The 143,033-nt window shown below is 52.5% G+C and overlaps 2 protein-coding genes across 4 annotated transcripts in view; both read right to left on the reverse strand.

The window, feature by feature from the left end:
• The window catches only part of KCTD15 (potassium channel tetramerization domain containing 15), a 15,291-nt gene extending 3,058 nt beyond the window's left edge, over window positions 1–12,233 (reverse strand). Inside the window, exons 1-5 of one of the 3 annotated variants that reach the window (XM_021700919.2) lie at window positions 12,215–12,233; window positions 9,976–10,073; window positions 8,284–8,376; window positions 7,473–7,648; window positions 2,407–2,551 (exon numbers count right to left, since the gene is read on the reverse strand). In XM_021700919.2, the coding sequence (XP_021556594.1) occupies window positions 2,407–2,551; window positions 7,473–7,648; window positions 8,284–8,349 (387 nt within the window). In that variant the 5' untranslated portion in view covers window positions 8,350–8,376; window positions 9,976–10,073; window positions 12,215–12,233. Of the gene's footprint in view, window positions 1–2,406; window positions 2,552–7,472; window positions 7,649–8,283; window positions 8,377–9,975; window positions 10,074–11,733; window positions 11,875–12,214 lie in introns of those variants that run through there. The other 2 variants (XM_021700918.2, XM_021700917.2) reach the window with 2 other exon arrangements.
• A 26,602-nt stretch (window positions 12,234–38,835) lies between these two features.
• CHST8 (carbohydrate sulfotransferase 8) lies at window positions 38,836–104,106 on the reverse strand. Its single transcript, XM_021701103.1, has 3 exons — window positions 103,977–104,106; window positions 40,509–40,546; window positions 38,836–39,942 (listed from the first exon to the last, which is right to left on the reverse strand). The coding sequence occupies exons 1-3, from the start codon at window positions 104,104–104,106 to the stop codon at window positions 38,836–38,838; spliced, it is 1,275 nt and encodes a 424-aa protein (XP_021556778.1).
• Window positions 104,107–143,033: the final 38,927 nt, after the last annotated feature.

Genomic DNA, 143,033 nt, shown 5'->3' on the forward strand with positions numbered 1-143,033 from the left:
CTCTTCCCCGCTCCGGCCCCCCACACGCCCTGCCCCCCCCAGGGCTCAGTGCGGACTGCGATGGTCGTACCCATTGTACAGATGGGGAGAATGAGGCGCAGCTGAATGTGTACAAGCCCCAGGAGTCTAGCCTTAACCCAAAGGCGGCAGCTGGCGTGCACCCTTGCCAGATAACCTTGCGCTCTTCCATCTGGCCTCAAGTCCCTGGAGCAGAGAGGGGCCTCTGCAAAGACCAAGGGGGCTGGACTAGGGCAGCCTGAGGCCGTGCCTATGGCCTGCCGCCTTCTTAGAATCCCAGAGAAGAGAGGCTGGGCCAGGCAGAGGGGAGCAGCATCCTCACCTGCCGGGGAGGAGCTCACAGCCCAGCAGCGAGGCAAAGCAGACCTGCCTGGGTGGGATTTTTGGCAGGCTGTCTACCAGCCCTGAGGCCTCTGATCGTCAGTTACTGACCCTGTCAGAGCCTGTTTTACCGTCTATAAAGCGGACATAAACACCCAGCTCAGAGAGGGGGGTGAGGTCTAAGGGGTGACAAAATCTGCCAAGTGCCAGGCCCATGCTGCCCTAGCAGGCAGGTTGAGGAGGTGTCTGGGAGTGGGAAGCCCACCTCCACGCAGCCCACTCCCAGGCTGGCACACTCACACCAACTGTCCCCCAAACACATGCACGCCCATATCTGCCCGGGCCCTGAGTCGCTTAGGACCCCGGGACTTGGGCCACTCATTGGGGGCTGAGCTCAAGGCTGGCTGGTGAACTTGAGGACCCCTGGGGGAGAGGCAAGGAGGCCCAACCCCCAAAGCAGGGCCCACCCCCCAGGCCCTCAGTCCCTTCCACCTGCTGGCCCCAGCCTCTGGAACCACTCAGAGGGAAGCCCAAGTTCTAGCCCCGACCCGGGCCTGTCGTCTGTCAGGGACCCATCCCGTCCCTCCACTGGGGTTCCTCAGGGCTCCCTCCTGGGCATCTGCTCTCATCCATTCTTGAGGTTTTAAATGGTATCTGCACACATTTTCCGTTATAGCCCAGAACCTCTCCACCCAATGCCCCACCATCAATTCCATGCAAGAGTGAGATGCAATGCTCCTTCCAGCCTGTCCCGTCCCTGGGCCTCCATGCATTCACTCAGGACCCAAGCCAAAGGCCAGGAGACAGCCTCGAGAGTCCCCTTACCCCCGACCGATTCACACCACGGCCTTCCATGGCCAATTCCTAAACAGAAATCTAATCTGCCACTTTGCTCTATCTTTGCTGCCTCTCACCTGGACCAAGGCCTTTAGGAAACCTCGCTTGGCCTCCTGCTCCCACCCCTCACCCTCACTGCATCCTTCCCCATACAGCAGCCAGGGCTGTCCTTCTGACTTGCAAACCTGATTATCATTCCCTGCTCACAACCCTTCCACTGCATTCCAGGTAAAATGCCAAATGCTGAGCTGGCCACCAAGGTCCCACCTCAAGGGGCAGCCTCCTTTCCCCTCCCACTTCATACAGCCCCAGGCTGACACCCTCTCTCTGGTTCTGGAAGGTACCAAGCTTCTTGCCACCCTGCCCCCTCATCAAGGCCCTTATACTTGTTTGGCCCTGTTCCTCCTTCACCCAGAGAAGCAACCTTCTCTCCAAACCCCCTGGGGCCAGGTTCTCCATGGTTCCCCTTCACCACATTCTCTACTTCTATGGAACATTTGCCCCCCAGGGAATTCATGCCTTTTTTTTTTTTTGGTTCAACACCTTTCACTAGATTTTAAGTGCTATGGGGACAGGACCCATGTCTGCATATTTCACTGTATCTTTGGCCTGACTTTGGTTGTTGGCACCCAGTATCAGTTGGATGGAGGACAAAACAGCCCCAGGGCCACTGGGTCTCTGGGGGAGGGAGGAAGGGAGGAAGGAAGGAAGGCAGGCAGGCAGGAAGGAAGACAGGAAGGAAGGAAGGAAGGGCGGGCATCTGCAGGCCTGAGCTTCCTTCCTCGGGGATCCCCAGTGCCGTGGAGGGGCCCACCATGGAGGTGGGCCTCTCGGAACCAGGTCGGCTGCCCTGGACAGGCTCGCCCCGGGACCTGGGGGTAACCTTTTGTTTAAAAGGTCTGGTTGGTTTGGATCAGGGTTTCCCCTGCAAGCTGCCAACAAGGAACAGATGTGGGAAAGCTCTAACGCCCATAATTTTGGCACGTGACCGTCCTTCAGCACGGCAAACGAAAAGGGGTAAGCACCGCTGCTTAATTGTTACACCCTGATAAATAAGCTAAAAATGTGAGAAAACAAAATTAGTTTAGAAAAACTGATTTAGCCCTCGGCTCCACCGTTTAACTTTTTATGGTTGCCATGACGACCACGGGTCCATTTATTAAGTCACAGCGTCCCCTGTGTAATGCCACCGCAGAGGCGGCTCAGGGGAGCTGCCGGCCGCAGACTCACCTTGAAGTCATCCGGGAGCAGCAGCTTGGACGTCCGCAGGAAGCTCAGGACATAGCGGAAAATCTCCCCATCCCGGTCGATGAAATAATGTTGCTTCAAACTGTCCAGGACGATGGGCTCGGTGCCATTGAAGAGGCGGCTTATTCTGGGAGAGAGGGAGAGGGGGGCGTCTGATGGGAGGCCAGGCCACCCCCCCCCCCCCCCCCCAGGGGGGGGGGGCCCGACATGCCTAACTCTGGGACCACGCCAGGCACCCCAGGTGTGTGCACACACCGAGGGCCATCAGGCCACAGCCGGGCAGGACACCAGCACACGCTTGGTACCCGGCCGACATCCACAAGCCCAGCCAGAGACAGACACACCTGGCCGCTGGCACTGGCCTGCCGACACGTTCCAGGCCTGCAAAACCACAGTGAGACCCAGACATGGCAGCCTCCTTGCTCCACGCACACGAACCCTTGCCAGGCAGACCCACCCAGAAAACTCCCACCAACCATCAGGTACCCCAGCCCGCAGCCCCACGCCCAGTGAACACAGGTAGACCGGGCAAGGCGGTCTCGGGTCACACACACCCACCTCACCCAACCCACGTGAATGAGCATCAGATGGGACGCGCTTGGGCAACGGGCCCAGCATCCCATGGTCCCCTCCCTTGCAACACGCGAGTCACAGGCAGACCCAGACACACCCAGGCGGAGGCCACACCAGCCAACACCAACCACCCAGAGACACTGCTCGGTACCCTTGACAGAGTCACAGACACACCACGCGCAGCCACTCCCTCGGGGGGCCCTAGGGGAGGAAGGGAGGCAGGCGGGGGGACAGCATGTGTGCCTCACACACTCAACAGTGTGCTCGCACACGAGCTACGGTGGAAACATGTACGCACGCACTGCGGTCTACGCACGTACACGCGCTCGGTAGGTGCCCACGCGCCTGTGCGCACACGCACGGAAACAAGCGTGCACCCTGGCAGGACAGACAGGTCTCGTCCCAGCGGCCTGTCCTCTGGAGGGCAGTGGTTCTGACAGAAACCCAGGACCTGCGGGCAGCTCGTGGGGAGCCCCTGCCTGTCCCCGTCCGCTCCAGGGAGGAGGGTTGGGGCCTCTCCAATGCCCACGGCAGGCGGCCCTGTTTGGCTAAGTCTCCTGCTGACCCCAGGCCCGGCTGTGGACAGTTATGGGCCCCAAGGAGGGTGGGGACAGCCAAGAACTGGACTGAGGAACAGGTGGGGGGCTGGCAGGGTCCCCTCAGGGATGGCCCCTCCGGACACACCTTCAGCAGGTACGGCCACCGACCAGCAAAACCCCGCGGTGGTGACAGTGTGCGTGCACAGCCCGGGAGAGCGGTGGCCCCGGTGTGGGACTAAGGCCTTCTAGCCTAGCCTGCACAGCTGGTGCCTAAGCGCCCCGACTCACTGCCCGCACCAGCGAGGGCCCTCCAGGGAGGCTCCGCTCTCCACCAACAGCCCCGTCCTCTGTGCCCTCCAAGTCACTGCTCCTGAGGCCCTACCCTGCCCCGCCGTTATGTGCCAGGGCACACGAGCTGGGCAGAAGCTGAGAGCTGAGAATCCCCGAAGCCGCTCTCAGGGCCTCCTGTCCACGCTGTCCCCCACTCTGCAGGCCTGGCACCCTCAGGGCATTGGCCATGAGGGCCTGCCCGGGTGTGCAGTAGCCATGCACTCACCTATTCTCCCTCTGGGGACATGGCCAAGCCCGGGTCCCAGAGAGGCCGTGTAGAGGGCAAGGCTGCCTCACGGGTAGGCGTGAGCAGCTCAGAGCTTAGGATGAGGTGTGGAGAGGTCTGGGCCTGTGGAACCAGGACTGCGGTCACCAGATATGACTCATCTGAGGACTCCGAAGGCCACTGAGCCCTATGAACTTCCCAGGCCTGGGGAACAGAGCCCCTGCTGGAAAGCCTTGTGGGCTCCAAGGCCTGTTCCAGCTGCCAAAGCCCCCAAGACCTGGCCTCAGCAGAGCTTGGGTATTCAGATGTCAGAACGAGGGCTGTCCAGCACCCGAGAGGCAGATGGGACTGAGCAAGGCTGCCTGGTCCCATGGGCAGTCCTCCCCAGACAGAGGAGGGCTCAGGCCAAGCCAGACCAAAGCCTCAGCCTCCCTGTGAACTTTCTCCACCCTTCCTGGTTGAGCTCAAACCCTCTATGCAGCAAACAATGTTCTAGGCTGGGCTATGTTGCAGATCTCTCTGATGCCAGGGCTGGGCTCCACACCATCCTATTGGTCTAGGGGACTCCTGACCACCCCACATTCCAGGGCTGGTTGGGTTCTAGGCTGTCTTATTGGTCCCAGGCTAGAAGGTTCTCAATTGGCCTTATTTTAAGACTAGTTCTAGCTATTACCCTCAGTGTCTCTTCCAAGGACAAAGGCCTTTCATGCCCTCGGGGTCTGAGGCTAACAAGGATGTGAGTAGGTTGAGGGCAGGTTAGGACAACTGCCACAAGAGGACCCCCCTCCACCGCCCCCACCCCCGGCCCCCTGGCAGGGTCTTAAGAGCAAGATTTGGGGGTGCCAACTTCAGAAGCCCTTCATGGAATAATCTGGCCAGTTCTGACCCCAGCTGACGGAGGTCTTCTTTTTTTTTTTTTAAACCTTTGGCTCCAATTTCCTGCATGTTTCAGGGGAAGGTTTTATTAGTCCTGGAGCGCCTGGCTTAATTTGCCGCTTCCCACGGCCAGCACGGGCACCAGCTTGGGACTGTTATGGCAGCAGCTAATGGCTGTCCGGCAGGGACGGGCGAGGTAGCAGCCCAGGGGAGGCCACTTGCAGCCCTGGGCAGCCATGCCCTGCTCTTTCTGGGTGCGGGCTAATGGCAGCACCTGCTCCCTGTTGTCGGAGCCCCCCCACCCCCCGCCGAGGAGCCGAGAACCAGAAGCCCGGGCACAGTCCTGTGGGCTCAGGGACCCACGGCTGTGGGGCACCAGCCCCCTGATCTCACGGCACTGCCCAGGTGGGACCTGCCTGATATCCAGAACCCCCCCACCCGGGGTGACCTCAGCGCTCTTACTTCTCCTTCTCCTGGTGATTCATACATCAGTGCCACTCAGTGAGGGACTGATCTTGGTTTCCAGAATTGGGGAAAAAATGTTTTTTAATTTTAATGACTCACTTAAAGAAGGACGAGAGAGATGTGAGGGGCTCTTGCCAGCACAGCTGTCCAACCCACTTCCCAGGGCCAGCCTGACCCACTGTCCCCTGACTGTCCTACGGGTCACGCCACCCCTTGACCTCTAGGCCAAAGCTTCAGGCCCAGGGAGCAGCTCTGCCCTGAGCCAGAAACCATCCAGGCAAGAAAGAGGGATTCATCTCAGAGCCCCAGCCCTGGAGAAAGAATGCAGACCGCCACCCCCTCTGGGCACGTCCTGCTGCCGAGGGTCCCACATGCCGGATCATGGGGCCACAGGGGGCCTCAGCCCCCCAGTGAGAGGGCCTGCCCCACACCGAAGAGCAGGAGGACGGGCAAGGAGGAGCAGCACTGTGGGTATGGGAGTGGGAGGGAGGGCTGCCCCTGCCCTTGCTGATCCCAGGCAGCAGCCCTGAAGACAAGAATGAGGCAGCCGCTCCCCGCAGGCCTGAGCTGTGATTACTGTAGAAAGGCAAGTGTCTGATTTCAAGAAACACTCTTCAGAGAGGTTGTGGGCAAGGGTTTTATGAATTTCACTCACAAACGTCGTCAACCGATTAAGGGATGATCTATCTCAAACAACTCGGGAATGCCGCAGAAGGCAAAATTGAAATTAAATAAGCAGAATCCATCTCCCATCCTAGACAGAGCTCTGCAAGCGAGCGCGCAGGCCGGCACTGCCGGTGGGGCCTCGTGGCTGCAAGCGCCAAGTTCACAAGCGCCCCAGGCCTAGACTCTGTTGTGCTGAGGGAGTGAGTCCAACTGCCATCTGTAGCCTGGGCTCCCCAGATTCCGAACCGGACGCTATATCCACCTCCAGCACCGGCTCCCCGAGGGAGCTTTCCTGCCCCCGTGGAGAGCTCCACCCCGGCCCTCCTAAGGTGCCATGCGCTCGGAAGCCTCGGCGCTGAGCCACCGCGCCGGCAACAGACGAGAAAGCTTCCCAGAGATGATCCCTCGGTGTCTGGGGGCTTAATTAGCTCCTCTTGTTTTTTTTAAATGTATAAAACAAGGGCAATACCCTGCAGCCTTGGCCCTCCTGCTGCTCAGCCCTCCGTGGTGGCTGCCTCGCCGTGCCAGGAGCAAGCAGCACACTGCGTCACCTCCAGGAGATGCTCAGAGGCCTGTCCCAGCTCTGGTCAGCCCTGCTGCTATGCCAACAGGAAGCCATGTCTGCCCCTGGGAGGGTCATGCCCAAGCGGCACCTCCTGGCACCTCCCACAAATGGGCCCAGGAGCCAGGAGCTGCAGGGAGCTGGGCAGAGAGCAAGGTGCCCTGTTGGGAGGCTCCTGGTCAGAGACACTTCGTCTGCTGATGGGGGTATGAGGCTCATGCTCATCCACAGCCCTGGATATGCCTGAACATCCTGGAATTCCTAGCTAGTCACCGCCCGCCCAAGGGAGCCTCTAGCAGGGGCCACTCCAACAGACAAAGATGGCAAATTGCAACTCCCACTCCTCCCTCCCTTTCTGTACTTAACCGAGGGTTAGAGCAGGAAATAGGATTAGATACTTCTCTCCAACACCATCCCGAGGCGGACGAAGCATGGCTCACAAATGATCCTCTGCAGACGACAGGCCCGAGTCTCAGTCCCGAGGAACCTGAAGGCACTTAAGACTCCCCAGCCAGCTGCCGGCCGGTTTCAGGTGGGCCTGGCTCCGAATGAGGGGCTTCTGCCGGTGGGTCAGGAGCTCCACCTGGCACTTTCGATGCCACCAACACAGGGTCACAAGTCCCTGTATAAAGCATCTTCCGAGAGGCAGCCTTGGCCTCCTGGCCCCTAGGTGCCCCAGGTCTGGGAGAGCAGGTGGGCCCCGGAGAGCCTGCCTGGTGGCTGGCAGAGGAGACGGACCCCACTGGCGGCAGGTGGCCCCTGCTGCCAGGAGCCACGGCACGCCTGGTGCCACGTGGTGCTCGGCTCTTACCTGGAGTCGGGGTACTTGGTGAGCGTGGCCAGGCTGCTGGTGTACATGTGGCCACCCACGTCGATGTGCACAGGTGCGTTGGACTTGGTGAGCTGGGCTGGCAGTGGGATGCCCTGGGCGGCCAGGGGAGACACGGGCGACCGGGTAAGAGATAACCGGGACATGCTTCCTCCCTCCTGGAGATGGAGACAAGGCGAGAACAAGAGTTTCTCCACCACAGAGCCGTGCACTCCCTTTATTGCCAATGTGATCACAGATCTAATCAGATCACTTCTGCCTGTGCCTGATCACATATTCAGCTGACAAATTATGGCCACCGCTGTAATTAAGTGTATTTGCATCATTTTCTTCCAAGTACCGGAGAGAAAAAAGAAAGATGCTTATTAGCAATAAGAAATCAAGAAAAAAAAAATTTTCAAGGTGTCAGCCTCCAGGGGCATAAAACAAACTGCAAAATTCTAATTAAAGGTCGCGGGCTTATGTGTTAGATGTGAAATATCCCCTGACAAACGAATCACCAATTTGTGAATTGGGATTCAGGGGTTTTTGCAAGTTTGTCTCAGTAACGAGACACCTCTAAATTAGTGACTTCCTCAGCACCTAAGGCGTTGAGTTTTATCCATGTAGTAAATTTCACATCAAATTAAGAGCATTTTTGTTTCAAAAAATACATAATCATACAGCCAGTCAACAGCCATCTCTTGAAGGCGGTGGCTGTGGGGACGGGTGGCCGGTGAGCAGGCAGGCGTTGGGGAAAAGGGCAGAGAGGGGGCCACCGGCCGCTGCCCCAGCCCACCCTGCTGGCTCTCACCGCAGTGCTGGCGCTGCCGTGGGCATGAAGCGAGGACCCGCTCGGCCGCTCCTTGCGGTGAGGCATCTAGGCTTCCATCGCTGCCCAGAGTATCTGTGGGGAGCACCGACAAAACCACAGGGCTTTTACTCCTCCGTAGTCCCAGATTCAAAGATGCTCAGAACCATCCTTTCCGCCTGTGCTCTCTGGGACCCCCACACCACACAGCCCTCTCCGGGTTCCACCTGCCACTACCCTGTCCCCGTGCTCCAAAGCCCTAGCAGCTTACGCACACACACGCACGCGCACACACACACATGCACGCACACACACGCATGCACGCGTGCACACACACATGCACACACACACTCACACACGTGTTTTCTGGGCAGCTCCACGTCTGCTAATTTGGTTAATGACAATACTAAAGCATATGCTCACCATTACTGCCCCAAAATGTTTCAGAACAAATCTGATTTTCCTGGTATTTTGGTTCAGAGCCACGTTACCAAGCGTGTCTCCTCTTGCATCAGCAGAGAGCCCCGTGGACCACAGCTCAGGGAGGATCCCCCAGCCTCCATGGGCTGGGGAGCCCGGGACCTCTCTGAACACCATCTCCACCATGGTTAAGATGCAGTTTGTAAACGGCCAGACACAGAGCAGCCTCCTTTGGCAGAAGCCAGGGGAAGAGCAAAAGTCACGCAGGAAGCCACCTCTTCCCTAGGGCGCCTGAGAGAGGAAACTTGTCTTTGTTTGCCTAGCCCGCACCTCTGCAGTTTCTCCCCAGACCCGCAGGACGGTCTTATCTGTGCCTAATGTATTCCAGACCCCCGGGATCACACCCCCCCCAAGGCATTAGAGAGCTGCCAGAAGGAAACAGACAGCAGCTCAGCAAATGGACCCTCTCTCCTACTCCTCCCCAGTCACTTAGCGACCTTCCTTTATGCCACGACCACCTGAAAGAAGACTGTCCCTCAGTCGCTAGAAGCCACCCTACGACACTGCTGGAGGAGTGGTGGTCTATGCAGCCCCTTGCATGGACTTGAGGCTGTCTCCTGGGGCACAGTGAACACCCACACCCACCCACCCACCCACCCACACGCTGGCCCCCGCAAGCCTAACCTGGACTTAGCTCTCACAGGTTTGACTTGTGTCTTGAAATTCACCCTCCAATTTTAAAACATAACCAAGGTCCAATGAGCATCATCAATCCTGCCAATTTAAGTAAGGTTCCTCTCCTAGGATTTGTTCTGCCTGGGGTGTCCTGGCCAGTTCCCTGACCCGAAACTGGCGTGGGGGTGGGGGGTTGCTATTAGACAGTGATGTTTCATTGATACTCTCACTGGGGGCTACTCAGGGTCTGCTACTCGTGGCATTCCTGACTTCTGGCCAGCTCAGAAAAGCAGGTCACTTATCTCAAGGAAGTTCTCAGAGACCAAAACAGACCTCAGGATGGGTTAACCTGCCCTGGGAGGCTCTGCTGGGGGAGGAGTCAGAAGGAAAGCCACACTGAGGATAAACTGTGCTGGAAGGAATTCCGATAGAAATTCTATCAAAGCGGACTGCGCAATGTTTTCCCAACTACCAGGAACACGACTCAAGTGACATTTAACACCAAGTACCCATCACAAAAGCTCTTCAGTCCTTGCTCTCATCCAAGCCTCTTTTCCATCACAAGCGCAACCTGATGTTCATGGCAAAGCATAAACTCACCATTGGAAGCCCCAGGCTTTACGCCTCGACCAGAACCTCCAGTGCTGCCTCCGGCAAACGCATCTGTGCTGGACAACGACCTTTCCCCGACACCACTGCTGAGGTCAGAAGCAACAAAAGTGGGTGCAGTAAGAGACACAAGTTCAGTCCTTCAATGCCACCAGCAAACTCACGACCCCACGACCCAGCCCCAGCGCGCCGCGGCCCTCCCGAGGCTCGCCCAAACCGCCTGTTGCAGGGGCCTCCGCGGTGTAGTGTGTGCTCCGCGGGCCTGCGGGACTCCGGACTGGCTAGGTATTGACCTGCTTCTCGGAGCTGCGGTGGGAGCCCCGGGTCCAGTGCCCGCCCGCCGCCGCCGAGCCCCGCCCGCCCGAGCAGAGGGAAGCGAGCAGAATGCCACGCTCATTTACACACAAAATGATTTTGTGTCCCATTGTGCTCGCAGTTGTTCAGCTCTCTGGGGGTGATTAAACTGGCTGAGCTGCGGCAGCTTGAGACGATTTCACTAAATCGCTTCTTCGTGAAGTCGCTTCTTTGCTAAGCTGTTATTTTAACCATAAAAGGTAAACAGAAGGCGCCTCGCGAGCTCCCTTCAGCTCTGCGCCCTGGGCGCCAGCCGCGGGCGAGAGTGCCAGGGGCCTGCAGAATTGTCCGGGGGGGTGGGGGACCCCGGAGGGGGGCGGGCGTGCCACCTGGTGCGCGCCAGCCCCGCCGCAGAGCCCGCCGGCCGGTGTGAACTTCGGGGCGGCCAGAGCCGGCTGGGCCAAGGCCGGCGGCGCCGCGGGGCGGGGGTGGCCACGGAACCCGAAGTGCCTGGCAGGGCGGGGAGGGGTGTGCGGCGGGGGCGGGGCGGAGGACAAAGTTAAATCAAAAGGCAGACACTTAGAGACCACAGATGGGAAGCTCGCCTAATTAAGGACGTAAAAGCGCTTTTGTTCTCAAAGTTTATTGTTGCCGGGATTTAAAAAAAATTAATTGAAACTAATGCTGTTATTCACTCGTGCAGTTAAATTCCTTCATGCACATTTGAGACACGGAGTGAAAACTTGAAGCTTATCTTTCTGCAGTCGAGGCGGGGGGCGCGGGAGGACGGAAAGGCGTTTCGGCTACGCGAGAGGGGCGTTTGCGAGTGTGTGCCCCGTGCGCGCGTCCAGGTCAGGGACTACCCGCGGGCAGCCCGAGCCGGAGGCGGCGACCGCGTCTCCGTGCGGCCCGCGCTGGGCCCCCGACCCCGCGCACCTGGGACCACCACCAGCTCGCCGGCCCCTCCCGCCCCGTCTGGGACTCCCGGGGTGGGCGTCAGAGGACGCACATCTGTCCCGTTAGAGACTTTTTCTGATTTGGGCGCCAAGCCGGGCCCTGTGCGCCCCGAAGCCCCAGCTGCGTGAGCCCAGTTCTGACCCCGGAAACTCGCTGGCCCTGCAGGGCGCTCGGCCCTGCACTGAGGCCCGAGTGTGGGGACCTGCAACACCCCCCTACACACACATCCCGCCCCGCGCGGCCGGAAGCTCGGCGCCCGCCCGCGTGGGGAGGGTCCACCCGGGGCCAGGGCCAGCGCACGTGGGCAATCCCCCCCCTCCCGCGCCAGGCCTTTGTGCTGGGTGCCCCCGCGCCGCCAGCCCCCGCCGCCCGGCACCGGGACAAAGCAGCTGCCCCCACCCAGGTCCGAACCCCAGCCGAGCGACTTTCTCGGTATCGCCGCCACTTTGGGGACAGGGGTGGGCGGCGCTGAGCGGTGGCCGCCCGCGCGGGGCTTACCTCGGAGCCGGAGCGCCGGATCCGGCTCGGGCGCAGCCCCCGCCCCCCGCAGTCGCCGGTCTCGGGCGCCAGGCGCAGCCTCGCCGCCTATGCTCGCTGCGCGGGTCGCTCCGGTCTCGTCCTGGAGTTACTTTCTCTCTCGCCCCCAACCCTCCCCCCACCCACCCCTCCCGCCCCGGCCCCCGCTTCGCGCGGCCCCTCGCGGCGCGGCGCGCCGGGGCCTCCCCTCCCCGCCCTCCCCTCGCCTCCTCCCCTCCTCGCGGCCGCCGCCGCCGCCGCCACCACCGCTGCCTCCTCTTCGCGCCGCTCTCCGGCTGCCCTCCCGCCGCTCCCACCTCCTCTCCTCCCTCCTCTCTCTCTCTCTCTCCAGCGGCCTTCCCTGATTGCTGGCGAGAAAATCAGCCCCCCACCCCAGTCCGTAGCCCGCGCCCCGTCGCGGCCCAGCCCGGACGCAGAGGGCAGCGATCCGGCTCCAAATTACCCAGCGCGGCGAGCGCGAGCGGGAGCGCGCGGCGACTCCTGGCTCGGGGCTCGGCTGCGCCGCGGGGCAGAGGATTAGAGTCGCAATTAGCTCCGCGCGCCCGCGCCTGCCGCGCTCGGCGACAAAAATGCGCTGTTTCCCCTCCTTTCGCCGGGCGATCCCCACCCGCCTCTCCCGGAGCCCGCGCCTTCCCGCCGGGGCTTCCGCCAGGGCCCTCCCGGGAGCGGTGCGCCCGGGCCCCCGCGCCCTCCGCCGCCCAGCCCCCCGCCCCCCGCCGGCCGGCCACGCGGCGCCCGGGCCTCCTCCGGGCTCGGGAGGGGGCGGGGGAGAAGCTGATTTTAATCATTGTCATTTCATCTGATGTAATATTTCCCCGGGCGCTTTCAGCTGGGCATAAATTTTCGGCTCCCAAATAAGTAACACAGGGCACGTTTCTCACATTTCTTGACTCTTCGGTTACAAAGAGGAGAGCAGCCGCCGCCGCGGCGCCCGGGGGTAGGGGCGGGACTTGGGAAGAAACTGGGCTGCGAGTCGGCCGGGGCTGGAGCGGAGCCGGGGGCCAGGGCCGCCCCTCCCCCTCCACGGCCTCCCTCCCCGGGTCTCGGCCCCGACTGCCCCTCTGCCGGGGAGCAGCGGCGCCCGTGACGTCTGCGGACACGCGGTCGGCCACCGCGGGGGAGGGGCGCGCGGGGGGCGCCCAGCCGGTCGCCCGCGGCCAGACGCGCCATTTCCTCTCCGCGCACGGCGCGGCGGAGACGTTTGCGGCCAAGACTTCCCCGGGCGCCGAGGCCAGCGCCCGGGGCGTCCCTCCCAGGTCCCCCGGTCGGCTGCCCCTTCCTCCTCCTCTCCTACCTCCTCCCCCCTTCCTCTTTCTCCTCTTTCCCGTGCGCCCCGCCCGCTCCCCCCCACCCCCCAACTCCATTTCCCGACTCCTAGGAAACGGAGCGCGGAGTCTCCAGTGCGCCTGGCCTGCACTGCGCCCCCGTCCGGCTCCGGGGACGCCCGGGCCAGAGGCAGGCTGGAGGGCGGGTGCGCTCCCGCCGGGAGCGGCGCGGGGGCCCCCACCCGGAGCTCTGCCGGACCTAGACGCCCTCTAGCGGCCTCGATCACGGAGCGTGGGGGGGGGCGGCCCGGGGCTGGGGTGGGGGGCGGGGGGCGCTGGTGGCAGAAGGACCAAGTCAGGGCCTGCTTCTCTTCACTAGGGCACCTCGCGCGTGGTAAGAGCGCCCGGACAGCGCTTCTGTAACTTCTCCACGCGGGAATAAGCAGAAACTTTCCTCCTAAGGGAAGGTTTTATTTATTTATTTATTTTAGAGCTCGAACTACAGGAGAAGGGGGAAATTTTCTCATTAAAGTTACATCCCTGCAGTTAGTTCAATTACTTGATATATGCAGAAGATGTTGTAAATTTATAGATTTAAATAGCTTACAAAGATGCCGCAGGCCCCATCAGTTAATTTCCTTAATTTATGGATTTTTAGCGGCTCCTAGAACAGAACGGGGCCCTGGAAGTAGGTCAGGGATCTGTGCAGCGGCTCCATCGGGGCCCACGAGCTGCCCACTCAGCTCCCCCCCGCCCTGGAGCCCTCCGGGCTTCTGGCTCCTAGCTCTGACCTGGCAACACCACTCTCTGCTCTTTGCACTGGGGCCAGGTCAGCCCAGGCCCGGGAGGTCTACCCTCCTAGGTGGCCGACTGCCCCAGCCGCTCCGGAACAGCAAAGTCCCTCGTCCACATTCACCCCACCCAGCACTGAAGGAACGGACCCAAATTGGAAGTGAAGCAAGTGTCCAAATACTTCGACCTCCTGAGTCCTCCCTTAAATACGGGGCTGGGATCACAAACGGAGCAGAGTGTGGATACCTACCCCAAACTTCTTCGGGGACAGAGCCTACCCCATTTCCAGGTCTTTGAGTGTTTGAGGGAAGGGGAGCATATGGAAAAACGCACCAGGCTCCTGTTTGAGGAGCAGACGCACTGAAAACCTACTTGTCATGGCCCTTGGGGCCCCTGGTGTCCCTCACTCCTCCCCCACCCTCTCCTAGGTGCCAGCTAGAATGGCTTTGTTTTGTGTTCAACATGGATGAATATATACATATAAATTCATACTTAAAAGATTGGTATAAACCAAACTGTTTTAGGAAGCCACATGGTGATATGTTTAGTATTGGTATGCACGATTTAACATTTCTTTTCCCACTAGATGAAGTTTCTAAGATTTGCAAGGTACATGTCAAGGACGGGTGTATAAATGGATTTTTATTTATTCACAACTCCAAGACTAATTGCTTCTCTTTGCCTCAAGGCCATGAGATTGGTTTTAATATGACACTTCAAAAGTATTCCTGGAACTACAGAGATACTAAGTGTCATTGTTTAAGAGACAAATCTCACTGTGGTACTGGTGACCCTGAAAATAGGATGTTCCACTTTATTTTAAATTCCTACATGTTTTTTTAAGGGTTTCACTTTATACCAACTATATTAAAAATGCACAACTTGATCAAAACAAGAACCGACCATTTTGCAGGGCCTTTATTTCCTTAATATTGCTGGGAACTTTGTTTTCGTATTCCTGAATCCTTTTATCAAAGACCTGAACTTTATACGTGTCATTAAGAAGAGTAAGTTTGGGTCATAATTTATTCTCAAGTGTTTTAAAAGTTCCCAGTTAAATGTCAACCATCTTTTGCATTAAAAGACTTGGGCATGGATTGTGATAGGCATTTAATGATCTGTGGTATATCATGCAATGGCGAGGCTTTTTTTTTTTTAATTGAAGATGTCTAATTAGGAAACATCTTGTGCAATACATCTTGTTTCACTACTGTGGTCTGAGAGACAAAATTGGATGTGAGTCTAATCAGAATGTAACTTGCTTTATCAGTAGATTTAACTAGAGCTTACGCCATTATGGTTCATATTTTAAAAAGCGGGTTCAAACCTGTGTTTCCTTTGAGGCTCCTCTGCAGGTGCTCACGTGAAGCACCCTGCGGGTGCCGGGCCCTGCATCCAGATCCTGCAGACAAGACCTTAGTCCCCAGATGTTTCATAGTGACTTCCGGTGCACTTTTGTACTTTGTCGTTGCTGTTTGCTGATAATGGTTAGAAATGAGGACCTCAGTAAGGAAAGTAAAATGAGCTCAAAATGAGATCCCAGAGTCTGCTGGACTAACTTGGCCTTCTCAGGAAGGCTGCGATCAGACTGACAGCAGATGAACAGGCTGAGATGCAGCTGCTGCCCCCCATCCTGGGGTGCAGGGGAATGCTGGGGTGTTACAGCCAGGCTGTCTCCTCCCCCAACCCCAGGCCCCCTGGGCTGAAAGCCTGGCCCTCCTAGGTCTGTGCCCACATCGAGGCTCAGAGATGGCCCCTGACCAGGATAGGATGGAGCTGGCCTGGCTCAGAGATCAGTCTCACATCCACGTGGCCTCCACCCCAGAAATCCCTCCTGGTTAGGACCTCAGAGAACCTGGAGAGCTGAAACATGCGACTGTCAGCTGTGGACCCACTTCCTGGAGAGTGGAGGTCCAAACCTGTCCTGGGGTGGCAGTGGGGGGGGGACAGAGTGCCCCTACCTGTCCTTGAAACGGATAAAATACAACCAGCCGGCTCTCACGGAGCTCTGCCCGGTCCCCAGCACTATGCTCAGGGGCACTTATGGTTTCTGGTGGGACAGAAAGCGGGGACTGCCTCTGGGTGTTACAGACCACCTCATCCTTCCTGCCTTCCACCTGGTGGTCTGCTCAGCACCGAGCCAACCTGCTTTCCCAGAGAGCCGGCATCGGGGGAGACAGTAATGACCAAAGACTGAGAACTCCTGACCAGGCATTTCTTACCTAGTGGTAGCCTGTGGATGGCCTCTGGGGGACCAGGAGATCTCCCCACCCCCCCACAATTGCTCAACACTCTGCATCTGAGCCTTTTTTTCCAAGGGAAGTTTCAGTGTTTTTACCAGATTCGTCTATGTGAACATGGGTGCAAATAACCAAACCTTCAAGATGGGGAAAGCTGATTGTCTCACATAATGGCAAGTGGAGTCTGAGTGGCTTAGCAGTGTATTCAAGGACCCAGGCTACCCTCCCTCACTCTACTCTGCGGTCCTCCACACATTGGCCTGTCCTCACACCTGTTCCTCTCTGGTCTCAAGATTCATGTAGCTCCAAGCTTCACACCTACTTGGCGAGGCATGGAGAGCAGGGAAATGATCCCATTGGCCAACTTACAAGCCAGTCGCTGGGAAGGGGATTAGCTTGGACCAATCAGGTTTAGCCCTTGTCCTGTGGAGCCAGCGTTGCTGCCCTGAGCACTGGGGAGGAAGATGGACCCTGGGCACAGTCCAGGGGGAAGGAGGGGAGAATGGACTCGGTTCTGGGGGCTGCAGCCCGGGGAACACTGAGCTGGAAGGAAGGTAGAAGCTAAAGAGTGAAGAGAGGCCCCAAGCCCCAAAGGCACCTCAGGGGAGCTTGAAACAGCCATGCTACTCCAGGTCCTCCTTCCCAGGAGACACCAGACCCAAACATGGAGGTGGCCTGGCAGAGCAAGTGGCCTGGGGCCGGCTGCATTAGTAAAGTCCCGAGGTCCTCCCAGCAGGCGGTTAGGGCGTGGGGGATGAGGCTGTTCCCTGTTCCCTGAGCAGCACCTGTGCCGTGGTTCAGGAGGGCAATGGATCTCCACACGGGCCCTGGCACCCAATAGTGGGAAGAAGCACAAAAGCAGCCCTCAGGACCGCTCTCACTGTGCAACACATAGAAAAGATTTCTAGAAAGCCGTTGCAGTCCCTGGGGGCCAGTGAGGCCCTCTCTAGGGTTCTCCAGGTCACTCAATGTAAGCGTAGTCTGTATCCCTGGGAGAACAGCCTTAAATGCCAAGTCTTGCCCCTAAATGACTTTGCGTGGCTGCCACTCTGGCTCCAAGGGGCCACTGAGGTGGCCTTGGGCTCACAACACAAAGGGCCTTACGGCTGCTCTTGAATGGGTCCAAGGGTAAAACAGACATGAGACAGGGAAGCAGAGACCCTGTCCCGGGCTCCTCCCTCCGGCCAAAGCTCGGTACACCCACCCTCTTCCTTGTCACAGGCAATTCCTTCTCCTTGGGCCTGTCCTGTGGGGAGACAGTCTGTGCACCGCATGAACTTGGCAGTCTGAGTCCAGCTGGGTGACCGTGGGCTTAATCTCTCTGAGTCTCAGTATCCTCCTGTGTAACAAGAGAGCAATAAGAGTACCGAGCTGATGGGTCGCTGGGAGAATTCAGTGTGATGGCGTGGCAAAGAACTTGGCCCAGCCTAATGTCAGTGCTCTTGAAATGATGATGGTTAGCTGCTTCTTGCAGCTGACTTTCCAAGAGCCTCCGGGAGACCGCAGACCGTGGTTACACCCTCACCCTGACTCCAGTTGCACCTGACTAGGCACGCACCCACAGGGGGTGCACAGGAGCTGGGGAAGGTGAGTGAGAGGGAGTCCCCTTGAATGGCCCCTTGACTCCAAGATTTGGGGGTTAAAACCTCGTGATTGTATAATTAAGATAAACATGTATACATTAAAGAGGAGAATGTAAAAGTTGCCTAACATTTAAAGATAAGACACAAGACTTCAGAGAAATTTCATGCTTGCTTTGGGCCATGCCCCTGGGGTGGAGCTAGGAAGTGTCCTCAGGCTCTTCTGTCCTCAGGGCCCTCGGGGATAGATGGAATCCACCCCACCAGGTTGGGGCCCAGGGAGCAAAGAGGAGCCCTGGAGGGCATCAGCGATCTGCTGGTAAATTCTTCTCATTTTTCAAACTGTGAAAGTCTTCACTGTCTTTTTCAAAGTATTGAAATTTTAATAAAGAATACATTATCATTTAAAAAAAACTGCACAGGCGTGTGTGTGTGCGCGTGCATGCACACACACATGTACACACAGGAAAAATGCATGCAGGGGAAACCAAAATCCTGTTTCCTTTTCCCAGGGAGAAATGTGTCAATGATTTGGTGTTTGTCCAGCCAGTCTTCCTCCCGTTCATCCACACAAAGATGCACAAGCACGCGCACACACACACACACACACAGTCACACGGACTCACACAGATAGACGCATTCAAAGACACACAAACACAACCACAGATGCAATTGCACAGACAGACACATGAGGTCACAGAAACACATAGTGTTGCGCAGATGCAGGCGCACAGATACGCGGATGCACGCATGCTCACACACAGTGGCACGCACAGAGGGACACGCAGCGCACACACACACACACAGTGTACACAGATACACAGAGTCCTGCAGAACCCCAGGCACGGAGACACGTACACACACGCCTTAGCACGGATACGCAAACATACCCGTGTGTACGTAGTTTTTAAACTACGGCATCAAACCATTCATGCTAATCCACAGCCTCTCTTTCCCGTACTGCGTATTTCAAAACATAGGAAATAATCTAAGAGACACCCATATACCACCACCCAGATACATGTTAACATTCTGAATATTTGCTTCAGACTCCTCTTTTAAAAATCAAATGAAGGGGCACCTGGGTGGCTCGGTCGTTGGGCGTCTGCCTTCGGCTCGGGTCATGATCCCAGGGTCCTGGGATCGAGCCCCGCATCGGGCTCCCTGCTCTGCGGGAAGCCTGCTTCTCCCTCTCCCACTCCCCCTGCTTGTGTTCCCTCCCTCGCTGTCTCTCTCTCTCTCTGTCAAATAAAATCTTAAAAAAAAAAAAAATCAAATGAAATGATACAGACCGGTGGAAAGCCCTCCTTCTCTCCTCCCTTAATTGCTACCCAGAAGTTGCGACATTCCTGAGCACATTTTTATACTCTTTGCAACATACGAATGTATTTATAAACAATGATAACATTTGTGTTAGTTTGAAACTTTTGCATGAATGATATCCAAATGTGTATCTTCTTGCCTTTTGTTTTGCCACTCACTTCTGTCACAGTACTGGTGCCCTCCCTTGTCACTGCTTTGATCCACTCGGGGCCTCCGCCTCCTTCCCCACCCCCTCCCTCAGCCAGCTCTTCTGTGTCTTATAAGCCAAGGGCCCCAAGGGGCCTCTCTTGCTGGAATTGGGTCTTTGATGCATTTGCTGAAAACAGTGGTTTCTGACCACCTCGATGTCGATGTTGATGTCGGAGGGAAGGAAAGACTCCTCTCACCTCCCACTCCTACCTCCCACTGGGAGGATCAGCATTTCTTCCCACTGCAATGACAGGCTGCTTTTGAAAGAGGGCATTGCCTGGCACGTGTGTGCATGGAAGATGTCCACTCTTTCCTCCTCCTTTCCACCTTTTCCCTCCTTCCTGTCCTCTCCTTTCTCCTTCCTCCTCTCCTCCTCCTTCCCCTCCTCTCCCCCCTCCTCCCTCTCCCCAGCTCCTTCCTCCCCCTCCTCCCTCTCCCCAGCTCCTTCCTCCCCTTCCTCCCTCTCCCTGCTCCCTCCTTCCCTCCCTTTCTCCTCTCCCTCCCCTCCCTTCTCCTCTCCCTTCTTCCATCCTCCTTGCCTCTAGGCAATGCAAGCCTCTGGCTGAAAAGCTGGAAGGTCACCCAAGGAAGTGCAGAAAGAAAAGGCATCTTGATATATTTCAAAATACAATCTGCCTATGATGTTTTACAATTCTATTTTTACATTTGGATCCCTAATCCTTTTCTAATTAACTTTTGCTTATAGTTTGAGGTCAGGATCTGAAACAGAAATTGTTGTTTAAAGATGGCTAGCCAGTCTTCCAGGTGAATCAGCTAGTAAAAATTTCATATTAGGATTTTGCTTGGAATTGGAGAGAATTGAGGTCTTCTTATTTTTGCTTTATTACACGAGGAATATGGGAACGCATGTAAGTTGTAAAAAAAAATTAAAACATCTATTCTTTTAGTATTTAGAATTAATTACAAATTACCCCCTTCCCTCCAGCAATCTCGTTTTCCTCCTAGGGCAAGTCAGTTTGGTATGTGATAGGTTAAATTATTGATTCCAATTTTTTCCCTGCCCTGTAGTAGCTTTAGACATCCATACACTTGCTACAGCTTCATGCTTGGCAGAATGTACTTTTCTGCTCTCTGATACTGGGCTTCACCAAAGGGAAGTGAGCTGACGTGGCATTAGCAGAGACTTGAAATATATTCCCGTGGCTGAGCTTGCCTCTTGGAACTCCTGTCATTGCAGTGGGAAGAAATGCTGATCCTCCAGGCTGAGCCCCAGAATGAGCCACGTGGGGTGGGGCTGCCTGAGCCACCACAGATGCATGAGAAATAAATGCCTTTTGTTGTATACCACTAAGATTTTTTTGTGTTTCTTTGTCACACAGCAAAAGCTGACCGATACAAACTGTATCCTTGTATGTATGTGTGCACACTCCCAATCTAATTTGTGTGGGAATGTGTATAGAGTTTACTCTTGCACAACTTGAACAACATGGGCTTGAACTGCACACGTCCATGGACAGCAGGTTTTTTACAGTATAGTAAATGTGTTTTTTCTTCCTTACGATATTCTTAAGATTTTCCTTTTTTACCAGCTGACTTTATTGTCAGGATACAGCATATTAGTACAGATGACATACACGATATGTATTAATTGACTGTTTACATCACTGGTAAGGCTTGTGATGAACAGTAGGTTATTGGTATTTAAGTTTTTGGAGGGCAGAGTGATACATGGGTTTTTAACTGTGTGTGGGGGGTCAGCACTCCTCCCCCCCATATTGTTCAAGGGTCAACTGTATATACCTGCATAATGATCCGGCAGGTTGGGTTCAGTTTGGAGTTCTTGGATTGTCTGGAGCGCTGTGCTGGAATGTGGCAGCATGGGAAGAGCTGGTCAGGGCCCACGGCTTCCCTCACCTCACTTGGCTCCACCCTGGACTGTTGGGGGCTTCATCCATACTGTATGCACACACCCCACAAGTGGCCACCCTTGGCCACCCCATGGACCTGGGGACACGCACACCGGTGGGTGCTGTCCACCCTCAGGACAATAGACGTGAGGAAGAACCCCCAGGCAGCCTGGGCAGTATGCTCAGGGCTGTTTGGGCAGGAAATCCGAGGGTCTCAGGTGCATCAGCACATAGAGACCTGTATGTCCTCTTACCCCTGTGCTCAGCTCATCCTGTCTTTCTCTTGCATAGTTAACCTCCCCCTTTCAGTGGATCCTTTCCATCGGCCTTAACACACGTTCAAGTTATCTCTCACTAAACAAACAAACAAAACTCTTAACTGTTCCAGGCATCCCCTTCCAGCCCCTTCCCTGCCTCCTTCCACCCATCCTAGCTGGCGTGATGGAAAGGGTGGTCAACACTTCTTGTTTCCTTCACACCTCCAGTCCCTCCTCAACCAATCCCAGTTACCTTCCAGCCTTTAGTCCCTTCAGGCCTCCAAAGTCCCCTCTTTCTCAGGTCACAAGGGATCAGAGGCCATTTCTCCATCCGCAGGTTCCCCGGGCTCAGCAGTATCTGGCTCAGCCATCACTCCTTTTTCCTCTCTGCGTTGGATGGTAGTGCGACCAAGAGCTCCCCACTCTCTCCCTCTGTGGGCTCCAGGGCAGCTCTGTCCTTCCCTGCCTCCTTTGAAGTTAGGCAGAGCCATGTAACTTGCTTTGCCAGCTTTGACATGCAACAGAGACCCAGGGAGCCAGCGTGCCTTGCCCGTGCCCCTTCCCTGCCTCGGCGATCGTGGAAGCTGGTTCGGAGATGGAGCCCCCGTCAACCCGGTGCCTGGCTGACCGTGCTGAGCTGAGTCCCTGCTGACCCACACAGGACCCTGTGGGAAGGAGAACTAGACTTCTGTCTTTCCAGGGCTTGGAGACTCTAGGGGCCATAGCGTCTGCCGCCCAACTTGCCTGAGGCACTTGACATCTACAGAGCAGAGCTCACATCTGTTCACCGGCCTCCTGCTCAGCCCACTGCTTTTCAGCTTGGTTTGCTGGCTCATTCCTCTCTATCTGTCCACTCCCAGGCCCCCTTCTCTTGCGCTTTCTCCCTGCATAATCTCGCGCTCTCTGCAGCGTCAATGACCCTCAGATCTACACCTGCAGGTCCCACTGCCTGCCCCATGCCTCCCCTGAGATGTCTCAGGGGTTCTTCAGATGCAACAGGTCCAGCTCATGCTCTTGCCCCCTCCAGCCTGGCCGCCTCCTCAGTGTCCCCATCTCACCCTGGAACACAGTTGTGGGAACTGGAAGCCAGGAGTCATCCTGGATCCACCCCCTTCCTTACCCTCTTGCCCATTTCTCATCTCCAGCCCTCCAGCATGGTCTGTCCAGTTACTCCTCAGACCTACCCACGTTCCTCCATCGCCACCCCTGTCCAGCTACCATTGCCTCTCATCTGGATGTCCACAGCAGTTGTCCTTCCTGTTTGTGAAAGAGAGAGCAAGGGAGGAGTGGGCAGAGGGAGAAGCTGAGCTCTTATGCAGTCTCAACAGTGGCTGTGTTTGACCTCACAAGGAGCACAGAATTGTCCCTCATTTTGGGGCGAGCATGCTGGGCCTCTGTGTTGCCACATTGATCACTGGACGCGTTATGGATGGGGGGGTGACCTTGAGCCCCGCAGCACTTTTCACCCTAGGCCATCTCTGAAAGGAACTGATGGCTGGAGGCTCTCTGCAGATAGCACCCCCAGAAGCTGGGGAGATAAGTGCTTCATTACTGAAGGGGGATCTGGGTGGTGGGCCACAGTGTCCAACACAGTCCATCTCTTGCATGATCAGGCTCGACTTCGTCATATAAGTTCAGGGGGTGGACCATCCAGGATTTTGGTGTGCCTCTCTCTTGGGGAGAGAAGACGAAGCTTAGTGGGATTAAGGACAACCCTCCACTGAGTTGGCCTGAGGCAACAGCTGATACTCATTTTCTCTCACCTTGGTTCTCTCTTTTGAATTTCCCTCACTCTCAGCTAATGACTGTCCTGGCCTCAGTGTCTTACCTGGTGGAATAACCAGACCCTCATCCCCGAGGGTTCTGAGACCCTGGCCAACATGACCTCAGGCCAGAGTTGTTGTACTTGTCCACTTACTGTTAAAATTGGGCAAGGTACCCAGAGGCACCCAAGTGGATTAATTAACCAGGCACTAAATATATTTCTTCCTACCATGTGTGTGTGTGTGTGTGTGTGTGTATCTCACAACTACCTCTTTCTGATGACCAGGGTCCTTTACCCCTGCCAAGATGGGGACTCTTCTTGCTCGCTGGTCCCTAAAGCGCCCAGGCAGCATCCATAGCTTTAAGAGTTCATGAAACTCTTGCTGTGTTCATTGGCAGAAGCATTCCTCATTGGAACCAGGATCTCTAAACCCTTAGAACCCAGGGCTGTGGGAATGGGTAGTCCAAATTCCCCACGTAGGCGGCCAGGAGTGATGGTAAGCAGGACACCCTTACTTCTGCTCCTTGGCTCCCAGACCTATCCTACCTACCTATGATTTAGTGTACTAGTTTCCTATTGCTACTGTAGCAAATTGCCAGGGACTTGGTGAGTTAGAACAACATAAATTTGTCATCTTATGTATAGCTTAGGACGTCAGATGTCGGAAATAAGTCTCCCTGAGCTGAAAATCAAGGTGTAGGCTGGTCTGCATTTCTTCTGGAAGCTCTAGGGGAGAATTCATTTCCTTGCCTTTTCCAGTCTTAGAGGCTGGTTGCTTTCCTTGTCTCATGGCTCCCTTCTATCTTCAAAGCTAGCAATGGCTGGTTAAGTCTTTCTCACCCTGGATCACTCTGACACTCTTCTGCCTTCCTCTTTCACTTATAAGGATGTTGGGCCCATCCAGATAATCCAGGATACTCTACTCATCTCCAGGTCAATTTAATCATGTCTGCAAAGTCCCTTTTGCCATGTAAGGGAACGTATTTACAGGTTCTTGGAATTAGGACATGGGCATCTTTGGAAAAAAGGGTCATTATTCTGCATACCACTGAGTAGACCCATGTCAAACTATTGTTGATTTAAAGTGTACACTTGGGGCGCCTGGGTGGCTCAGTTGGTTAAGCAACTGCCTTCGGCTCAGGTCATGATCCTGGAGTCCCGGGATCGAGTCCCACATCGGGCTCCCTGCTCAGCAGGGAGTCTGCTTCTCCCTCTGACCCTCCCCCTCTCATGCTCTCTGTCTCCCATTCTCTCTCTCAGATTTAAAAAAAAACAAAACAAAACTTAAAAAAATAAATAAAATAAAATAAATAAAGTGTACGCTTGGCTCCCAAGAGTGGGACCACATCTTTGCAAAATAGCACATCTGACATGCTGACAACAGCCTTCCATTGCTCTCTCTGATTGGCAGATTCAGGGTGATGTCGTAAGTGATATGACCTATCCCCTCACCTCCTTTGCTGTAACCCTTATTCTGACACATGTTTTGGGGGGGGTCCTGGGCTGGTGCATCTGTAAGTCCTTGGAGGGTAGCCTGGCTCAGGCCCTGTGGGTAGGAAAAGCAAACCTGTACCCCGAATATGTGTTCATTCCTAACCAAATGAATCGCTGCTCCCTCCAGGATGAAAGAGATGCAGTGTGGGCAATTTGCCACTAGGTGGCCAGTTGGTGTCCTCAAGGAATGGTGTTGGGTTTGGGACTTAACGCTGGGCTCTGTTGCTGGAAGACTTCACTCGGCAGCAATAGCTAGATCAGCCTTGTGAGTGAGAGTCCATGTGTTAGACCTTCCATAGCCCCCATCCCCGCCACCACGGCTACTCCTTTCACGTACTCTTTGTGCCAACAGCCAAGAGGCCAATGACAGAAGCTGGTTACTGTCACTTGGCTAAGTCGTTCTGTTGATTTAGTTGTTTAGTGCCCTTCCCATGATGGATGCTCTGCACTGAATGCTCACATGTGAGAGAGCAAGCTTCACACTTTGAGCCAAGGTCCCGCCCCATGACTGCCCCCCAGCCCTGTCCTTTCTTCTAATTGGTTTCCTTCTGGGCCCATGAGTACTTCTCTTTCTACCAAAGTGGCAACCAGGTACATTGCTCAGAGCTCTATTCACTGGGGGGATTTCACTTCACCCCCCATCTCTCAAGGCCAGCCCTGAGTGGGGCTGCGGTGTTGACAGTACACATTTTTTTCTTGCTACCACACACCAAGCCAATACCCCTGTGAACCAAGTCGGGCTATTCTTTCTTTCATTAGCCCATCATGACCCCCACAATGTGGCTATAGGTGTGAGACAAAGAGAAGTGTTGGTGCAACCGTGGTGAATAACAAGAGAGCCTGGGCTATATGCTCACACATCTTGTGTGTGGCTTCTCATTCTGTTCTCACTTGGTCCTAGATGCATCACTTCTGTCTTAGGATGGCTGCTGCTGGGTCCACTTGACCTTGTGACTTGGTGGGTCTGACAGAACTCAGTTTATGACGGGCAGTGCTATGTTCTGATGTTTGTGTCCCCCACTGCCCAAACTTCATATATTGAAATCCCAACCCCTAAACATAATGGTATTAGGTGGTGGGAACTTTAGGAGGCATGTAAGTCATAAGGATGAAGCCCTCATTAAAGAGACTAGTGCTTTATAAAAGAGGCTCCAGAGACATCCCTAGCCCCTTCTACCATGTGGGGACACAGTGAGAGGGTGTCAGCTCTGAACCAGAAAGAGGGCCCTCATCAACCTTGCGGTGCCATGATCTTGACCTAGACTTCCCAGCCTCCAGAACTGTGAGAAATACATATTTTTTTGTTTATAAACACTCCAGTTTATGGTATTTTGTTCTAGCAGCCTGAATGGACTGAGACAGGTGGTTACAGCGGCATTTCCACGATGTCCCTTGGCCATTCAGGCACTCCGTCTATACCAAAGCCCATAGCATGCCAGGAGGTGCTTTTCAAAAGATTTGTAATTTTCCACATGGCATGGCCTGTGACAGAAACTTACGACTCTGATTCTAATTCCCTCTTTGGGGTTTGCCAAAAACTCTACATGATGTCTTTTCCTAATGCTGACACTCCAATGTCATAGGGTCCTCTGGGTCATAGAGCCCAAGCCAGCATCTCTCATACCACAGCCTGGACCTGCTGCCAAGCCCTTTCCTACTCTGGACTCATTTAAAGATGACAGCGTTTCATTTCTTCTGATATGTGGTTTGGGGTATTCCTACATGTGAACTCTGCTTTCAGAACCCAAAGAGACCTACCAAGCATCATGCTTCCTTCTTTGAGGTTGGAGGCGGCAAGATGTTACTATCTGTCCTTTACTTTGGTTGTCCTGGAGTGCCCCAGACCACTGCAGATCCCCCAATTTTTACTGATATGAGAGGTCCCTGAAACTTAATTGGGCTATCCTCCCACTAGTTGGAGTGCATGGGTCTTCCTAAGACCACAATGTACTAGACACTTCTTGCCCATTCATTCTGATTGGCTTGAGGTTATTGATATGGCAGACCAATGTGATATTCTGTAGGCTGTCCAGCCAATCCAGATCTTTTGGGCCTGTACTTGGGCAGGGGGCTGGAGACTTCTATTTCTGGGGTAAGATTGTCAATGACTACTGTTATCCATTCCAACTGAAGGCAAACTGGTTTCTATCCTCTTTTCTGATAGTGATGGAAAATAATGCATTTTCCAGACCAATGGCCAAAGACCATGCACTGAGGTCATGATGATTTGCATTAGCAAGGATACCACGTTTGTCATGGTGGCTGTAATTTTGACCACTACCTGGCAATAGTCCATTGTCTATCCTCCAGGATCTGTCTTGTTTTTGCAGGGCCCAAACTAGTCAATTCAAAGGAGCTGTATTGAAGACCACTACCCTTTGATCCTTTGGGTTTTAAAGGGTAACTCCCATATCTGCCACCCTTCCCTGCCCCACCCCCGGATGCAATACAGTTTTTTATTTACTATCTTGGAAGGGGGCAGAGGGCAGTTTCAGAGACTTCCTCTTGGCCTGCCCCACTACAAAAGCTCTTACCCTACAGGCCAAAGAGTCAATGAGGGAGTTGTGACAACTACTAAGTATGTCTATTCTCATAGCACATTTGGGGAGTACAGACACGACCACTGGGTGAATCTATGGATCGGTTGGGTCCACTGTAAGCCAGACTGGGGCCAGCATTCCATAGATTATCTGACCCTATATGCCCCCACTGTAATAGAAGGCCACCATGATACATCAGATCTCAGCATATCAATATCAAGTCAGACCCTGTCCAACGGTCCTCGGTTTGTTTGGGTATCCTGTTTCTCCAGTGTACATTTTGGGGAAGAACTAGGATGATAATTACTAGATACATTTGCTTTGGTGTTATAGGCTCAACCTGGGGGCTTGACCTCTCCTTCAGTCACTGGGTTCCTGAACTGAAAGCTGGCTTATATCCAGAAACTGGGCAAAGAATCATGACTTTTTTTTTTTTTTTAGGAGGATTACCCTCAGGCTCCTGATTATCCATTCTTGATTTCTTTGATTGTACCGATTGAGTAGCACTGTTGTTGGCTACCCATCTCTTTTGCCCCCAGGGAACACCTTGTTCTATGGACCGGCTCCTTGCCAGATGAGCTGCCACTCTGACCTGACCACTCGCCACCTTGCTTCTGATGGGGAAATATCACACTAGACCTCTATGGTTGGGTGCTCTTGCCCTCATCGCTGCTGAGTGCCTCTCCTACCAGCAGCCCTGGCCTACAGAGGCAAGCTGTCACCTGCTCTTGGTGACACTGGTCCTCCTCTAACCGGCACATTCCCTGTTGCTTTGGTAAGCACTGTCTCCACTGGGGCCTCCCAATAAGCATGGTCCTCCACTGTTTTTCAGGCCTTGCATTCATTCCAGTCTACCCAAGTCGCAGAGCCTGTTCATACCTTTTTCCACCAGCTAACGCAGAAGTTTGGGCATTTCTAAGAGTATGAGGGGCCATTACTTTGTTCACATTTCTAGAACCCATCCCAGGAGCGTTCTGCCCCATCTCTTGTAGCTCTTGCTAGGATATTAATTCTATATTGATAAGCTCACCAACCCTATTCTAACCTATGTGCCTCCCCCTGCCCGTCACCCCTCCCTGCCATGTGATCTTGGATGGAGCCCCTTCAGAATCCTGTCCCACCTGGGCTCTCTAGCTCCTGCCGGTGCCTACGGGCCACAGGTCCGAGAGCTCCTTTGGGTTATAGTTCCCTTCCTCCCTTATCAAGCCCAACACTTCTCTGGCACAACAGTTATATTGTGACTTGACCCCTGACTACAAACTGATGGCCGGAAGGGGAGGTGGGGCAGATCCTGGAGGGGCTGCACGCTGTCTTGTGGAGCAGAGACCTCTGCATTTCTTCAAAGAATAGGAAAGACTGGACCGCTTTCTGCAGGCAATCTTGGGATTTAAGATCTTGGGGTGCATCAGCTCAGATGTCCCATCTGAAATGTCAGAGTGCCATTCTTGCCCAACCAGAGTATGACCTTGGCACAGAAGACCTGCTTAGGTTGTTCAGTCTTCTTTGGAACTTGGCTGCTCTGAGGTCCTCAGCTTTTTCCACCCTCTCACTACAGGAAACCGAGGACCCCCTCATGTTCTACAGGGGTCTTCTGGCTCTCACACTTAGCTCTTAACTGCTCTCAGCCCTTTATCTTTTCTCAAAGTGTTAGTCAAATTTAGCCACCTAATTCCACTGATTTCACTTTCCCTGATATTTCTCAAGTACCACTGCATTCCCTTCCATGAGTAAACAATCCCAATTCGCCAATGGTGAAAGTGTTGACAATTGCCTGGTCATGTTATGACAGGGTCTACCATGCCCCACCTGCTCCTGGTGCCAGGCAGGCAAGATGGCCGGATCGGCTCTGAAATCCCACCCAGCATCTGCTTTCTCAGACCACTGAGCACTCACTGCTGTAGGCGGGGTTCCCCGGGAAGCAGATCCCATTAACATGCAAGAGGCTTATTAGGGAGGGTCCCCAGGATCCACATGCATGGAGTGGAGGGGAGGAAAGCAGGATAAGGCAGAGGGAGAAGTTGGGCTCTGATGCTGTGTTAGTTTCCCAGGGCTGCTCTTAACACTTTACCACAAATTTAGTGGCTTAACACAACACATATTTATTCTCTTACACTTCTGGAGTCAAGAAGTCTAAAATGGGTCAGCAGGGCTGTCTTCCTTCTGGAGGCTCTGGAAAGAATGTGTTTCCTTGCCCTTTCAGGTTTCTGAAGGCTTCCTGAATTCTTGGTTCATGGTTCTTGGAGTGATGGTTTCCATCACTCCAACCTCAACCTCTGTTGTCCAATCTCCTCCCTGACTCTGACCCTTCTGCCTCCGTTTTATAAGGACCCTTGAGATTGCATTGTGTCCACCTGGATAATGTAGGATCATCTCCACGTGCTATGGTCCTTCATTATAGTGGAAAAATTTCTTTTGACATGTAAGCCAACACATTCACCAGTTCTGGGGATTAGGACCCAGAAGTCTTTGGGGAGCCATTGTTCTGTCTACACATGGGGGGCCATGAAGTTGGATGACCCTTCAGAATTGTTGGGTGGGGACACTGGGCCTTTCTACTTCCATGCTGAATTGTCATTGGGTGTGATGTGACCTTCGGCAGACAGTTGTCTTTAGCCGGGGCTAGCCCTTAAGAAGCTTGGCAGTGGTGAACTGTCTTCCAACAGCACTCCAGGGACTGGAAGTCTTTCTTTGCTGAAGGGACCTGGGGTGCACATCAAGACATCTACCACAGGCCCTCTGTTCCAGCCCCAGCAACCCCCTTCTGTCCCTCGCCTGGCCATGGAATTGTTTGCCACAGGACATTTGCACATACTCTTCTCATCCTCTCCCACTTGTCCTGATCTTGGCTCCATTGCCACTTCCTCCAGGAAGCCCTCCCCGACTTCTCTGTCTGGGTTGTCATCATAGCTCTTTGAAGGTCATGGTGCTGTACCTGTGGGTACTACTATTTCATTAAAGTCAGACCCCCCCCAGGTAGACAGAGCTGAGGTTTGTTACTGCTCACTGTGGTGTGCCCTCCACTGAACACAGCAGGTCTCACCCAGTAGGTACTCAGAAGGTATCTGTGGAATAAATGAATGCAAGGGACTACTGCTTTCTTAATTAAATGGGGGATGTTGTATTTGGTAGCATGAGCGGGTCACACTTTGTCCATCCATTTCCTTGTTCATGGATGTTGAGGCTGTTTATGATCCTTTGATAGTTCATGTCATGCTTCAGTGAACATTTTCCACGCACGGGCTTGTCCCCTTGCTGGGAGTTCCTGCAGGACAGATTTCTGCTGGGCCCATCAGTCTCCTGGGGTTGCGACTGGGAATGAAGGGGCCATGTCCACCCCCACCCCCCTGAGCAGCAGGGCCCACAGTGAGCTCTCTGCCTGGGTGTTTGCCATGGGCATAGAAAGAGCGGAGGAAGTGGGTCCCCAGTGGGACAGAGAAGCATGAAACCTCGCACAGAGGGAGTGGAGGTGAGCCCGATAGCGAAAGTCTTCGTGGCACTCAGGGTCCCAGGCCCCGAGGCCCTGTGGTCCAGCTGTGTGTGTCCCCACATTACTGGAGCCCTCGTAGGGGCCTCCTTTATCTAAGTTGGTCCTCCTGATTTGTTATACTTGCTACCAAAAGGGCCCAGCTGTTAAAAGTTCCAGTTCTTGTCATTGTTGTTTAAACATGTGGCTTTTACATTCTTTCCTTGAAAACTGAGATGAGTGTGTGTGTGTGTGTGTATGAGATCTGTAATAAGCTTTTGTATATATTCCAGAGGCCTCTGAAAAGATGGTGCATCCTCTGTGGGTTGCAAAGTTATATTCATTCTAAATATAAGCATAACGGCATGAGCCCCTTGTTGGCCCTGGTGGGGCCCAGGCTGGGTACCAGGGTCTGGCTCTGGGTCACAGGTGGAAGGACAGGAGGTGAAATGGGTAAGTGCATCTCGAGGCTCAGTCCTGGTGCCAAACACTGTGTCCAGGACCTGAGATGTTTGTGGACATCACGGGGTGGGGTGGGAGGTGGGCGACGCTGCACAAAGGGGCCTGAGGGGCTGAGTCCTGGCCGCATCTGGGGTTTGTGGGAGGGGGGCTGGCAGCAGGCTGGTCCAGGAGAGTCCTTTGTGACCCCTCCCCTCCCGGTGTTCCTGTCTGAGTGGCCAAGGGCCACGTGGGGAATCCCTGAGCCTCACTGTTGTCCTCGACACTGGGCCCTGGTTCTGGGCCAGGAGCACGCTCGAGCCATCACTGTGCTCCCAGAATGCCTAGCACAGCCCCGGACACGTGTGACCGCCCAGAAAATGTGGAATGGATGCATGCTGATGGCCTCCCAGCCTCATGACTGGTATTCCCTGCTGTGGAAATGCCATCACATTTCTCCCCTTCGCTAAGCCCATCAGCCTTCGGCGCCACCCTGAGCCCCTCCCATCGGTTACCTCCCACCTCGGTTCACCCCTGGGGACCCCATTAGGCCAGCAACACTGGCTGCCAATTCCAGGAGAGCCCAGCCCCTGAGAAATGATGGCGGGCCCTTGTCCCCATGTCATTAATTCTCTTGTGACCGAGGTCTTTCCCCTGGGGTGGGCATGGGGCTGGGGTGACTGATTGCACCTGCTTGGCCTATGAGGACTTTGGCCAGTGGGAGGTGTTGACAGTGTTTCCCAAGTGAAATGCCACATGGAGGTTAATGACCCCTGGGCTGTGGGCTCTGGGTGCGCGAGGGCCGAGCCACGCTGGGCAGGGCCTGCGGGCCTGCGGAACCCCTGCTCCCCCCAAGCCCCTTGACGGAGCAGGGCTGCGGGTTCTTCTCCTTCACCCCAGTTCCCAGGATCTCCCAGAAACGGTTGCCTCAGCCTCATGCCTGAAACCTCAAACACAAATAATTTTCAATTTGCCTGGGAGTTTCAATCGTACAATCCAATGTTAAATAATAGATCATGTGCCTCGGGGAAAGAAACAGGATTTTAAGAAGAAGAAATAAATAAAAGGAAAAGTAAAATTCAGCACATGGGCATGCAGAGTAAGAATGTAGCTTCCCCTCCTGGCCTGCGTTTGCCCGCCCTGCCCGCCCTGCCCCTTCCCTTCTCTGGTCTGTGGGAGTCTCCCTGCGAGGAGGTTCCAGGCGTCAGCAGCCCAGGGTTCCTCCTGTCACCCCCGGCTCCCAGGCTCTGCACCCCATGGAGAGCCCTGACGTGTAGCCCTGGCAACCGCCACCGACCCAGGCAGGCAGGCTGACTCCCACCCTCAGGCACACATGGGCTGTCCCAGGCGACAGGCATCTGATTGGGTTGGGAGCCAACATGAGTGTAGGATGATGGTGTCTTCAGACCCCCCGCGGAGCCTGAAGAGGGTATGTCTGTAGCACGTGACTTGTCTACAAGTTCTGGAACTAAGGTCATCTCTGTCCGGTGACCTTTCCCTCTGTCTGTCCTGGCCAGCCACGGACCCCCACCCCTGGCCACTGTCTGCCCTTGTTGCTACAGGAAGCCGCATTGTCTGCAAGCTCACAGACTCCCCACCCCCGCCCTCCCTGTGCCCGGCAGCACTTCCTTGTCTGCTCTGGATCCCTTGGGCCACCATCTGTCTGTCCCCTTCCCTCCACCCACGATACGTGTCTAGGAGAGCCCAGCTCTGACCGCCATGCCACAGGAAAAGCAGGACGGCACGTTGGGGGACTCCAGGGCCAAACTGCCCGGGGTTTGAGTACCGCAACATCCTCTTAATAGCTGTGTGAGCTTGGGCAAATTACTTAACCTCTCTGTGTCTGTTCCCTCATCTGTGAAAATGAAGAGGCTAATGATAGTATCTGTCCTACGGGTTTGTGGTGAGGATTAAATAATTAAATATATACACAATGCTCAGAACAGTCCCTCGTAAACCAGTGAATACCACGATCGTTTATTTTTGCTTCAGGAGCCCAGGCAGGAGATGTTAAGATGAAGGCGCTGGAGAAGGAGGGGAACACACGGTCTCAGGACTTGGGGGCAGAGACAATGAGTGTGAAGGGGGAAGTCCAGGCCGATCCAGGGATGGGGGGCCGAGACGGGAAGCCTGGGGCAGGGGAGACTATAGGGGCAAAATTCAAGGCTCTGACGGATGGACGGGCCCTTATACCTGCTGATGGAGGTGAGGGCTAGGCTGCTGGTGGCAGGGGTCTGCAGGGCAGGGATTGTGAGGGTGTGAGACCGCTGAGCTCATCCAGGGAGTGTGTAGACAGTGTCTGTGGAATTCAGAAGGTGGGGTAGTTGAAGACATGGAAGCGAGCTGCTTCCACGTTGCGGGGGGGGGGGGGTACCTGGGGGGTACTGGAAGGCAGCAGGTTCAAGTGTCAAAGGCCAGTGAAGGCAAGCGGCAGGAGGGGAAAGAAACAGGGCAAGAGCTGGGGGGGGATGTGGGGCTATGGCTTTTTTGTTTTCAAAGATGGGGTGCTGACAGGGAAGCCCGATGACCCAGGGAAGGAGGGGTGAGTGCGTCAGCGATGTCTTCATAGGGGAGACAAAGGGCTTGGGGTCCCAGAGTGCGTGGAGGGCTGGCTCTGAAAGGGCAGAGAGGAGAGATGGGCAGAAGGAGCGGAAGGACGCCTCGGTGGCTCAGGTGGTGAAGCGGCTGCCTTCAGCTCAGGTCATGATCCCGAGGTCCTGGGATCGAGCCCCCTGTCGGGCTCCCTGCTCAGTGGGGAGTCTGCTTCTCCCTCTCCCTCTGCTGCTCCCCCTGCTTGGCTCTCTCTCTCTCTCAAATAAATAAAATCTTAAAAAAGAAGGAGCAGAAATAAATATGATGGAAGACAGCAAGAGCCTTTCCGCTCCTTCCTGTCGACCTCGCCGCAGGGAGAGGCCCACCATTAGCTGTGCGCCTTTCTGTGTGTGTCTGCCTGTGTGTGGACGTATGTCTGTGTCCGTGTGCACCTGGGTCCGTGTGTGCGTGCAGCTGTGCGTGCACAAGCACATGTGTGTATCTGCATGTGTGTTTGCATCTGTGTCTGTGTCTGGGTGTATATTCGTGAGGATGGGTCTGTGCGGGTCTGTGTGGGGAGCACGTCTGCGTAAGTGTGTCATGTACATGCGTGTTGAGGTCATAGAAGGCCCGAGGTCACCCTCATGGGGAACGGGGGACAGACACAGCAGGTCGTTAATGGCCCTGTGAGGTTTGTGACCATTTCCTCCTGCAGTGGGGGATGGGCGCTTGGCTGGCTTGGGGTTTGCCAGGGCAATGAGACAGAGCAGTGTTCAAGGTCGGCAGGCAGGTCAGGATCCTCCCGCAAGTCTGAGCCTGCCGCCAAAACCAGGAGTGGAGCCAGCAGGGGTGCTGGACACGGGGCCCTCCCACGCTCTGTGTCCTCCCTGTGTCTGCACTTTGGCGACAACCCTGGGACCTGCCTGCCCCATTGGGCCCACGTGAGGAGGCGGGGGAGTGGGGTGGGGTGGGGGTGGGGACTCGGCCTGTTTTCCTGCTTGGAGTTAGGGCCGGTGGGTCCTTTGGAGCTGGCATATTGGGAATGACTTTTGGGTCTGCCTAGAGATATCTGGAGAGGCAGGACCTCCATGACTCCACGGAGGGAGAAAGGGCAGAAGACCGGCTGACTCCGGGGGCCAGGCTGGGGACCCGGTCTCGCGTGGGGCTGGGGGATCCGCCACCCCGCCTGCAGCTGCACACTCGAGGAGTGTTGCTGCCACCTCGTGGGCCGGCTGGGGAAAGCCTGGGCCCTGCTCAAGAGCGAGGACTTGGCACCCTCTGGTGGCCGAGTGCCGCCTTTGCCAGCGGAGACCGGCGCCCGCCCAGCGCCCGCCCAGCGCCCGCCCAGCGCCCTCCAGGCCCGCCCAGCGCCCGCCCAGCGCTCGCCCAGCGCCCTCCAGGCCCGCCCAGTGCCCGCCCAGCGCCCGCCCAGCGCCCTCCAGGCCCGCCCAGCGCCACACAGATGTGGAGGGGGCGGGGCGGAGACGACACATAGGGAGGGGTCCCAGCCCCACTTCCCCGGGTGGGATCCCAGCTCCAGGTGCTGTCGCTGTGCAGCTCTGTGCTTCAGTCTCCTCACCTGTGGGGCGAGGCACACGGTCAGCACTGCTGGGAGGGGTCTATCAGGCATTTACCGGGGAGGCCAGCACAGCGTGGCCCACCATGGCGCTTGATTCAGGCTGGCAGACCCTAGGCCCCACGGTTTGGAACTACTCACTCCTGACCTCTGACCCCTGACCCTTGCCACTTGCCCTAGGTTTCCTGTGCTTTGGGGAGCAGCCCCGCCCCCTACTCTCTCCCCCTTCCCTTCAGGAGGCAGGCGCAGAGGTGAGGGAGGGGCCAGGAGCGTCTGTTCCCAAGTGGTCCCAGCCCAGCCAGACTCCGGGATACTGTCTGCTGCCACCTCATAGCTGAGACTACCCTTCTGAGCAGCATGAGTCAGGGTACAGCACCAGCCTCACCTCCAAGCCAGGCCAGGCCGACAGGACGGATCAGAGCTCAGGGCTTTCCCATGCTCTCCTCCCCTCCCCCTGCCTCTTCCTTCAACCCCCACCCCCAGCCCTGCAGCAGGAGCAGTCCGGGCTAACACACTGTATCCTCTCCCCTACCAGGTGAGGCTCCTCTCAGGCTACCCCAGGGTACCTGTTTATTCTTCATGCAGCATCATTGTATCATCAGCATGGGTCCCCAGAGATGGGCCCTGTTCAGCCCCAGACTACCTGCCCCCAGCTCCTGGAGACGACCTGCTCCATTCCGGGGCCCGAGGTCTTCCTGAGCCCTCAGTGCCCAGCTCTGGATGGGGTGGTGGGGAGATACCAGGAGGCATTCCCCTTGATCAGCCATGGGTGTTCCCCAGAGAGGAAAGGCCCAGGAGGAGATGGGGGGAGTGAGAGCAGACCACCTCTTGGCCTCGGGGTTCTCCTGGGGCTCCCAACCTCATCAATAGGCTCAACCTGGAGAATGAAGTTGGCAAATGGGCCCTGCCTGGGAGGGGAAGTGGGTGCTGGAAGCCTGTCTCTCGGTCTAGGGCCTGACCACATCTGTCCTGGGCCCCTGTGTGTGTGGCCGGTGGGACAAGGGGAGAAGGAGAGTTTGGTCATGTGTCTGAGGCCAGAGACCACCAGGCTAGACTTGACATCTCACCTCCCCCAGGCACTCCAGGGCTTCTGGGGCTCATAGGCCCCAGAAGGATAAGAAGGACTGGCAGGGACTTCACTGTGGGCTGCCCCAGACAGGCCCCCATTTGGAGGACGCAGCTGGGGAAGGGCACTGGGGATTGGAGTTATTTCCCCAACTTCACGGGCCTGCTTGACCCCTGGGAAGAGCCTGGGGCCCTCCAGACTATACCCACAAAATGGTGAGCAGATGAAAAGGGGCAGAGATGGGTCGGGGAGGGAGCAGCACAAGATGGTTCCAGAGAGGAAGGAGGACTGTCCGCGGTACCCTCCCCCACCCCGACACATACACATGCTCACGCATGGTACATACCACCTTCACCCCAGACACTGACACCCGGCAGACAGATGCCTACCACTCACACACACGCGCGCACACAAAGGCACACGCACACTCACGTGCACACGCACACGTACATGCACGCACACGCATACTCACATGCACGTGCGCACACCCAGGCACACGCACACTCACGTGCACACACGCACGCACGCACGCATGCGGTGGGAGGGTGGTCCCATGGCAATCCAAATTGGCTCCAAGCAGCAGCAGTGGGTGAAGGGGCCCCACAGGCTGCCTAAGCTGGGCTTCCAGGTGTCCCCCTGGCTGATGGGATGACATGGTGACACCCGGCCTCAGGCTTCCCCAGATGCATCCCTGCCCGGAGACACTAATTGTGCATGAGGCTTCCCTCTCACTGCGAGCACTGCAGCCTAGGTGCACCTGTTCCTGGGCCGGGTCCCTCCCTGCCTCCTCTCAGACGGACCTGGCCTTGGAGCCTCCACACCCAAGAGCCCCTCGGGCCCTGACCACAGCCTCCTTCCCGCCCCTCGGAGCTCCCTCCTGCCAGATGGCCAGGCCACTCCAGCTGGAACCCAGGGAAGGGGGGCCCTCACCCTGCTCGCGGTTCCTGGATGCCCGTGACCCCAAGCAGGTGGGAGGTGGCCTCGTTCGTTGTCCCACCTTCATATGTTTCCGGAGCCCATGGCGGAGGCAGAAAGGGCGATGGAGCAGCACACACGCCAGCATGAGGCTGGCTGGGAGCCAGCGGCATGGCCACCTTGGGACCAGCAGGGTCTCCGCCAACATGTGGGGACAGACTGAGAGCAGTCTCCTGGGGAGATCCGCAGAGGGGCCCACAGAAAGATACAGAAGGGCATGCAGCAGACACAGGCCGGTGGAGAGAGGAGGCCTGAAAGCAGGCAGACAGACCTTTAGAAACAGGCAGCACTGGGCGCCTGGGTGGCTCAGTTGATTAAGCGACTGCCTTCGGCTCAGGTCATGATCCTGGAGTCCCAGGATCGAGTCCCACATCGGGCTCCTTGCTCAGCGAGGAGTCTGCTTCTCCCTCTGACCCTCCCCCCCTCATGCTCTCTCTCTCTCTCTCTCTCTCTCTCTCTCATTCTCTCTCTCTCAAATAAATTAAAAAAAAAAAAAGAAAGAAAGAAAAAGAAACAGGCAGCACTTTCCATTACAAACGGGACCCGACAGAGTCACAGCCTCAGCCCCACTCAAAGCTCCAACACACTGTCTCTGGGACCTTTCACAGAACCACCTTGGCTTTGGACAATTTCAAAGCCATTACTGCACGGGAAAAGGTACACTGTTGGAGAGGTTCCCCCTATGGGCTTCTCTTCCTCCTCCCCCAAGGGTGGGCAGTCCTGAAAGCTTTAAGGTGGTCTGGTCAGGTGAATGGAGCCAGGGCTCAAGGCCAGGGGCGGGGGTCTGCAGATGACAGCTTCGAGAGAAAGCCACGCTGAGAGAGAGGAGAGCATCGTTCCCCACCCGGAAATGCCACACCCACTGAGACCCCTGTGCTGTGCCCCATGGATCCCCACATGGCAGCTTGCCCAGGGAGCTCTGGCAGATCCTCAGAGGGCCCCTGGCAAAGTGACTAACAGGAAGGGACCCCATTGGGCCTCCACAGGGACAGGTGGAGCTTCTCCTTTCGGGATAAATGGGCCGGTACTGAGACCAGAGGCCCCAGGTGACCGAGTGCTGGCCCCAGGAGCCTGAGCCACGGGTGCTGCAGCCCCTGGGTCCTCCGCTCCCCCTCCCACGTAGGCCACTCCCCCCCTTTCCTGCAGCCGGACCTGCAGAGGCCTGGCTCAGGCCATCCTGTGGAGGGAGAAAGAACCCCCACAGCAGAGGGAAGGGGCCATGTGTTCCCATTCCAACACAAAGGGTAGACACTGCTACTCTGGAAACCATGTGCTTTATTTGGAACCTCCTTCCGAGGGAACCTCCCCCTGGGTCATAGAAAAGCTGCAAACCATGTGGTTTGGTACAAGGCAATGGCGAAGGGACAGCAGGAAGTCCCTCACCGCTGGGGCCCTCGTCTTCTGGGCCTCAGAATTCCCTGGTCATCCTGACTCTTAGCTGAGCTGGGTGTCTGCAGCTGGGACTCCTGGGGTCCTGCTCAACCCCCAGCATCTTCCTCAGCTGAAGAGTGAGGAAGTGGGGATGGGACAAGGGCCAGAGGCCCCATCCAAGGCCCGGGCCTCTGTCCCCCACATAGGGCCAGCGGCACCGAGCAGTCACGGCTCCTCCTGTCCCCGGAGCGTGGGACGCCCCTGCGGACAGGTGCGGGTGCGTGGGGCTGGGCTGCCCGTGGCCAGCTGTCCCGCCCCGCCCCCTGCCGTCAGTACAGGTCCGCAAAGGGCTTGGAGTAGTTGAACATCAGGTAGTCCATGTAGTAGAAGTCGTAGGTGCGCTGCCGCTGCAGGGCCGAGAGCTGGGTGAAGTACTGGTGGGCGATGTGCGCCGTGGTCCGCGCCTCCTGCGAGTGCCGGTCTTTGAACCGGGGGAAGGTCAGGTTCCGCGGCGCCCGGATGAGGCTCAGGAAGAAGTTAGCATCGTCCTCCATGCTCTCGAACTTGCCCACGAAGTCATAGTCGATGAGGCAGGGGCTGCAGAGCCGGCTGACGTGGTCCCAGTGGATGTCCATGCCCACGGGCCGGCGCACGTCCAGCAGGTACTGGACGAACTCGGGGAAGCGCACGCCAGAGCCCGTCCGCAGGGCCTCCCGGGAGGCGTTGGCCCGGTACCGGGCCAGGATGGCCTTGCCGAACACGGGGTGGTAGTAGCTATTGGGATGCTCGAACTTGTCGCGGAAGGCGGAGACCAGCCTCTCGAAGGGCTCGCGGACGAAGAGCATCTTGGTGTAGGTGCTGAGGCGGTGAAGGATGCCCTGGCGGTTGAAGGTGTCCAGCCGCTTCAGGGCGCTGCCGTAGTGCACGGTGTCGTGCTGGATGTCGGCGGTGGCCGAGGCCAGCCCCGCCAGCACCATGAGCACCCGCTTCCAGTTGGAGCAGCCCGCCTTGGGCACCTCGCAGTACAGTACGCGGTGGCGGTCCTCCACGAAGATGCGGGACACGTGGCGGGGGGTGACCGCCCTGCGGCTGCTGCTGGCCCGGTACTTGGCACACGCTTCCTGCATCACCCGCTTGCGCTCCTGCTGGCTGTGGTGCAGGGTGACCCAGTGGCCGTCGGGGGCCCAGGGTGCCGGCCGCGCCAAGGCGCCGGCCGAGCCATTGGCCTGGATGGCTGTCGCAGCCGGCATTTTCTTGATAAGCAGCCGCCGGCGGCGCTGCCGGGGCCGGAGCCGGGTCCCCACGTTTAGCTGGGCTTGAGGCCGGTCGGGCACCAGCAGGCGGGAGCCCCTCGGGGCCCGGCTGGACAAGTCTCTGGGGACCTTTTCCGTAGGTGCCTTCAAGTCACCATCCTGGGAACTGCCTGGTGGGAGGTCCTGGGGCAAGAAGAGAAATGGTTATGGGGGGGGGCAGGACAGTTATCAGCGGGGGACTGGGGGGCACAAAAGGCAGGCCCTCACTACGGCCGGGGTCCCTGCCCCCTCTGTGGCCTGAGATTTTTTTTCCGGGTGAGGGAGAAGGAGACCAGCTGACCCTGTGGGATGGGACCCCTCTGGCCTGAGCCCAGGTCCAGTCCCCGAAGGCCCCCACCCCTCGCCGGCCATGGTCTTGAGGCCAGAGGTGCAAGGGTCTTTTGAGCCACGAGATGGCGCAGGCCTCCCAGGAACCTCCGCGTGGCGCGGGACCGGGCAGGGAGCTGGCGGCCCGAGGAGGCTGGCTCAGATTTACCGCATCTATTAGCACAAGTCCAAAGCCGCCAGCTAACAGGAAGGGGACATTCATGGTTCCAAAGCCCTGGGCTTTGTTCCCGGGGCTCCTGGGAAGGACCGGGCATGTTTTTCTTTCCAAGAATGGATTCGACATGAGCTCCAGAGTTTCTTCCTTGCCCTCCCCAACTCTCCCCAGGCGGCCGGTGCGGAGATTTATGACTCTCAGAACTCACGTTGTAGGGCTGCTGCGGCCTGATGCTGAACTTTATTCCTGAAAAGCAGAGAGGACAGTATTAGTGACAGAAGTACCACGTGGCTCCCAAGGACCTGCTCACGGGCTCTGGACGGTTGGGCCCCCGGGCTGGAGGGCACTTGGGTTGGGCGCAGTTCAGGGAGGCACGGCTCAGTGTGAGTGCCCCTCCACTGCCCTACCCATATGGAAAATGGGAGTGCAGCAAGATGTGGTCCCACTGGTTCCCAGCTGATGATGGCTTCTCAGTGTCTCACCTCCTGATATGACCTGGAAGGTCTCGAAAGGTGGCCACCTGCTCCATGGAAGAGCCGGGAACCCCACAGCACCGCCCCTTGCCCCCGTGCAACCTCGCTGTCATTAAGTCACGGGGAAAGGACCCTCGGAAAGCTCTGTCCATCCTCTCTCTATGGCCGTTGGCTCAGCCCTTGCTCTAATCGATGTGGACTTTCTGTGCTCGGAATACGACACACTCACACCCACACTTTCACACGCACAGGCCTGGGAGTGGAACACACTCCTTCCCTTGGACTGGGGTCTCCCTACTTGCTCTGGGAAGTCCCCTAACCTAAGCACCTCCTTTGAGATTTTGGCCAACTCAGCTGGCCCTGGGACTCTGGCGTGAGCTGGCCACCTCCTGCTCACCCCGGTCTCCTGCAAAGGCCTAAGCAGAGCCCAGGCACAGAGTGACTGTCCGGCAAGCACTTGTCACTGGAGATGGAGACAGATCAGTGCATTGCTGACCACACTCCACGATGTTCCCTCTTCCCCCCAAGGAGGCCCTTTAGCTAGGCTGGGGCCGAAGTCACCCAGGATAACAAGCTCTGGGAAGTGAACCTTCGGCTGGATGGAGGATTCTGCTTCATACTCTGGTTGGTCTTGGGGGAGGTCCTAGTAAAACAAGACGATTTCCTTTGGGGGAACCTATTTAGGAGTTCTGGCCTCCTTCCCCCAACCCTGCCTGGCCACTGAGGCACCAGGGGCTCTTCCTGCTCTGGTGCCTGTAAGTGGCTGCTTCTACTCTGAGGCTTTGTTGAAAGCCACCGTCACAATCAGCACCAGCTACCCTTTAAAGAGAAGGCTTGAACTTCCAGTTGGCAGGACGGGGCACACCTGGCCAAGTTCTGGCTGTTCTGGGCTGTGTGCGTGAGATGTTCTGGTGGCCCAGCCCCTGTCCCCTGCTGTCTCAGTGTACTTAGGCATAGGTCCAGTGGCTGGAACCCAGGTGGTGAGAGGACATCCAGTCCCTGACCCCGGGGGCCCTGGCAATTTCTCCACAAGGTCGTTTTACAGGTTCAGCCATTGCTGTGACCCTGGCCTCATACTGGTCAGTCTGAAGTTGTGCCTATACATCTCCTTCACTCTCCAGCTAGTGAGGAGGTGGGGACCAAGGTCAGCCCTGGGATGGAAAGCCTACATTCCCTGAGCCTCCTGGGAACTTCTTCGAGTTCCAAAAGTGAAGCAAAAGTGGAACTTGGGCACGTTGCATCTTTCTTCTGTTGCAGTATTTTTCTTGGATCCCTTTGGGCTGGGAACAGGGGTGTGCCCTTCTCCGGGCAGAGGACAGAGTGTCCATAACTTCCTGGGCATTCCCAAGCTTACGGGCAATATGTGTGTACATATGGAGGAACTCTGAAACAAGGCTTCCAGACTCTTCCACGGAGACTGAGGGGAAGCTCCATGTAGAACCGGCTGCCCCCCTCAGGGTATGGGGTGCAGGCAGTGGGTACTTGGCCTGAGAGAGGAGTCTCTTAGAATGGAGCCCCTCACCAGGGTCCCCCTCTCAGCCCAGAGCTTACTTCCTTCCTGCTGGCCACCCCTCCCCTGCTCTGCCTCATCCCTGCATGAGCTTCTTGAGCCCATTTCTTTCTGCCATGTGAGGGTTTCCTCCTGCAGCCAGTCATCACAGATCCCTTCAGCAGAAGGGACCTGCTGCACACTCAGCTTTCCCTCCACGCTGCTGGGTTTCCTTAATTATTTTCTTCTGGTGATGGCAGCTGGCTCTGCTAAATCACCTCTCCTCCTCAGAGTCTCAGATACAGGAATTTACTCTGCTTGTCAATCCTGTCAACTTGTCAAGGTACGGTGGTGCTTATTTATATTCATTTTCTGGAGCAAATGAGTCATGCCAGATTTGGCCAAGAGTGGGACTCAGGAGCCACTCACAAAAGGCACCCTGCCAGCCGGTGGAGCTGGGTGAGGATGTGCTTAGGGAGATGTCAAGCCCTACAGCTGTGACCTCCTGGCACTGTCCTCACAGCCTGGAGGGTGGTGGGCCGTGGGGCCTGTCCTTTTTTTATCTGTGCAGACTGGACAGAAGGATGCTGAGCCTCAAGAGGTTTTCCGGGTTGGTCCACTTAAAGGCTGGAGAGAACATTCCTGATGGACAAAGCCTGGGGCTCAGGGCATCTCTGACCTCTTGGCCACTTTTACCCAATAAAGCCAACCTGGCTGCAACTGCCCCCTTTGAAAAGAAAAGGTCTTGTGGAAAACCCAACAACAGACCTTAGGTGGAGCCTGAATATGCCACAGGCTGTACGTTCTCGGCCTTTAAACTTATTATAGCTCATTTGGCAAAGATTGCCCCTATCCCATATGCCATTTTGGAATAAAGACAGAAACTTAATGAAGGAAATGTAACATGCTCCCCCCTTGCCAGGGGCCCACTGTCCCCACTTTTTCTGTGGAGGAAGCTACTCCTCGATGCACTGCTTGGATAAAAGCCAAAGCAAAGCCCACCCCTAGCTCTGAGCAAGTGAAGGTCTGCAGCCTTGGGTGCCTTGAGGACGGGGTCTGCGTATGCCCAGTGGGCTGCACTTCAGCACTCTGGACAGCTCTGTGGAGTGACGGGGAAAGACAGCTAAGAGCCCCCACCTCTGCGTCACACATGAGGACATAGGACCACCAGGAGCCACCAGAATTGGTACCATGGGGGGGGGGGACTTATGGGGCGGCGGGGACTCGGCTTCAATATAACCACCACCAGCCTTTTCCATCCGATGGCACCAATGCCACCACACGTCTCTGCTGCCTCCCACCCCCCTTCCCTGCGACAGGAGAATCCCAAGGCAAGTCATGTACATGCTCCATGTTCGGCGTCTGAGTTACCTGTCTTCTCCTTTCAACATAATGTTAACAATCTGTAAGGGAGCTCCATCCCCTGCACGATAAGAAAAAAACAACCGCTTTCTCTTTCTGGACAGATGACATTTGCAGAGTGGTTGAAACACATGCTGTATGATAAGAGTGAGCACTGGTGAGAATAAACAAGGCGAGAGTTATTGGGACTGCCAAGTGGGCGCCACACTGTGAACTCTTCATTGGCTCAGGGTTTTCTTCAGAGTGTTTGGCTGAAAAGCTTACTGGTTACCTGCCAAGGGGAGGAAAAGGCTGATGATGGTGTATGTGACCAGTTTCTTTCTTTTTTTTTTTTCATAAATACGGAAAACTGACACATCACCTTTATTTTTTTTTAAAGATTTTAATCTATTCATTTGAGAGAGAGAGAGTGAGAGAGTGAGAGCACAAGCAGAGGGGCAAAGGGAGAGGGAGAAGCAGACACCCCACTGAGCAGGGAGCCTGACCCTAAGCTCAATCCCAGGACCCTGGGGCCATGACCTGAGCTGAAGGCAGACGTCCAACCAACTGAGCCACCCAGGCACCCCTCTTTTTTTTTTTTTAAGATTTATTTATTTGCAAGAAAGGGAGAAAGAGAGAGCGAGCGAGCGTGTGTGAGTTGGGGGAGGGGCAGAGGGAGAAGGAGAGGGAATCCCCAAGCAGACTCCCCGCTGAGCGTTGAGCCTGACTCAGGGCTCAATCCCAGGACCCCTGAGATCATGACCTGAGCCGAAATCAAGAGTCAGACACAACCGACTGAGCCCCCCAGGAGCCCCTGCGTGGCCAGTTTCTTATAATTAGGCTGTGCAGCCTGAGTCTGGGGCAGAACTGTGGATGGGGCTTCAGAGGCACGTGGGCTGTTGGGGAGAGGGTTGCTGCCTACTCCTCTCCAAGTCACAGGAGAGAGACCTGCTGGGTTCAATTCAAAAGCCCCCATCGTTGATGCTCAGGACCCTCTGAGGGTCAGGCTGTGTAGACTGGCGACACTGACATGGGTCAAAAACAGGACCCAAGTTCCTAGAAAGGGCTGGAAGGTGCCACATGAGCCCTCGGTTGACCATGTTTGAGGAGTGTGACTGCTCTTCTGGCTGCTCAAATCCCAGCCCCAGGCCCTGATCATGGAGAGAGGGTCCTGCTGCTCTGAACACTGTGGCCTGGAGGCAGGTAGGACGGTCCTGAAGGAGTCGGACCCGCAAAGGGAAACAGATGGCAGAGAACGGAAGGGGCCAACATGGGTCATGAGGCATGGGTGTGAGCCCACAGTCCCTGCTCTGTGCAGTTTCAGCTTGTGGTTCTTGGATCCCCAGAGCTACCCCCAACTGCGTTTCCTTGGCTCCTTTTCCATGTCCTGGATCTTCTGGTGGCTGAGCCTGCATGGCCACAACCATCTGTGCCGTCTCCCCACATGTCCACTAATGCTGCCCATCAGGCCAGGAAACTTCCAGGGGTTTCAGGCTGGCCTGAGCGGGGAAGACACTGAAAACGAGGCCCCCACTGCATCTTGGTGTCCACCACGTATGAGACACAAAGTTTTGGTCCTAGCCAGATTCCCTGGCAGGTGCATCTGGTGGATGAGCAGCCTTGCCCTGTTCTGCTATGTCACGTCCTCCTTAGAAAGAAGCAGCTCCTGAGCCTCACGTATGGTCCAGGGGGCAGCCTGAACGGCTGGGCGGTGTTCGGGTCCTCACACAGTGCTGGTGAGCCGCAAGGTGGGAAGCTTGGATGCTGGCAGGAGAAACGCAGCCAGGAGGGTGTGCTGCTTGCTGGGGTCAGGGGAGGAAGCCCCGAGGGAACGCCCAGGCCCCACTCCACAGGAAGCATGGAAGGGTTCTGAAGGAGGGGCTCAATTAGTCTTCCACGACTAGGATCCACATATGGGGGGAGGGGGAAGGGGGAATTTATTTTAAGGAATTGGCTCTTGTGGAAGGCTGGCAAATCCCAAACCTGCTGGACCGGTCAGCAGGTTGGAGATGCAGGGAAGAGTCGACATTGCAGGTTGAGGCTGAGGGCCCACCTAGAGGCCGAATTCCTTCCTCCTTGGAGGACCTCAGGCTTTTCTCTGACACATTATGGGTGATCTGCCTTTCTCAAAGCTTACTGACTTAAATACTGATCACCTCTAAAAACATACCTTCACAGTAACATCTGGATTGGTATCTGGCCAAACATCTGGGCACGATAGCTCGGTCAAGTCGACACAAAATTCACCATCGCAAGGGGTATACTGACTTCTTAAGGCTTGCAGTCACAAGGTACCACAAAGCTGGTATTTGAAGCCATTAAAATAACCAACATTTATCCTCTCACAGTTCTGGAGGCTGTGTCTGGAATGAAAGCCGTGTGCCCACCACAGCTTCTAGTTCTAGCTTCTGGCAGCCCCAGGCGTTCCCTGCTTGTGACCACTGAGGCCTAGCCTGTGTTCCCCTCTTCACATGGCTGTCCTCCCTTGTGGGCCTTTTCTTCTTCTTCCAAGGACACCAGCCATTTCGCCCTAGGACCCACCCAAATGACCTCATCCAGACTTGATGACATCAGCAAAGGATCTATAAGGTCACGGTCATTGGTCCCAGGGGTTGAGACTTCCAACATAATTTGGGTGAGGGAACACAGTTCAACCCATAACACGGCGGTGGCGGTGGGTGGGGGGTGGTGCTAATGTGACTTCAGAGCACTCTGGAGGCAGGGCAAGGAACAGCCTGGAAGAGGTAAGAAAGTATTTCCCCAAATGGGCTAGGTGATCTGATCAGTAGTGAAAGATCGTGTTAGTTCTCGATGTTCTGGGGCAGGGACCATGTCTCGTCTGAGTCAGACAGTCTGGCAACGTGCCTGGCACACAGCAGGAGCTCAATAAATGCTCTTGAAAAGGCTGATGCTGCCTAGACGGAGAGCTGCCCCTGGAAGTGAGGATGGGCATGGGCTTCTCCCAGCAGGGGCGGACCCAGGGTCCCGGCTGGAGCCTGCCAGCCCCTGGAGGAGCTTCTCCAGCTCAGCCTGGCATCTGCGGAAGGGTCCGTGTGTCTGGGCAGCAGCTGCCAGCCGAGTGGCAAGATGCAGACGGGAACTGCCCGGGCTGAGGGGTCTGTCCACCCCCACCCAGGTGGTGCGGTCAGATCTACGATGCACTGGCTGCCTCCCATTGCCACCGTGGGGCACCAGGACGGGGCCTGTGGCCTCCAGGTGGCCACACCCGCCCTGGCTCTTCTCCCACCAGCTCAGGCTCTGCCCTTTTGAGGGGCAAACCCCCCCCCCACCCCGCTGCCCCCATCGGCCTCTGATGCCTCATCCTGAGCTGCTCCCTTCCTCTGGGCAGGTTGTTAATTTATGCAGATGAGATGCAAAACTGAAGTTTAAACACACTCAGCAATTAGCGGGCAGCCTGGACTCCAGGCACAGAATTCAGATGGAAGGAGCCTCACCAAAGGGTCTTAAATTCTCACTTGTGATGGCAGGAAAATCCAACTCATTAAATTCCCTGCTCGGGCTCATGCATGGCCTGGAGACCAGCCACAGCCAGAGCCGTGCCCACCTGCTGTCCCAGGCCCAGGGGACAGCCTGTGCGGGTGGGCTCGGAGACAACCAAACTCATGGTGCGGTGACACAGTAGCCCCTGATCTTTGGCCCAGACCAGAGCAGGGGCTTTCCCTCCCTTCGCCTGGAGACTCCTCTCTGAGTAACAGCTTTTAACGAGGGGTCCTATATTTTAAAAGAAACGAGAGCAAGAGCATAGCTGTGTGACCCTGGACAAATCCCTTGACTTCAGCGAACCTTAGTTCCCTCATCTGTAAAACGGAATAAAAAGACTCATCTTGCAGGTCCATAAATGTTCAAATGAAACATGCACAGTGCTTGGCACAGAGAGAGCCCATGGGAGCGAAGCTGCGGGCTCCCCGGGTTCCTACCCCCGGGTCACCTTCGAAGCAGCTGAGTCTCTCTGAGCCCAGCTCCTGCACCAGCTCGGGGACTCTGGGACCTGTCTGCAGAGGAGGGAAGCGGGAATCTTCCCGTCTCGGGCTGATGGGCTCCTGACGGCTCTGACCACTACTTGTTTTGTTTAGCGATTCCGTTCCCTCGCCTCCGTGATTAGGATCCACGATTCAACGGGGTAGTTCCCTGTCAGCTCAGCCTTGGCTGTGAATTCCCTTGCAGCTGTCAGAGTGGAGCGTTGGAGCTGCCTGTCAGTCAGCCAGCCAGCCGGTTAGCCGGTCTGCAAACCCAACAGCTGTCCTGCTGCTCCACGCCCCCCATCTGCCCATCACTTGGGGGGTGGGATGTCCCTGCGCATCCCCCCTGCCCCCCCAGTGTGCCCGCCTATGCACAAGGGAGGGGGTCCCCAGCTCCTGCTGCAAAGCTCTCCTCTGTCAGAGCCTGGGGGTGATTCCTACCATGTTTGGGGGGGTTGTGGGGCCCCCGCACACAGGTGCCATGCACTGCACTGTACCTCCAAGTGTGCATGTCACGTGGAACCGATGTGGTACACCATGCATACCAAGGGGAGGCATCACCCTACTTCTCTGTGCCTGCATCCTGCCACGTGACGTGGCATGCGTGCTCTGGGTGGGGAGCGTGTGTGTTCACGCCGGTACCCAGTTTCTGAGAGCACATGGCACATGGCTTAAAGCGGGTCACGCCTTTCCTCCCTTCATGTGTTCTTTCAGTGTGTAGGCAGCAAGACCAGACAGCAGAACTCAGTCGTGCTGGCCAACAGCGTCTGTCCATTCACTCACAGATGGAGCGCGTGCGTGTGCCCGGCACCATCTTACACACTGGTAACAGTGTCTTGGCCATGAACGGGACAGTCATGGCCCCTGCCCTCGTGGAGCTTACAGTCTAGCGGGGAATTGAGGCGCCGGACAGTAATTCCATGTGCGGTGGCAGCAAGCCCAGGGCACTAGGGGAGGTCTCCCTAAGGTAGCGACTGTTAATTGGCACGTGGGGGTAATGAGGGCATTCCTGGCAGAAGGTGGTGGCCTTATGGGATGAAGGGACATAGAGACTGAAGGGTTTCAAAAAATGGTGGGACCACTGAGGCCGGTGGGGGGCAGCAAGCAAGGGGCCCTCTGGTCCTGACAGACACCTGATCTTATGTCCTAAGGCCCAAGGGAAGTCTACAAAGGCTTTGAGCTGGGAGCTATTTTGAATTTAAGGACCACTCTGACACGAAGAGCTGAAGACAGAAACAGAAAGGCCGGTCGGTCAGTGGTGGCTGCCACTGTCCGGGGAGGAGAGGTCTGAGGCCCAGGCGCAGCTGCTGATGGAGGAATGCGGAGGAAGACATGAAGACGATTTTAGGAAGAATCAACAGGGTGGTGTGCTGGTGGATGTTTAACACTACTGATGGGAAACGGGGTTGGGTCCTCGTGGGCTGCTACCAGCCAGTTCCTGCATTGCCACTGGGCCAATACCACTTGGGGACTGACTGGGAGCAGGGTAAGGGAGATTGTGGTTTCTGGCTTGAGCCGTGGGACGCTGGTGTCATGTCCTGGGAAAGGGAGCAGATCCTCACTGAGTCTGAGATGCCGATGGGTCTCCGAGTGTAGACGTCCAGAGGGCAGAGGGAGGATGCGGGAGAAGGGGATGAGCTGGGGCAGACATATGTGTGTGCAGGAGCACGGTCCACGGCCCATGGCTGTCTAGGGCCCACTGAGGGGGGACGACTGGCCCTTCTCAGAGGAGAGGAAGCAGGCCAGTGGCAGCCAATCACCTGCAGCCCCGGCAGCAGGCCTGGCCTGAGTCTGCCTTTGTCCAGAGCCCACAGGGAGCCCCCGCTCAGGCTCTGGGCTGCTGTGGCCGCGTCAAATGGGACTCCTCCTATTCGGCCATCAGAGGCCTAATTTGGCTTAAGTATTGGTGAATTCCTACTAGAGGTTTCCAAGAAATAAAACACGAGTGGGTCATGCTGGAGCCTGAGGCTGAGGTGGCCCCAGTGGGGGGCAGCCTGTTTGCAGGGAAAGAGCCAGCAACACCGCCTGGCCCAGCCCCGTGATAGTCAGGCCATCAGAAGCCGCCGGTGGGGTAGCCTCATGAGTGTGGTGGCCCAGGCACAAGATAACGATCGGTCCAGCTCCAGCTGGCTTCAAGATGTGTCATTCCGGCTGGGGCGTCAATTACTGAGCTGGCCTGTGGCTGTCAGACCCGTCCCACCTGCTGCTTTCCATACCCCGAGAGCCACAAAAGTAAATCGATTCTAGCCGATGCTTCTTTGAAGCACCCCAGTCCCCAGCAGCTCTGTTCCTGTGGCCAGAGATGCTCTGTCCTCAGGAAGGCCCTCCAGGCCCCCCCGGGGAGGCAGGCTCCTGGAGGTGGGACTGCAAAGGGGCTGCCCAGGGGCTCTGGGATGGATGCGCCGATCCTTGGAAGAGCGCCCCAGAGGCCGCGTACGGGTGGTCACCACTGTCCACGGATTGTACCCAGAGGGGCCCCGAGACTGGGCAGCAAGCCCTCCCTCCCTGCCTGGCTTGAGCTCTGTGCACAGGCAGCTGCAGCCCCAGGCTCTCCTCCAGTACCACAGAGATCTCTGAATGGCAACTGCATTTCAGGGGTCATCCCACGTGCCCCTGAGCAGAACGGAGCCTCTAGCGAATCACAGATTGCGAGGGGAGGCCTGCGGGTGCTTGGAGCACCCGGGAGCCCCTGCCACAGGTCTGGGTAGCTGCAGTCCACATCGGAGAGGAGAGGGGACTCCCGGCCCCTTGGACGTCAAGTCAGATCCAGGCAAGGACCGGGCCACCAGCAGCTCAGGAAGCCTCTGGCCAGCTTCCCTGAGGGGTAAGGCCTGGAGTACCGCGTTAATCTTTGCCTTGCTGGATGCTGACTGTGGGGACACCACTGTCCCTGGACATCTAGCCAACACCCACCTCCACTCCCTTCTGGCTTGCCAGCCCTTGGCTCTGCCCAGCCCGGTGCCCTGGGATTTGGACAGCAGAGGGCCACAGTGGGCTGGCTGTGGCCTGACCACAGCACCCCCAGGCCATCCTGGGGAGGAAACATCCTCTCCTCTCACTGCCCCACCACAGTGGGCTGGGCTGAGTTCCATATCCACATCACACACTCACTCAAAGACTCACAGATCCTGTGCACCCAGCCCCACACACACCCCTCCCCACCCCCGCCAGAGGGGCCCGGCGGCTGTATATTCAAAGGTCCTTCTGGAGGCCAGTGGGAAAGGAAAGGCAAAACTGGGTAGGGTTCTTACATCCTAATGCAGGTGAGGGATGGGGCGCCTAAGCTCAGTCAGTGCAGGGAGAGGAGAAAGGGAAGGAGGGCTGCAGGGCTTGGTGAGTCGGGGTGTGAGGGGGAGGGCAGGAAAATGTCTTTGCCCCCACATGCTGTCAGAGGGAGGTCCAGGCGGACAGAGGGGCTGATAGAGGACAAAGACCCAGCCCTGAGTTAGGCCACATGGACCCAGAGACACAAGACTTGGGTAAGGCTTGCAGAAAGAAGCTCTCAGCTGGAGACAGTGCAGAGTGTGCGTAGAAACTGTCCAGACACAAGCCATGCATCCCAGCCCTGCGACTTCCGACATCCTTGAAACACGCAGCCAACATAACGCCGCATAACAACACCCTCATTAGCTCTGAGCACAGGAATATTAAGTAGAACTAAACCCTGGAAATGTCATCCGGAATTTTCACAATTGTCATGTGCACTGAGAATTTGCCGAAGTCTTTAAGGCGATCCCTCAGCCGAGACCCTCAGTCCCCTCCCCTCTCCAGCATTTTGGGGATGCCTCCTTAACTATGAGAGGCACCATGTGTCGGGAGCCCGATGCTGTTTGCCAGGGCAGGGTGGGGGTGCAGGGTTCCCGGAAGGCACTCTCTGAGGTCCCTGAACCTCCCCTTCAAGCTCAGCAGGTGTCTTCTGGAAATTAGACCCTCCGGTCTCGCATATAGAATATGGTCCCGTGTAATGGCTGCTCCCAAGTGGTGGGGGTCTCTGTCCAAGGAGAGCTGAAGACAGTTCTGAGCTGTTTCCCTGCTTCCTTTGAAGTCCGACCAGCGGCAGATCTCAGGACGACGCGAGCCATCACGGGCAGAGACAGCCCCACCCGGCTGCGTGCTTCTCCTGCGGAATTAAGACTCCCGTCTGGATTCCCAGGCGTGTGTTTGGGGCATCTCTTTGCGGTTGTGAATATGCTATTCCAAGAAACAAAAGCAGCTCGGCGTGTGCCTTTGGCTTGCCGCACCTGTGTGTGGTGCAGACGCGGAGCTGCCCATGGAGGTGTGTATGGGGCCGGCCTCTCTAGAATGAATGATTCGCTAGCTGGGTGAGGGCTGCTCAGCCCACCGAGGCATCTTCTGCAGGATTAAATGTCATTCCTTCTAATGACTTGATTTATGTCTGGAGGTTTACAGCTCCAAACAAAATATTGTGATGATGGCCATAAATCACGCCGGGATGCTTACAACGGCAACGAGCTTGTTTTCTGCTTGTTGGGGAGGTGGTTACAGAGTGAGGGGTGCTGTGTAATGACACGTGTGGGGCAGGGAGGGCACAGGACACACGGGGGTGTGGGCAGTGGGCAGCGTGAACACGATGCAGCAGGTTTTGAATGCCTGAGGCTTTTTGCGAGCATTTGTGGTTGGAGATGGCAGGGATTTGGGAAGCGCTGGCAATGCACAGGAAGGGCACTATCCTGGGTGCTGGGGACGGCGCATGGGGGGTGGACCTCCTGGGAACGGTATTTCCAGCTTTCAACCACTGTCTGCCCTGCTGCACCCCTAATTAAGAGCGCAAGTTCAGGGCAAGGAATCCTCCCAAGGATTACACCTTTCCTCTGTGCTCGGGACAGCTTCTGGAATATACTGAGGCCATTTTCCAGTCGGCAGCCCTGTCCTGGGTGGGGAGAGACCTGGACTGGCCAGGTGAGGGCAGCTCTGCCGGGCTGAGCTCCTCAGGCGAATGAGGACCCACCGGGCTGCAGACAGGTGCCCCTGGGCTGGCATCTCTCACTCTGATGATCAGCACAGAGTGAACCCTTTCCGCCGAGACCTTGCCCAGCTGAGAGGAGCTCAGAGGAACACTGACATCAACCTCAAAGTTCAGGAAGAAACTGGCAGCTCTGCTTCCCCAGCACCCGCCCTTGGCCGAAGTAATGTCAGAGACGCTGTCACCCATTCCCCCAACATCTGGGACCGGCCCATGTTCTCTCCTCTTCAGGCAGAGATGTGTTCTTACAAGAGCCCACGGCCAAAAATGCCACATCAGAGACACTGCCTCTAAGAAGTCATGATACAGGGAGACTCGGGGATGCTGGGCACTAGGGGAAAGTGAGCCATTACCAGGCGTGCGGCCCCGGCCCCTGCTCATGGCACATTTACTGGGAGGTGTGGGTGGGGGGATCTTGCGTGGGGAGGTCTTCCATGTCAGATGTGATGGGGAGATGGCCTGTGGGGGGCACACTGACGGCAGCTGGGCTGGGTGGATGGTGGGTGGGTGGGTGGATGGTTCGAAGTCCAGAGGAAAGGATTTGAGATGCAGGCCAGGCAAGCGCTAGGGCTGGACAGGTGGGTGGCTGGAGAGGAGACCGGGACAGGGAAGCCACATGCCACAGACAGGCTCCAGTCCAGCCCCACTGGCTAAAGGTGCAGCCTCTGGTTGTTCCTTCCCCGTAGGCAAGAGGGACAAGACGCTCAGGCCTTCCTGTCTTTGGCTTTCTGGAGGTGGCACAGTGACAGCTCCAAACTGAAGGTAAGCCGGGGTCCCTAGTGACCCACTTGAGCCCTGAGGTACCTCCTTGGCTGTGGCGAAAAATGGCCCTTCCCTTTCCACCAAATACCGGAAGCAATCTCAGATGTCAGAAGACAAAGAAAGCTCCATCCATCTTTGATTAAAACAAGGGCAAAAAAAAAAAAATGTTTTCTAAAGTCTGGCAAATTTTGATAATGAAACCTTTAGAATATATAATATCCAAACCTTTCTAATTCCAGGCAGATAAGGAATAATGGTAACGTATTTCAACTTCAGAAGCAAGAAATAACCTTTTATCACCTAATTTAACAATGTTACTGGGAAAATATGTTAGGAGAATGGAAAATGCTATTTAAATGATAAAATATGCTGTCTTGGATGGCAAGGATTTTAATTGCCACAATCAGAGTCCAAACACACTTCCACGCAAGCTCTGACAGACACCGCTAATGATGGTGTCCATAACGAGGTGCAGCGGAGGGGGTCAGCATTGACTTCTGTCGTCTCCCTGGGGAAACTGCCAAAACCCGACAGCTGTCGGGGCTTTGCGGCGCTCATCAACATCGTTGCCTTGTGAAGTAGGAATCGGTTCGGTTATTAATATTAATCAGCCAACACATTAATATTAATCAGTTAATATATACTTCCCATGACAACAAGAGATAAAGGAATCTTATTATGCGGTGGATCCGGAACACAGAATATCTAAGTGTATTTCCTTGGGACACGCGGCATAAAGGAGCCTAAGCCTCTTAGGCATGTCATCTCCACAGAGAACGGACCTGGGGTGCACGCATGGGCCAAGTCACAAGCAGGGAGGGTGGATTCCTCTCCAGAGGGCGGGGAGAGGTTTCTCCCCAAGTCGGTGCACAGGGTGGTGGGATGGTGGTGGGTGTGGGCGACCCCTATAGCCCTTCCTGCTCGGGGTGCAGCAGGCTGCCCAGAATGGGGCCCCTGACTGCCCACAACAGGACAATTCTGCCCTGTTGTGGAGGGCTAGCGTTGCTTCTGTAATTGTTCACACGGGACCTGGTGGGTGCTTGAGGACAGAAGGCCAGATACAGACGAGTTCCGGGCTGTTACGCATTTAAGCTGGGCTGATGTGACTACCCCTGTTTGCGTGAGGGCAATGAGTCTCAGAGAGGTTGGCTGTCTTGCCCTCGTCCACACTGCCGGCTTGGAGGGTCGCAGAGCTGGGGTCCGGGCCAGACCTGACTCCGTGGGCCCTCGTTCTAACCATGACTGCCCCATCAGTGCCTGGGGACCCCTGGCCTGGCCCGGGAGGCGATCATGCAAGCCTCATGCAGCCACCACCGGTGAGAACAGGCACCGGGTTCTTGGCCTCGGGCGGCCCAGCCTGGGGTTCCCGAGGAGACCAGCCTGTTGGGTGGTGGCAGGGGGTGCAGGCAGGAGTGCAGAGGCAGAACCCTCTCTGCATAGGGCTGCCCTCCTGCATGCTCCCTTGCAGACAGCCTCCACCGGCAAAGGCACATCTGAGCACAATTAACATTTGAAGCACTAATTATTTTCCTTGGGTGTCTAAGTCTGAGGATCCTTCAATTTCAGTATAATTGGAGAAAAATGGTCATCAGTTATTGAACAGCAGGGGGGCGGCTCCATGCTTCCCCAACCCCAAGCCAAGCCGGGAAGCATCTGAACATATGGGTCCCCGAAGCAGCCGCCGGGCAGCCGTGCCAGGCAAGGGTGTGGTGGGTGGGCCTTGGGCATCCTGCCCCGCCGTCCCTGACATCTGCTGGGAAGGCTTTTGGGCCCAGTTAATTACTTGCCTTTTTATCTTTTCCATTTTGTCCCATTTTCTGCAACAGCGTCTGTTGCAAGAAAACCAAATGCAAGAGGAAATGGGATTCCTTATTAAAAGGAGAGCTTGTAACGTCCCCTTCACTCCCCCTTGTACTTGATAATAATCGGAGCTCATAATGAAATCCTCAGGCCCTCCCTGCCATGGCTAGAAGGCTGCAGGGGCTGCTGGGGGTGCATCTGCCCGCTGCCGAGGGGCAGGTGCTGTCCTGGAAAGGAGGCTCGGTCCGAGGGGCTTGGGCCTCTCCACCCCCTGGGGGAGGTGTGGGTGGATGCCTGGTGTCCGGGGTCTCATGGGAGAACCGTGAGTCTTTGGTGCCCAGACTTGTGGAAAACTACAAAGCCTGTTTGATTTTGCTTTGCCTGTTTTTTTCCTTTGGTCTCCTTTGAGCAACCAGTTAAGAGAATCAATAGTTCTGGACTCCTGACAGGGAGACTGAGAAGGTGGGCCTTTAGGAGCCTGACTGCTGGTGCAGTGGGGATGTGGCAATCTCTTTGGGGAGCCTCTGGGCTCTGGCTGGCCTGGATGGAGGCCTGGGGGCGGGGGGCACCGATAGAGGAGTGGCTCAGGACATGGGGAGATGCTGACTCCAGCTTCTCCCCAGGGACGGGCCCTTGGGCCCAGATAACCCCAGAGAGGAATGACCAAGAGACTCTGAGGAGAAAGGGTCTGTCCCTGTTCATGCCTTTGCTGGGGACCAGACTCCCTGGCGAGGGCATCTAGTTTTGCAGGCAGCTGGAAAAACTGAATTTAGCTGTGACCCTCCCCACACACCTGACAGGCCACTGCTCAAGAACGCATCCTCCCGACCCTCGTTGAGCCCCGTGACCCCACTCACGGACTCCAAGAGGGTCTCCTAAGTGCCACCATCCCCTTCAGGATGCCCTTTTTTTGGGCATTTCTCTCTCAGGTTCCAGATCTCTCTGCCTCTCCTTCTCGGGGAGGGTCCCCACTTCTCAGGCAGGCCTGACACAGAGTCTGGGTCCTTCCAGGCCTCACCCCACTGGCCTGTCTCTGAGCACTGCATCCCTCAGTCCCATCCGGGAACCTGGGACCTGGGACCACCACTCGCCCCAGCTCCAGGCTTCACAGGGGCCCTCAGGCCCTACAGGACTCCCGCGAGGTAGCTGGTGAACAGATGGAGGTCAAGAGTGCCTGCCACAGCCCCTCGCCTGATGGGTGTGATGCCCCCGACCCTTCTGTGCTGTGTGAGCCCCCGCACTGTACCTTCCACAAAGGGCCATGCTCCCCCTTCCCGGGAGTCTGACCCTGGCCTAGAAGGCTAGGTGTCCTGCCTCAGCAGCCTGGGGCCTCACAGAGATGCGCCCATCCACAGCACCCCCCAGTGCCTCCACGGAGAGACATGGGTGGGCTGGCCTGCCGACGAAGGAGGCGCTGCAGGACCCACCCGAGGGACCATCCCCAGGGGCCGCTCAGGGACCGGGTGGGCAGAGCCCCGCCTGGCTCAGCCCTCACGCTGACCCAGCTGTCTTCCTCGGCGAGGAGATGGATTCCCGGTCCCCACTAGCTGCAAAGAGCCTGCAGCACTGGGCCTTTACAGAAGCCCATGGGGTCAGTGCCATTTTGACCCAACCGGACACGTGAAGAAACCAAGAAACACACAGATTAAGCCACCCAAGGGTGCACAGCGGGTCAGTGGCTGAGCCAGGATTTGAACCCAGTTGTCCTTGGCCCCAGGGCCTGTTCTCCACCTGCTGCTTTCTCGTGGTGCTTTGCTGGTGGTGGCAAAAGGGGGTCCCACAGGGACCTGCTAAGCATGGGATGGGGCTGCCCTTGCCTCCTCTACTCAGTGCTCAGGACCCCTCCTCCCCACGTGTGCCCCACTCAGGGTGGGACTCTCCTCATGGATCTCCCTCCAGCCTCAGCCCAGGACTTATCCGAAATAGCTTCTGGAACTTCTCTGATGGCCTCAGGTGTCTGTGCGTACCTGTGGGACGTGCGCTTCCTAGCCTGACTTCTTTCTTTAGACTCTCCTTGCTCTCTGCCTTCAGTTCCAACTGCGGTCGCCTGAGCTGGGGTCCCTCCTCCCGCCCTGCACTGGCCACCCCCTACCTCCCCCCAAGAGCCGGCGGCCAGCAGCGAGTCATCTGTCTGCAGCCTTGGTTTCACCATCTCTACAATGAGAAACCAGTGGCTTTGTACCCAAAGACCACTGTGTCTCCCAGACGACAGGACGGTGTGAACCACGGGGCCCACGGGCCTGGTGAAGGTACACGCAGGAACCCCCGGTTGTGTTCACGCAGTAAGAGCCTCTGGGTGCCCCGGGGGTGGGGGCCAGATGCTCTAGGTCCCCCTCCCCGGCTGGGAGCCTGGCCCAGGCTGCAAGCAGAAGAGGAACTTCGGGGAAGGAAGGTTCTGCTGAAGGGGAACCGTCTGGCGGCAGAAGTCCCCACTCCCGTGAGCTGTGGGGCTCGCGGTGGGGCCAGGCCAGTTCCAGAACCACAGCCATCATGCGTGTGGAAGGGGGGTTGGTGATGAAAACTGGAGAGGGCGCAGCAAGCTCACCCACAGCTGGTGGGAAGCAGGGCAGAGTGCCTGGGGCACTTTAGACTGTGATTTTTCAAGGGCCAAATGCGAAGTCTCCAACAGTGGCCTGCTGTGGATTTAACAGCCCCTCCAGGTCCAAAGAAGAATTGCTTTGGGTGAGGTGGGGGTGGCGGGGTCGGGGGAAGGCCTGGCATCAGGCCTGAGGGCAGCTTTCCCCTGTGTTCTTGGTGGGAGGGGATGCCACACAGGGCAGTCTCCCCGCGGCCCCTCATTCACTTCCTCCTACTGCCCCTCTGAGGAGAAGACAGTCTCCATCCAGGGACCACACTTCTCCCCCACCCCAGAACTCCTTAGGACTGTGAACTTGGTAGTTGTACCCAGCTGGTGGATGCAGGCAAAGCCCAGAGCAGTCTTCACTCTGCCTCTGCAGTCTCCACCACAAAGCCGTGCCCCGTCTGTGTAGGTGACATCAGGTTCAAAGCTTAAAGGGTTTCCTTAGAATTGTTTTTGTCATGAAACATTTCACTCACGCAGAAGAAGATACATAATGTATAAAGTATGCATGTAAAGAAATATAAAGTATACATATAAAATATACATATAAAGTATAGAGAATAAGAACACAAACACTCAGGTATTCATCACCCAGTCTGAGAAACAGAGCTTTATCGATATCATGGGGTCCCTCTGTGCCCCTCCCAGACAGTCCATCCCACCCTGACCGGGGATAGCCACTATAGTGAATTCTGTGTTAATCATTCTCTTGCCTTTTTTTTTTTTTTAAGATTTTGTTTATTTATTTGAGGGAGAGAGAGAGAGAGAGCAAGCACAAACAGGTGGAGGGGCAGAGGGAGAGGGAGAAGCAGACTCCCCACTGAGCAGGGAGCCCAATGCGGGGCTCGATCCCAGGACCCTGAGATCATGACCTGAGCCGAAGGCAGACGCTTAACCGACTTAGACACTCAGGCGCCCCGAATCATTCTTTTGCCTTTTTAAATATCATTATTTGCATGTGCCCTATACCCCTAAGCAACTTATCATCTATTTCTGCTACGCAGCTTGGAATTGACCACAGTGGGAGTGTTTACGCTAGAGAAAGGAGCGAATGCTACCAATCAGGGCTTTGTCCCTTGCCTCCAAAACACATTTGCCATTATGTGTCTGGTGGTAGACCACCTCCAGGAGGAAGGCATCACCTTCCAGAGGCAGCTCCTGTCAGCGGAGGTCAAGCCTCTGATGAAGGGCGCAGCTGTGAGCCATCAGCAGCCTGCACCGCCTTGGGGCCCAGGCACACTCACCGGGAAAGCAGGTCTGGGCGGCGCACCCGCAGCATCTCCTACAAGGACTGATACCAAGGTCCACACTCCAAGTGACCCCACAAATTTGTCCACTCATTTTTTTATTCTGGGACTCACACTATTTACAGGCCACTCCCTGGAGTCAAGCACATACTTACCAGAGCTCTTCCCAACCTGAAATTATTTATGACTTGGCATTCAGGGAGGAAAAGCAATTTTCTCAAAATGTCTGATGTCATGATATATTGTCCGTTTGACATGCATGTGCCAAAAACGATCGCTCTGCCGCTCAGCCCCTCAATTGCGATTACCCTGAATTAAAAAGGAGGATTAATACTGCCTGGAAGGATGCTACCTCAAGTAGCATCCAAAGAAAATGTCTAGAGCATTTTCTAGAAAATAATACATGCCTTAGAAGAAATTACAAAATGCACCAGTGATCTGGCTAGATCATTGTTTCCTAGGGTTCTTTTGCTAGGTGATGCTGGAGTGCGGGGTAGCTGTTGGCCCCATCATGCCTGGCTGCACGGCTGTGTACGGGTCCCACCTCCTGCCTTCACTTCACTAAGGACAGCGCTGCCTTGTCCAGGTGTGCTGGGATAAGAAGCTCTAAGAACATGCCCACCATCAGGGGAAGAGATAAACCAAGGATGGCATTTCCATACAAGGGAACGTACCTGTCCACAAAAATAAAAAACAAACCACCAATACACCTGACAATGGGGATGAAGCTCACAAACATTCTGAACAAAAAGAAACCATAGTGTACATACTGTAGGATCTCACTTATCAAATTCTACAATAGGCAAAACTAATCTCTAGCGACAGAATAAGATCGGTGGTTGCCTAGGGGATGGGGACAAAGGGGGGGTTGTTGAGTGAGCAGGGGCATGAGGGAATGTTCTGGAGTGAGAGAGATGTTGTATATCTCGATTGGGGTGATGGTATACATTTGTCAAAGCTCTCCATGACTGTGTTTTCCTGTATATAAATTATACCTCAATTAAATCGCTAAAAAATTGTGTGAACATATTTTAGAACCCTAAAGTGCTATGTGGGGGAAAAAAAATGCTATTTCAGTTTTGCAGAGATCGTGCTTGTATCTCAAAAACCAAATGGCAATACCTGGAAGGAAAAAGCTTTTATCAAACTGAAAAAAGAACTGAATTCAATAGCATCAGCTACAGTTAAATGTCAATGATCCTGGAGTAAGCAAAGCAATTTGGAAAAACTGTCTCCCCACCACCCAAACTAAGCCTCAGACACAAACTAAGCCTCAGACAATCCTTGTCATATGGGGCCGAGGGGCCCGGTGAGTGGGGGCTGGGAGCCAGAGGTGAAGGCAGCAATCAGATGAAATTTGGGGGATGATGGGGCACTGTGGCCACCATGGAAGCACAGTGACATGGCTCACAACCCAGATTCCATCCAGAGATCACTCTGGGCTATGGAAGGTCACCTCACCAAAGGCTGCATCTTCTTCCTGGGAGCTGCCCATAACCAGAAATGGGCTGATGTGGAGTAAAAATGCTCAGACCTCTTGCATCAATTCAGAGTTGTCCTGAATTGTGGCTGGCTACATCACAGTCTGACTTCTCCCCCTGCCCAGTTATGCTTCCTTCCCTTCTCCCCACAGGTGTCAATCCTCTCCTCCCATCCCTGCCATATACTCCCTGCACCTCCTCTGAGTCTACTCCCCAGGAATGTGACAGTTGGTGCCAGTGGTCAGAGAAAGCAGATGCTAAGATGAAACGTTAGACTCAAATCGCCTGGCAACCAGCGACCAACGAGGACCCCAGAACTGGCTGTAGGTGGAGCGCAGATAGCCCCTGGCAAGACGCAGTAATGCAACTGTTAAATTTTTTACTGGGGGTGAACTAGGATGGCATATGGAAGCAAGTGCACAGGTGTGTACCAAAATGTATTAAGAGGTTGAGAAATACGGAGCAAATAGTAATTTAGGGACAATGAAATTGGTTGACTATTGCCTCTTTGGCAGCCTATCAAGAGACTCGTGTCTTCTGCAGCAGGAGGGCAGTTCCAGGTCCAAATGGTAAGAGTGGCAGAGCCACAGAGAAGGTTTATTTTCAGCAATGTCAGGCACCATGAAGAAGGAACGGGACCCTGAGAAATGGGATGGGGACATCTGGATTGATGCATTTGAAGAGGAAGGGGACCACACCCAGAAAGAGGTGAAGGACCCAGGAAACAGGTCCTGGTGGGAGCCAGGGGTATACACCAAACTTGATTCTGAGGATCTCAAGTAAGACAGCAGAACATAAAATTTCATAAGGAGAAATAATTTATAAGGGAGCATTCTCCTGGGATACAGGATTTAACAGTATGGCAAGGACCCCAGATGATGATGCTAACATGCTGCTAGGATGCTCTCAGAACCACAGAGAAGGCCGTGGCCCACACCAAATGAAGCAGAAATGACAGAGTTGCTGTGGCAGACCCTGGAAGAAGAGATCAAAGGGCTCTCAGAAGTGACCGTGCTAGAGTGATCTATGAAAGGCTGGAGGACCCACTACATGACTATGTTTTGTGGGAGGGCCTGGAGGCTACTCCCTTGTCTAAAGCAATAGAGAAGTCATTGGTAGGAGGGGCACCAGCATCAATGGAAGCTCAGACATGGCTCTCCTCTGTAGGATAGGGATGAATGTGGGAGATGCCATTACAGACCTGGATTCCCAGATACCAATGGGAAACAATAGGATTTTGAAACAATAGAAGTCACATGGTGGTATTCAGGCATCATAAATGAATCTTAATGAGCAGCACAGTCAGTGTGGGAGCCAAGAGGAGCTGACCTGCCGCGAGCTATGAGGATGGTTACTAGAACAAGACATTCCTAAGGGCAGGAAAGATGGGTGGCCAACAAAGGTATTGACCAATACATACAACTAGAAGAAATCAGGGGTGGAGAACCAGGAGGCTAAGGGCAGCTGTCCTAATAACAGGGCACAATCCCTTGGCCAGTTTCCAGATCCAGAACTCAATGACTGAAGGACAGGTTAGGTCCCCAAGAGGTAGAACTCTTATCACATCATGGCAAGTGTAAAGTTTCCCTGGTCCTTCCCCAAAGTGACCTGGAGTCATTTATTTGGTTAAATGTACACTGTGGGGGGAGGGAACACCCAAACATGTCTAGATTTCTGTCTGAGTTGACATTTACACATGGGGATTTGATCCTTGGCAATCTGAAGAGTCACTGTAGCCTCCCTGGTGAGGACATACAGAGGTCAGGTCATAAATAGCCCAAGTCTGGCTCAAGTTGGGTTCAAAGACTCCCCCACCCCAGGGATCATTTCCCCCCAGTCTTTGGGTGTACAGTTGGCAGAACTTCCATGTCCTTGAGCCCTGGGACAAGAGATGTCATAGTAAGGAATGCCTAGTGGAAATATCACCTATTACCACATCACCTGAACCAAGATACTGAATCAAAGGTAATATTACTAGAAGAATGGCAGAGATTAGTGGTACCTTTAAAGACCTAAAAGTTCAGGACTAGTCATACCAACAAATGCCCATGAAACTCACCAGTCTTGTCCCTACAAAAGATGAATGGGTCCTGGAGGATGACAGATGACCATGAACTCTATCAAGCCGTGGCCCTAACTGTGACCACTGTGTCAGATGTGGTATCTTAGCTAGAGAAGATTTACGTGGCCTCAGGTATGTGACCACTGGTCTGACAAATAGGTTCTTTTCCATCCCTGTCAAAAAGGAGTATCAGAAACAGTTCACGTTGACTTGGAATGGATAACAGCAGATGTTCATAGTTTGTTCCAAAGCTAATTTAACTCTCCTCTGTTATAATATCTTCCCAATAAACTTCCTGCACACAAATCTCTGTTTTCCCAGGGAACCCAACATGCAACAGGCTGAAGTGGAAATATAGTTTTGTGGTCAGAGGCGAACTCTCATTCAGGGGCCGACAGCCCTGAGGTCATAGGCAGAGCTGACTTAGATCTGTCAGGATCACGTCAGATTGAGGAGCATGATGGAAGCAAAAGGCCAGATTCTGGCTGGGATCTAAGCTGGACCAAGAAACAGAGCAATCAGCAAGGAGGTGATCAAAACCAGACTGAGACCTGGCACCACAGACATCTCTGAGAATGGGACCCCGTGGTGGCAGCTCAGACAACTGGAAGAAGGGAGGGCACTTTCAGGACAATGGACAGCACCTAATGTTACTCTGCATGGGTTTAGCCCCAGGCTCTGTTCTCCTGCATAACCTACGTGAGGTCCTGGCCATCAGCATGGCCAAGAGCAAGTTTTAACATCGAGGACAGTTCCTCAAGGTCCACATCTAAGCTCAGAAGCCAAGATCTGTACATGTACAAGATACCAGTCCGGGAGCTGATACCAAAATAAATCATATATCTCTAGAGAAGTTTCACTGTCCAAGGACGTGAAAGTGTAATGGTTTTTAAGGGTCCTTGAATCTTTTCAAACAGTGGGCAAAGTGTGAGAGAGAGAGAGAGTGTGTGTGTGTGTGTGTGTGTAAGAGAGAGGGTGGGCAGGAGAAAGAGGGAGGCCCCAAAATGTCAAGATCCATGGTCTGGACCTTTGGCTGGGATAGGAGTTTAAGAGTGTGTCTTAAATGACCAGTCTTGATCAGTTCCAGTGTGATTCTCTGCTTCCTGGGAAGACTGTTCCACTAATTCTCTGAGCTGACTGGGTCCAGCAGCTTATCTTTGTCCCAGACCCAATGTCCCAAGGCACATGGCCACATGGGCTGAAAGCCCACAGGGAAACCCCGAGTCTTCTCAGTCTGGCAGGTACTCAGACTTTGAACTTAGTATGGCATGTGGTTTCCATGAGACAGTTCTGCAAATATACCAACAGACTTGAGAAAGGTCCCTGAGGGTCACTGGAGGGGTCCCCTTGCCCTCATGGATTGGGGATATCCACCAAGGAATCCCACACCCATTGTGAGGCACTCTTGGAGGGAGCTGTGTGAGATTTGCTCCTATGCACCAGTTTGAGCTTCTCCATTTGCTGGATGGTTCCAGCACAGCCTCCTATTGGCATCTAATTCAGGATAAGTTACAAGCATCTACTGCAAATTGATTTCGAAAACACACTAGAACACATTCTTGCTTTTTAAAGGCAATATGTAAGGACTTATAAGGAAAATGACAGGGTCCGCATCCCCGCCCCTGCTTCTGAGAGTTGGCCTCCTCTAACCAGACTGCACCAGACTTTAGCATGAGGCGCCGCTTGCCAGGATGTGGGCATGTCTGGCTCTCTAGGGCATCTTGTCTGTCAGCCAAGACCTCATCAGATCCTTTGACCTTCTCTTTCTGAGAGATGCCCAGAGCGTAGATGTCAGAGAAGAGAGATCTCATTTTCAACTCTTACCTAAGCATTCAGGGCATATTAAAAGAGACAAAAATGTGCTTTTGTAAAAATCCACAAATACACGCGAACTCCTGGGAATGGTGCTTTAGGGCTGATGGAGTGAGTCTTAAATTCCATTTAGCACACAAGCAGATGCACAGTGTCACACCCGTGCATATTCACAAACCGAAGTGCCACTCGAGTTTCACGCTGTGATTTGCAGCAAAAAGTAAATGAATGATTTAATTTCTATTTATTAACCAGTGCTGAGCACACAGGCCAAAACAACAGTGTTAATTTGGGATGAACAGCTACAAACACTGTGTGGGGTTTCTGAGGATGATCTGATCCTCTGGGGAAGAAAGAGCTGGTCACCCAGCCCTGATGGAAGGGGAGGGAGGGAAGATTTTCTGCTTTGATGATTTCTGGGGGATGGGTGAAGTTGGGTGGGGTAACTTTTCTCTGCTTGATTATCCTCCACCTTCTGAGGGTGGAGAGAAGAGTCAGCTCAGGCTGCTAACAGTCAAGGCTGGGGAAGAGATCAGGTGTTCGGAACTAAGTTAAAATGAGACTAAATCTCCATGAACTTACATTTGCCTTGGGCTCCAACGCTCCCTCTCTCCCTCAATCTCTCTCTCTCTCTCACAGATGAAAATAGAGCAAGGAGTGTCAAGGCAAACCCTGTAACTTTAAGTGGTAAATGGATTTCTGAAGCAGCGCAGGTTTGGGGTGGAGAGCTTTGCCTGATCTCCTCGGACACAGCCCATACCAGGGAGCCCTTCTGGAAGGCAGAGGAGGCAAGATTCTCATGGCCTTAATTAATCCTGGCAATTTCCTCTCCTCCCACCGTCTCTCTCCAGCCAGGGACAGGTCTGTGCACTTGGTAAGGAACGTGGCTTCCATCTCTCCGGATGTCAAAGAGAACTAGTATTTACATCAGAATAACAGTACAAGGGCTCCTTGCTGGCTTCCTGATTCATCTGGAGTCAATTACTCTTTGCTTCCGAGACCACTGGAGTTCTGAAGGAATATGGGAATGTGTTTCATTAATCCCACCAACCAACTAGTTTGTGGCATTTTGCTGAAAGCCCAGGGATGGGGAGCTCGGAATGACCACAGGCTCTTTATAAAGGTTGATGAGAGTCCCCCTTCTTCTATAGTTGTTCTATTTTTCCCAATTAATGGCTCAGAGAAGGGCAGGGGTCAAATGCTGCCCAAATTTTTCAAACATTACCTGGGCTCTTCACTTGACAGGTCCATGACCTTACCCTCTCCCACAGGCTGATGGTGACTGGCAGGGGTTGGGGGCGCAGGCTCCCCAGATCAGCCCTGGGAAGTTTTGAGCAGTCAGAGAATATGATATATTTATCTAGCAGAATGTTCTCTAGCTGCATGTCATATCCTCATCAAGAATGGGAAAAGGGTAATTGGATTTAAATGTCAAGATGTTCCCAGCATAGAGTACAAGGCACATATCTATTTTCTCAGCTAAAATTTTTTTTTTTTTTTTTTGGTCTTATGATGATGAAAACTGCAACCACTTGTTGCTGAAGATGACAGGAGAAAATTCTCCAGGACTTGGAGATAAGCACTGAGTCACAGCCTAGGGACAAGTGCATGACTCTCAAAGGCCAGCACAACATAACAGGCAGTCCCGGGGAGAGTGAGAAGCCCAAGATCAGGCGAGGGGACTGGGCTGGGCAGAGAGCAAACTGGAGAAGGCCCAGGGGAGCCCAGTGGAAAAGTCAGCTGAGACACCCATCCTGGGAGGGCAGCCATACTTCAGGAGAGTGTGACCAGCCCAGGCACTGCCTGGGGACAATTCGTTCCCCAGAGTTCTGTCCTAACGCTTCTTCCTGGGTTTTAAAAAGCTGACGGTGATGCCCGACAGCATGGGGAAGCGAACTATCTCCTCCATTCGTCTTGGCTCTAATCATGGCCACAGTGAATCCTACCGCAGCCAATCCCCACGGCTGGGGACTGCTCTGAACGCATGTCCCACTGGTCCTGCACTTGGATGTGGAATGACAATGACACAGCACATATCCATTCTTTCACATGTGTTGGGGACTGGGCTGTGGGCTGTATCCCACATGGCCACAGACCCACACCTTCTATGGAGTGGGGTTGGGGGCACGGGGTGGTGGCTGGTATGTCTGTTGGTGCTAGCCAATCTCTTAAAGAACAGGAAGGGAGGGGCGCCTAGGTGGCTCAGTCGGTTAAGCGTCGGCCTTCAGTTCAGATCATGATCTCCAGGTCCTGGGATCGAGCCCCGCTTCGGGATCCCAGCTCAGCGGGGAGTCTGCTTCTCCCTCTCCCTGTGCCTCTCTCCCTACTTGTGCTCTCTCTCTCTCAAATGAATAAATAAAATCTTAAAAAAAAAAAAAGCACAGGAAGGGAGTCTGGACAGGACATTCTCACAGCCCCAAAGACATGGGACCCCCTGCAGTGCCCCATGTCCCCAGAGTTGCCCCTACACACTCATCTGCCAAGGAAGTGGTCATCCTGGTTGGTCTGAGTATCCAGTCTGAGTATCCAGTCTAAGCTCAAGCAGACAACCAACAGTACCCCAGAAGGGCCCTCAGAGAGGCCTTCTCTGTAAAGGTGAGGTCTCGTTCTCTGGAGACCCCAGAAGCAGCCAGGTGCCAATCACAGGCAGGGCAGAGGGCAGGGAGCAGGGAGATCGCCACCCCACCCCAGCCCTCTGTTCTGATTGGCAGGGTCTGGGAGAGCCCCATGTGATCCTGGCGTGGCCTCCTCCCCCACTCCATCCATGCTCACAGCTGTGAAGAAAGGTGGGTGGAGTGGGGAAGACCAGGAGGGGCATCCCAGAGGACACTGGGGAAAGCACGCGGGACCCCAGTCAGTACCTAGCTCCCGGCTAATTCCTCCCTGCCGCCTTCCAAAACAACACCTCGATTTCGAAGCACTCTCTAGCGGGTCCTCCAGCCTCCTTTCCTGTCCCTAACTGATGGGGACAAGAAGGAAGAAAGCAAACCATGCAGCCCAAGGGCAGAGCCTGGGGTGCTGCCAGACTCCCCAAACTCAGTGAAGCACAAACTCAGGCAAGGATTCCAGAGACAGCCTCCAAGACTGTCCCCAGCTGAGGGTCCATGCATCCAGTCTAAGCTCCAGGGGAGTGCGGCAAGAGACCCCTGCCCCCCAGAGAGAGCCAGGCCCACAATCCAAGCACACCCCCAGTATCTTCCTGGGTCACAAGTTCTTGGCTTTGTTGGGCTGAGGCCACTTGTGGCCTCTCGGTAGGGAGCTGTCCTCTTTGTAGGTGGAGGGATGGGACCTGAGAAAACACTACCCTCATGGAAACAGGTGCAGAGGACCCTCTCTCCCATTTACAGGTGTGAGTGATCCTTCTGGTGAAAGGCAGAGAGGGTGATTTTCTATGGCTGCTGTGGGAAGCGAAGCGCATGTGTGAGTGTGTGCGCGTGCGTGTGAGTCTGCGTGTGTATGTGCACACCCCGTGCTCCAGCACAGGATGGGTGGGGACGGAGAGAATGCATGAGAGCCAGCCCTCGGGGGGCCCACGGGCTGGGGAGTCTAAAGGGGAAGCACTTGGCTGGAGGCAGGCACAGTCGCCTCTCCCGTTCCAGTTCTCCTGCAGCTAGGGGCACCTCTGATGCCTTTTCCCATCAACCTGAGTTCTCTTCTCCAGCTCAATTGCTTCCTCTGTGTCTGAGGCGTTTTAAGCCTCGTCTGGACGTGCCCCACGCTCCCCGCTGAGAAGCAAGGCGGCCTCTGCGGTGGGAGGCTGTGTGCCAGCAGGGGAGGGGGTCTGCAGCTAACCCCCACCCCTCTCTTCCATCTTCCCCCAGCCAGGCTGTTTCCAGGGATTGTCTCGGTTTCTGCCAACAGCTGGGATTTTCTGATCCAAAGCCAGGCCTACTGCTGCCTGCCAGCAAGCTCATGGCTTTAAACGATGCCTCCTAATCCCCCGGGGCCGGGGACTTCCCAGCCTGACATTTGCTATAGTCTCTGGCCTTGCTCGGGACATTGCATGAAGGACCCTCGGACAGAGACCCTGCTCACCCTCTGCTGGGCTTGATGCTGGCGGGCGGATGTTTCGGGAACCCACTGCAGAATATTCATGGTTGTCTGGGATCTCACCTCCAACTTACCCAGCAGGGTCTTCTTCCCCCACTTGCCCACCCCCCAGGCAGGGAAGGTACTCCAGGTGAGTCAGGGCTCCCAGGGTGGTGCTCTGGGCATGGCAGGAGGGGGCAGGCAAGGCCCAGCTAGGGGCAGCTCTGGGTGCAGGAAGGTGGGTCCCCACTCCCAATAGACTCCCCTGCTGGTGCCTTCCTTGCCTGGGCTCTGAGCCACTCTGATGCTCTTCCTCCTCCTTCCCATCCCCTCACAGAGCTCCTGCAGTTGGGGTGACAACGGAAAGGTATTCTCTGGGTAGTGGGAGCCTGGGGTCTGGCCTGGCCACACCTGTGTCATGTCAAGAGGACCGCCGCTGTCTGCTCACAGAGAAAGGAGACTTGACTTGGAAAATACACAAGCTCAGTGACCGCAGTGTCTGCCTCAGGCTGCAGGTGTGGAGCGGGGGCCCCAGAACGCGGTGCTCCCAGGCATTAGGTGACACACACAGGAAGTCTTTGCTCTTAGGTCACATGTTCTTTTGGAGCTGAAGCTGGAACCAGTGATAATTATCTATTCTACTCCACCTCGGCATACAAGAAATGATAGCATAAAATAAAAGCGGGTCTGACGGAAGAAGGAAAAACCAGGGGTGGGGATATAAATGGATCTGGAAATAAGGCTGAAAGTTGCATTTCACCAGGACCCATTCACGTAGGACTGGACTGTGGTATAACAAAGAGTAGAACCCGTCTTTGTCTCCAGACTCCCAGATCCAGAGCTTCCAAACCCTTGGCATTTCTTGAGTGACAGGTGTCTTTGTTATGCTAACGAGGTGACTGGTGGTGGGCCCCAGACAGTTTCAGGATGGGGGCTTGTTACCAGAAAGGTCAACCACTTGATTAGAGGGTTGGAACTTTCAGCGCCTGACCGAGGAGGGGTGAGGTGATGGAGACTGAGTTCCATTATGTGGTCAATGATTAAACAATCATGCCTACCCACTGAAACCTCCACAGAAACTCTGGACAGCGAGGCTCCCCTGAGGTGGGCACGCTACGGTCCTGGGAGAGCGATGTGCTCAGGCTCCATGGGGGAAGGGCCTGGAACCTCTCTGCTGAGGACCCTCGCAGACCTGGCGCTACGTATCCTTTATAATAAGGCTGTTCTTGTGAATAGAGCACGCCCTGGGTCTGTGAGTCATTCTAGTGAATTATCCAAATAGAAGGGGTCATGGGAACCCCTCAATTTGTGGTCTGCTGGTCAGCAGTGTGGGTGGCCTGGAGACCCCACCTATGGCTGGTGTCTGCAGTAAGTACCTGTGGGGTGACGCGGACCACGCTCGGTGCTCAGGGCAGTGGCAGACCAGGCTGGGCTGAAGCGGAGGCTGTCCCAGCAGGTGGATAAGGGACCCCCTATGCCTGTGTCCCAGTCTCCCAGAGGTGCTGGGTGGCCCTCCTGTTTCCCTGAGGTGAGCTGCTTCAGGTGGAAACGGGGCATTAGGGAGCCCTCGAGGAGAGCACATCATCACATCTGTCCTCTGCCCAGGCTCTTCTTGGGTGAACCAGGGAACCTGGCTGCACCCTCCTATACGGGGCCCAGAGCTCCCCAGAAAGAACCCGAACCTTGTCATGATCCCGGGGTCCTGGGATCGAGCCCCGCATCGGGCTCCCTGCTCGGCGGGAGGCCTGCTTCTCCCTCTCCCACTCCCCCTGCTTGTGTTCCCTCTCTCGCTGTGTCTCTCTCTGTCAAATAAATAAATAAAATCTTTGGGGTGCCTGGGTGGCTCGGTCGTTAAGCGTCTGCCTTCGGCTCAGGTCGCGATCCCGGGGTCCTGGGATCGAGCCCCGCATCGGGCTCCCTGCTCATTGGGAAGCCTGCTTCTCCCTCCCCCGCTCCCCCTGCTTGTGTTCCGCTCTCGCTGTGTCTCTCTCTGTCAAATAAATAAATAAAATCTTCCAAAAAAAAAAAAAAAAAAGAACCCAAACCTTGTCCCAATCATTGTTCGCACTCACGCAGACACAATAAGACACCCCCAGTGAACTGGAGGGGGCCGCGGCCCATGCCAGACCCTAGAGGAGGCAACAGCAAAGCCCACGGTCCACCCGGCCCCGTGCCAAGCATGGTCCTGTATTATCTTACGTAATTCTCGGAGGAAGGCTCTACTATGAGCTCTACACCCACCTTGCCGATAGGGAAGCTCCCAGTGAAGTAAAGTTTCTCCCAAACGGTCCCCTGGCTTCAACTTTCTCCACAGAGCAGCCAGGGTGGTCTCTTTGCGACTGTAAACCAGGACACGCCATTCCCCCCAACCCCACCGAAAGCCCCTCAATCGCAGCCCACCTCGGGGGGCAGCCTCCCAGCTCCTGTGCCCTTGTTACCTGCCCTCTGTGAGCGCGGGCCGGCCACGGCTAACGGGATGGCATGTCACTTCTGAGGGCGAGTTACAAAGATGTCCAGCCTTCTCTTTTGTCTGCCCTCTCTTGCTTACTCACTCTGAAAGAAGCCAGCTCCCATATTGTGAACTGTTCCTGGGAGAGGCTCACACGGTAAGGAACTGAGGGAGTTTTCAGGCCAAGCCTGATAGGAAGGAACCCCCCAGCAGCCATGTGGCTGAGCTTAAAAATGGGTCCACCCTCGGCTGAACCTTCAGATGAGACTGCTGCCCCAGACACACCTCAGCTGAAGCCTGTTTCCCCTGGGGCTTCCACTGGCTTTCCCTCTAAGTTCCCCTGGCAACTGAGGCCTGGAGCTAGAGGGATGGCCAAAAGGCAGGGCATCCTGGTACAGCACAGAAGTGGGCCCATCTCCCCTCCCTCCAACTCCTGCAGCCCCCTCATGCCAGAACGCTTTGTTGGCATTTGGTGAGATGCCTTCTCGTCTGTTCCCAGCCCCTCCCAAAGGACTCAGATATGGTCCATTGAGGGTGAGCCCAGAAGTTGAACTGGTGCAGCCAATACCCTGTGGTGTGTGAGCTGACCTCTGCCCAGAGGCCCAAGGCTCCCTCAATGGGGCAAGCCTGCCTCATGGTGCATTCTCCCCCAAGGGGTCCCAACTCCTCTCACCCCCAGATCACAGCCACTCGGGGGCGGGGTCTGCCTCCCTCCTTCCCTCCGCCCCTCCCCTGCTCTGGGCTCTCCCACACATCTCCCCGAGTGGGCCGTGAGCCTGTTGAGGGCAGGTGCACATCTGGATGCCTGGATGGCCAGAAGAACATCTGGGATGCTGGTCAAACCCAAGTATCAGGGCTGGGCTCGGAGCTCCCTCCTGGGACTGCATGAGGTCCGTGGGGTACACTTCAGCCTGAACTTGCCTCTTTTTGGATCTGGCAGCTACCCTGAAGAACAGCCATTGTTGAGGGGTGTGACATGTAGTCCTAGGAAAAGCCAAGGGGCAAAGCAGCTGCTACCCAGAAAATTTGAGGACACCACCTCTGCCCCCGGAGCCACCCCCAGAAGCAGCAGCTACATCCAACCAGGAGGAGGACATGGATGCCATCGCTCACCCAGGCTTGCGCCAGGAGAGACTTCTAAAGCGGATGGCACTGTCTTAATTACCCTGAATTTGTCCAAGAAATCGTGGGTTGGACTGAATTTACCTGAAAGAAGGGCTATGCAGTCCGACACGAGGCGGGCTGGGGGTCTGGAACTGAACAATTAAAATCTATTCTGGAAATAAAAGCAGTTCTGCCTGCTCTGTTCTGCTCTTCCAGGATGAGTGTGGACGGGATGGTCGCAGGTGTGGCCATGAACCTTGCTGGGGGGGCAAAGGTGCTTGCTCGTCCCCCAGGCTCCGCTCACAGCATCCCCACATCGGTGCTCGGGCAAGAGCACCCACTGTGGGGCATCCATCTACATCCCACCCATCAGTGGTATTGCCTGGCTGGGCTCGGGGCTCAGTGAGGCCGTGGGGTCCGGAAGGGAAGGCATGCAGGTTTGTGCAAACGGCACACAGAGGCTGGCCTGGAACACGGCCACCAGCCCTGCTACGGCGGAGCCTTCCCCGGGGAGCAGATTCACTTGGCACCTGGTCACGGTAATTACTGCTGAACTTTAAAACCTAACGCAGCAAAACCGCAAATATTTAATATGTGCTCCTCCTCCCAGGGGGTGCGGGGGGAAATGGGAGCAAATGGCCAGACTCACAATATGAACTCCTGAGTCTGCTCACAAAAGGGATTAATAAAGAAGTCAGCCATGACAAGATGCACAGCCCCCAGCAAGCGGCGGGCCCCCGGCCCCAGCTCTGCTGTCACTGCTCCTCAGGCTGGGAATAGAAGCCTGCCCGGCCACAGACTCTGGCCCTCCCTGTTGCCCACGCCCGGACTCTGGGGCACACACACGTGCACAGACATGCATGGGCATGGATGTACAAGCCCCAGGCTTGTAGAAGCCCGTGCACATGTAATGCATACACAGACACAGGCCCACCGCCCAGTCCCCAGCTCCCACAGAGTGGACACCCCTTGGACGGTGCTGAGAGCTGCTATGGGAACTGGTCCCACCTCCTTGGTTAGCACGAGGTTGTCCACCCCGAGCTCTACAGATGGAGGGCTTCCTGGGGGCGGGGATGCTCCAGATATCAGGTTTTTCCCCTGCAGGGAGGTGGTGGTGGTGGTGGAGGGGTGATCACGACCTGTGGGACACCTCTGGGGAGCCAGACACATGGCCATGCATGGTCCCCAGGTGATTCTGGACCAAGTGCATCATCTCAGCTTGTGCTGGAAGGCGGACTGTCAGGTCAGGGGCAATCAGGGATTGCGGACAGGCTGGAGGGCTGGAGTAGGGTGGGGAGCAGCGGCCCCGAGGCTGGGCAGGAAGGGGACCTGAAGTTTTCATCCCCCGCCTCTGCTCACAGCCCTTGGCCACATCTCGCTTGCTCCTTACCAGGGGAGCTCCCTCCTTTGTAGCAGCTGGGATGAAGAAGCAGAGCCAGACCTTCCCCTGCCCAGACAGGGTGCTCGGCACTGTCGTCGAGAGGCACCTGGTTGGTGGCCCTCTCTGCTCCAAGGAAGCAGACCCAGTCTGTCCTGTTTCCCATTCAGAAGGGAGCTCTAGGGTCTGGGCCTCACCACCACCCCCAGGCTGATGCCTCACATGTAAGCAACTCGATGCCCCTACCCAGCGATCTGGAGAGCAACTGGCTTCGTCCCCTGCCCTATCTTCTGCTCCCAGCGGGCAGCATGGTCACCTCAAGAGATCAGTGGTCCCAGGGCCCTCTGCCCAGTCCACAAAGGCCTTATGGCAGAGCTGGGCTACTCCACGCCCAGCTGACCACCCTCTCCAGGTTCAAAGGGGAAGAGAGAGTGCGGGACACATCCTACCACAGCAAGCAGTGATACTCGTACCCATCCTGGTGGCTTCTCTGTGGGCTCACAGGGACAGAACCAGGCCAGAGCCCAGGCCACTCTGGTCTGAGTCTCTCCAAAGGATCTACCATTCCTGGATGATGGGACACAAGGGGACACAAAGGGACAGGGAATGGCAGGGCCAGGGGTGAGGGATGACCTGCAGCAGAGCACTGAGCCTGGTTCTCCAGGCTCCCCTACACAGACCCCCCCGAGTTCCAGGTAAGGATGGGGCAGAGCTGCGGGGAAATCCTGTCTCCCGCTCGTGTGGCATTGGGAACAAATGAGGTAGAGTCACCCCTTTGTGCTAATAAGGAAGGAGGCTCCTCCACGTGAGCGGAACAGCCAGGAGAAGAGCCGTGTGGACTCTGAGACCCCACGCAGGGCCCGGCAGGGAGCTGGGCTGGCCCAGGGCCCAGAGCATGTGGCAGTTGGTTTTTAATTTTCACCTTTCATAAATGTCATTACCAGGAATTCCAGGTTGGAGGGATTAGGACGTCAAGCTCAGCTCTCAGAGGGAGGGTCTGAGAGAAGCCCCCGACAGCAGCAGTGGACAGAGGGCTCCGGGACAGGATGCCCTGGGGCCGCGCGGTGGTCAGCCTGGAGCCCAAGGCAGCCGCCCTTCTGGGACCACTCAGTCCTGAGCAGACGTGTGACATGCAAAGCCACAGACGCGGAGGCCCAGGTGGGTTCCCTCAACCCCATGCCCAGCCGCACAGCCCCCGCCGCACCCACACAATGCGACACGCTTGCACACACACACTCATGGCCCTCACAACATCTGCCCCCCTCAGTGTGCGCGCGTGCACACACACACGCATGCACACACTCATGCATGCACACACACACACAGCTCCCTGGAGCTCAGGGCAAGCACTACCTACCTGCCCGCTCTACCCATCACCTGCCAGGTCCCTCCTCCAGGGATATGCCTTGGAGCAGGTGCAGGCTGGCTATGCTCTAGCCTGGCCCCTAGTGGGGTCTGCTCAGGTGTGGCGCCTCCCTCTGGGTGCTGCCCTGCCCGGGGATGGCCCTGAGACAGTCCCCCTGGAGTCCGTCCTCCCTGGTAGCACCACCGCCCCCACCCCAAGCAAGCCCGTCGGCGCACCTGTCTCCTGAGCCCTTGGGGGAGGGGGGCTTGCCATGTCTGCCATCTGCAGCAAGCCCTCCCAGCTGACCCTTTCCTGCCATGGGGGCTCTGAGGGTAGGGAGGTGGGGAAGGAGAGAGGGCAGGAGCAGGGGGCAGGCCCAGGAGAGGCAGGCCGGGGCCTGGTCTCTCCTGACCCCAGTGCTGTAGATGGCAGATGGGGCCCACCGGCAGCATTGTCTGAGCTTGCTCCTGCACACAACGGGGGAAGGGGCATCCTCCAGGCTTCGGGCGCACATTTAAGGGGTTTTCAATTATTCATGGAGACTTGGAAGAGTTGCCGGCCTGCCAAGCAAGCCTGCAGCCACACTCTGCAGAATGGCTGCTCATGGCCCCTCTGGCTGTGACCCAGAGGGAGGGGTGGACCACTGTGGAAGACAAGCCCCTCCCGCACTGTACCTGACCTCACGGCGGGGGGCCTGGCCCAGCGCCTTCCCCTTCTTGTGAGAGGCTGCTCAGGGCTCAAGGCCCCACAGCCAGGAGAGATACTGCCTGTGGGTTGGGGTCTGTCGGGAAGGTGGGGCAACAGTGGATCAGACAGATGGGGCTTGGCCAGGGTTTGGGGATTTAAGGGCGGGAGCCAGCTCAGGGCCTGGGTGGCTGGAAACCACCAGTGGATCCTGCTCAGAAGCACATGGTCAGAGGCTAGAACAGCCAACCTCAGCCAGGGCCTGTGTAGTAGCTTCTGCGAGCCCCCGGGGGGTGCGGGGTGCTGGGGGCACCAAGGAGGCAGGCCCAGGGCCCTTTGGGATGCAACTGTTCATGCCTGGGATGCGAGACCTCAGGCAGGGAGAAAAGTACCCCTACACAGCTTCCACCGACCAAATCTCCCATTCCTGTCCCACTGCAAACACCTTCCCCTCCCCTGCTCTCAGACCCTGTGGTACACACCACAGGGGCATGTGATCCTACAGTTTAGTCCATCCCCCAGCCATAGGAATTGGCTCAAGGAGCATCAGGTGATGAGGCTAGAGGGACAGTGGAAGCGTGGAGATGTGACGGCCACCCCTAGGGGCGAGGCTGCCTGGCAGTGAAGCACGTAGGGGAAAGTAGAGGGGAGGAATGGAGAAGCTGAGTTCTGATGCCGAGACAGCACCTGAATACAGCCCTACCTGATGCCGCCCCTTTCAACTGAAATGTTCCTGTCAAATGAATGGATAAAGAAGATGTGGTATATATACAATGGAATATTACTCAGCCATCAAAAAAAAAAAAAAAAGAAATCTTGCCATTTGCAACAATGTGGATGGAACTAGAGAGTATTATGCTAAGTGAAATAAGTCAATCAGAGAAAGACAGTTATCCTATGATTTCACTCATATGTGGAATTTAAGAAACAAAACAGGATCATAAGGGAAGGGAGGGAAAAATAAAACGAGACAAAATCAGAAAGGGAGACAAACCATAAGAGACTCTTAATCATAGGGAACAAACTGAGGGTTGCTGGAGGGGAGGTCGGTGGGGGGATGGGGTAACTGGGTGACGGACATTAAGGAGGGCACGTGATATAATGAGCACTGGGTGTTATATGCAACTGATGACTCACTGAACTAATAATACCCTATATGTTAATTAATTGAATTTAAATAATTAAAAAAAAAGAATAAACACACTTTAGAAACTTTAAAAAGAAAAAGAAATATTCCTGTCCACCCAGGACCTTCGTCCCTTCAGGCTCCCCTCCTCCCTCTGGCACCTGCTTTCCCCAGCAGGAAAGGCACAATGAGTGAGCACAGAGCTCCAGGTACCAGCTAGGGCTGGAGTGACAGCGAGATGGCCCAGCGTAGGGTATCGTTCAAGCACTCCCCTCCCCAAGAGAGGACTCAGGAGTACCCAGGGGGGCTGTAGCCTCTGGCATGTACAGCAGCACCTGATGACAAGCACAGGTACTGAGCACACACCTTTATTAGACAGCGCCACATACAGAGATGTGCGTTCCTATACACCTGTGTGTGCACACGCTCACACGGACCCTCAGAGAGCTGCACGGACGTGCACGCAGATAGACACACACATACAGACAGACACACAGTCACACCAATACAGCCACACACTGGCAGATGAGCCCTCAGGTGTGCCCCAAAGGCCAGCCATGCACCCTCCAGGTATGCTCACACTCATAGGCACACATGTGCTCACAAGCCCCGGTGTGCACGCATTCCCACTAAGCTGTACCCTATGCAGGAGGGCATGTGAGGAGCGGGAATGTGGCCTGGGAGGGTGCCCGCAGCCTGCAGAGGAGCAGGATCTGTCAGCCTCCTGGTCTCCAGCAGGCCCAGCAGCAGAGCCCGCAGATCTCTGCAAGGGTGAACACCAGGTGAAAAATGATTAGCTGTCACTCAGCCCTCGATAGATGCAGCTTGCTCTCGGCAAACGGCTGACATGCTATTGATCCACTTAGTGTACTCATACTGGCAGTCCGGCTAACGACCACAGGAAGCAGGGGAGGGAGGGGGCAGGAGGTGCCTCCAGGCTGCTCCACGCCCACAGCCTTTGCTGGGCCTGCAGTTACACTCGGGCGGGGAACAGTTGTTGCTCCCCAGAAACCTCATCTGGGCAGTCACGTGCCTGCCAGGTTTGTGTCTCCGGCTATGACTGCCCAATCCAAGCTGGAGAGGGGAAGGGGGGTAACCAGGGCACAGGGAGGATGGAGGGAAACCTGATGGCAAGACCACAGGAGCACTGGGCATGGAGCCTGCAAGAACATATCAACACCTGGGCCCTTTTCCTGGGATGTTGTTAAGCTTCTTCTGTTTCCTAAAAGAATTTCATCCATAGCTAGGGCTACGGCTTCAGTCCATCAATAAGCCTTTATTGACCTTTTGGTGCCTTCTTATGGTGCATTTACTTATCCATCTGTCCGTCCATCCAGCTGTCTGTCCATCTATCACCTTCCCATTCATCCATCCACCCATCCATCTGTCCATCCTCTGTCCACCTGTCCATCTACTCACCCATCCAACCATACTCTGTCCATCTGTCCAAACACCCAACCATCCAACTGTCCATCTACCTACCCATCTATCTACTCACCCACCCATCTGTCTGTTTGTCCATCCATCCATCCATCCATTTGTCCTTCCCTTTTCATCCATCTGTCCATCCATCCATCTGTCCCCACAGCCACCCAGCAGACATTTATTAAGCACCAAGCATGTGCTGGTCCTGCAACCATTATGGTGATGGGAGGTGGGAAGGTGGCTGGAGGTGGACAGAGACAGGAACAGACCTGAGTCCTGTCCTGGGGGTGCTCTGTCTCAGAGGACTGAGGGCAGACTAGAAGGTCATGAGCTGGCTCAGGGCCTGTAATGCTGACACTGGTTCTAGGGACCTTAGAACTGGGTTTCCAAGGAGTGGCCATGGGGACCCCAAGGAAGGGCTCCAAAGACCGCCAGCCTTCTTGCCAGGCCCTGTCACTTCCCACAGGGGTTTCATTTGTGGATATGAGGGCTCTCGACTTCCTGTTGCCCCAGACCAGGCATCTCTGGGACGAATGGCCTTGAACCTGGGGATGGCCAGAGGTGCAGGCCAAGGATGGGCAGAGAGCATCTGGTCAGACGGAGCTTCAGCTGCCCTGGCTTGGGCCTGCTTGCATCCACGCACCATTCCTCCCTGTGTCCAGGTGAGGCCAGAGGGCTGGCCGCCTCTGCGTTCAGCAACCAATGATGTGGATGGAACTAGAGGGTATTATCATCCTTGATGGGGGCTCCCCCACTGGTGGCTCCAGCTCCCAGGCGAGGCTGGACCCTGCGGGGGATTCAGGATAAGTGAGCAGGGTCCTGCCCAGGGAAGCTCCTACACCGCATTCCTTTGCTGCTCCCTGTCTCCTGCCTCCTCGTGGCTTTGGGCTGGAGAAGTTAACCAAGTTCTCACCAGCCTGGGGTGCTTCAAACACCGTAGGGGCCGCAGAGGGTGAAGGCAGGGAAAGGGCGGCCCCCCTTCAGTGAGCACGTGGCAGGCTCGGCAGAGGAACTTTAGCTGGGTATGACTTTGGCTAGTGAATGGGTGCCAATGGGATGGTGTGTGGTGTGCGTGTGATGAGTGCATGTGGTGTGAGCAGGTGTGGTGTGGTGTGCACACCACAGGGCCCAGACAGTCCCTCCCTGCCACTCCCCAGTGTACCGGGAACTTTTGGCTCTTCCCCCTCCTCCGGCTGGGTTCTCGAGTCGGGTAGGAGTGAGTCTCACGTCCTCTGCAGGAGTGAGCCCCTGAGGCAGACAGCAGGATTGCCCTGCCTCCCAGATGCTGCCCGTGGAGAAAGCAGACAGTGCTGAAGCTCTCACGATGGGAAGTGGCCCTCGTGGCCCCAAGCCTCCTTACAGTCACCCGGCGGTTGACACACACGAGTGCTGCACTGGGGACACGGGCACAGCGCAGGCTGGCCGTCACTCACGACCCAGGGAACCCCATCTCTTCCTAGCCTCCAGCAAATCCTGTTGCTCTCAGCTTTGGTCATTGGATCTATCTCGCGTCTTTCAAAGACATCCCCTCTGTCCCTTTTCCCTAGAACAGCTCCTCAATGAGCTCAGACCTTCCAAAACAGAAGCCAGAAGTGGGGGGGGGGTGTAACCTCAGATACAAAGCCGCACCCCTGCGAGGACACAGAGAGGCCTTGGAATTTCACCAGAGCCAAACAGATCCCTGTCAATGCGGATTATCTTGTAACAGCTGCTTGGCCCTTCTGCCCGTCCTGGAGGTCCCCCTCCCTCGCAGACACAGGGCCCGTCCTCGCCCAAGGCCTGGGTCTCCCCCGAGACCCTCTCATGTCCCGGGGAGCCCCGAGGCCTGGGGCTGCTCCGATCTGGCTTCTCCAGTCTCGGGCGCCCCCACCCGACCCACGCCCGGCTGACAGAAGGTATTTGCCTTGTATCAAGGGAAGTGTAAATGGTTTTAAAAAACATTTTAGCAGCTTCAGCAACAGTTTGGAAAACACGTATTATTTTGGAGGTGTCAGACACCCACCTTGTCTCTGGATTGAGAGTGTCACACCTATGACATCACTGAGGGAGAGGAGTCTGGCAGGCAAGACAGGTGCCAGGCCCTGGGGACCTGAGCCTCCGAGGGAGGCTCCTTCCCTCTCTGAGCAGCAGTAGGGATTCAGGATTCAAAGGGCAGCTCCACAGGCTGCACCCAAGCCCCAGGCAGCTACAGCCCTCCCCACCGAATCCTGCTTCAGAGCCCTCCCTGGCAGGCTGGGGCTCGTTCCCTCTTCTTGGGGGAGAAGCCAGGAGGCTTTGGGGAGATACAGGAGACTGAATACGTACATTTGTCTCGTCTTTCTCCCAAGATCTCAGTGTAATGACAGCAAAGGAATAAAACAGAAGGCCATGGGAACAACAGCACAAATTCCAAGACATTTTTGGAAGTCAGAAAGTGGATGGAGGGTGGTGACAGATTCCACAGGAGGAAGGGAACATGGAGCTGAATGTCAAGAGGCAAGGAAGTGAAGATGAGGTCGCTGGGGTGGGTCCTAATCCAATATAACTGTTGTCCTCCCAGCAGGAGGATGTTCAGACACAGGGAGGGACAGACCAGGTGAAGACATAGGGAGAAGACACCACCTATAAGCCAAGGAGAGAGGCCTCGGAAGAAAGCAATCCTGCCGATAGCTTGCTCTTGGGTTCCTGGCCTCCAGGACTGATAGAATAAATGTCTCTTGTTTGAGTCCTCCCACCCCCCAGGTCTATGGTAGTTTGAGGCAGCCCTAGCAAACTAACACACTTCCCCTCGAAACTCTCCAGTGAGATGGCTGACTCCTCCCTCCATGCCACAAAGGAAAGCCCTGCCCCCCCCCACTCCACACCAGTCAGGTGCTGGGTGCCCCACTCTCAACTAGGAATGGAGGGCCACCAAGCATGTGAGCCACCAAGCATGCTAGGATAGCCTCCAACACCAGAGAGACCGAGAGAAGCAAATAGAAGAAGATGACTGCAGAGGAAATAGAAATGATTCAGGAACTAGCCCAAAATTGCAACAGCGTAAGCATAAACCAATAGGGAGCTGGTTGAACAAACCAATGCTACATCTTTACAATGAGTACCACAAAGCTGCCTTTGAGCAGGGGTAAGAACAATCTCCAGGTATCAGTATAGAAAGCTGTCTACCATGCAGCGGTAGGTGCGAGAAAACAGATCATAGTACGTGGAGTGTGATTGTATTTATGCAAATTACGTGTATATACGAAGGGTCTGGCAGAAGGTGGTAGGCAGGCCTGCGGTGCACATGTGTTGAGAGTATCTTCTAAATGGGCTCACATATGTGCTGGTAAAAAATACCCATGGATCTCCTGACCTCCATGTTATCTAGCTACCTCTGGACCCACAGAGGCATTCCTGTTTGATCTGGAGGGCCAGGAACACCTGCCTGGAGAAGCCAGTGTGAGGCCAGCCACATAGCAGGTGCTCAACAACTGCTGGATAGATGGGATGGATGGATGCACGGATGGATGTATGGATGGATAGATGGATGGATGGATGGATGGATGGATGTATGGATGCACAGATGGATGGATGGTTGGATGTATGGATGCTTGGATGCATGGATGCATGGATGGATGGACGGATACACGGATGGATGGACGGATGCACGGATGCACGGATGCACGGATGCACGGATGGATGGATGGATGGATGGATGGATCAATGGATGGATGGACGCACGGATGGATGGAAGGATGGATGGATGGATGCATGGATGGATGGATGGATGGACTCATGGATGGATGGATGGATGCTCGGATGGATGGATGCATAGATGGATGCATGGATGGATGGATGGATGGATGGATGGATGCACGGATGGATGGCTGGACAGGATCCTATGATCATGCAGGTAGCTGGGTGAAAACCAAGGCCAGTTAATACAGCAAGAAGGTGAAGGTCATCCTGAGTGCCAAGTTGTTGGCCCTCTGAAGATCAGCACACCTCCAGGGGTCCCGTCACAGCCTGCCTGAGTAGACACGGATGCTGAAGTTGAACTTGTTGAATTGCCAAGGCAACCAGAAGTGTGCTGAGATGCAGGGCTGACAGTCGCAGGAAGTACTATATTCCGTTTCCTAAACCACAGCCCTACCAGTGCTCCCTCAAGGCCTGTCCCTATCAGTTTAGAAACCGACCCTCTGGGTATACTTTCCTTTCCTGACCCTAGTCCCAAAAGAAGTTGCAGCCAAGATCCCCATGTTACCCACCCCTGGGAATGGGGGCCTCTTGTAGGGCCTCAGACCAGATCGGGGACAAGGCAGGGGATGACAGCCGGAGGGTACATTAGGAGTTTCAGGCCATTCACAGCACACCCGTGGCCTTGAACAAACACAAGCCCTGGGGTGAGTGGACAAGGCTGGGGCTCTTTACTGGCTGGAGAAGCAGGGTGCAGCTCAGATGGCAGCTGGGCAAACATGAAAACAGAGCAAGCATCCTGGATGAGTCATCTGAGAGAAGTGGGTGTATGGGAAAAGGTGACAGTGGCCTTGATGCTGGGGTCAGGTGTCTGCCACAGGGTGGGCCGGAGGGGGGTCAGCTGTGTTGGAGAGAGTGCTATGTGGTCAGGAGGCTGCATAGTCCTCCCCATGGGCTGGACTGCTTTGCAAAGCTGGGTCAAGTTCAGAGGCAAAGTTCAGAGGCGTGGACAAGCCCAGCGTCAGGATCCCACACCAGGGTGGGGTAAGGAAGGAGGGGGCAGGAGCAGGGAAGACAAAGGGAGAGCCACACTCAGCTGCGTCCTAGTCCCTAAGGAAGAAAGAGCCGCCAGCAGCTAAAAGGACCTGAGTCCGGGCTTTGTCATCTGATGACGAAGACATGTTTGCTTGGGATCCCTGAAGAAGCTGAAGCATCCTCTCTCTCCCTCTCAGGCTTGCTGGGCCATTAAAGTCTCCTAAGCCAGCATTTCTCAGCCTTCATGTGCATTCAAACCACTCAGAATCTTGTTAAAATGCAGATTCTAACTGAGTAGATCTGGGGTCAAGCCACGAAAATCTGCATTCTTAGGAAGCTCCCAAATGTTACTGAGTCTACCGGCCTACAGAGACATTAAGTAGCATGATTCTAAATACAAACCCTTGGTGTTAGAAATGCAGGATCTCAGGGAGCCTGGGTGGCACCAGCATCCAACTCTTGATTTCAGCACAGGTCATGATCTCAGTGTTGTGACATCGAGCCCTGCATCAGGCTCCACGCTCAGTGGGGAGTCTGCTTGAGATTCTCTCTCTCCCTCTCCCTCTGCCGCTCTCCCCAGCCCTCTCTTCTCTCTCTTGCAAATAAATCGGAAGGAAGAAGAAAAAGAAAAGAAAAGAAAGAGAAATGCAGGGATCTTGGGCCCCACCCAGATCTACAGAATCAGAATCTGGATCTTCACAGGGGATCCAAGCGATCTGTAGTTACACTGAAGCTGGAGAAACACTCTTCCGAGTCCAGTGGCTTTCACACTTGCTTGTGCAATGACGTTGCCCGAGGGGCTCTCCCAGAGATTCAGATTTGCTTGGTCCAGGGGGCAGCTCATCCATCAGGCTCCGATGGCCTGATTAAGAAGCACTATGTAAGTAGCAGCTGCCCCTCCCGGTTCCAGGTAGATGGAAGCCTAATGCCCTCGTCTGGCTCTGCACTCCCCAGCCAGGCTCTGCGGGGATTATGCGGCTCAAAATAACTGGCAGGTTCAAAACCCCAGTCCCAGCCTCTCCTGCAGTAATAACCCAAACTGTCTGGGTTTTGCCTGGTCGCTGCATGCCCCAGGAACGGAGACCCCAGGGGAGGGAAGGGGGAGAGGGAGAGCAAGCAACTGCTTTGCCCGCACATCTGCCCCTACACGCACAGTGCCTCAGAGACGGCTGGGGCGGAGCGGGGGGCGGGGTGCTACTCTTTACTGCTGACCCGTATGCCAGGGTGGCTCCCAAGCACGGTGCCTGCCAGGGGGGCCCAGTCGTCATTCCTACAAGGCGGGGAGCAGATACTAGACATGGCGTGTCTTCAGAGCCCTGTGGGCTGGGAGAAGCCGCAAGTGGCCAGTGAAGCCTCACTTCACCCCTCCGCCGAACTCCACTGTGGTTCTGGAAACAGCAGTGAGCACTGCCAGGCTCCAGGCCCCCTGCGTGGGGCAGGGGTGGTGGGGCCTGGGCCAGGTGCCCTGGGGTGACCTATGACAGGTTACCGGAAACATCAGTGCTGGGCTCAGGTCACATGGCTGGCCAGTCTCCATCGATGCTGTTTTTGAAGGAGGCACAAACCAGGCCCCAGGGGTATGGGTTTATAACAAAGATAGACAGACAGCTGGTGGAGAAAGGGATGGATATGCAGACAGGCAAGGTGGAGGGGCAGAGGGTGACCAGGGCAGGAGCCGGGCAGGGTCCCAGCACCCTCGCTGCGGCTGGGGGAGTCCTGAGACTGGGGCAAGGAGCTCCTCTCTCCAGCTTCCTTTGCCTCAAGGCGGCCCCAACTCAGAATGACATGTTTTCAGTCGGGCTGCTGAGGGACAGCCTGCCACCATGCTGTAAGGCCTAAAAGTAAGGCCCAATGTCATGTGCTACCTTGATATCTGGTAGAATTGGGAGGCCCTCAAAGGGTGCCAATATAAGTTCTCTCTCCAAGCTGCTCCTGCACGTGAGGCCCAGTAGCCAAAGAACCATCCTCATCAAGGGGACCAAGCACAGTTCCCACTGACCTGAGCACATGTGTTGATGCCCTACCAGCCCATGGAATTATTCAAATAAGCCAGCGACATCTTCCCGAGAGGACTGGGGAGCACCCCCCCTCCATACTACTGGTCTGCCTCCAACAGCCCCTTCTGTTCACTCCCCCTGTGACCCTGCGTGCTATGGCCCTCCTCCTCCCTAGGCTGTGAGCACATGTGGTTCGTCCGTCCAATGTTGAGTTGTTGGCAACCCCATAAGCACAGGCTGGGGACCCCTCTGTCACCAGTGAGGCAAACAGGAGGTGATTAAATAAGCACCCAGCCCTAAGAGCGGGGCTACCATGAAAGGGGCCAGGGCAGAGGCTCAGGGGATATACATTATACTTCCAGGGGTTAGCCATATTTTAAAATAAAGTCCAAAGTTTATTACGATCTGGGCATTCCGGTGTTTCCGGCACTAACACCCCCTACCTGTCATAGGTAACCCCAAGCACCTGGCCCAGGCCCCTCATCTGACAGACTTAGACTCCCTTAGACTCCTTGACCCCAATTACTGCCCCCATCTGAACTTCCACATCATCGCAGTCCCGAAACCCCCCGCAAAAATGAGTGCTTCTGATTATTTTTAAAGACTTATTTATATTTATCTACCTACTGACAATGGTATAATCTTACCATAATGGTATTATCTTACCACTATTTCTTGCCTCCCACTCTTTCTGGTTAAATTTTTGTCTTACAGGATTACGTCTATGCTATGGTTTGTCATAGAAATTAAGTCACCTCTAAGAGTGGGAGGGGCACTGATAACATAATTACCCCTGACCACGGTTGTAAACTGGGACCGTCTCAAGCAAACTGGGCCAGTGGGCAGGGATTTTGATGCCTCCAGTGGGTGCTATTTACAGAGCGGCTGCAGTCCAGCTCAGCACTTTGGTCAGGCCGGAGACCTCATTTCCTGTCTGTGTGACATCATGACTCTGGTCTGGAACACAGGGCTTCTGGAACAACTGAGTGAGGAGGTTGGCAAATTCTTTCTCCAAAAAAAGAAATGACAGAACGGGAAAAAAAATAAAAATAAAAAATTTTAAAGCCCCACCATTTAAGAATGCTGGAAATTGGCCAGAAGTATAGAATATAAGAAGAAGCATTTAGTCAAGAAATTCTACTGAACCTCAGGAGGAAGAAAGTAAGCCTATGATGTGTTAGCCTGGGTCGGCTTCTGTCACCCCCACCCAGGTCCCCCATTGACTGAAGTTCTACCAATGTAGGGCAGGCCACGAAGATCAAAAAATCCCATGTCCAGGAATGTTGTTGAAAATAATAATTCCCAAATCTCAGCTCTCTGAGGGTGTGATACAGGTTGAGGGGAGCAACAGACCAGCAGACCAGACAGATATTTAAAGAGAGCTCTGGGACCGGAGATCACTAAAGTGGACTACAGATAAAGCAGTGCTTGAGGCAAATTTATAGCAGCAATGTCTATTCGAAAAGAAGTATCTCCAATCAGTCACTTAAGAAACTAGAAACTTAAGAAACTAGAAAAAGAAAAACTCAAAGCAAGCAAAAAGAAGGAAATGAAGAATATTAGAATAGAAATCCAAGAAATAGAAAATAGAACAGACAAAGGCAATGAAATGCGAATAGAAATCAGAGAAATAGAAAATAAAAAAGACAAAAGCAATGAAGAGTTGGTTCTTTGAAAAGAGTGACAAAATGGATAAATTTTAGTTTGAACAGCATCTTTTTGCCAGTGAACGAAACAACTTCAATGAAATAAATCGTCTTAAAAAGACATAAGTTGGGGCGCCTGGGCGGCTCAGTCGGTTAAGCGACTGCCTTCGGCTCAGGTCATGATCCTGGAGTCCCGGGATCGAGCCCCGCATCGGGCTCCCTGCTCGGCGGGGAGTCTGCTTCTCCCTCTGACCCTCCCCTGTCTCATGCTCTCTCTCTCTATCTCATTCTCTCTCTCAGGTGAATAAATAAAATCTTTAAAAAAAAAAAAAAAAAGACATAAGTTACTGAAGCTGACTTAAAAAGTAGAAAATGTGAATAGACCTATAGTACAGGAATTGAATTAGTAATTTAAAAATCTTCCCACAAAGAAAAGTCCAGTCCCAGATGGCTTCAATGGCAAATTCTACCCAACATTTAAAGAAGAAATAATGCCAGTCCTACACAAACTCTTCCAGAAAAACAGAAGAGGGGGAGGAAATACCTCCCAACTCATGCTGAGACCTACATTAATCTAATACCAAAGCCAGACGAAGCCATCGCAAGAAAACTACAGACAACTATTCCTCAAAAAATCCCACAACACAACTCTAGTAAACTGAATCCAGCAACGTATAAAACGGATTATACACCATGAGCCTGTGGCATTTATCTCAAGAACGTGAGGTTGATGTAGTACTGTAATACCCCATATTTACAGAATAAAGGATAAAACCACATAAGCATCTCAATAGATATAGAACGAGCATTTGACAAAACCTGACATTCATGGCAAAAAAAATTTTTTTCCGACAAACTAGCAGTAGAAAAAAACTTTCTCAAATTGGTAAAGGTCTACAAAAATCCTACAGCTACCATTATAATTAATGGTGAAAAATTGAAAGCTTTCCTCCCAAGATTGGAAACAAGGCAAGGAAGTCCACTCTCACCATTTCTATTTCTTATTGTACTAGAGGTTGTAGCCAGTACATATAGGCAAGAAAAAAAAAGGCATTCAGATGGAAGATGAAGTAAAATTTGCAGACAACATGACCCTGTATTTTAAGCATCCTGGAGAATTCACACACAATTAAACTATTAGAATTAATATGTTGCAGGGTGTAAGAATAATATAGAGAAATCTATTGTATTTCTATATACTAGCAATGAACATTTCTATATATTAGCAATAATATCTAACATATTAGAAATGAAATTAAGAAAACAATTTCATTCACTATGGCATTGGAAAGAATAAAATACTTAGGAATAAATTTTTTTCTTTTTTTAAAATTTTATTTTATTATGTTATGCTAGTCACCATACATGAATAAATTTAACAAAAGAACGATGAGACTTGTCTTCTGAAAGCTATAAAATATTGCTAATCGGAACTAAGGAAACCTAAATAAATGGAGAGGCATTCCATGTTCCTGGACTGGAAGACTCAGTATTGTTAAGTTGATTGTTGGATTCAATGCAACACCCATCAAAATCCCAGTAAGCTTTTTGTTGGCAGAAATGGACGGATCCTAAAATTTACATGGAAATTTACAGTCTTTACAAAGACCCAGGGTAACCAAAATGATCTTGAAAAAGAAGTACAAAGAGGAGGACTTATATTTCCTGATTTCAAAACTTATAAAGTTACAGGTAATCAAGATAATGTACTATTGAAGTAGGATGGACATAAGGCTCCACAGAATAGAATTGAGACCCTAGAGATAAACCCTTATATTTGGGCAATTTATTTTTGGCCAAAGCACCAAGGCAGTACAATGGGAAAAAGATAGTCTTCAATAAGTGGTGTTGGGACAATTGGATATCCACAGCAAAAAGATGAAGTTAGAACATTAGCTCACACAAAACACAAAAATCAACTCAAAATGAATCGTGGACATAGATGCAAGAGCTAAAACTATACAACTTTTAGTGGGAATCATAGGAGAAAGTCTTTATGACCTTAGGCTAAGCAAAGATTTCTTAGACCACAACACCTAAGGCACAATCCCCAAAAGAAAACAAATTGATGGAATGAACTTCTCCAAATTTAAAAACTTTTGCACTTCAAAAGACACCATCAAGAAAATGAAAAGGCAATTGCACTACTGGGTATTTACCCCAAAGACACAGATGTAGTGAAAAGAAGGGCCATATGCACCCCAATGTTCATAGCAGCACTGTCCGCAATAGCCAAACTGTGGAAAGAGCCGAGATGCCCTTCAACAGATAAATGGATAAAGAAGATGTGGTCCATATATACAATGGAATATTACTCAGCCATCAGAAAGGATGAATACCCAACTTTTACATCAACATGGATGGGACTGGAGGAGATTATGCTAAGGGAAATAAGTCAAGCAGAGAAAGTCAATTATCATATGGTTTCACTTATTTGTGGAACATAAGGAATAACATGGAGGACATTAGGAGAAGGAAGGGAAAAAGGGAGGGGGGGAATCGGAGGGGGAGATGAACCATGGGAGACTATGGACTCTGAGAAACAAACAGGGTTTTAGAGGGGAGCGGGGAGGGGGGATTGGTTAGCCCGGTGATGGGTATTAAGGAGGGCACGTACTGCATGGAGCACTGGGTGTTATACGAAAACAATGGATCGTGGATCACCACATCAAAAACCAATGATGTATTGTATGGTGATTAACATAACATAATAAAATTTAAAAAAAAAAGAAAAGACAAACCACAGATGGGAGAAATTCCTTGCATATTTAATAAGTCCTTGGATCTACAAAATAAAGAATAACAACTCAGTAAAAAGACAACTCAATTTAAAAGGTGGGCAAAAATTCGAATAGATATTTCTCTAAAGAAGATATTCAAATGGCTAATAAGCACATGAAAATATGCTCAATATCATTAGTCTTTAGTGAGTGCAAATTAAAGCCACAATGAGATATCACTTCACACCCACTAGATTGGCTATAATTAAAAAGTTAAATCATAACCAGTGTTGATGAGGATGTGAAGAAATTGGAGCCCTCGTGTGTGGCTGGTGGGAATGGAAATGGTGCCATTTTGACAACAGGCTGGCAGTTTCTTTAAAAATTCAACGTAAATTTACGATACAGCCTAGCAATTCTACTCCTATGCATCCACCCAAGAGAAATGAAGACGTGTTCACACAGAGACTCGAGAGCATTCATAGCAGCATTATTCATAATAGCCAAAAAAGTATAAACAACCCAAATGCCCATCCACTGCTGAATAGATAAACCATGATGCCATGTGACGGCATATTAGTCAGGGATAAAGAGGAATGAACTACTGATAGATGCCACAACATGGATGAATCTCAAAAACATTATGCTCGGGCGCCTGGGTGGCTCAGTCGTTAAGCGTCTGCCTTCGGCTCAGGTCATGATCCCGGGGTCCTGGGATCGAGCCCCGCATCGGGCTCCCTGCTCAGCGGGAAGCCTGCTTCTCCCTCTCCCACTCCCCCTGCTTGTGTTCCTGCTCTCGCTGTGTCTCTCTCTGTCAAATAAATAAAATCTTAAAAAAAAAAAACAAAAAAAACATTATGCTCAGCGAAAGAAGGCAGATGTAAAAGACTACATGTCGTAGGATTACATTTACGTGAAATGTTCAGAAAAGGCAAATCCAGAAAGACAGAAAGCAGATCTGTGGTTGCGTGGGGGCAAAGGGGGGTGACCATAAATGGGCATAAGAGATTTTGGTGGGGGGCGGAATGGAAGGATCTTAAACTTGGGTTGTGGGGATGGTTGCACAGCTCTGTAAATTTATTAAAAATCGTTGAAGTGTACACTTGAATAGGCGAATGTTACAACGTGCGAATTATACGTGAATAAAGCAGTTTTGGGGAAAGCCCTAGCTAGCCCTAGCTAGCCCCAGGCGCCGTGGCAGGCACCCCCTGGAGCTCAGTTTCTCCTGAATCCCTCTCATTTCCTGGCTCCTGGGATATTTCTCTCCTTCTTGGGTTTTAAAGAAGTTTTAGGTGCTATTTTATCGGGGGCAGAGGCCACACTGCCGAGGCTGACCACATGGTTGGTATTTACTTTCATGGGATTCTGGCATTTTCTGCTCCCCAAGGAGGGCTGTATGCATTTGCTCCCCTCAGTGAAGCAAATGGAAGAAATTAAAAAAACAAACAAACACATAAACTGGCTGGATGGAGGGATGTTCTGGTCTTGGGTGTGATTCTGCTGTTGGGTCTGGCTCCCCTGACCCTCTCTCTAGGACACAGGATGGGTTAAATGGGGGTCGAGCCACACCGTCACCCTTCCTGTTCTTTCTCTGATCAGCAGGAATCCTAGAGAGAGTCCCAGCCTCAGACCTTAATTTGCAAGCCCTGAAGTGGAACGAGGATCAGGCATCCCAGCACTCCTGGGACACTGCTGAAGGGCCAGCCTGAGAAGGAATCGGGTGGTGGGGCGTGGACACCAGGAGCTCCCCATCGCCCTACTCACTGTGAGTTCTGTTCCCGCAGAGACCTCCTGGTCCTGCTCTTTGCAGAATCCCAGTGCTCAGCCAGACTGGGGCTCAGGAAATATTTCTGAAATAACTGAGTGAAAGTGGAAAAGTGCCCCCAGCCATTAAGAAGCCTCCTCCTGCTGGCCTGTAGGCTTCTTATGCTGGCTTGTGCTCCCCGGGAAGGGGCAAGGCCCAGCCCCATCTTGCCAGCCCCAGATAGTATGTTGTACATGCCTGATGAGCAGACTTGGTATAAGCCCACAAATCCTTTAATTACCGCCGCTCCTTCTGGCTTGGTTCTGGGAAGGAACTAATTCGAGCAGTGATCATTCGACTTGAAATATTATGAACGTAATTTCATTATTTGGTCTACCCAGGTCGCATCGGGCAAGAGGGTTACAATAACTGGTTTCGCCGAGTTCCTGCTGGAATGGCCATTCCTCACCCACTTCTATGGCTGACTTGCCCCAGCTGGGGGCCCTGCCTGTGTGTGTCCCCCACCGGCTCAGGGCAGCGGGGAGCCTCGGTGTGTCCTCAAAGCAGCCAGCCCCACGTGGGAGTGTTTCCCATGTGAGCGGTGAACCCCAAACACACATACGCGGGCCTCAGCGTTGTGCGCAAACACACTCGGACACGCACTTGTGGACGGGACCCAGCCATGCACACACATTCACGGAGATCCCATCCCTGCACCAGCATAGACATATGCACAGACCAGAACGTGTCTGCGGCACACAGGAAGGAAGCACGCCCCAACATCAGCATGGCACTAGCTCAGGCCCCCAGGCTGGCCCTCCAGCACGGTGTCTCAGCTCCGCGTGGCTGTCAGAGTCACCAATGAGGTCACAGATGATCTCGTTTAGGTACCGCCACTTCCCGACTGTAACCTTGGACCAGAGTCACCAATGAGGTCACAGATGATCTCGTTTAGGTACCGCCCAAACGAGATCCTCGCTTGGGATCTCGTTTAGGCACCGCCACTTCCCGACTGTAACCTTGGACCCATGACTCTGTCTCTCTGTGCCTCAGTTTCCCCATCTGTTACAATAGAGACCTGGTGCTGTGAGGCTTCAGGGAGGGGGTACTGGTATACAGCAGGCACTCAGCACTCATACGGTCATCCCTGCTCAGACCACATTCCCCAGTGTTAACTCCCTGGATGCTGCCGGGATTCTCTAGAACTCTCTGGTCTCACTCACAGCCCTGATGGCACCATTCTTGCCAAGGAGACAGCAGGGAAGGAAGAGTGCACAGTGTCCTTTGCTGGGCCAGGCTTGGTCCCTCGCCCAGGAGACCCCGGACAGATGTGACAACCACAGACAGTATCCAAGGCCGGGAAGAAAGAAGACCGGTGTGGCCAACCTTGCCATCACTATGGGAACCGGGATCTCCATTTTAACCCAAGCTTGCCCCACAGGGAGCCCACAGCCCATTCCCAGCCCTTTGGTTAAAGGGCCCACCCTTGTAGGAAGGTTTGTCCAGAAATGACCCTTCCTTTATTCATAGCAACCAAAGCTTGCTGCTGCTAGTGGTGCAAATATTTGCATATGAGTAATTGTGTGTGAATGAAGGAAGGTTTTCATTGTGTGCCTCCCCAGACCCCGACTCCTGGCCCTTGCCTCCCCCATGCGTCTGCTGACTAGTCATTTTCTGGCCCCCCAGGCCCCATGCTGAAATCATGACAGTTCTCCGGCAGGGCTCCTGGCCTCCTGAACCAGACAAGGGCCTCTTGGGGCTCCAGAAGGCCACTGTCGGGCAGTAGGCACCTGGAGAAGCTCCGCTCATGACTCACTTGGTGTCTGGCTTGACGCAGTCCTGCCAGGGCTGGAAAGAGTTCACGAGTCCCCTCCCCACCAGGGAGACCCGCCACCTCTCTGTCCTGGGCGGTGGGGGCTGCACAAGGAGGGCAGGAGGGGGCAGGTCTCAGCCTGAGGGAGCTTTGGGATATGGGACAGACCCTCTCCTTCCTGTCCATCCAACCGATAGGAGGTACCTGTGTGAACTGTTGTCCGACTCTGAAACCATCTTCTAAGCTTCAAAAATTTGAGCTGCCACTTAACAGTCAGGAGAATTCACAGAAATACATCACAGATCCCAGCTTCTTTGGAAAAAAATAAATAAAAGGGAGGGTCTGGGCACTCTGGGCCCACACTGCACAGGACTCTTGGCTAGAGCTAAGGAGTGGCCCAGGCCTGTCTGCTTCCCTCCTCCCTCCCCCACCACCCCCTCCCGGTTCCCTATGGTCTCCCTGCCCTGGACGCATCTTCGGATCAACCTGGTGACCCTGCATACAATTTTCACTGACATCCCACCTTGTTCCTTTCCCTACCCATTTCCCTCCTGCTGGGGCAGGCCAGACCCTGAGGGCAAAGGTCGAATGCATTCACAAATGTTTGTAGCCCTTTCCTTCCCAGGATGAAACACATCTGGATACACAACCAAATTGTGGAGAAAGGTTCACAGACCACCGCCTCAGTCCAACTCAGGTTGGGAACCACCTGGGCTGAGAACCACTTGGCCAGGGACTGGACCCTTGCTTGACCTGCTTTGGGCACAACCAAGCTAGGGGGAAAGGGGAACTTGGATGGGGGCTAGTCTACTCTATAGGTGGTCTTCAGAACCTCTGAGGAGAGCTGGGAATGCCATGGCCAGGCCTCAAGGCTTGGTGAGAAGCAGCCCTCAACTTCCTGTCTGGACCCCAGATCGTGAGAATGGGAAGACCTCCCCAGGGGCTTCTTACTCTTCCATTAGGGGCCAGTGGCTGTGCAGGGGCTCCCAAGCAGCAGCTATTGGGCGGGGGCAATGGAACCCATTGCAGCTGGGCTATTTTTCCCATATAAATAAAACATTTTCAATGAGAGAACGGTCCACTGAGTTTCACTATGATTCAAGTTAAAACTGCAGAGCCACACATCCCAGAAATAAGCTTTATAATGAAAACACCAGGAGATAGGTAATGGTGAGCTTCTGACTTAGATGGGGCCTGCCTGAGCTCCTAACTTGCTGCAAATATTTCAGGAGGGAGAAGACACACATTGACCCTCAAGCCACAAGAAAGGAGTCACCATAAACAGGAGGGGCCAGCAGGTGGGGTCCTGGTGAGAGCCCCACCGAGGCCTGACCTGAGGCACGCAGGCCTCAGTCCACCCCCAGGGCACCCTTAATGGGCTCACTGCACCGCCGACCTGCATCGGCCTTCAGAACCAACTCTCTAGTACTGCTGTTGTCATAACTACCACCATGACCTTTTCGGGGTTTAAAAAACCAAGAACCATCCAGTGGCCATGGAGAAGGACAGCAACCATAGCAACAGGCCTGTCCTTGGACCCTCTTCTGGCACAAAACCATTTCTCTGCTGCCCACATTAGCAACTTAGGCCTTCAGAAAGGTTAGAGGGCCCTCCATAAGCACATGTTAGGACCCCACTGGGCTCTTCCCCACACTGGCCGTGAACACAGCATTCTGATTCACTGTGTGCCCTGAGTTCCCCATCTCCTGCCACAACACAGACTCTCTAGGCCAAATGTGGCTCAGGGGGAGGCAAGCCAGGCAGAGGGGGCCGCCCTGCCAACCCCCCTGCCACTTCGGGATTGGAGTTCTGCTCTGCCCTCCCGCTCCTGCTGGCAGATCTCATGAGTTAAGTGGGGGGCTTGACTCTTATGTCGGTGACCCCCCCCCCACTAAAGATGCCTGGGTGGTGAAGGGGGTCGGGGTGGGGCCCACGTGGAGGGAGAGGAAGCTCAGTCCTGGGAGTAACCCCTCCCCGACACCCAGGCCTAAGTCCTCCTAGGGCTCAACCATGGCCCAGGGGCAGTCATAGCCTCCCAGACCGGATGTGATTCTGGGGCATCGCACATGCTGATCTGAGCCCCTCCTCCTTGGGTCCCTCCAGTTCATTCTGGGCCGGGCAGAGTGGGATAGGGGTCACCCCACACCTGAGCCCCGCTCTGGGCCCACCAAGCCATGACTCACAACACGGGTGAACAGAGCCGGATTCATCCCCCAAGTGAGGGGCCTGGGGGAACAGTACGCGGCCGCGGCCACACAAACTGAAACCGGGGCTTCTGCGAGCCAGCACGGGCATCAGAACCGGCGGCCCCGCTTGGCCCCCACCCAGGCCCGGACACAATAGGAGACCCAGTTTTCCAGCCAGACTGTAATTTCAGAAGGGGGCTTTGTGTGGGCTTTATTAGCGACACCGCCAGACGAGCCTTGGGGCTGGGGTCAGGGTGTCCGGCTGCCGCTGGGTGTCGGCAAGAAATGCACTTTGAGGAAATGGCAGAAAAATATCAGGATGTACAAGAAATGCAGAACATGACATCAACCAGTAGCAACAGGGAAGGAGAACAGGGTGAGCCAAGGAGGGGCTGTGCAGTCAGGCACATCCAGGTTCGAATCCTGGCTCGAGCCACTTTGGCCGCAGGACTTTGGGTCACTAACTTACCCTCTCTGGAGTCCGAGCTGAGGACAACTGTGCCTACATCCCAGGACAGAGGAAAAAGGGAAAGTGCCGGGGTCGCTGCCAGACGTCAAGGAACACGACTCTCACGACGTGTCACGCACACTGAAGCTTAATTACATTGTCTTGTTTAAAGAATTCTTGAACACGCGTGTGGGGTTCTGTGGCTTTCTGAGCCATGTTCGTCCAGGACTCGGTTAGATCCACACAGTGACCCCATCTCCTATTTTTACCATTTCCCTTTAGTTCCTTTAAAACCGAAGTCTTGCTCTTACTGGATCTGGTGCCCCAGTGTTCTGTTCTGCTCTCCTTTTTAATTTCCCCCACCCCTAGGAACCTTTAGCATAACAATTCTGGGACCATTTTCTATTAATATCAATTTCCAGATTACAGCGATATGATGTCTGTTTCCCAATTTAATTAGGTGATTCCTGTTACTAGTTCCTACATGTTCATTATTTTTCATTTAGCATATTTTAATGCACCAAAGGAAAGTGAGATTCTGGCTGGAGACCCCGGTGTCTTCTGCAGGGATGGGGGGAATGTTTGAGGCCCAAATCAGAGAAGCAGATGCTGGGGAGCTGCGGGTCAGGGGTGCCACTTGGAATGGCCCAGTTGCAGCGAGAGAGGATAGGGGCAGGGAAATTACCCCTGTAGAGACAGGGCCCACAGGGCCTCCCAGGGAAGGCAGTGGTGAGGGTCCTTCATGAACCTGACTCCAAAAGCAGACTCCAGACAAGGCTCCAAAGTCAGCACTCCAGGACCCACCAAACCAGTGCCCCCCACACTCGAGGGCTGTGTGTTCTGACACCAGTCTCCATTTTCGGCACCTTTTGCCTGACTACCATGTGGGGAACCCACGTCTGTCCCTTCATCCGTATTGCCCTCCACACTTCCAGGGGACACCATTTTACCCTAGATTCTAAGTCAACACTACTCCAGATTAGCACAGAACACAGTGTGAGTGGTGCCCCCGAAATATGCAGACTCTGCCTCAGTGTACCCACCCATCAAGGCGGGCTCAGCCATCATGCCCCTGGGCTTCTGGCCACATGGGTGTCCAATCCTGCAATTGTTAAGCCCACGGGTTTCCTTCTCTCTGCCGGCACAGTGATAACTGGGTGACCCCAGCTCACTGCCCACCTTGTGGCCCCAGAAGGAACCCCACAGAGCCACTCTGGAGATTATAAGGATGAAGGGGGCCAAGAAGCCCCCAAGAGAAGAGGGACCATTACAAGGATCCTGACCCACGGCCCTGACTTTGAGCCCAGTGCATTCTGTGACGAGGAGAGGGCTCTCCAAAGACTAGTAGGAAACTCAGTGGATGGTTTACCTAGAGTAGAATTTTCTTTGCTGTGGTCACAGAAAAGCGAGGTGCGGGAGGGTGAGGCGGCCCTCGTGAGCCCTCAGCAGTGTTTGGTGAGAGAGTTTGAACACGCTGCAGGTGCATTGTTCAGAAACACCGGGTTCTGAGAGTCCCAGCCCTGCTGATTTCGCAATGATATATTGCCAGCTACTTAACAGGATGGATCACTGCAATTACATGTCACTTCTGATATTCACAGTCACAACAAGGATGTGTCAGCCTCGCAAGGTTTGTAGAAAATATATATGGTGCTCTGCAATGCTGGTGGAAAATGGTTTCAGGAAACAGACTAAAGAGGATTCCAATAAAAACCACCTGCCTGGGGAAAGCAGATGGCTCCGCAGAAACTAGAGGGAGGGGGAGCTGGCTCCCCTGGCCCAGAAGGAGCATGAGCATATACACCCCAGGGCCAGCAGGCAGAGGGACAGCACCACGCCTCTGGTTACTCCATCAGCTCCACACGGGTGAGCTACTGAAAGCCCCTGGAGTCACTGTGCTATTCTCATCTCTTCTGGCCTGGCAGAGTTCTCAGGGCTCCAAGTGGCCATCTCTGGGCAAAGAGTTGCTGTAGAAACAAGACACACGAGCCAAGTGTAGGCTCAGCACTGGCGCAGGCAGGGCTGTGTGTCCCTGGTAACCATGGGACCAAGCGTGAGGGCCATATTTTCTCCGGCCAACACATCCCTGCCCCCAGGGGACAAAAGCAGGAGCCCTCGAGCTGGTGGGGCCCCTTGGCAGTGGAATTCTGGCTCCGTGGATTTCTAACTGTGAGAGACTAGGCAAGATGTTCAGGCGCATGCACTCTGGAGAGAGGCCCCAGGCTCCAAGAGAGTCTCACCCAAATCTACTTCACTGCTTCCACAGTAGGTTGGCACCTGGTCACCTCTTGTGTGCTACAGAAGACAAAGAAGTCACCCACAGCTCCCCTCCTCCAGGCAGCCCTCCTGGCTCCTCCAGCCACGACTCTGCCCTCAGGTGTAGGAGAGGGAAGAAGTGAGTGTGCAGCCTGAAAGCAGAGAGGCAGATGGAGGAGGCTTGGGAGGGGTGGGGGCTTTCTCCTTCTCTCGCTTGTGCCTGCAGTCTGTGAGTCTGGAGTCCCGGGTGGAGGACTTACAGAGCAACTCTGCCCAGCAACTCAGATGCCACCTGCCTAAAATAGAACATGTGGTCTCCAGCCCCCTCCCCCAAACCGCTCCCCATCTGGTGTGTCTGCCTCAGGGAGTGGTACCCTCATCCCAATCTGTCAGAGCCAGCAGCCCTCCTCACCCTCATCATCGTCCCACCGTGCAGTTGCCGACTCTGCCCCGACCTCCTGAATCCACCCTCTCCGGTCTCTGCCTCCTCTCCTGCACCAATCTGCACCTCCCCGCTGGGTTCCTTGTGCTCTTTTCCCCTCCCGTGCTCCTGCCCACAGCTCCAGACCTGTGCCTTCTAATGGCCATCCCCACCTCAGGACCCGGGAGCTCCCTTCAGCCTGTAGCGAAGACTCGCTCCTCTGAGATGCTCCAAGGAAGGGCTTGTGGGCCCCGGGACTGGCTGTGTCTGCAGCATGAGTCTAGACCCACAGGTCACACTCCAGCCCCTAATCCACTGGGAGTTCCTCCCATGCCAAACTCCAACATGCCTCCAAATCTTGATCCAGGCTCTCTCTGCCCAGGCTCTGCTCTGTTGAGCAGACTAAAGGAGGGGAGCAGGTACATGGCAACAGCCTGCTGCCCAAGGACAGATCCTGGCTCTGAAACCCAAAGCTGTGTGGTCTCGGGCCCGGCTCTTCACCTCTCTTATCTCAGTAGTCTCATCTGTCAGATGGCATAAGAGTGCTTAACTCATGGGGGTTTGAAGGTATTCAATGAGTACGAAATACCTGTGAAGTGCCTGGCACTGTGCCCAGCATGCAGCGAGTAACGCATCAAGAACAGTGCTGCTGTGTGCCCACCCAGCAACTGCTCAGTACTTCATCCGTAAACAGGAATAATCAGTTATTATCAGAATTATATGTATTGGGGCACCTGGGTGGTGCAGTCGGTTAAGTGTCCAACTCTTGATTTTGGCTCAGGTCATGATCTCAGGGTTGTGAGATCGAGCCCCGGGCAGGGCTCCATGCTCAGTGGGGAGTCTGCTTCTCTAACTCTCCTTCTTCCTCTCCCCCTTCCTCCGCTCACGCTCTGTCTCTCAAATAAATAAATAAATCTTTAGAAAACAAGACAAAACAAAAAACACAAACAAAAAAGAATGATATGTATTGAAACATGTAAAGTGCTTGGCACAGGATCTGGCACATGCTAAAAGCGGATTATTACCACCATCCTTGAATGCCTTTGTGCTGGGGCAGATTGTTCCAGACCAGGAAGTCATCAGGGGCTGTCCAGTCCCTTTGTCTGCACTAGGGGCCCCTGAGCACAAACCCTGCTGTCGTTGTGGCTGCCTCCATCTTCAACATCCCAGCAGCAGCCCCAACCCCAGCACCACCACCCAAAACTCCACGGCTTCAGGAAAGCCAAGAGCTTACTTCTCTGAAACATGGGGTGGTCCCGCTTTAAGAAAACTCACTCTAGAAACCAAAAATCAAAAAAAAAAAAAAAAAGGAAAGAAGGAAAGAAAAAAGAACTATTTATAGTGTGTTAGCAACAGAATCTTTATCATAAGGTCATGGTTTTTTATTTGCCAACGAATAAACCAATCAATCCGCCATCACTTTGGCTGCTTGGGTCACTAACAATGACTCACCTCACCCCATTAAAACAAAATCCCACTTAAAAGAATGAAGGAGGAAAGATAAACTCAGAACACTGCATTGTGCAGCCCTGAATGAATGGACAGATCCACGTGCATCCTCAGTGGCTTAACTGGCATCATAAGAGAGAGCCAGGCAGATGTGCGCCTCCTGATGGAAGAACATAGAATCACATCTGCATGCTTGTTCCCCAAAAAGAAAAGAGGAGCACCTGGGTGGCTCAGTTGGTTAAGCGTCTGCCTTTGGCTCAGCCTGAAAGCAGAGAGGCAGATGGAGCCCTGTCGGGCTCCCTGCTCAGCCAGGAGTCTGTTTCTCCCTTTCCCTCTGCCCTTTCCCCCACTCATGCGAGCGCACCCACACGCGTTTTCTCTCTCTCTAATAAATAAAATCTTCCAAAAAAAAAAAAAGAAAAACCCCCAAACCTATATCAGATGAAGCTGCTAGATTTACTTAATTTACAGGAAATATGAAAAGCAGAAAACAATGTTGAAATACACTAAACACACACAATCGACAAAAACCCCAACGGTGAGACACTCGGCAGGACCTGGGACCCAGTTTCCTCCGATAAAGAGCAAGAGAAAAATAAAGATGAGGAGAGAATCTTACAGATTGAAAGAGACTTAAAAACTCAATCACCAACTGCAATGTGTGGGCTTAATCTGGATCCTGGATAAAACAAAGTGGAAATAAAGGTATTGATAATATTTGTGATTCAACCAGAAATTTGAACACTGGATATTGGATGATATTAAAGAATTGTTGGATGTTTTAAAAAAGAGTTCTTATCTCGGGCGCCTGGGTGGCTCAGATAGTTAAGCATCTGCCTTCGGCTCAGGTCATGATCCCAGGGTCCTGGGATCGAGTCCCACATCGGGCTCCCCACTCAGTGGGGAGCCTGCTTCTCCCTCTGACCCTCTCCCCTCTCATGCTGTTTCTCTCTCGCTCGCTCTCTAAAAAAAAATAAATAAAATCTTTAAAAAAAAAAAAGTTCTTATCTCTTAAATCGAGCAATACATTGTAATATTTATGGCTGAATTGATATGCTATCTGGTAAAGTCAAAGGAGGGCGGTGCCAGTGGCTGTGGGTGGGGCAGGCCTGACCATGACGGAGCCCGCTGGTACCGGGTGCCTGGAGTCACTGTGCTATTCTCATCTCCTCTGTGTGTGTTCCAAACCCTCCAAAATAAAAAGTTCATAAAGAAAGGCCACCCATAACATTTCAGTTTGCCCAGCCACACGTCTGGAATCTGTCTTCTGCATCCCCAGGGCCAGCAGGCTAGGATGTGTTATTCCTGGTTCTGGCCTGTTCTCTGCATCTTCCACCTAGAGAAGGGGCAAGCCTAGTCTCTTGGGTCAAGGAATGAGTTTCCTGAGGCCTCAGGGCCTGGCAATACTGGAAACTGGAAAATAATTGGATAGGTGAATTCTCTGATACACACTACACACCAAAATCTCATCTTAGGTGAAAGATAGGTTAACCAGCAGCTATGCACATTTCAAAAGGTTTGATTGGGGCGCCTGGGTGGCTCAGTCGTTAAGTGTCTGCCTTCGGCTCGGGTCATGGTCCCAGGGTCCTGGGATCGAGCCCCGCATCGGGCTCCCTGCTCCGCAGGAAGCCTGCTTCTCCCTCTCCCACTCCCCCTGCTTCTGTTCCCTCTCTCGCTGTCTCTCTCTGTCAAATAAATAAAATCTTTAAAAAAAAAAAAAGGTTTGATTGATTTAAAATATAGCCAACATTTTTTTTTTTTTTAGATTTTATTTATTTATTTGACAGAGAGAGACACAGTGAGAGGGGGAACACAAGTAGGGGGAGTGGGAGAGGGAGAAGCAGGCTCCCCGCAGAGCAGGGAGCCCAATGTGGGACTCGATCCCAGGACCCTGGGATCATGACCTGAGCTGAAGGCAGTCGTTCAACCGACTGAGCCACCCAGGCGCCCTAGCCAACATTTTTTTTAAATGGCCTGATTTACAAAAGTTGGCAAGCCCGTAAGATTCCATCTGATGCACAAGTCAGGTGAGGTTTGCTGACTGGTCTCTGAGAGGTGCACCTGCTGTTAACACCTAATAACTGCACGGGAGAAATCTAAGCAACACCCTGACCCTAAGGGACCACAAGCAACTGAAGGCTCCTTCTCCCACTCTCAGGCTTGTTTCTGGATCTTCACCTGCCCACCCTCCCCCTCCCACCTTGGTCAAGGCCACCAGAAGTTGCTGCACTGTGAAAGCCACAGGAGCCTGTGTGGAATTTCTTCTCTAGGCGGCATCCCCAATGGCCTTACCCAATCTGGATGACAGGGCAGCCTCCTGACTTTGTACCTCCCACCAGGAGAAATCCACAGCGAGGCAGCTTGTCCAGGCCCTTGGGGCCACCCACCCATGCAACTGGATACATATACTTTGTAAGCACTGGTTTCCAACAGATAAATGTAATCAAGGTTTATATGCTCAGAGAAGCCAACAGGATAGGATTGTTTCACTTGAAAGATCAGAAGAAAATTGTAACTAATGTTGTGGAAAATTACTTTGATATTGCTTTCTTGGTACCGAATCACAATTAGGCTGCTGTGAGAAGTACAGGGCAAGAATAAATGAATAGTAACAAATCAACACAAACAGCCTGTGTCAGGAACACTTTGCTCAGGGAAAGTAACATAAGCATTACTTAAACTTTTATGACTGTTCGATGTGATTTACGTAGAATGTCAAGGTTGCCCATCCTCGGCCACGTGGCGAAGAGGGTCTGGCTCCATTTACAGCCAGAAGAACACGGCTCAAGCCTCAAGCGTGCCCATCGCACGGGTCAGCCAGGCCCACGCCGTCCCCACTGCAGTGGGATATGTGCCTAAGCTTCGTGTCATCCTCTATGCCCTTCGGAGGCTCAGAGCTCCTTCCCCAGCTCGCCATTCCACCCCAAAAATGCCAGCCGTCCTGTGGGGTCTGGCCCTACTGGTAATGGAAAAGATCCACATGCGCATGCGCAGGGGCAGCTGGGCAGGGGCGCATGTGCAGAGGCAACTGGCTGGTGTGAGGGGCAGGAAGACACGAAGCGCAAGCGCTCTGGTTTGCTGGCCGACTGCGGCATGGCGGGGCGCGTGTCCTGGCCTCCAGGTCCCAACTCTACCCACGTATGTAGCATCTGTCCCTGCAGTGTACCACGGATGAGTGCATGGCCCCTGCCCAGACGGACACAGACTCGTGCCTTCTCTCCCAGGCTCGTCCCACGGAATGCAGACCCTGGACACAAGGATCCTCTGCCCGTGGTGTGCGCCCCAGCCACACACACACACCAAAATGGGCACCAAAGAGCCATGGGTCACCCCGAGGATACACCATTCACCCCAAGCCACATTTAAGGGCCCCTTGTTCAGGACCTCATTTCCACACAGACACTGCACACGTGGGGGGGGGGGGGGGGCGGACGGGTGGTGGCAATCCCAGCCCGCCTGACAGCCCTACCCTACGGGTCGGGTTCTGCTGACAGAGGGCCGCCAGCCACTCTAAAGCTCACATGGGGCTGCAAAGTCCCCACAGAGGAGCCCGCTCAGTCACATATCCTTGCTTCTCCAGAAGCCAGGGAGTAGCCAGACCCACCCCTGACAGCCACTACCCCTGAGGGCCCGGCCCGGGCAGCCCAGGCGTGAGTCAGTACCAGTGACTCACCTGTTGTCTCCTGGGGTCCCACCACCTGGCTGCCTCTTGCTGATTCTTGATGAAAGGATGAACTCATTGGCCTCCTCGCCCAGGGCCTCTGGTAGGAGCTGCCAGGCCAACGGGCCTCATTCCAGCCTCCTGGTGCACCTTCCGACTTTCTACCTGATGCCTCCAGGCCTTCAGTCTGTGCGTGGGATGACTGAGCCAGCCAGAGCCGAGGGTGGGGCTGGGGAGGGGGCTGCAGGCCCAAGTAGCCGGGGTCCCCTCCCTGAGGGCCAGGTGCCTTACGCTGGGCCCTGCTCTTCTGTAGGACGGTGCAGGAATCTCTCTCCCTAAACTCACAGCCTCTACTCCTCCACATTATCCATGTCCTGGAGCTCATGGTTGTCTTCACAGACTTCCCCGCTAAAGGCCCCCAGGCCCACCGCTGAGAGATGAGTGGGGGCTGTGTCTCAGCAGCAGGCATTCTGCCTGAGCTCCCCCTCTCCATATTCTGCCTGCCTGAGGCTCCAGAACCATCCTTCCCACTTTCCCCTTGCTGGATCCCACCTGTCCTCAGCAGATATCTGCAAGTCAGGAAGGGTGCTCCCCTCCATGGCTCACAAGGGACATGTGGGATACAGACAGCAGGTGGGGGCCAGCAGGAGCAATCTCAGCTTCGCAGAGGCAGGAGGTACTTGACTCCCTCTGCCCAGGCCAGAGGGCCTGGATTCAAGGGGTCCCAGGGCTGGCAGAGAAGCAGAGTCCCATGGGGGGGGCATGGGCTCAAGGAGAAGTCATTCACCCTCTGATACCCCAGACCATGTGGGAGGGGCCCCAAGAGAGGGCAGAATCCTCCTTAAGCCTCAGCTTCACCAAAGGCAACAAGTGGATGAGAGCCTGGCTATCATTTCAAGAGGAGGGCACAGGCCAGAGACCACAGGCTAGAGTTCAGAGGCCAGAGGCTGATGCCCGCCAGGAGAAGGCCAGGCCCCCTCCTCTGCCTGCCGAGGCTCTCAGCACAGACTTGGCACCGGGGCAGCCACGGAGGCCTGCACTTCAGACAAGAAAGCTGGGGCAAGCGGGCACCAGGGCCGAGCGCAAGGGCTCACCTGGCAGCTGTCGAGGGGCGAGCTCCGTGGGGTCCTGCAGGCTGATGAAGAGGAGGAGGCCTGCGGCTCCAAACAGCAGGATGGATGAGAACATGCAGGCTAGCCGCATGGTTCCGGCTCGCGGGGTCATCCAGGGCTTGCTCTGGGGTCACCTCTCGGGTGTGGGAGGTGCGTTCTTCCCTCATCATCCACACCAAGCGTCCATCAGGCCACGGTCTACAGGGCAGATGGGGAGAAAGAGGGTCCATCACCGAGGCACACAACATCCTGTGCGGGCTGAGGCCCCAGTCACTGCCTGTGACCAAGCATAATCCCCGATCCCTCCATTCTCTAGAACTTACTCAGGTATGTCCCTTCCACCTTTCCAAGCCCAAGGAGGCTGAGGGAAGTCTAGTCACCACCTGTATCTGGGACACCAGCTTCCCAACAGGGGCTCCTGTATTTGCACCCCCAAAAAAACCACGGAGACAGACACTCTCTGGACTCTGCCTGGGGGAGCCCAGGGTGGAGCCCCAGAGACCCACAGCCAGTAACAGCCCCTGCACTGTCCAGGCCCTCCGAGCTTCCAGAAGAACTAGTGTGCTCCCTATAGGGGACCTAGGTACAGGCCCAGCAACTTGGGTCCTTGTCCATTACAAGTGGCCTGGTGGACAGAGAAGTTCTTGGATCCCTCTGCCCTGGCTCCTCTCTACAGGATGTTGGGGACAAGTGTCTCCACAGAGCAAGATGCTTTGGGAAGGAGTCTTCTAGGCCCAGTGGCTACCAGGGACAGAGAATCCCCCACCTGGTGGCTCCTCTCTCCAGCCAGAGCTGTGTCTCCCTGACAGATGGGTGGGCTAGCGGAATAGAGACCCCACTGGCTAGTCAGCTGCGTCAGGGGGACCGAAGCTCTGAACAGATCACAGCTACTCCCACTCTTGAGGCCCTCGGGCCTGGAGCTGAGGTAGCCAGACCTGCGTTTGACAGATCCCCAGCTCAGAGGCTGGTGACAGCATCCCTTGTGTTCCTGCGGATGGACACCTGTTGCTCTGGTCACTGCGGACCCAGAGCATGCCCAGGTGACTTGCCCCTCACCCTGGTTCCTCCTGAAGGGCAGAGCAAGAAATGCCAAATACCCCAAATACCAATGAGTGACTCCAACTGGGCCAAGCCGTGGGTCAAGATGGGGGCACCCCGAGGCCATTTGCTCATAGGAAGGATGTAAGTTCTTGCAGTGGGGTGAGGCATGGGTGGAATGGGACAGGCGCTGAAGAGGGATCTGCACAGATAGATGGGCAGGGATTCCAGAACTCCCCCTTTTAGAGGAAGGCCGCTTTGTCCCCTTGGCTTCGCCCATTCCTACTAGTCCGGGCGCAGAGATACCACCCTCTCTCTACCCAAAAGGCCTGCGGAAGCTTCCCCAGCCCTGACACAGGACAGCACTGAGGGAGGTTGAGGCCAGGTGGGCAGCTTCCAGCAGCCTCTAAGATCACAGGTGGGTGGCTGGGACCCCAGACCAGATGCTCTGCTTGGCACAAGGACATTTCCCTGCTTGGGGTCTCCTAGGGCATAGTACTTTGGTCGGGGAACCCATTCCTGACCAGGCACCCAGGCATGGGGGAGGAAGCCCCAGCTTCCGTCCCTCTGTGTCCTCATGCTCCTGGGGGGCACGAGGCAGGAAGTGGTAAGAGTCATTCCCTCCCCAGCCCAGACAAAAATTCCCAAGGTCTAGACTGTTCTCAGCAAAGCTCTGGGGCTGAAGAGTGTTAAATTGCAGGTTTGGGTTTCTCCCCTCTGCAGTCTCTGTAATTATGTTTTCACTCAGTTAACTTTAATTAACCTGCCCCAGGCCTCTATGCACGGGAACACGCCTGAGCACAGGGCTCTCTGGGCTGTGCTGAGCAGGTGGTTCCCACGACCTCCCAGCTTTTATGTTTGGGAGGCAGCACGGAGCAGGGCTGTTTTGTCTCGAGCTGGCTCAGTTTGCCATTGGCCCCGACCTCACTGCAACGGCCCCCGCCCCAAGAAAGACAGCTGCTCCTGACATCGCCAGGGACACCCTGCACGGGGCTTGCAGTGGGTAAAATAGGCAGCCGCATGTCCCCAAAGGCTCAGACCCTGAAGTCTCCCGTGGGGCCGTGTGGCTTCTCCCTCCGTGGCTGCCTGGGATGGGACTGTCCTGGGGGTCTGGCTCATCGTCCTGCAAAGACACAGACATAGCGGTGCAGACACCGGGCCCCACTGAAGGCAAGGGCACTCTCAACACTGTGTCCTTCGGTCTCCCAAGCCCTTCCCTCCATGATGACAGGAGTTCTGTGCAGGGGCCTCCAGGGCCAGCCTCGAGGTCTGAGGGATGGTGGGGGGGGGGGGGCACGGAAGCCCTCCTGCCCCAAAGCAGTTGGCTTAACCCCCAGGGGTGCCCAGACAGTCACGGAAAGGAGTCAGGAGAGTGGAAAGAGTGTCGCATACATGGATTCAGCAGGGACAAGACCCTCAGACAGGGAGCAGGGAAGGCAGCTCGGGGCCCTTCCAGAGCAGACGCACAGGCTCTAACACGCATACATACACGTATGCACACACAGCACACACGTACCATCGACAGTCCCCAGCAAGGCCTCAGCTGTAAAGAAAGTGCCACAAAGCCCTGATATGCGGGCTGTGGTGGTCGCACGCTGCCTACAGCCGCACTGGCCTCCTGGGTCAGACATGAAGCCAGCAGGCGAGTCTGACCTAGGGTGACAGAAAGAGAGGGGAAGGAGGGGAAAGAGAGCAGCAAGTTTATGGCTACGGCCCACCGTTGCCCAGTAAAACAGCTAATAAAGTGCCACCTGATCTCGGCCCAAAGGCTCTATTGGATGAAAAAAAGGGGGGAGGCTCAGAAGCATGTGCAATCTAGTCCCCTCCTCTCCACTGTCACCGTCGAAGCCAGTACAGACCTCCCCTGTCCTGCAGCAATGACCAGTCCTCACTTGTTTCTGAACCTACCCCAAACCCAACCCCCCAGGTGGAGCCAGGCTCCATTAACCCTTTTGCCTGGGAGCCAGGATGAGGACCACATCTTTGCCCCCAGATTTGGGGGTGGGGGGAGAAAACCAGCCCTAGGACCTGCACCTTCACTGCAGTAGGAGCATCAACCATTTAAGTGTCTGGTCTCAGAGACGCTCCTTTTTGTTGACACCCAAGAGAATACAGCACCATCTCCATTTTCCACATCCAGGGAAGCTGGTGTTAGAGGCGTGCGTGGCTCTCCCTGATCCTCCTAAGTATCAGAGCCCAGCCTTCCCCTCGGATGCCCCCCACCCCCGGCTTAGTGTTTGTTCTCACTGCAGACCATCTAACCAGCCAACTGCCTGCTATGTGCAAATGGAATCAAAAGGTGAGCATGCCTCCCATCCTGGGTAACTGGCTTGCAGTCTGGCTGGGTTCCCCTCAGGAGGGGGCCAACATCACAGAACCCGTAGGAACCTCCGTCCTTTAAAGGTGGAGGGTAGATAAGAGATCACCCGACACTCCAGGGAGTGTGTGTAGCTGATTCCCTATTGTTCCCGTGAGGGTCCTTGTCTTCAAAGTCACATGTTATTTTCAAGGCAACGGGGAGATGCTGGTCCAAAGGCTGCTTGTCTCTGTCTCCTGGGAGTCGAGCTGCTGCCCGGGGAGTGGACACTATGATCTGTCACAGGCCAGGGCCAGGCTGCCCAGGGTCCCGTAAACACACTCACGGGCCTCTGCTCCCACTTGGGACTGTTGCATCCTCACTGCACGCTGCATCACACTCAGCTCCACTGACAAGAGGGCCCCCCCCCCTTGCCTTCCTGCCTCCCTTCCAGGACCAACAGACAATATGAAAATTCAAATAAGCGGGGGCAGAGCCAGGAGGAGTGAGGCAAGAAAAATAAACAGCCCACTTAGTTTCCAGAAGGTCCTGTCCTCACAAGCCCTAGTTTCCCCAGTGGCTTGTTCTCCCTGAGGCCCGAATGGTATCACCAATTTTTACTGTAAGAAAAAAAAAAATGCAATTAATCTTGTAAACACCTCCTGGGACACAGGTCAGAGCCAAGGATTCCTCCCATTTCCTTATTTATCTGATTTAAAAATTTGTCTCTTGGGAAAATTCACTTTAGGGCACAAGCAAGGACTTGGGAATTCAGCCAAAACACACGCACCTCCAGTGGCGACAGGCCGGCAGGCGGATGGACGGATGGCTCCGAGGTCACGCTTGGCTGCAGCTGCTGCAAGGCCTGGATGCTTCCCCCAGTCACCCAGAGGACCCCCTCTGGCTGTGAGGACCCACTCCCGTGCCCCACTGGAGGCAGCTGGAGGCGTCCGGCCACATGCCCATGGGAGCACCCACTTGGCGTGTGGACCCCGGGCCCCAGAAAGTTCTCTGTCCAGCCAGTTTCCTCCTTGCACAGGCAGGAGCGAACAATGACGTCCCTCCCGGCTGAGGGCTCCAGGAGGAGCTGCTCATCGGGAGAGAGGCTGCTATGGCAACTTGAGGAGAATGGAGCCAGGCACTGCCGTCACCTTGAATCCGGCACCAAGCATTTCGCCGTGGCGGCAAAGGGGGCTGCACCTCTGCTCAGCCCCTGCTGAGGCTCCTGCGACGGCGCTGACCTCCCGCCTTCCCTGCTCAGCCTCCTGGCCTCAGTAACTCATTTGCTCCTCACTGAAACGGAGCACACAGCCCAGTCCCCCGAGAACACCACCTCCATCTGTTTTGTCAGAAAAGTTCTTCCGTGTGTGTGGCTCCTGCTTGCTTCTGAGATGGGGTTCTTGATTTCAGCTCATTAAAATCTTGCAGCTAATTAAAACCGGTTCTAACAGCGGCAGTGGCAGCAGCAAACTCTGGGATGAGTCCCACCAGTCTTTATGCGTAGGCATAAAGTTGCAGTGCTCTGCGAGGGTGACAAATGGCTGCAAGTGCTCACTGAGGCAGGGCTGCAGCCTCCTGCCCTGCCTGATGTGGGAGAGTGCTGACCTGGGTCCTGAAATGCCCAGGGCCCAGCCTCAGCACACCCTAGCCCACATGGGTACGCCCTACCTGCCATACTCCTCCCCATTACAAAGCAGGGACTCCCTCCAATTCCCCATGCTTTCTGCTGGGTGGGAGAAAGGGAGCCCCAAGGCAGAGGTCAAGGCATAAATCAGGCTTAAACAGCCCTGAAGCCTTGTCCCCACAGATCCACTAGGCTACAGCCCAGCTTCCCACCATTGCTTACACAAAGAGGCTGAGGGGAAGCCTGCAAACACACAGCTGCAGTAAGGGGTTCCTGAGAGCCTGGCCAAGGTGCCATAAGCTATAATGCCCTTGATTGCTTTCAGGGGTAGGACCATACCATGGATACCATCTCTGCCCAGGACTTCATTTTTAGGGCATTTTATGAGGCAGGGTAGGGGAGAGTAATTCTGCAAGGAGAGAAACTGAGTCCCACCCTGGCAGAATCTGGGATGGGGATTCAGCACCCCCAATCCCATGAGCATGTGTTATCTCGATAACAGCCCTTATCCCACTGTGTGGATAGTGTTCCCACACCTGCCTCAAACTCTTGGAGCCCCGAGAGCAGTGTCACAGCCGCTCCCCATCTTTGCCTTCCCAGCACTTAGCACAGTGCCTGGCACAGGGCAGGTGATCAACATAACCTGTGCTGCATGTGGTGTGAGCAAGGGTTAACAGATGGAGATGTCTGGGCCCTCTGCAGAGAGGCACTCCACGGACCTGGAATTTCTAAAAGGCCATGCATGTTTCAGGGAGCTGTGGGTTTGTTTTAATCAGGTCTGGGGTAGAATTAGGTCCAAAGAGTAGCCCAATCCTGTGAGAAAAGAGGAAGCAAGGAAGTGAGCTCCATTAGAGATCCTGTTGGAACCTGGCAGCTCCCACATACCCAACACACACTCACCATGAGGATGCCTCTTTTGTATCCTCATTCTGGTAGGGCAGATTTCAAATCATGGGGCTTGAAGACTAATACACTCATAGAGGTAAATGGGGACTCTATCCATATATACACACCTGTATTAATATACATACGTACAAACAAATATACAAGTTATTTAGATACCATAAAATGGATTATGCTAGAAAACTCCTACATGAAATTTAAGTTTGAATGTGTTGATCCAAAGTCAATGAGGGGAGTGGGGTAAGATAGTGGAGAGGGAGGCTCCTAAGTTCACCTCCACCTGTGGACATACCGAGGCATCAACTACATGTGTGACAGCTCACTCTGAAAACAACCTGAAGACTAGCCAAACAGATCTTCCCGAGCTAAAGACATTAAGAGAAGGCCATATTGAAAAGCGTAGGAGGGGCAGAGACAAAGTCAGGAACCAAACCCTCGGCGTGGCAACCCACAAGCAGGAGGGACATCACAGGCATGGAGGGGTGAGAGGATCAGCCCCACACCAGGCATCCCTGGCCCTGAGGACCTGCACAGAGAAGATGAGCCCCCATGATGTCTGGCTTTGAAAATCAGCGGGGTTTACCTTTGGAAGAACTGGAGGTTTATAGGAAACTGATTCTCCAGTCTTAAAGGGCCAGTGCACTATATCATTGGGCCCAAGAGCCAGCACAGAAGCAGCAGTTTAAAAAGTGTCTGGGGTATACATGAAGGGGATTTATTGACTAATTCTAGGATATGTGTTGGAGGGTTAGGGATCTGCAGGAGTTTTTTCCAGGAATGGGAAATGTTGGCAGGTGCTCTTTCTCTAGCCCTCCTTCTACCTGGCCAGATGCTTTTGGGGGAGCCAGTTCTGACACTCTCCATCTACCTTGCTCTGCCCCAGAATTCCTCTGAAGACTAGGCCCACCCAAACCAACCCACCAGCAGGCACCCCTCCAAAGTGGCTCCCACACTGGGCAGCCCAAGCCAGGACCTATGCCCCGCCAGAGTGACTATCAGCTCCCATACCCAAGAGGCAGCTCTGGTCAGAACTGGCACATCTCCAGAACAAACCCTGACCCAGGGAGTTGGGGAATGAGCCCTACCAACCAGCACATGCTGTAGCTAGTTGGTCCTTTTAGCCAACTGCATGTGAGGCAAGCCCAGCCCACCAGTGCGCCTACAGACAAGTCAGGCTGAGAACTGGCTCCACCCACCAGTGCACCCTCAGCACTCAGGCCAGTAATAACTGGCGGGTGCTCCCAGCCCACATAGTGGAGGACCAAATATATACATACGGAACAAACCCAGAGTCAGACAAAGTGAGGAGGCAGAGGTGTATGATTCAAACACAAGAACAAGACAAAACCCTAGAAAACAAGCTAAACAAAACACAAATAAGGAATCTATCTGATAAAGAATTCAAATTAATGGTTATAGACACTCACCAGACTTGAGACAAGACTGGAAGAACTCAGTAAGAACTTTAACAAAGAGATAGAAAGTATAAAAAAAGAACCAGTCAGAGCTGAAGAATACAATAAGTGAAATGAAAAATACACTAGAAGAATCAACAGCAAATTAGAGGATGCAGAAGAACAGATCAGTGACCTGGAAGTCAAGGTAGTAAAAAACAACTAAACTGAAATAAGAAAAAAAGGTTTTTTAAAAAAATGAAAATAAGTTAAGGGACTTCTGTGACAACATCAAGCAAAATAACATTCACATTACAGGAGTCCCAGATGGAGAAGAGAGAGAAAAGGGGATAGAAAACTTATTTGAAGCAATAATAACTGAAAACTTCCCTAACCTGGGAAGGAAACAGATATCTAGGTCCAGGAATCCCAGAGAGCTCCAAACAAGATGAACCTAAGGAGGTTCACATCAAGACACATAATAATTGAAATGGCAAAAACTAAAGATAAAGAGAGAAGCTTAAAAGCAGCAAGAGAAAAACAGTTACATACAAGGGAAACCCCATAAGGCTATCAGCTGATTTTTCAACAGAAACTTTGCAGGCCAGAAGAAAGTGGCATGATGTATTCCAAGTATTGAAAGGAAGAAACGTATAACCAAGAATACTCTATCCAGCAATGTTCAGAATCAAAAGAGAGATAAAGTGTTTCCCAGACAAAAGTTAAAGGAGTGCATCACCACTAAACTGGGCCCTATAAGAAATGTTTAAGGGAATTCTTCAGGTAAAAGAAAAGACCCATAACTAGAAGTAAGGAAATTAATGAAAAGAAAAAAATTTAACTGGTAAAAGCAAACGTACAGTAAAGGTAACAGATCAATCACTTATAAAGCGAGCATGAAGGTTAAAACATAAAAACAGTAAAATCAACTATATCTACAAAAATTAGTCAAGGGATACATAAGGTAAAAAGATGTAAAATATGACATCATATATATAAAATGTGGAGGGAGGAGTAAAAATTTAGTGCTTTTAGAATGTGTTCAAACTTAAGTGACCATCAACTTAATATAAACTGCTACATACATGGGATGTTATGTATGAACTTCATAGTAACCAGAAACCAAAAACCTATAATAGATACACCAAAAATGAAGAGAAAGGAATGCAAGTATAATACTAAAAGTCATTAAACACAAGGGAAGAGAGCAAGAGAAGAAGAAAGGAACAGAGAACTATAAAAACAATCACAAAAATAATTAACAAATGACAATAAATACATACCTATCAATAATTACTTTAAATGTAACTGGGTTAAATGCTGCAATCAAAAGACATAGGGTGACTAAATATACAGAAAAACAAACCCATCTATATGCTGCCCACAAGAGACTCATTTCAGACCTAGGACACAAACAGACTGAAACTGAGGGGATGAAAAAAAAGATATTCCATGCAAAAGGAAGAAAAAAAAAAAAAAAAAAAAAAAAGCAAGGGTAGCAAACAATCACACAAAATGGACTTTATAACAAAGACTGTAGCAAGAGACAAAGAAGGGCACTGTATAATGATTAAAGGATCAATCCAACAAGAGGATATAATAATTAGAAATATCTATGCACCTAACATAGGAGCACCTAAATATATAAAGCAAATATTAACAGACATAAAGAGAGAAATTGAGAGTAATACAATAATAGTGGGGGACTTTAACACCCCACTTACATCAATGGATAGATCATCTAGACAGAAAATCAATAAGGGAACAGCAGTTTTGAATGACACATTACACCAGATGGGTTTAACAGATATATACAGAACATTCCATCTAAAAACAGCAGAATATACATTCCTTTCAAGTGCACATAAAACATTTTCCAGGATAGATCATATGCTAGGCCACAAAACAAGTCTCAATAAATTTAAGATTGAAATCATATCAAGCATCTTTTCCAACTACAATGGTGTAAAACTAGAAATCAATTACAAGAAAAAACTGGAAAAAACACACATGTGTGGAAGCTAAACAACATGCTACTAAACAACCGATAGATCAAAGAGGAAACAAAAAATACATGGAGACAATAAAAATGAAAACACAATGGTTCAAAATCTCTGGGACACAGCAAAAGCAGTTCTAAGAGGGCAGTTTATAGTGATAAAGGCCTACCTCAAAAAGCAAGAAGAATCTCAAACAATCTAACCTTACACCTAAAGGAACTAGAAAAAGAACAAACACAGCCCAGTAGAAAGAAGGAAATAATAAAGATCAGACAGAGCAGTAATAAATGAAATAGAGACCAAAAAACAAACAAACCATAGGGAAGATCAATGAAACTATTAGCTGGTTCTTTGAAAATTAAAATTGATAAACTTTTAACTAGACTCATTGAGAAAAAGAGAGGACTAACATAAATAAAATCAGAAATGAAAGAGAAGTTACAACAGAGAGCACAGAAATACAAAGGATTATAAGGGACTACTACAAAAAAAAAGAATGCCAACAAATTGGACAACTTAGAACAGATGGATAGACTGCTAGACATATACAATCTTCCACAACTGAATCAGGGAGAAACAGGAAATTTTAACTAATTACTAGTAATGAAATTAAGTAAGTAATCAAAAAACTCCCAACAAGCAAAAGTCCAGAAGCAGATGGCTTCACAGGTGAATTTTACCAATTAAGGAAGAGTTAATACCTATCCTTCTCAAACTATTCCCAAAAATAGAAGAGGAAGAAATGTTTCCAAATTAATTCTATGAGGACAGCATTACCCCGATACCCAAGCCAGACAAAGACATGACAAAAAACAAAAATAACAGACCGATATCTCTGATGAACACAGATGCAAAAATCCTCAACAAAATACTGAATTCGAAAATGCATGAAAAGCATCATTCAACATATCAAGTGAGATTTATTCCATGGATGCAGGATAGTTGTTCAACACTCACAAATCAATCAACACAATACACAACATAAACAAAATGAAGGATAAAGTCATATGATCATCTCAAGAGATGCAGAAAAATCATTTGACAAAATTCAGCATTCATTCACGATAAACTCTCAACAAAGTGGGTATAGAGAGAACATACCTTTGCATAATAAAAGTCATATATGTCAAACCCACAGCTAACATCATACTCAATGATGAAAAGCCAAAAGCTTTTCCTCTAAAACCAGGAACAAGACAAGGATGCTCCTCTCGCCACTTTTATTCAGCTTAGTATTGGAAGTCCAAGCCACAGCAATTGGAAAGAAAAAGAAATAAAAAGCATCCAAATTGGTGAGAAAGAAGCAAAATGTCGCTATTTGCAAATGATACGCAGACAATACTATATACAGAAGTATACATATATAACCCTAAAGACTCCACCAAAAAATTATTAGATCTAATAAAGGAATTCAGTACAGGTGTTGGATATGAAATCAAGATACAGAAATCTGTAGTGTTTCTATACACTATAACTCACAGAAGGAAAAATTAAGAAAACAATCCCATTTATAATTACATCAAAAAGAATAAGATACCTAGGAATAGATTTAACCAAGAAGGTGAAAGACTTATATTCTAAATACTATAAGACATTGATGAAAGAAACTGACAATGATAAATAGGAAGATATACCATGCTTATGGATTGGAAGAATTAAAGTTGTTAAAATGTCCATACTACCCAAAGCAATTTACAGATGCAATGCAATCCCTATCAAAATGCCAATACTATTTTTCACAGAACTAGAACAAATATCCTAAAATTTATATGGAACCCAAAAGACCCCAAATAGTCAAAGCCATCTTGAAAAAGAACAAAGCAGGAAGTATCACAATCCCAGATTCCAAACTATACTACAAAGCTATAGTAATCAAAACAGGATGGTTCTGGCACATAGACACATAGATAAATAGAACAAAATAGAGAGCCCAGAAATAAATCCACAATTATATAGTCAATTAATCTTCAACAAAAAAGGCAAAAATAAACAACAGGAAAAAGACCGTCTTTCAATAAATGGTGTTGGGGCAACTGGAGAGCTACATGCAAAAGAATGAAACTGGACCACTTTCACTATACACAAAAATAAACTCAAAATGGGTTAAAGACCTAAATGTAAGACCTGAAGCCATAAAAATCCTAAAAGAAAACATAAGCAGTAAATTCTTGGGCATTGGCCTTAGCAATATTTTTCTTTTAAATATTTATTTGATAGAGAGTGCGAGAGAGCATGACCAGGGGAAGTGGCAGAGGGAGAGGGAGAAGCAGATTCCCCGCTGAGCAGGGAGCCCGATGTGGGGGCTCGATCCCAGGACCCTGGCACCATGACCTGAGCCGAAGACAGATGCTAAACCAACTGAGCCACCTAGGCACCACTTAGCAATATTTTTCTAGATATGTTTCCCCAGGCAAAAGGAAACAAAAGCAAAAACAAACAACTGGGACTACATCAAATGAAAAGCTTTTATACAATGAAGGAAACCATCAACAAAATGAAAAGGCAACCTACTGAATGAGAGAAGATATTTGCAAATGATATATCTGATAAGGGGTTAGTATCAAAAATGTATAAAGCTCTCATACAATTCAATACAAAAACCCACAAATAATTCAATTTAAAAATGGGCAGAGGACCTGCATTGACATTTTTCCAAAGAAGACATACAGATAGCCAACAGACACATGAAAAGATGCTCAACATCAGTAATCGGCAGGGAAATGCAAATCAAAACCATAATGAGATATCACCTCACACCTGTCAGGATGGCTAAAAGAAAAAACACAAGAAACAACAAATGCTGGCAAGGACGTGGAGAAAAAGGAACCCTCATGCACGGTTGGTGGGAATGTAAATTGGTGCAGCCACTGTTTGAAACAGTATGGAGTTTCCTCAAAAAATTAAAACTAGAAATACTATATGACCTAGCTTCTGCTTCTTGGTATTTGCCCAAAGAAAATGAAAACAAGTCATTCAAAAAGATAATATGCATCCCTATGTTCATGACAGCATTTTTTGCAATAGCCAAGATATGGAAGTAACCCAAGCGTCCATCAATAGATGAATGGATAAAGATATTGTGTATACACACACAAACACACACACAAGCACACAATGGAATGTTATTCATCTATAAAAAAGAATGAGATCTTGCCGTTTGTAACAGGGATGGAACTAGAGGATATTATGTTAAGTGAAATAATTCAGACTAAGAAAGACAAATAGGGGTGCATGGGTGGCTCAGTCGGTTGGGCGGCTGCCTTCGGCTCAGGTCATGATCCCAGGGTCCTGGGATCGAGCCCTGCATCAGGCTCCCTGCTCGTCAGAGAGCCTGCTTCTCCCTCTCCCTCTGTCTGCTGCTCTTCCTACTTGTGCTCTCTCTCTATCTCTGTTAAATAAATAAATAAAAATCTTTAAAAAAAAAAAAAAGAAAGAAAAATACCATAGGATTTCACTGACATGTGGAATCTAAAAACAAAACAAATGAACACACAAACAAGTCAAACACAACACATGCTACAAAAATGGATGAGCACTGAGGACATCGTGTTATGTGAAACTAGCCAGGCGCAGTGGGACAAACACTGTATGATTCCACGCAGTCAGATTCAGAGGCAGATGCAGAATTGTGTTACCAGCGGAGGAGGGATAGGCCGTTATTAATTAATGAGTACAGAGTTTCAGCTGGGGAAGTTGAAGGAGGTTCTGAAGATGGCTGCACAACAGTGTGAATGTATTTAATGCCTCTGGACTTAAAACGCTTAAAATAGTATGTTTTAGGGGTGCATGGCTGGCTCAGTCAAAGGTGCATGTGACTCTTTTTTTTTTTTTTTTTAAAGATTTTATTTATTTATTTGAGACAGAGAGAATGAGATACAGAGAGCATGAGAGGGAGGAGGGTCAGAGGGAGAAGCAGACTCCCTGCCGAGCAGGGAGCCCGATGCGGGACTCGATCCAGGGACTCCAGGATCATGACCTGAGCCGAAGGCAGTCGCTTAACCAACTGAGCCACCCAGGCGCCCTGCATGTGACTCTTGATCTTGGAGTTGTGAGTTAGAGCCCCAGGATGGGTATACAGATTACTTAAATGAATAAATAAGTAAAAACTTTAAAAAAACGGTAAATTTATATTATATATATTTTACCACAGTAAAAAAAAAAAAAATCAACAAAAGCAAACTGAAGGTTGAAACTGAGCAGAAACCACCCTCTGCCTGTTAGTTTCTCTCATCACACAGATGACTGCAAGTGAGTCCAGGAGCTGAGGACCAGAGAGGGGTCAAGTTCATGCCCGTGTGAAACGTGACCATGATATAGGAGAGCTGGGTTTGTGGCCCAGGCATCCTGAACAAAGTAGTCAGATGTCATGAGATGGACACCAGGCTCGGAGTGGGGAGCCCAGGTTCTAGCCTGGCTGTACCTCAAAGCTGTGGGACCCTCACGACTTGATTTCCTAATCTCAGAATCAGCCTGCACCGAAAATATCCATTGTAGATGAGTTCCCAAGTTCCTTGCAGTCTGGTGTGAGACAAATGTCCAAACAGAAAGGTGTTTTCATGAATTTCATTTGCACGAGGCCATTTTCAGGCAGAGCAGAAGGCCTTTCAGCTAAGACATCCCTTACGCACACCTGCCACCCATCCCTTGCCACAAATCTGGATCACTGCTGGGCTCCTACGGACCAAAGCTGTCAAGCTCTTTCCCTTTAAGACAACTCTGTCCTTGGGCGCCTGGGTGGCTCAGTTGGTTAAGCGACTGCCTTCGGCTCAGGTCATGATCCTGGAGTCCCTGGATCGAGTCCCGCATCGGGCTCCCTGCTCGGCAGGGAGTCTGCTTCTCCCTCTGACCCTCCCCCCTCTCATGTGCTTGCTCTCTCTCATTCCCTCTCTCTCAAATAAATAAATAAAATCTTAAAAAAAAAAAAAAAGACAACTCTGTCCTTGTGAAGGGAGCAAAGGCCTCTGATGCAAGTGTAAAACTGGAAATTGTGTTCTCAGGTTCTTTCTGAGCCACAAAGCCTTGCTCCCCTGAGGCCTGTTGGGCTGAGGTGAGTCCCCCCTGAGGCCACTCCCTCCCTACATGACCATTGCTGTCTGTTTCAACATCTACACTGAGCCCCACTGAGACCGTGCCTCATTTAGTGATAGAATTCATTTCAAGGCAGAAATCAACCATAGGGCTAATGATGGGGATCCCAATGTATCCACAGTCACCTTTGTCATTTAAAAATCTTCAATTGGGGGGGCACCTGGATGGCTCAGCCAGTTAAGCATCTGATTCTCGGTTTCAGCTCAGGTCTCGATCTCATAGTTCGTGGGACTGAGCCCCATGTCGGACTCTGCGCTCCGCGGGGAGTCTGCTTGAGATTCTCTCTCTGCCCCTCCCCCCACTTACATGCTTGCTCTCTCTCTCAAATAAATAAATAAATAAATAAATAAATAAATAAATATCTTCAATTTTTAAAGAACTTAAAAGGGCAACATGAGGGATCCTTGTGGTGACGGAGATGTCCTCTATCTTGACTATCAATGTCAATATCCTCATTGTGATACTATACTCTAGTTTTACAAGATGTACTGGGGGAAACAGGAAAAAGGGCACATTGAGATTACTCTGTATTATTTCTTACAACTGTTACATGAATCTAAAATTATCTCAAAATGAACGGTTTAATTTCTTAAAAATCAAGAACTTAAAAGTAACTGGCCTTTCAACTCATGCATAATGGAAGCAAATTCTAATGTGCACGTAAATAATAGATAACCATTTTCATGGATCAGCGCCATCCTTTGTTGTATAAGAAACATTTTAAAGTTAGGGGACTATGCCTTTAATAGGAAAATTTGATGTGTTAGCAACTACTGGTTGATCTTTGTGCATTTTTCAATTGCAAATTGCACTTTAAAATGCAAACAATTATTAATATTGATTTGGACTCAAACAATATTGAATTTCAATATATTTCCAGCTCTTTTATGAATTACCCTGTGGATACATGGTGATTATGATAAAAGAGCATTTGCTTGCCCAATTTCTTTTCAGTGAGGAACCCTGAAGAGGGCTGATGTGATCCATGGATAATGAACTTCACAGGGACAAGACTGGCTCCAGAGTCCTCTGCCAGGCCCTCAAACTTAGGCAGCACAGACTTTCAGGGCCACTTTCTCCAAACCAATATTACAGAGCATAGGCTATGAATGACTGCTCAAGGCCTGGATGGGATTTAGTGTCATAGTTTTTAGGGCAAGGAGAAGGCATAGATGTATATCATGCTTTGTTAACCTTCCAGGTAGCATGCTGGATACTATATAAACATCCCATTTAGCTTTTGAACAATAACCTCTTGAAGTAAAATCATTATCCCTATTTGATACAGGTTTGGTTCTCTGTAAGGAGATGTGGAGATGGAGTTTAGGGTGCAAAACCTTTATTCAGGATCAATACCTGTGAAGGGAAAAGGGAGGAAGCCAGAACCAGCAGAAGAGGCTAGACAGGGATGCAGGTCCAACCCAGGCTGGGCAGGGAGCACTGAAGCAGGTGTAGCCCATGGGAGTGTCCTGTAGCAGGCAGAAATGGCTGCACCTTCATGCGTCACCCTACTCAGTCCCTGGATGTGGCATGCCCAGGGAAAGGCACAACCCCAGAAAGGACACTTTGCTGCAGCCAAAGCAGATCCTGAAGGAGCTGACAGCTGGGAGATGGCTGCTGACCACATGTCCTGTGGGTGGTCAGTGAGTCCTTTCTGGAGGGGGATCTAGACAGCACATCTCCAAGTCTACCACCATTTTACAGACAATGAAATTAAGACCCAGAGAGACTAAACATGGCCAAGGTTACATTTCACATACGCCATCCCAGATCTGCCTGACTTAAATCTTGCCTCTCCATACCCCATTCATGCCCTCTCCCAAACAAAAGCATAGATCAGACTGTCCTGACCTTCAGGTACTGAGACATGAAGGTCTGAAAGTCTCCAGAGGAACACATGGAAAGTCTGACTGTGTAAGCAGATACCCTCACCTCACCTCTGCTAACATCCCTGCAACATGCACGCGTGTGTGCACACACATGCTTAGTTCTTGGCGATTATCTCATTGCTAATCGAAAGCAGGGGCATGGATTATTTGGGTTAAAAGTTCCCCTGACAGTACAGCCTGGAGAGCATCTCCCCCCCCCAGCAGAGCTGCTGGATCTTGCCAAGAGCAGAAGACGATGTATGATGCCACATAGCCTCCTTTTACTTTTAGAAAGCACTGAGCTATTCACATTTTCCAGCTGCTTTGACATCCACAGCCACAGCAGGGAAAATTACAGGGAGGAAAAAATTGCATATTTACTTCTCAAAATTGAAAGTTGGGGTATAATATGGACAGAAAGGAGTGTATGAGTAAACCTAGAATGCCCTGGCCCCTGGCAGGGTGTAGCTGCCTCCAAGTTGCACATGGCAATCCATAGACTCCAGAAGAAGAGAGAATGGCAAGGAGGTTTGGCTTTCTTCCACGGAATCCCTCTCCTTGTGGCTGGCACAGGGAGGCCTCAGAGGACTTGCCTTTGTGTTCCCAGCTGCCAAGAGTGCCTGGCACAGAGTAGGTGCTCGGGCAATGTGTGGTGAGCAAGGAGAGAGCTAGGAAGAGGAGGGAGAAGGGGAAGGGATGCTTGCACACTGGGACCAGTTCAGTCCTTTGGGTTGAGGTCATGTGGAGTCCAGCAGGTGTGCCCTGTCCGCACAGTGTGCATGCATGGCCATCCCCTTTGGGAGCGGGCTGGCCTCTTTAAGATCCATGGCTAGCCATCACATTCTTGGTCCTCACTAGTCCAGCATGATTTTCCCTGGAGCTCTCCTCAGAACACCTGGTTCCATCCTGAGGGCTCAAAGACTAAGAATATGGCAGAGCGATCTGGGCCCTATCCTGGTTGTGGAGAATTGGGTCTCCCTCAGGCTGCCAGGAGGGGGCCAGAGCTGTGAGTAACCTGGAAGTTCTAATGAGTGGCTATGCATAAGACAGGAGCCTGTCTTCTCCATGAGGCTCTGCCTCATGTCTCCCTCCAGCGGACAGCCTGTGCTTCGAGTACCCCACTGACCCTCCAGTGCCTCCCCGCTCTTTCACCACAGGGTGTTGGAAAGCCAGAAATTTGGGCCCACCCACTCCAGCTGTAGACTCGGCCTCTTGTGTATTTCCTGTCCATCTTTTTTTTTTCCAGCCCCTCAGTGAGGCTGATTCAGCACCGGAGGCCTGGACAGCTCCCTATCTCCACTCCAGTCCCCATAGGACAGTTGCTGTCACCCCCTTGTTCAAAAGGGTCTGAGGGCCCCCAGTTGCCCAGTGGTCCAAGTTTGAATGTCTTAGCATATTCCACAAGGCCCACTGAGTATCCAGTGTCTGCTGCTCCCCTATCTTCAGTCTCATTTCTCACCATTCCCTGATGGCCCCCAGGCCAGGTGAGGCACCCTCCTGTGGGTTCCCAAAGCCCCTGAGCTTTCCTCTAACACAGGTGAGAGACTAGTGTAGAGAAAAGAGCTCTGGGCTCTTTCCTGCTGTCCTAGAGGGAAGAGGCTCAGGATGGGTGAGGTGGACCACTGGGTCCCAGTCCTCTCCCTGCAGGGCACATACTCCTCTACAGGTGGTCTTGCTCTGATCTCCAAACGGTTTTGCTGACTTCATTGCTTACCTTGAACAACACAAAAGGGAGTCTGGTTTTTCTTTCCCTGAACCTTCAGCCACTTTTCTGCTGTCCCATGTCCCTGAGTTCTCATCTCTCGACCTCAAGGACACAGATAAAAAAAGGTGCTAAGTCTTTACAGTCCCTGGACATGCTGTTCTATGGTATGTTTGCTGGCCCAAGGATGTAGGCAGCACTCAGCTGACTGGGAGCACCCTACAGCAGAATGGCATCCACGAAGCTTCCACCCATGCTCTTGTGTCGTCGTGTCAGTGAAGGGGCACTTAAGCCCTAATTTCCTGCATGGCTGCTGCAAGGAGAAAGACACAGGTAGAAATACACATTTTCATGATGAGATCCAGAGTGGCCAATCATTGGTCTTCAGTGAACACACTTGTTGGAAGCAGTCCATTTCCTATACTAACTATATGACGCTTTTATAATGAAAACTATTTTCAGAATGACATAGCCAATGACCCTTGGTAGCCTTCAGGTCTTCAGATCTTCCAATTTGGAAACCTGGATTTTTAAAAAGATTATTTATTTATTTATTTATTTGGGGGGGGAGGGGTAGAGGGAGAGGGAGAGGGAGCGAATCTCAAGCAGATTCCCTGCTGAGCAGGGAGAACCCAACACAGGCCTTGATCTCACCTCACCTCTGCTAACATCCCTGAGATCGTGACCTGAGCTGAAATCAAGAGTCGGATGTTTAAAGGACTGAGCTACCCGGGCACCCTGGAAACCTGGATTTTTAACTTGAAATTTCTCAATTCTCAAACCGGCAAGCAACACACATTTTTCAAACCTACCCGAGCCCATCAAAACTCATGTACAAGCTGGATTTGGCCAGGGGTCCACCCATTGCCACTGTGGCCACGAAAAGCATCGCCCAGACTGGAGAAAGGCACCTGACCTCTGGATAAAAACGATTCAAGGAATTTTGTGCAAAAGCAGCTGAGAGGAGAAAAAGCCTGTGAGTCAGCTGGTGTGGAGGGAGGCTGCAGCAGCCTCACTGGTCAGGAGCTGCTCCCCACAGCTCTGTAACAGGATGGCGCTCACGCAGAAACACAGGCTTCCAGCACAGGACATCTGCCCCTGCCTGGAGGACAGTCGCTGCAGTGGCATGGGATACACGCACGCATGCACAGTCACACTCCTATGCACCTGTTATGGGTTGAACTGTGTCGCCCCTGCCAAATTCACACGATGGAGTCCTAACCCCCAGTACCTCAGACTATGACCTCATTTGGGAAAAGGGTTATCGCAGAAGTAATGAGCTAAGAAGAGGTCACACTGGAGTAGGCTGAACCCCTAACCTAATATGACCAGTGTTGTTATAAGAAGGGGAAATCTGGACAGACATGCACACAGGGAGAATGCCACGTGAGGGTAAAGGCAGAGATCTACAAGCCAAAGAATGCCAAAGATTACCTGCCCACCCCCCACAGAATCTAGGGGAGAGGCCTGGAAGAGATCTCCCTTCACCACCCTCAGAGAGGGCCAGACTTCCAGCCTCCGGGACTGAGAGGCAACACATTTTGGCTGCTGAAGCCCCCTCGTCTGTGGTATGCTGTTACAGCAGCCCAAGCCAAGTACCACTTGAAACTTCTTGATTCTCAAACTGGCCAGCAACACACATTTTTAAAACCTACCCGACCCTGTGGAGAAGGCTCAGCCCTGGCGTGCATGGCACCATCCTGGGTGGTGGGGTAGGGAACATAGCGAGCCTGCTGCCAGGAGCCCAGCTCCTGCCTGCCTCGGTGGTTCCCATAAACTGTGTGTAGACAGTGTCAGGCCAGCATTTGACATTTGACACAAGGCTTGTGACAAGCAGGCTATTTGTGCTGGGAGGTGAATAACAGAAACCCTATCTCAGTGGGAATCCTGTAGCTCCCCAGAGCCATCAGGACCCGGATCCTTCCTGAGGCTCCACTCCTCTGTCCTCGGGCAGCTTTTATCCTCGGATAGCTTCTGCATGGTTGTTTGATGGCTGCAACCACACTCCGGTCTCCGGGCATCCTCGCTACATCCGGCAGGAGAGGGGGAGCCCCGGTCCCTAACTGTGGAACAAAGCTCCTGGACCCTGAGCCTATGGCACCTCCCTGACTCAGTGCGCTGGTTGGTGCAGGCCTGGGACCAGTGGGATGAAACTGCCCTTTTTGGAGCCGGGAGTGGGGTCAGCGCCTCCAAACTCAAAGCCCAGGAGACAAGGGGAAGGCGTGACATAGAGTTGGCCACCGAGTCCCCTATGGACAAAAGCTGTATGAAAAACTAGGACCCCCATTTTACAGATGAGGAAACAGGCTCAGGGAGGCTGAGTAACTTGCTCAAGGCCACACTGTGGGAAGTGATGGAGGCACATTTGAATTCAGGTCTAGGTCCGAGAAGTGCTGTCTGCCACTTGCCACGCTGCGTCCCAGGATTAACCCTGCCGCCTGTGACCGAGGGAGCCGCACTCTGGACCCGTGACAGCACAGACCCGGTCTGTCAGCGGGCAGGGGCTCAGGGCCACTCTGTCCCTCTCAGAAGCCCTCCCTGAGCCCACTTGGTTGGCCTGGCCTCCCAACGCAGCCACGTCCTGCCTGCAGCACTAGCCTGCTGGCTCCCATGCGGACCCCGGCCTCCGCGAGAGCCCTCAGCTCACCTGTGAGCACATGCGTGTGGGAGCATGCAGACGCGCCTGCGACCCTGTCCTGTGAATGAAGAGGGTGAGGGCTCCTGTCTGTGTGTCTGGGTGAGCATGAGTGTGCGGGGACAAGTGTTCCCACACGTGTGCAAGCTTGTGGGCATTTCAGGAGTTCCCATCCCTTTGCCCTGTGGCCACAAGGATGATCACCAATGACCGTCACCCCCAGCTCAGAGGCGCTCCCCACCACCAGCTGCTGCCTGGGGTCAGCCCTCCTTCCTGGCAGAGGTGAGCAAGGCCCCCTTTTCCGTGGGGGAGGGGGTGTTGGAGGGCAGGCGGGGGTGGGGGTGGGTGGGCTGGAGAGGGGGTCCAGAGCGGCAGCCCAGCAGGGCCATCTGCCATCTGTACCTCCCGCTCTGCTTCCCCCTCTGTCCCCTCTCCGCCTCAGGGTGCAGCACTCTGGCGACCCCTGGGAATTGGAAGCTAATTTTCCACGATCATTAGTGATGGAAAGACCTCAGGTTCTGCCTTTAATTAAAGTCAAATGTGGGGCTGAGGAGAAGCACTGCACGCAGGCATCCTCTTCTCACTTGTAAAAGCCATATGCAAATAATTAAGCCAGGCATGGAAGCCATAATTAAAAATTTCACAAACCCCCTCATTAGCTGAGCAGTCTGCACAGAAAAGTGGGACTGCGGCCCTCCCCCATGCCGATAGCAGCTCCTGCAGATGGTTAATTGGCTGGGGGCGGGGGCAGAACACACCCAGGGGACAGTGCACCTGGCAACGGGCTGGCAGGAGTCCTGGCTTCCCAGGCCAGCGGCAATGACCTCTCACCTCTGCTTAGGATGCTTCCAGCCAGGGACCAGGGCTCCTGGGGTGAAGTGGGTGAATCTAAACATCCACCCAACCCACGGCAAGGTGAGGAGACAGTACCCTGGTCCCAAATCTCCCAGCCTCCCCTGGCCCCAGGCCCTCAGTGTGCCCAGGAGGGAGGTGGACCCTCGCACTGAGGCAGGCTCAGCAAGCCCCTTCTCCCCCAGCAACTGTATGTCCTGAGGTCCTTCAACTCCTAGCCATGCATACAGATGTCCCCAGGCCTGATGGCCACTGTAGACAGTGGGACAGGATACCCACACACCCCATAAACACAGGCTTCAATCAGCACCTCAAGATCTGTGAGGAGGGGCGGGGCAGCCACGAGAAGTCTGACCTCGCTGCTCCAGATGTTCTCAGGCCCCTTTTCCCCCCACGCTCCCCAGGATCCCAGGCCCGAGCCCTCAGCCCTTGGAGACATCAGATTCACCTCAGGTCCTGAATCGATCCTGCCAGGCAAGTCACCCGCAGACGTAATTTCCCCTTGTGCACTGACATTTCCAAATGAATATTCACTCATCCCAGTCCTGGCCACTTGTTTTCCTGTCTGGCCTGATCAATGGCGCTCCTCCGAAGGAATCGCACTCCTCAGGGGCCCTGAGGCTGCCCGGTGTGTGCGGGGATGAGATGTGTCCACCCCGCTGAGAGCCTGGACAAGCTCGCCTCACCCAAACACCACAGGCCCTGTGCTGGGCCAGTTTCCCCCGCAGCTGAGACGCTCACTCCTTCAGTGTCACAGACGTAAGCCAAACGTGATGAAAAACAAATCCGGGAACTGGCTTTCCATTTGAGGATGTGGGGATCTGATGGGGCCACAGGATGTCACTGAGCCAAGCTCTGAGTTCTGTCCTGCTCAGGTCAATGCCGACCCAGAGGAGTCCTCCGTCTGATGTCTTCGGCCAGATTCCTGAAACCGACCCTTTCCCGTTCTGGCCTTGCCCTTCCTTGTGGCTCAGGAAACAGCATTCCTCTTTCCAGCTCTCCCCTGGCAAACAGAGGGGGCACAAGCCCTTCCACCCAGGGTCATCAGACATGTGCCCCCAGGCAGTCGTGATCTCAGCTGACCCATCTTGTTTCTCATCTGTCCCCAATATGCTTTGACGGTCGGTTCTGCAAGTCAGTTTGGGGCTTCCTTCCTTTTGTTCACCCTCCAAGCCAAGCTGCCCTGATGGTCAGAGGCCCTGCCTCACCCTTTTTTCCCCCATCCTTCTGCAGCTCCCCTGTTACAAATGCATAGGCCCAAGGACCCTTACTTTGAGCCACTGACACAAGATAATACCCCCAAATAAGAAAATATGTTCACATGGGGAAGGAGACTATTCCTCCTACACAAACCATGTGACAGTTGTTACTTTTTGACCCTGTTTGATTCTTCAAAATGAAACATTTCAGATATATAAAAATATAAAGAATATGAAGAGGGCGCCTGGGGGGCTCAGTCAGTTGGGCGTCAGACTCTTGATTTCTGCTCAAGTCATGATTTTAGGGTCGTGAGATCGAGCCCCGTGTTGGGCTCTGTGCTGGGCATGGAGCCTGCTTAAGATTCTCTCTCTCCCTCTCCCCACCCCCAACCCTGCTCACATGCGTGTGCGCACTCTCTCTCTCTCAAAAAAAAAAAAAAAAAAGAACCACCAGTGCACTGTCAACTTCAAGAATAAAATAAGGACCAATAGGTGGAGTCTCCTTTGCACCTCTTCTTGTTACTTACCCCTCCCCTCCCCTCCAGAGGTAACCAGACGTGTGGTAAACATTTAATGAGCACCTACTATGTGCCTGGACTGTTCTAAGCAATTGGGATCCATCGTCAACAGAACAGATAAAGATCCTGCCCTCATAGAATTAAATTCCAACCAGCAGAGAGACAGTACTATAAGTACTATAAACAAATTAGAAAATTATTTTAACATGACAGGGTGATAAATGCTATGAAGAAAAGAAAAACAGAACAGAGTGAGGGGAACTGGGGGGCTGGAGGCTAGAGGCAGGTCTTAAGATCTAAGCGTGTAGAAGGAGGCCTCACTCAGAAGGTGATATTTGAACCATGTGGAGATCTAGGGAACAACCTGTGCAAAGGCCCTGGGGTGGAAGCATTCCTGACATCCAATGTGTCTGCAGAGGAGTGAGCATAAAAAAGAGGGAAAGGAGACATAGAGAAGTAATGCAGAGACTGTCAGGTGGGCCACTGAAAAGAAGTTGACTTTTACTGTGAGTAAAATGGGGGCATTAACTGGCTCGGATTGCAGCAGAACCCCTCTGGCCACATAGGTAGACAAGGGCAAAAGCAGGAAGGCCAGGGAAGAAATTAGTCTGGGTGAGAGATTTCGGCTGTGATGTGAACATGCGGGTCTGCCATTCTTATGAGAATTGGCACTTTTATCAGAGGACTTCATTTTGACATTGAAAATTACATGTTTTTACTTTAATGCTCTGATATCAGTATGTGTCTTCAGTCTACTTGCTGGCCATGAGGTTTTCTGACGTGAGGATTCTGGATCCTGAAAAATCTGTAAGTCACTCTTTTTTTTTTTAAGATTTCATTTATTCATTTGAGAGAGAGACAGAGACAGAGAGAGCACAAGCAGGGGGAGTGGCAGAGAGAGAGGGAGAAGCAGACTCCCCGCTGAGCAGGGAGTCTGATGTGGAACTCGATCCCAGGACCTGGATGGAGATCATGACCTGAGCTGAAGTCAGATGCTCAACCATCTGAGCCATGCAGGTGCCCTGGGAGTTTTGTATTGTTTTTAAGATTTATTTATTTATTTGAGAGAGAGACACACACAGAGAGAGGGAACACAAGCAGGGGGAGTGGGAGAGAGAGAAGCAGACTCCCTGCTGAGCAGGGAGCCCGACATGGGGCTCGATCCCAGGACCTGGAGATCATGACCTGAGTCAAAGGCAGACACTCAACCATCTGAGCCACCCAGGCACCCCTGTAAGTCACTCATTTCCAGAGCCAGAAGTGCAAGGGAAGTCAGTGGCTTGGTACATGTGGGTGAAGTGGACCTGGGTTATAGACATTCGGTGAGGACTGGGAAGAGGGCTCTGGAGTCACATGGCACCCTGGGTTCCAAATCCTGGCTCCATTGAGGCATTGACCGTGTCACTCTGGGCAAGCTGCTTCAGCTCTTCTGCCTTGGTTTCCCCACCTGCAGAATGGGGGTAATAATGGCTACCTCGCAAATTGTCCTAAGGACTATTGGAGCGATAAGGAGCAGCACCTGGCACACAGGGACTGCTCCATCGTGTTAGTGACTACTTTGGGAAAATGACCAGAGCTCCTCGAAGTGCTTCTCTCCCAGGCAAGTCTGTCAACCTGGAGCTGGAGCAACAACCCGTTCTTGGACATCACCTAGCAAAGCCTGAAGGTCAACAGGAAACAGGAGCCGTGGAGGCTCCTAATGGGGCTCTCCAGGGAATATCTCAGGAGCTCAGGCTACAGGCAGCCCCAAAGAGGTCGGTGACCTGGGGCACCTGGGTGGCTCAGTCGTTAAGCAGCTGCCTTCGGCTCGGGTCATGATCCCAGGGTCCTGGGATGGAGCCCCGCATCGGGCTCCCTGCTCGGCGGGAGGCCTGCTTCTCCCTCTCCCACTCCCCCTGCTTGTGTTCCTGCTCTCTCTCTCTGTCAAATAAATAAACTCTTAAAAAAAAAAAAAAAAAAGAGGTCGGTGACCTTTCTGGGAAGGGCTTCCATGAAATTGGCCGTTGAGCACTTCATCAAGAAGGGAAATCGGGGGCGCCTGGGTGGCTCAGTCGGTTAAGCGGCTGCCTTCAGCTCAGGTCATGATCCCAGGGTCCTGGGATCGAGCCCCGCGTCGGGCTCCCTGCTCAGTGGAGAGTCTGCTTCTCTCTCTCCCTCTGCCTGCCTCTCTGCCTACTTGTGCTCTCTCTCTATTTCTCTGTCAAATAAATAAATAAAATCTTAAAAAAAAAAAAAAAAAGAAGAAGGGAAATCGAGCAGCCTTTCTGGGCACATCCGCCTCTGCCCCCAGCGCCGGCCTTGGGCTATCTCCGCTGGTGCGTGTCACGCCCAGGAAAAGGGCTGGTATTTATTTTGACATTCCGTGTTTGCTAAACTATTTCAGTCTTGTCTGCTGAGTATGCCAAGCATGTCAGAATGATCAATTTTGAAAGTTGAATGCAGTTGGTCTTTTCCCTGATGATTAAAAATATGGTACCTTCTGTCTTCGGCCCATGTGCTCACCATGTACTCACTCTGACAATTTCAGCTCAGATCAGAGTTCAGTATGTGCTGTGAGCTCACTGGCGGTCAGATGGTCACAGAATTAGGAAAACAGCCTGGCATTCGAGGCCTTGGGTTTCAGCGGGTGATTTTTTTTTTTTTTGGTTGGTTTCTTTTTTTTTCTTTCCTTTTCTTTCTGTACATAATTAATTACTTTGCAAGCAAGGTTGAAGTCTTCTTTAAAAATTGGCAAAATTGTCAGAAGCTGAAGCTTGCCAAGGAATGATGGAGCATATTCTGAAAATATTTGTGAGGTTTTTCTCTATATTCACGCAAACAGACACACACACACACACACACACACACACACAGAGTCCTTGTCTTGAGTTTGGCATTGCAAGAAAACCTATCATGGAAGTCTAATATTACTTTCCAATTAAGCTCATTTACTTCGAAGAAATCTGACTCCACTTCAGACAATAACCAATTCTATCAGTGGTCTCGAAGGCTCAGAAAAACCGCATTTCCTCCGATCCACCTTTTTAGCCACATGTCACCTCTACCCAGGTAGTGTGCATGGGGTCCTTTGTCATCCATTCATGACAACTAATAGCCAAATAATACATTTGACTTTTGGCAAAACTTTCAACCTGCTGCCCTCCCTAAGTCGCTGGTTTGGCCTTTGCAATGAACTTCACCAGGCTGTGTTTCTGTTTCTTCTCCAAGGCAAGGTCTGGCGGCCCTCGGTATAGGTTTTGTGGGAGTTTCCAATAAGGCAAGGGTCTGTGTCCTTAAGGATACCAAGGGGCTTGTACCCACAGGTGACAAGCATTTCAGATCCTGATGATGTGTTCCACTGCAAGTTTGTTTCACGTGAAGCACAGAATGATGTTTTGCAGGCAAAAATGAAACCCACAGGTTTCAGAATAAATTTCATGTGATCTTGGTCCAACACTATTTAAGGGATGGAGGCGGTTTGGCATCCCTGCCCAGAGTTTGCCAACACCTCAAGGAAGGTGTGCCCCATCTTTGCAATAGATAGAAACTGCCCTTGATCTGAGCCTCAAGTATCATCAGCTACCCCAAAAGAGACAAAAAAGCAAAATCAGGAGTCCTGGTGCTCGATTTTGGTCTGCAGACGGCAATGTGACCTCCATGGCCGGTGGCCAGACGGTGGTGTGGCAGGCCAGGCATCTAGCCATGCCCAGGCTCCAAGAAGCACGATGTGTCTGTGGGTTTGTTTCACACAAAAAAAGTCATGAGCACAGAGTACTGGTGCCTGTGGCAAAATGGAAATGATCCGACTTTGATTTCCAGCTTGTAGTGTTAGGACCAACTTTGCCTCTTGGAAAGGATAAAACTGGAGGTGTAAGAGGCTCACAGTCCCTCTTCTGGGCTGCTCTGTAGTAAACAGAAAAATCAAACACTCCCTCAAAGCCCATCCTCACCGTAAGACAGGAAGCGCTTCTGATGTTCGTAACATGGACTGGGAACCATAGGACACGTGGCGACGCATACACAATGGCAGTCCACAATGTACCTACCACGGTGTCACGGAGTGACACCAGGAAAATTGTGAAAAGCTTTGTTTTCTTGTAGCTGGAGTATGAGAATAAACTTTTATGCTTTGAGCCACCCCTCCCACAAGAAAATGTCTCCAATCACAAAGTGTTCTTTTTCAAGCCTTATAAATGCTCCTCTCCTTCCCCAGAGATGGATACACCTGCCTGAGGCTCACCTGACCTGTTCCTCCTCCTCTGTCTCCCTGGAGAAGTCCTGCTGTCAACCACCACCTCTGGGGAAGGTGGTTAAGACAACGTCACTTGTTTTTCCAAGCCCTAATTGCTCGGAGACTTTTCTTCCCACCATCGAGAGCCACAGCACCCTGTTCCCCTTGCAGACATCTTGGTGGGAACCCAGCCCCAACATCCAATATACCAGAGGGCGGAGTTCCTGGAGGCTATATGTCCTCCCAGGCCAGTGATGAGGAGACCAGGGAAGGCTCTCAAAAGGAAGGCAGGGTTTGAAGCAGCGTGCTAGCATGGAAAACCCAGGGTCCCCAAGCTCTAAGCCTCAATCCCCTGGCAACAATCACTCAGATGCAATTCAGTTAGTTCCCTTCCGCACCACCTCAACGCTCATGGCAGCCTTCCCACACACAATAGCAGAGGGGGCAGAGTCAAGGGCATGAAGGGACCTCAGACTCACCCTTTCTCAAGCGGAGATAATCAAACACCAAGCAGCAGATTTGCTCCTTGACACACGTGGGGTTATGGTCACTCTCATTCTTTCCCTCAGGCCCTGTTGTTTTAGGATCATATGAAGTGACTCGAAAAATGGCCAATATTTCTCCCCTGACATAAGGGCATAAATCACTACATCTTCGGTGCGTTCTTTGTGGTATCGATTCTTCTGAGAATGAAGGCAGATGGTTCCGATATGGCATCATCTAATATTCACCCAGCTCGATTTATAGATTTCTTTGTGCATTACCTGAACATAAACTGGTCTTACCTTATTTCTTACACACTTGTCAAATTAAGGTAAGATACTCTTGTTGACCTTTAAACCTAAAAAAAAAAAAAATTAAACGTGTCTGAGACATTTTCCAGCAAGCATTAAAATGAGCTGGGCCCTCAGATGCCAATTAAGAAGATGTAATTATGAAAAGGATCGTAGTCTGTGCTTCGGGTAATGATTTAATTTTAGTTTTAATGCGTTCACTCAATAGAGGGAAAGAAAATAAGCTGGTTACGAATAATCTTGTGAAAGAGACGAGGACAATTTGGCACCATTTGTTCCTTAATTTACCAAAATGGGAAGGAGCTGGGGGAGCTTGGCACCCCAGTCTTCCAGTAGGAAGGAACACTTCTTGAAAGGTGCAGAAAGAAGCTGCAGTGGCAAGAACCAAAATAGCGACGAAGCAGCCGTTTGCTGTGATGTTACCAAACAGAGCCAGCGCCAGCCTTCAAGCTGCGCGAGGGTGTGAATTGGATCTAACTTCTAGCAGAGGAGGAAATTCCGTTTGGGTGCTGCATTAAGGCTTTCTCCTATGTCATTTCTCCCACGGCCCTTCCCACAGCCAAGTCCAGACCCAGGGCTCTGGGCAACATCCACATGAGGATGGCCATTGCCTGCCAGGACTCAGAAAAAATGAAGGTACTCTTCACCCTCCTTCTATGAACACCATTTCAAGGTGAAATGATGCCAGCTATACCCATTTGGGCTAACATCAGTATATCCAAACCTATATACACACACGCACACATGCACGCAAGCACGATTGTGACCACATAGGGCTTAGTCCATGAGATTGCCTTTGGCATCCTTGAGGTCCCGTTCAGAAAAATACCCACTTAATCCACTTTAATCATTCATAAAGCTAGTATGAAGGTTAAAAGACAAAAGTAGTAAAAATAAGTATGATTACAGCAATTAGTTTAGGGGTACATAAAAAAAGATGTAAAACATAAAACATTGGGGTAGGGAGAATACTAATGTTGAGCTTACAATGGGATCAAACTTAAGTTGTTATCAACTTAAAGTAGACTATTATAGATATGTTTCTATATGTAAGCCTCGTGGTAACCAAAAAGCAAAAATCTATAGGAAATAGACAAAAGATAATGAGAAAGGAATATAAACATCCCACTTAAGAAAGTCATCAAACCACAAAGGAAGAGAGCAAGAAGAAAAGAAGAACTCCAAAAACAATCAGAAACCAGTGAACAAAATGTCAATAAGCATGTACCTGTCAGTAATTACTTTAAATGTAAATGGACTAAATTCTCCAATCAAAAGACATAGAGTGGCTGAATGGATTTAAAACAAAAAAGACACATTTATATGCTACCTACAAGAGACTCACTTCAGAGGTAAGGACACATGTAGACTGAAGATAAAGGGGTGAAAAAAGATATTCTATGGAAACCAAAAGAAAGCCGGAGTAGTTATACTTATGCCTGACAAAATATACTTTAAAATAAAAGCAGTAATAAGAGAAAGAAGGGCATTACATAATGATAAAGAGGTCAATCCAATAAGAAGATATAACATTTGTAAATATTTATGCACCCAACACAGAAGTACCTAAATATATAAAGCAAATATTAACAGACCTAAAGGGAGAAATAGACAGCAATACAATAATAGTAGGGAACTTTAATACCCTACTTACATAAATGGATTAGGTTTTCCAGACAGAAAATCAATAAGGAAACATCAGCTTTAAGTGCACATTAAACCAGATAGACTTAGATATTTATAGAACATTCCACCCCAAAGCAACAGAATAGACATTCTTCCCAAATGCAATGGAACATTTTCCAGGAAAGATCATGTGTTGGGTCAGAAAACAAGTCTTAATACATTTTAGAAGACTAAAATCATATCACACATCTTTTCTGACCACAATCGTAGGAAACTAGAAATTAACATGAATAAAACTGGAAAATTCACAAATATGTGGAGATTAAACAATATGCCACTGAACAACCAATGTGTCAAAGAAGAAATAAAAGGAGAAATTTTTAAAAATGCCTTGAGATAAATGAAAACGGAAATATAACATACTAAAATAAATGGAAAGCAGCAAAAGCAGGTATAAGAGAGCAGTTAATAGCAATAAATGCCTCCCTCAAGAAACAAGAAAAGTCTCAAATAAATAACCTACTGTTATACCTTAAGGAACTAGAAAAGGTGAAACCCAGAGTTAGTAGAAGAAAGGAAATAACAAAGATTAGAGCAGAAATAAGTAAGAGACTAAAAAGACAATGGAAAAGATCAACTAACAGCCAGTTCTTTGAGGATAAAACAAAAATAAATTGACAAAACTTTAGCTAGACTCACCAAGAAAAAAATAAAGAGAAAAAAATAAAAAATAAAGAGGACTTAAATAAATAAAATCAGAAATGAAAGAGGAGATGCTACAACCTTACCACAGAAATCAAAGGATCTTAAGAAACTACTATGAACAATTACGTGTTAACAAATTTGATGACCTAGAAGAAATGGATAAATTCCTAGAAACATAAAGCTACCCAGACTGAATCATGATGAAATAGAAAATCTGAACAGACCGATTACAAGTAAGGAGAGATTCCTTACATAATCCGTAATGGAAAACTTCCCAACAAACAAAAGTCCAGAACCAGGTGTCTTCACTAGTGAATTCTACCAAACATTCCAAGAAGAATTAATACTAATCCTTGTCAAACTCTTCCAAAAAATAGAAGAGTAATGAACTCTTTCAAACTCTTTTTACAAGGCCAGCAATACTCTGATACCAAAATGGACAAGAATGGCACAAGAAAAGAAAATTACAGACCAATATCCTTGATGAACACGGATGTAAAAATCCTCAACAAAATATTAGCAAACTGAATTCAACATACATTAAAAGGATCATACACCATGATCAAGGGGGATTTATTCCAGAGATGCAAGGGTGATTCAACATTCACAAATCAGTTAATGTAATACATCACATTAACAAAACAAAGAAGGAAAATGATATAATCATCTCAATAGTTGCAGAAAAAGAAATGGATAAAATTCAACATCTATTTATGATTTTAAAAAGACTCTCAACAAAGCAAGTGTAGAAGGAATGTATCTATGCATAACAAAGACTGCATATGACAAGCCCACAACTAACATTATACTCAACAGCAAAATGCTGAAAGCCTTTCCTCTAAAATTTGGAACAAGGGCGCCTGGGTGGCTCAGTCGTTAAGTGTCTGCCTTCGGCTCAGGTCATGGTCCCAGGGTCCTGGGATCGAGCCCCACATCGGGATCCCTGCTCTGTGGGAAGCCTGCTTCTCCCTCTCCCACTCCCCCTGCTTGTGTTCCTTCTCTCACTGTGTCTCTGTCAAATAAATAAAGAAAATCTTTAATAAAATAAAATAAAATAAAATTTGGAATGAGAAAAGGATGTCCACTCTTGCCACTTTTATTCAACATAGTATTGGAAGTCCTAGCCAGAATTAGGCAAGAAAAAGAAATGAAAGGCAGGCAAATTGGAAAGGAAGAAGTAAAACTGTCACTCTTTGTAGGTGGCATATGTTTTTTTTTTTTTTTAAGATTTTATTTATTTATTTGAGACAGAGAGAATGAGAGAGAGAGAGCACATGAGAGGGGGGAGGGTCAGAGGGAGAAGCAGGCTCCCTGCCGAGCAGGGAGCCCGATGCGGGACTCGATCCAGGGACTCCAGGATCATGACCTGAGCCAAAAGCAGTCGCTTAAACAACTGAGCCACCCAGGCGCCCCAGCATATGTTTTATATACAGAAAACCCTCAAGACTTCATCAAAAAACGGTTAGAGCTAATAAATTCAGTGAAGTGGCAAGATACAAAATCAATACACAAAAATCTGATGCATTTCTATACACTAATAATGAGCTATCCGAAAGAGAAATTAAAAGAACAATCCCATTTACAATTGCATCAAAAAGAATGAAATACCTAGGAATAAATTTAACCAATAGGTTATAGACTTGTATATTGAAAACTATAAGACAATAATGAAAAGAAATTGAAGAAGACACAAATAAATGGAAAGATATTCTATGCTCAAGAATTGAAAGAATTAATATTGTTAAAATGCCCATACCAGCCATGGTAATATATAGATTCAATGCAATCCCTATAAAAATCCCAATGGCATTTTTCCCAGAAACAGAACAAACAATCCTATAATTTGTATTGAACTATAAAAACACCCCAAATAGCCAAAGCAATCTTGAGAAAGAAGGACAAGGTTGGAGGTATCATGCTCCCTGATTTCAAGCTATAATACAAAACTATAGTAATTAAAACATTATGGTATTGGCATAAAAACAGACACATAGATCAATGGAGATTCCAGAATTTAACCCACACATATATGGTCAATTAATTTATGACAAAGGATCCCATACAATGGGGACAAGACAGTCTCTTCAATAAATGGTGTTGGGAAAACGGAATAGCCATATGCAAAAGAATGAAACTGGACCACTTTCTTATACCATACACAAAAAATAACTCAATATGGATTGAAGACTTGAATGAAAGACTTGCAACCATGAAACTCCTAGGAAAAAACATAGGTGGTAAACTTCTTGACATTGGTCTTGGCAATGATTTTTTTGAATCTGACACCAAAAGCAAAAACAAACAAGTGAGATTACATCACGCAAAAAGTTTCTGCACAACAAAGGAAACCCACTGAGTGGGAGAAAATATTTTCAAATCATGTATCTGATAAGGGGCTAATGCCCAAAACATGGAAAGAACTCATACAACTCAATTGCAACCCCCCCCCCAACAATTCAATTAAAAAATGGGCAGGAGATCCAAATAGACATTTTTCCAAAGACACATGGGTACATGAAAAGATGCTCAACATCACTCATCATCGGGGAGATGCCAATCAAAACCAGAATGAGATATCACCTCACACCTATTAGAATGGATATTATCAAGAAGATAAGAAATAACAAGTGTTGGCAAGGATGTGGAGAAAAGGGAGCCCTCATATACTGTTGGTGGGAACGCAAACTGGTGCAGCCACTATGGAAGACAGTACGAAGGTTCCTCAAAAAATTAAAAATAGAACTACCCTATGATCCAGCAACCCCACTTCTAGGTATTTATCCAAAGAAAATGAAAACACTAACTTGTAAAGATATCTGCACCCCATGTTTACAGCGGCATTTTTTATAATAGTCAAGATACAGAAACAACCTAAGTGTCCATCGATGGATGAATGGATAAAGAAGATGTGATACACACACACACAGTGGAATATTATTCAGCCATAACAAAGAATGAAATCTTGCTATTCATGACAAAAAGGATGGACCTCAAGGGCATAATGCTGAATAAATAAATCAGAGAAAGACAAATACCATATGCTCTCTCCTATATGTGGAATCTATCATCTATCTATCTATCTATTTTTTATTTTTATTTTTTATTTTTTTTAAAGATTTTATTTATTTGTTTGACAGAGAGAATGAGAGAGAGAGCACATGAGAGGGGGGAGGGTCAGAGGGAGAAGCAGACTCCCTGCCGAGCAGGGAGCCCGATGCGGGACTCGATCCAGGGACTCCAGGATCATGACCTGAGCCGAAGGCAGTCGCCCAACCAACTGAGCCACCCAGGCGCCCTATCTATCTATTTTTTTAAAACAAGCTCATAGATACCCAGAACAGATTGGTGGTTGCCAGAGGTGGGCTGTTGGCGGGGGGTGGGTGTGGAAGAAATGAAATGTTTCTGTTTTTGTAATTTAAACAAATTGAATTTTAAAAATACCCATTTAACAACCAACCTCTACTTAAAGAAATCTATCCCCCAAAGCTCACTGAGGTAACAAAAGGGATCCCATTGGTAATGCCCAGCTGCCCGTTAGAGCCCTGTCTCCATCTTGCCTCGAAATCTCCTGTGTATGCACAACAGCCAACCCCAAATCCCTTCTGCTCCCAGACCCAGCTTTCAGCCTCCTTGGCCAATGACATCCTGCTCCTTCTCCCTTCTTTCTTCCACTGTGAGAACTCTGCTCTTCCTTGAGTAACCCTATCCCTTCTTCCTTCCGGGACCAGCAGGATTTGTTTTTCTTACTACCCTAACGACACAGAGGCCCAGGAAATGCCAGGCAGGCCGAATTCTCCTCATGAGACTGGGAGGAGGGGACATGCAGGTCCTGGTCTGTTAGTGATTATTTCACTGTCACACCCATCTGCACGGACACATGCATGCATGTGTGCACGTACACATACTCCTTCACCCTGGAAAGGCTGCAGGGGGTGTGGACAAGAGGAAACATACTCCGTAGGGGTCCCCTGACCTTCCAAGTCACGTGGGGTGTGAATTGCTCAATGCCAGACACACAAGTGTTCCATCTCTAGCAACATGTCTAATGAGAGTGGCCTACACAGCTGGGTGCTAAAGAGTCCTTCCTGTCCGGCAGCCCACAGTGCTTAACCTCAGCCCTCTGACCCTGGGGAAAGCTGAGGCAGAAGGGTTCTGACAGCCTAACCAGGATGGCGGAGGCTAGCCTGGGAGAGGCCTGGCTCTCAGCATCTAACTGCGGCAATGCCGCTCATCTGCCCCAAGTCTGACCCCGTCCACCACCTTCTCAGGGTTGGGGGGGAGGGGGGCCCTGGGCCACTTGGAGCCCTGTTCACATTACCAAAGCTTACTGAGGACCAGCCATGTGCAAGATCACCTCACAGACTCGCACAGGATCAGACAACTGTTGGAACATTTTCCAGAGGGCCTGCTCCCCACAGAGCCACAGCAAATACACTCATGGGGGCCTTTCTCCTGGGTTCTGGCAGCCCTACCTTCACCCTCATCCGGCTGGAAGAGGCCGCAGGACAGTACTTGAGAAAAGCAATACTTTTTTTTTTTTTTTTAACTTTGTGGCCCCTCAAACAATGCTTTCAACATGATAGTTCTGACTAAACTCCCAAAATATTTCCATTTGACATTTTTCTCTATTTTCATACCCATCTGTGTCTTAAGATTCAATTAAACTTCTAGGGGTCAGCCACTTTCAGTCCACAGGCCAAAACCTACCTGCCACTGATTTCTTTTTTTTTTTTTTTATAGATTTTATTTATTTATCTGACAGAGAGAGGGATCACAAGCAGGGGGAGTGGGAGAGGGGGAAGCAGGCCTCCCACGGAGCAGGGAGCCTGACACAGGGCTTGATCCCAGGACCCCCGGATCATGACCTGAGTCGAAGGCAGACGCTTAACGACTAAGCCACCCAGGCGCCCCCTGCCACTGGTTTCTATAAATAAAGTTTTATTGGGACACAGCCACTTCCATCGTCCTCATATCATCATAGCTGCCTCACATGAAGGTGGCAGAGCTGAGCAGTTTCAGCAAGAGACTTTTTGGATCATGAAGCCTAAAATATTTACTATCTGACCCATTAGGAAAAAAGTTTGCTGACCTCTGACTTACACTATAAATGTGATTTCTTTATCAATCATCAAATAAACCTTGGGGATGCCCAATAAACTTTAGGTATGCCATTCAACACCATCACTTGAAGAAATAAAAATGAAAATCTCAGAAGCTCAGGGTAAATCATGAAGAGGCCCAACTCCAAAACACACATCTCTTTAAATTACACACACACACACACAGGAATACATTCTCACAGAAAAAAAGACCTCAAACAGTACAATGAAAGATCCCTTTGAAAGCCACCCCAATCCAGTCCACTCCACCCCGGGGGGAAATTTGGTATAATTGCTTCCAGACTCCTCTGTAGATATGTACTTACAAATATGTAAATAACGAATATATCCTTGTGGCTTTTTAGCCATACATGTTATATATGTATGCATTGTTCTCACTTGGCTTTTTCACTTAATACACTTTGGACGTGTTTCCCAGGCCGTTCATACAGATCTACTTCATGCTTTTTAACTGTCCAGAATATTCCAATGTGCGGGTGTTGCAAACTCCAATCTCAATGCACACAAACATTTGGAGGTGGCAGCACCAGCTCTCCTTCCTAGGAGAATCAAAAACCACCGGTCACCTTAGAAAGCGACCTTCAGCAGATGGCCTGCAGGCGCCTGGTGCCCACTCCATTTATGGGAAGATACCCCCCACTCTGGGGGCCCCTGGGTACTTGTCCACAATAAGCATCCTGTCAATGAGTCTTTGTGCGACCCTCAGTCTCTCCTGGCAGAGCCCCTAAGATCCAGGACTCCAAAAACCCCATTCAAAGAAGCTATTTGAAAGGAGAATCACTGTGAATTTAAATGACTTTCTCAGAAGCTTGACTTTTAAAAAAGGAAGATGAATCTGGCCCTTGCAAATAAAAAACAGATTGAGAAGCTGAGCTTCGTGGAGTGACTTAAACAGGCATCCAGAGCTGGCACCCTCTGGGAACGGTGCAGCAAAGGCAGCAGGCGTTCGGAACAGGCAGAGCCTGGAGCTTGGCTCAAGAGCATCCTCCCCCACCTTTTTATCTCCTCCTCTTCCCCCTGCCTTCACTGGCTCCCCCACCTTCCCCTCATCCCTTTGCTGCACCACCCTCACTGAGCACCACTCCCGCTGGGTGCTGGGCTGTACATCCCTCCCTCATGGGGTTCCCAGGGATGCAGACAGTCCTGAAGCAAGGCCCCATGGTGTGCGGCCCTGGTCTGGGCAAAGGAAGGTGCCTGTGCCTAGGATGTGGGAGGTGGGGACTGAAGGAGGGCCAGGTAAGGGATGGGGGCACCCCCAACCAAAGGTCTGGTAGCAGGGGCATGCACCTCTCCCACCAGATGGATGCAATTTTCTTGTTCAAAGACCCACTCTGGCTGGTGGTAGAGAAGAGATCTGGGGAGGGGAGGGCAGCTGTCCGCCTGTCCATTCCTCCCCACCCACAGGCAGCCTGAGTAGCGCTGGGTAAACACCTGGCCAAAGCGGGGAGGTCCCACATGCGGCTGGGGCAGGGGCTGTGTGGGCTGCAGGGCAGTGTGGCTGGGCATGGGCATTGCCTCTTCCCTGATGGTCCGGCCATGGCAAAGGGCTCCAAGGACCCTCCCTTAGGGAGAGAAAGCGGGGCTGAGGGGAACTGAGCTCTGACGCAGCTGAAATTCACGAGGTGGCCAGGTGAAAATCCCACCAGATCCCTGGCTGGCTGCAAGACCACACACACGGGCCTTAACCTTGGGTTCCTCCGCATTAGCGGTTCTTGGGGCTTTACTGTACGACGAACAAGGTGAGGTCACGCGGTACTGTACCCCAACCAAGTGCTGGGCCCGACCGGAGGTATTCAGCGGATGCCACGTGTGCTAACATCCCATCAGCAGAACGAGTTCCCGGGCCTTGTTAACAAGCCTCTCTCCTGGAATCAAGCCCAGGCTGTCCGCCCCACACAGCTTCTGTGTCCCCACGCTGCAGCCAGCGGTGCTGGATCCCTTCCTTCCTGCCACGAATGCGTGCACACATGGATGGCGCTCACCTGGACACGCAGGTAGGCTGGAGCCCAGGCAGGAGGTCAAGCTGAGTAAGGGAAAGAACTTTCATGTTTGGAAAGCGGCCGTCAGGAGGAAAGGGGGTGGCAGCAGGCACCAATAGCCTAATTCATTTCCCACCCAGTTTCCTTTGGAAGGACCCAATCGATATAAAAACGGGGTGGGGGGGCGCCTGGGTGGCTCAGTTGGTTAAGCGACTGCCTTCGGCTCAGGTCATGATCCTGGAGTCCCTGGATCGAGTCCCGCATCGGGCTCCCTGCTCGGCAGGGAGTCTGCTTCTCCCTCTGACCCTCCTCCCTCTCATGCTCTCTGTCTCTCATTCTCTCTGTCTCAAATAAATAAATAAAATCTTTAAAAATAAAAATAAAATAAAAAATAAAAACGGGGTGGGGGCATGGAGCCTGTATTCCTGGAGGAAAGCTGCGCAGGGTACATCAGGGAAGCAGGTGCCCCCAGGAATTCCTGCAGATCTAGAGCAGCAGGAGCAAGATGGGTGACTGGGCAGCCACTGGGAGGTCAGGGCGCCTGGCAGAGCCTGAGCACCCATGAAGGAGGTCCAAGAAGGCTTCAGGAGACGGGCGCCTGGGTGGCTCAGTGGGTTAAGCGTCTGACTCTTGGGTTAAGCGTCTGATTCTTGGTTTCAGCTCAACTCATGATCTCAGGGTCATGAGACCGAGCCCTGGGGTGGGCTCCCCGCTCAGCAGGGAGCCTGCTGGAGATTCTCTCCCTCTGCCCCTTCTTCCTCTCTAAAATAATAAATAAATAAACTTAAAAAAAAAAAAAGAAGGCTTCAAGGGGACACTCGGGGGTCAACCCTGTGGAGTGACCTCTCCAGACAGGCACTGATACATCTCACAATGTCTATAAAGCAAATGATTAGGGCAAAAGGAGACTTAATAAATCCCTAGTCATAAAGGTTTTAACACTTTTTAAATGTACAAATTATGCAAGCAAAATTAAGTGAGATTAAAGATTTGACTAATAAAACTCTGGCACTCCCTCTTACACCTTTGCACTCAGCAAACAGAATACAGTTTTCTCAATCACTCATAGAATATTTAGAAAAATGGGCTTATATTACCCTATAAGAAAAAAAACTCAATAGAAGCCATTATCTAACAGAATGCAAAAAAAAAAAAAAAAAATAGAATCCAGGAAAAAAGAAAGAGATTAAAATGTTGGCTACAGCCTTTTTTTTAATAGCAAAAAAAAGGTGGAAAAATATAAATTCCCATCAGTAGTTGAAAGTTTAATTAAGTTTTGGTCCATCCTGGACGCCTGGGTGGCTCAGTAGGTTAAGCGTCTGCCTTCAGCTCAGGTCATGATCTCAGGGTCCTAGGATCGAGCCCCGCGTTGGGCTCTCTGCTCAGAGGGGAGTCTGTTTCTCCCTCTGTGCTCTCCCTCTTTCTTTCTCTCTCTCTCTGTAATAAATAAATACGATCTTAGAAAAAAAAGTTTTGGTCCATCCGAAC

This window comes from Neomonachus schauinslandi, chromosome 16, assembly GCF_002201575.2.
Source record: "Neomonachus schauinslandi chromosome 16, ASM220157v2, whole genome shotgun sequence".
Lineage (NCBI taxonomy): Eukaryota > Metazoa > Chordata > Mammalia > Carnivora > Phocidae > Neomonachus > Neomonachus schauinslandi.

Coding starts and splice junctions, on each gene's coding strand:
- CHST8 (XM_021701103.1), bottom strand. CDS start 104,106: ATGACCCCGCGAGCCGGAACCATGCGGCTAGCCTGCATGTTCTCATCC. Junction 40,547..103,976: donor CGCCCCTCGACAGCTGCCAG/GTGAGCCCTTGC, acceptor TCTGCTTTTCAG/GAATAAAGTTCAGCATCAGG. Junction 39,943..40,508: donor GGCCGCAGCAGCCCTACAAC/GTGAGTTCTGAG, acceptor TTCTTGCCCCAG/GACCTCCCACCAGGCAGTTC.